Source organism: Carya illinoinensis, chromosome 6, assembly GCF_018687715.1.
Source record: "Carya illinoinensis cultivar Pawnee chromosome 6, C.illinoinensisPawnee_v1, whole genome shotgun sequence".
In the NCBI taxonomy this organism is placed as follows: domain Eukaryota; kingdom Viridiplantae; phylum Streptophyta; class Magnoliopsida; order Fagales; family Juglandaceae; genus Carya; species Carya illinoinensis.
In genome coordinates this window covers 3,350,718-3,494,896 of record NC_056757.1, presented here as the reverse complement: position 1 = coordinate 3,494,896, position 144,179 = coordinate 3,350,718, and the positions used below count along the sequence as shown (strand labels likewise).

The 144,179-nt window shown below is 35.6% G+C and overlaps 9 protein-coding genes and 2 pseudogenes across 32 annotated transcripts; 6 read left to right on the top strand and 5 right to left on the bottom strand.

Moving 5' to 3' along the window:
* Nucleotides 1–7,908: 7,908 nt before the first annotated feature.
* Nucleotides 7,909–9,536, bottom strand: LOC122312550. The gene is made up of 3 exons (XM_043127196.1): nucleotides 9,255–9,536; nucleotides 8,503–8,528; nucleotides 7,909–8,323 (listed from the first exon to the last, which is right to left on the bottom strand). The coding sequence occupies exons 1-3, from the start codon at nucleotides 9,534–9,536 to the stop codon at nucleotides 7,909–7,911; spliced, it is 723 nt and encodes a 240-aa protein (XP_042983130.1).
* A 9,796-nt stretch (nucleotides 9,537–19,332) lies between these two features.
* On the top strand, nucleotides 19,333–22,408 carry LOC122313962 (receptor protein kinase-like protein ZAR1). The gene is made up of 2 exons (XM_043129307.1): nucleotides 19,333–21,168; nucleotides 21,319–22,408. Exons 1-2 carry the CDS (start codon nucleotides 19,695–19,697, stop codon nucleotides 21,987–21,989), a joined length of 2,145 nt encoding a protein of 714 aa, XP_042985241.1. The 5' UTR covers nucleotides 19,333–19,694; the 3' UTR covers nucleotides 21,990–22,408.
* Nucleotides 22,409–24,047: 1,639 nt separating this feature from the next.
* On the bottom strand, nucleotides 24,048–26,522 carry LOC122312549 (annotated as a pseudogene).
* Nucleotides 26,523–29,939: 3,417 nt separating this feature from the next.
* On the bottom strand, nucleotides 29,940–38,335 carry LOC122313971. 3 transcript variants are annotated; one of them, XM_043129320.1, is made up of 10 exons: nucleotides 37,897–38,333; nucleotides 37,663–37,740; nucleotides 35,711–36,418; nucleotides 35,508–35,610; nucleotides 32,713–32,804; nucleotides 32,419–32,593; nucleotides 30,831–31,001; nucleotides 30,629–30,729; nucleotides 30,414–30,525; nucleotides 29,940–30,288 (listed from the first exon to the last, which is right to left on the bottom strand). In XM_043129320.1, exons 1-9 carry the CDS (start codon nucleotides 38,221–38,223, stop codon nucleotides 30,466–30,468), a joined length of 1,815 nt encoding a protein of 604 aa, XP_042985254.1. In that variant the 5' UTR covers nucleotides 38,224–38,333; the 3' UTR covers nucleotides 29,940–30,288; nucleotides 30,414–30,465. The 3 variants fall into 3 exon arrangements, with proteins under 3 accessions (XP_042985254.1, XP_042985253.1, XP_042985255.1); XM_043129319.1 differs by having other exon boundaries at nucleotides 32,713–32,813; nucleotides 37,897–38,332; XM_043129321.1 differs by lacking the exons at nucleotides 32,419–32,593; nucleotides 32,713–32,804 and having other exon boundaries at nucleotides 37,897–38,335.
* A 25,886-nt stretch (nucleotides 38,336–64,221) lies between these two features.
* Nucleotides 64,222–69,945, top strand: LOC122313499 (lipid phosphate phosphatase 2-like). Of its 5 annotated transcripts, none has more exons than XM_043128570.1 (9): nucleotides 64,222–64,432; nucleotides 64,767–64,849; nucleotides 66,024–66,257; nucleotides 66,662–66,749; nucleotides 66,988–67,097; nucleotides 67,806–67,896; nucleotides 68,197–68,385; nucleotides 68,477–68,536; nucleotides 69,558–69,945. In XM_043128570.1, the coding sequence occupies exons 2-9, from the start codon at nucleotides 64,790–64,792 to the stop codon at nucleotides 69,644–69,646; spliced, it is 921 nt and encodes a 306-aa protein (XP_042984504.1). In that variant the 5' UTR covers nucleotides 64,222–64,432; nucleotides 64,767–64,789; the 3' UTR covers nucleotides 69,647–69,945. The 5 variants fall into 5 exon arrangements, with proteins under 5 accessions (XP_042984504.1, XP_042984505.1, XP_042984503.1 ...); XM_043128571.1 differs by having other exon boundaries at nucleotides 64,755–64,849; XM_043128568.1 differs by having other exon boundaries at nucleotides 64,223–64,432; nucleotides 66,021–66,257.
* Nucleotides 69,946–71,693: 1,748 nt separating this feature from the next.
* On the top strand, nucleotides 71,694–77,731 carry LOC122312406 (lipid phosphate phosphatase 2-like). 10 transcript variants are annotated; one of them, XM_043126998.1, is made up of 10 exons: nucleotides 71,751–71,774; nucleotides 72,814–72,889; nucleotides 73,027–73,166; nucleotides 74,141–74,370; nucleotides 74,483–74,570; nucleotides 74,672–74,781; nucleotides 74,916–75,009; nucleotides 75,402–75,590; nucleotides 75,724–75,783; nucleotides 77,068–77,731. In XM_043126998.1, exons 4-10 carry the CDS (start codon nucleotides 74,152–74,154, stop codon nucleotides 77,274–77,276), a joined length of 969 nt encoding a protein of 322 aa, XP_042982932.1. In that variant the 5' UTR covers nucleotides 71,751–71,774; nucleotides 72,814–72,889; nucleotides 73,027–73,166; nucleotides 74,141–74,151; the 3' UTR covers nucleotides 77,277–77,731. The 10 variants fall into 10 exon arrangements, with proteins under 10 accessions (XP_042982936.1, XP_042982932.1, XP_042982930.1 ...); XM_043126999.1 differs by lacking the exon at nucleotides 71,751–71,774 and adding an exon at nucleotides 71,811–71,965 and having other exon boundaries at nucleotides 74,146–74,370; XM_043126995.1 differs by lacking the exon at nucleotides 71,751–71,774 and adding an exon at nucleotides 71,812–71,965.
* Nucleotides 77,732–88,753: 11,022 nt separating this feature from the next.
* On the top strand, nucleotides 88,754–92,673 carry LOC122312448. The gene is made up of 7 exons (XM_043127057.1): nucleotides 88,754–88,902; nucleotides 89,008–89,083; nucleotides 89,369–89,433; nucleotides 89,600–89,748; nucleotides 90,485–90,671; nucleotides 91,319–91,491; nucleotides 92,356–92,673. The coding sequence occupies exons 1-6, from the start codon at nucleotides 88,900–88,902 to the stop codon at nucleotides 91,484–91,486; spliced, it is 648 nt and encodes a 215-aa protein (XP_042982991.1). The 5' UTR covers nucleotides 88,754–88,899; the 3' UTR covers nucleotides 91,487–91,491; nucleotides 92,356–92,673.
* Nucleotides 92,674–95,044: 2,371 nt separating this feature from the next.
* LOC122313697 lies at nucleotides 95,045–103,099 on the top strand (annotated as a pseudogene).
* A 10,970-nt stretch (nucleotides 103,100–114,069) lies between these two features.
* Nucleotides 114,070–119,830, top strand: LOC122313472 (zinc finger CCCH domain-containing protein 15-like). Of its 9 annotated transcripts, none has more exons than XR_006243416.1 (5): nucleotides 114,070–114,247; nucleotides 114,737–115,440; nucleotides 116,812–119,135; nucleotides 119,209–119,270; nucleotides 119,436–119,830. XR_006243416.1 is itself a non-coding variant. In XM_043128528.1 (3 exons), exons 2-3 carry the CDS (start codon nucleotides 114,757–114,759, stop codon nucleotides 117,115–117,117), a joined length of 990 nt encoding a protein of 329 aa, XP_042984462.1. In that variant the 5' UTR covers nucleotides 114,070–114,247; nucleotides 114,737–114,756; the 3' UTR covers nucleotides 117,118–119,830. The 9 variants fall into 9 exon arrangements, 1 of the variants encoding a protein (XP_042984462.1); XR_006243415.1 differs by having other exon boundaries at nucleotides 119,419–119,830; XR_006243414.1 differs by having other exon boundaries at nucleotides 119,415–119,830.
* Nucleotides 119,831–120,007: 177 nt separating this feature from the next.
* LOC122313696 (receptor kinase-like protein Xa21) lies at nucleotides 120,008–122,135 on the bottom strand. The gene is made up of 2 exons (XM_043128876.1): nucleotides 121,053–122,135; nucleotides 120,008–120,120 (listed from the first exon to the last, which is right to left on the bottom strand). Exons 1-2 carry the CDS (start codon nucleotides 122,122–122,124, stop codon nucleotides 120,008–120,010), a joined length of 1,185 nt encoding a protein of 394 aa, XP_042984810.1. The 5' UTR covers nucleotides 122,125–122,135.
* A 456-nt stretch (nucleotides 122,136–122,591) lies between these two features.
* LOC122313694 (LRR receptor-like serine/threonine-protein kinase EFR) lies at nucleotides 122,592–123,977 on the bottom strand. The gene has a single exon (XM_043128875.1). The coding sequence runs from the start codon at nucleotides 123,975–123,977 to the stop codon at nucleotides 122,592–122,594; it is 1,386 nt and encodes a 461-aa protein (XP_042984809.1).
* Between the last annotated feature and the right edge of the window lie 20,202 nt (nucleotides 123,978–144,179).

Here is a 144,179-nt window from a genome sequence, read left to right as displayed (position 1 = left end):
GCGTACGTATAATCTACGGTATTCTGGTGCGGGGCCCAGACCCTGATTTGCAAATATCCGTTTCCCTTTTTCTTGGATTTGAAAATATCCATAAAAATCCTGGTCTTTATGTTAGAAATTATCTTTATTCTATTCCAAAAACAGAGTTCAAATAAAGATATTAAGCAAGATTTAACAAGAATATATTCACGTACATGAACCAAACAGATTCAACACTAATAACAGATTAGAACTAACAGCAATATCATGTTATATACAGATTAGACCTAACAACAATATCATGTTATATACAGATTCAGACTACTAACAGATTCAGTCTAACAAAATATTCAACCTAACAGATAACAGATAGATTAAGAATATTTTCAGATTGTAACAGAACAATATTGACAAGAAACTAAACCGTAGCAAGATCAATAATCAAAGAATAACAGAAATGACAGAAAAATAAACAAGAAATAAGCAAGAAAAGAACAACACAATCGATTTACGTGGTTCGACCCTAATGGTTTACGTCCACGGCAGGAATGGCCTCAGATCTTTATTGATAAGCAATGTCCTTCACAGAGAAGCCTCAGAAACACTCAAAGATTTACAAATCTCTCATCTCACTGTAAGAATCACACAGATTTCCTTCACAACAGTGAAAACCCTAGTTTCCCTCACTGCTCTCTCTCTCGAAGACGCTCTCACTCAATCGGCGATACATATATATGGTGGCACAGATGGCTCCACGTGTACAGATCCTGCGGCTGAAGTTTAACTCCTCTTAATGCTGCTTACGAGTCACGTGCAGAACACGTGATCACCAACTCAGGCTTTTAACTTCAGCATTCCAGAATCTTCTACTCATTTAACACGGTCAATGTCACAAAGACAAAAAAAGGGGTCAGATCACATATAACAATAGCAAATAAAATTAATTGCCATAACACTACAAATCTCCACCTTGGCAAAAGATTTATTTGCCAAAATTATCAATTATCATCATTGGCTCATTCCTGCACTTATCCCCCTAATGGGGACTGACTCCAGACTCCATATTAATTAAGTTCAGACAGTGTCTGAACTTAGACCTTGGGAGTGTCTTGGTCATCATATCAGAGGGGTTATCCTCAGTTGAGACCTTCTCCACACCTACAATCTTAGACTCTATAACATCCCAGACAAAATGAAGCCTTATATCAATATGCTTAGACCTTTCATGGTAAACTTGGTTTTTAGCTAAGTGAAGTGCACTTTGATTGTCACAGTGCACAGAAATATTGCCATTAAAAATACTTAACTCATTTGCAATGCCCTTTAGCCAAATGGCCTCTTTTATTGCTTCAGTCAATGCTATATACTCAGCCTCTGTTGTGGACAAGGCCACAACAGATTGTAAGTGTGACTTCCAACTAACAGCCCCTCCAAAAGCAGTAAACACATACCCAGTTAAGAATTTTCTAGTGTCTACATTTCCTGCAAAATCTGAGTCTACATAACCAACTAACTCACATCCTTTCTCAACACCCTTTCCATAACTCAGTCCTAGATTAGTAGTGCCAACTAGGTACCTTAGTAACCATTTGATAGCCTGCCAATGGGGTTTCCCTGGATTCCCCATAAACCTACTAACTATACTCACTGCATAAGTTAGATCAGGTCTAGAACAGACCATTGCATACATTATGCTCCCCACCATGCTAGCATAGGGAATTTGTTTCATAAAGTCAATATCAGAATCTGTTTTAGCAGCCTGATCTACAGAAAGTTTGAAATGTTCACCTAAAGGTGTGTTAACAGATTTCAAAAGGTTCATACCAAATCTCTTTAGGACTTTAGAAATATAAGTTTTCTGGGACAGATATAAAACCTTTGCATTTCTGTCCCTTACTATTTCCATTCATAATATTTTCTTAGCAGGGCCCAGTTCTTTCATTTCAAACTCAGATTTCAACATGCATTTAACTTCATCAATTAGATCACGGTCTTTACAAGCTATAAGCATATCATCTACATAAAGTAAAAGATATATCATTATTCCTTTTTCTTCCTTGTAATATACACAGCTGTCATAGCAACTCCTATTAAACTTATTACTAATCATGTGTGTGTCAAACCTCTTATACCATTGTCTAGGAGATTGTTTAAGACCATATAGAGATTTTTTAAGAAAGCACACAAGATTATTATTTATTTTATCAGTAAAGCCTTCAGGAGGTTGCATATAAAGTTCTTCTTCTATTTCACCATGTAGAAAAGCTGTTTTGACATCTAATTGTTCTAAATGCAAGTTTTCAAAAGCTGTATAGGCTAGCAGTAGCCTGATTGAGCTATGTTTCACCACAGGTGAGAAAATCTCATTAAAGTCGATTCCCTCTCTCTGTGTAAATCCTTTTGCTACAAGTCTAGCCTTGTACCTGGTCTCTTCTATCCCTGGTATACCATCCTTTCTTTTAAAGATCCACTTGGATCCAATGTGTAACAGTCCGCTAGAAATTTAATTTTGAAATTTCTATTAACTTTAGGAATCTCGTGAAAAAAACCCATAAGTTTTCACGAATCCATTAATCGTATAGGTTTTTTGTCTAACTACATAGTTAGTGTTATTATTTACTATGGTATCAGAAGTGTATTTTTGATTATTGGATATAGTTAGAAGTGTCAAAATGTATTATGATTTGTGCCATTAGACTCGGAGGGTTATTTAAAGTCTTATGGCGCAATAACTTTTTTTCATATTTTCGGACAAAACGTCTGTTCAAAACTGTAGATATTATTGGATAAAAAGAAATATCTTGAGGTAATTTTCGTGAATATTATTGGGTAAAAATATTTTGAGTTGATTTTTATAGATATTATTAGATAAAAATATCTTAAGTTGATTTTTGTAGATATTATTGGATAGAATATTATGAGATAATCTTTTATAGATATTTTGGGTAGGAGAAAACCACACTCAACTCTCAACTCCAGCCTTATCACCTCCCTTATCTCGTCCATAAATGTGTCCAGCCAGCACCCATGAACTTATCTTCAATTACTCCTTCTAATAAAAGATTATCAAACACTCTCTCTCGGACAGATTTTAGGAGATCTTTTGCACGCCCATTTCGAAGCTGTTGTAAGTGTTTTATCATAAAGTCTCCTTCATATAAGTTGTTCCTTTTTGAGTCTAGTTTACATGGATATCTTATTTGCCCCATTTGAAGATCATTTGGTCAGTCAAATATTGTGTAAACTATAGAAAGGTCATTCTAGGAGATAAACTGGAGAATATGTTATAGTTTGGAGTTTTTGACCAAGCTAATGGATAGATATTGGTCCGAAATTTTTATGGAGTATTGTTAACATGTATATGTGACTATTGGTTGAGGATTTTTGCATGATTAAAGGTTTTGATGAAAGATGTTCTTAGATTTAGAAACTTAGAAACTGGAAGAGGAAAAACAGTTTCTGTTTTGAGAAAGTTTAACTCTTTGGTGGTCTAAACCTATTCTAATGACTTTGATAATTTTATTGGAGGATCCTAAACATCTTATATACATGTTATATTATTATTTTGAAGATATTTGATGTTAGTTTCAAAGATATGAAATTTTATGCAAAGAGATATTCAGATAAGCCAAAGTGTGGATATTCTTGGCTAAATTTATGTTTTGGTTAATTTCTAACCATGTGATCTTGAATTAGAAGCTTGTATATGTTTTAGGACATCTTTTTAAACCATGTAATGGTTTGGTTTGAAGATCATATATTTATAAGTCATAGATCAAGAGATTTATCAAAACTAGTTGAGGAAAAAGTTCCTGTTTTTGGACTAAGTGTAAAACCAAAAATTCCAAATGTTATTTTGTGATTTTGGTGACTTTAGTTTGATGATTTAAAGCATGGTTGATGTTAGGATGATATTATGAATATGTTAGAAGTAAGATTTGATTTTTGAAATTCTTGGAGATGTTTTGATTTAAGGTCAAAACTTGTGATTCAAGTGCTTGGATCTTTTTACAAAAAAGTTTGGTGTTGATTATTAGATTTTTCTAAATGGATGTTTTAAGTATGGTTTTGAACTTAGGATTGGAAGATGTTTGTTGCAAAATTTTGGTTTAAGCATGAGTTTTGAAGTTGGAAGGAATTGCAACAAAAATAAAGGGAAATGGCCTATGGATGTTTCGACCATAGTGTGTTCTTCATGGTTGTGTTTTGTTTTAAATTTTTATGAGTTGATATTTAAGTTTAGGACAAAATTTACATGAGGAATGTAAATTTTGGAAACTTTTGAAGTTAGTATGCAAAATCCTTAAGTTATGGGTAAAACGGTCAATTTCCCACATGTATAGAGTAAAATGAAAATTTTACTCTTTAAGTTAGTATTTTCCATATTTCAAATTATTAGTGATTTAGTTCTAATTTTTAGAATCACTAATTACAGTTCCTCGTGATCGCACTTGAAGTTTTATAAGAAACGCGGAGATCGAGGTAAGTTAGCTTTTAACTTACTAGCAGTCTACTGTGTATGTGTGCTAAGTAAAAGAATTACAGTGTATGTATGTATGTTATCATATATGTCATGCCATGCCAAGTTATCATGTAATTGTCTATTATACAGAATTTATTCTGTCATCAATTTTTATCTGTTACACAATATATTCTGTCATGTATTACTATACATTACAAATATGTCATGTTAAATATGTTGTCTGTTATATGTTATGCCATGTTACGAAATGTTACTATCTCAAGTTGGTTATGTATTTAACTACAATTGTGATGCGTAAAATACATGGGGCCACAACAACTGTGGAGTATGTATTTTTCATGTTAAGTCAAGTTTATGTAGAATACATGGGGCCACAACAACTGTGGAGTATGTATTTAACTGCATAGTGATGTGTAGAATACATGGGGCCACAACAACTGTGGAGTATGTATTTACACATAGAATACATGGGGCCACAACAACTGTGGAGTATGTATTTTTAATGTTAAGTCAAGTTTGTGTAGAATACATGGGGCCACAACAACTGTGGAGTATGTATTTACACGTAGAATACATGGGGCCACAACAACTGTGGAGTATGTATTTTTCATGTTAATTCAAGTTTCAGAGCAAGTTCATGCTAAGTCAAGTTTCAGATCAAGTTCATGTCAAGTCAAGTTCAGTTCATGATTCAATTTAAGCTATGTTAATTATGCTATGTTGTACGCTAAGTTATGCTTTAATTACTTATGAATTTGATTATGCATTTATGCTTTTACTGTCATACATGCATCATTAGTCTGTATGGAAGTTTTTTGTTAACTTGCTGAGATTTGTAATCAAATCTCACTGTGGTAGTCCCAACTACCATTCCCCCCAAATGGTAGATCTTGTTACAGGACCTGAAGGAGGATCAGGAGCTGACCAACTAGACACAGTCGACTGAACGACGGTGCGTCGTTAATGTTAATATAGTAGTTAAATTACTACTTGTACGATGGAGTTGCATCTCCAGTACTTTTGGATCATAACTATTTTGGAATAGTGCTGTGATCTTAGTTATTCAATGGATCTTTATGTATGAAGTATGTTTTAAGTATTGGGATATTTTCAGTTTGGTGTATAGTATTGCTAAAGAAAAAAAAAATTATCCGCTGCGAATATTGCATAATGTTAGATGCATGTTAGGATTATTGCATCTTATATGTCATGAACGGGGGCAGGTAACCTTGTGTTACATGTCTCGACGCTTCAAATGTCCGTCCGATCCCAAACGGAATTTGGGGGCGTCTCACAATGAGTCTGACTCCTTTAGGTTTAGGCACCAGAACCCAAGTTTGGTTCTTATTTAGTAACTCCATCTCCTCATGCATGGCCAAGAGCCATTTAGATGAGTCTTTTCTAGATATAGCCTCTTTATAAGACCTAGGTTCTTGGTAAACAACATCATCAGCCACTGTCAAGGCAAAAGCTGTAAGGTCAGCCTGTCCAAACCTTTGAGGAGGTTTAATTACCCTCCTTTGTCTGTCTCTAGCCAGATTCCAAGATCTGGCTCCACCTTGACCTGTGTCCTCTGAGGTTTGATCCTCAGAGTCACTGTCATTACCATTTATAGGTTTAGGTTGAGTGTCATCCTGCTCCACCTCAACCTGAGATCCTTCTAATTGTTTGTCAGTATTATTGATTGGATGTGTTTCTTGTACCCGAGCCATGTGTGACTCATTAAAAGTCACATCTCGGCTAACAATACACTTATGTCTACCAGGTCCATCTACCCAAAGTTTGTATCCCTTTACCCCTTCAGGATATCCTATAAAAATGCACTTAAGTGCCCTAGGTTCCAACTTATTAGTTTTTGAATGTGCATAAGCTACACATCCAAAAACTCTTAGGTAGTCATATCTGAGGGGTTTTCCAGACCATAACTCCTGTGGGGTTTTAAACCCTATAGCAGAGGATGGACATCTATTTATTAGGTGAACTGCAGTGGTGGCAGCTTCTGCCCAAAAGGTTTTGGGCAGTCGTGAATTAGACAGCAAACACCTAACTCTTTCTAAAATTGTCCTATTCATTCTCTCAGCTAAACCATTCTGTTGGGGGGTTTCCCTCACAGTCTTATGCCTAAGAATTCCTTCTTTTTGACAAAACAGATTAAATTTATTTGACAGGAATTCTAAACCATTATCTGTCCTTAGGGTTTTCAGCTTCCTACCCACTTGATTTTCCACTAAAGATTTCCACTCTTTGAACTTTTCAAATGTGTCACTCTTGTTCCTCAGAATATAAATCCAGACTTTCCTAGAGTAGTCATCCACTAAGGAGAGAAAATAACTCCCTCCACTATGTGAATTTACTCTTGCAGGTCCCCATAGATCTGAGTGGACATAGTCTAAGGTTTGCTTAGTATTATGGGTTGCTGACTTGAAACTGACCCTATTTGCCTTTCCAAAGATACAATCCTCACAGAAAGGTAAATTTCCTAGGTTCTGTTCAGTCAGTAATCCTTGTTTTTGTAACTCTACAAGCCCCCTTTGGCTTACATGACCAAGCCTCCTATGCCATAAGACAGACTTATTCTCTAAAGTGTTCTGTATAGAGGAAGCTTCCCCAACTACAGTTTTTCCAAGCAATGTATATAACCCATTCTTAATAACCCCTTTCATAATTAGTAAGGAACCTTTAGTAACCCTAAGAACCCCTGCTTCAGACTTGAAGGTACAGCCTGATAAATCAAGCATACCAAGAGAAATTAAATTTCTCTTCAACTCAGGTATAAATCCGACTTCCTTCAAGGTTCTTTCAGTACCATCATGTAATTTTAGTCTAACTGACCCTATACCCATGATTTTACAGGACTTATTATTTCCTAGGATTACATGTCCCCCTTTTAATTCAGAAAAGGTTTCAAACCACGCTTTCACTGGACACATGTGGAAAGAGCAACCAGAGTCCATTATCCACTCTGTCTTAGAATCAACTTCACTTACTGTGAGTACCTCAGCACTCTCATAACCTTCCAGCACCATAGAGGCATCCCCTGCCTCTTTGATCTTATTCCCTATATTGTTTTTCTTATCAGGGCAATTCCTTTTGAAATGCCCTTCCTTATGACAATGAAAACATTTAAAATGTTTTCCCTTAGATTTAGACCTAGATTTCTTGATGTCACTCTTGCCTTTCTTTTCTCTTTTTTCTGTTCTGCCCCTAACAGATAACCCTTCCCCATGTTCCTGTTTGGTATCACCTTTGTTTTGTAATTCCCTAGTATGAAGTACAGATTGTACTTCATCTAAAGTCAAGGAATCCCTACCATACATCATGGTTTCTTTAAGGTTCTGATATGATGAGTCCAAGGAACTCATCAAGAGGATTGCTTGATCCTCATCCTCCACCTTAATATCTATATTCGCTAGATCTAGAATGATTTTGTTAAATTCATCGAGATGCTATCCTATTTGAGTCCCAGGGTTCATTTTAAAAGTATAAAGTTTGGTTTTCTTGTGGAGCCTGTTGGCTAGAGATTTTGTCATATACAAATTCTCTAGTTTCAACCATATTCCTGCAGCAGTGTCCTCAGTGGCCACCTCTCTCAGGACTTTATCCCCAAGAGATAGGATTAGGGCACTGTGGGCTTTCTGGAGAATGTCTTCTTTGACAGTCTCCCTATCTTCCCCTTTCAAGGAAGAACCCTTCTTCCTTTCACCCAAGAGGGCATCCTGAAGTCCATGTTGGACTAGGAGTGCCCTCATCTTTATTCTCCATAACCCAAAGTCATTATCCCCTGTGAATTTTTCTATGTCAAACCTCATTGTCCCCATCGACCTAGGCTCTAGATACCACTTGTTAGAAATTATCTTTATTCTATTCCAAAAACAGAGTTCAAATAAAGATATTAAGCAAGATTTAACAAGAATATATTCACGTACATGAACCAAACAGATTCAACACTAATAACAGATTAGACCTAACAGCAATATCATGTTATATACAGATTAGACCTAACAGCAATATCATGTTATATACAGATTCAGACTACTAACAGATTCAGTCTAACAAAATATTCAACCTAACAGATAACAGATAGATTAAGAATATTTTCAGATTGTAACAGAACAACATTGACAAGAAACTAAACCGTAGCAAGATCAATAATCAAAGAATAACAGAAATGACAGAAAAATAAACAAGAAATAAGCAAGAAAAGAACAACACAATCGATTTACGTAGTTCGACCCTAATGGTCTACGTCCACGGCAGGAATGGCCTCAGATCTTTATTGATAAGCAATGTCCTTCACAGAGAAGCCTCAGAAACACTCAAAGATTTACAAATCTCTCATCTCACTGTAAGAATCACACAGATTTCCTTCACAACAGTGAAAACCCTAGTTTCCCTCACTGCTCTCTCTCTCGAAGACGCTCTCACTCAATCGGCTGAAACATACAAAATGAAGATTAGGTTATGTGAAAGACCCATAGCGATACATATATATGGTGGCACAGATGGCTCCACGTGTACAGATCCTGCGGCTGAAGTTTAACTCCTCTTGATGCTGCTTACGAGTCACGTGCAGAACACGTGATCACTAACTCAGGGTTTTAACTTCAGCATTCCAGAATCTTCTACTCATTTAACACGGTCAATGTCACAAAGACAAAAAAAGGGGTCAGATCACATATAACAATAGCAAATAAAATTAATTGCCATAACACTTTAGAATATGAAAAAGTTTGGATGCAGTCGACTAGTGCAAGCGCCGTTCTGTTTTTTTTTTTTTTTTTAAGTTTCCCACCTTTTCCTCCTCCTTCTCTCTGATTCTGAAGACATGAAGTCCATGTGTTTCCCCTTCCTTCCCTCTCTGAATTTCAACTTTTGAAGACCATCGAAGCCGAAGTCCCTTCCTACCTCCATTTCTATGTTTCTCCTTCCTTTCCTCTCTGTGTTTCGATTTTGGAAGAACCTCAAAGACCCCAAAGCCCCTTCCTTCCTCAATCTTTGTGTTTCCCTTTCCTTCCCTTTCTGTGTTTCGATTTTGGAAGAACCTCGAAGACTCGAAGCCCCTTCCTTCTTCCATCTCTGTGTATCTTCCTTTCTCTTTGTGCAATGCAAGAACCTTGAGTGTTTCTCTCCCTCGAAGCCCCTTCCTTCATTCCTCTCTGTGTTTTTCTCCCTCGATCCCCTTCCATTTCCCTTCATCCCGAGTTCTTATGTTTCCAAAATGCAATTTCTCTCCCTCGAAGCCCTTCCATTTCCCTTCATTCCCTAACCCTAACCCTAACCCTCAACCTAAAACCGTAACCCTAACCCAGCCCCTTTTCCCTTCATCCAGAAGCCCTAATCCTAGAATATGGCCATCAAGGAAGAATGAAGATTGTCGCCCCTGTCCAGTCCAGAAGGAAGGCAAGTACATAGTATTCTAATTTTTTTTTTATGCATTATTTTCTTAGTCTGTTATTTGGTTTTGTTTTACTTTTCGAGTATTTTGATTTGGAGTTTTTTCTGGTGATTATGCTTGGACTAATAAATGGGTTGTGCCTGTGATCATGCTTGGACTAGTGAATGTGTTGTTGAAAAGCTTCCACAAAGAACCAGTTTGATCCTTCACTGCGAAGGAAGTTGTGTATTATGTGCCAAAATATAGAGTTAAGGAAGTTTTGTTTACTGTAATCAACTCTATTGAAGATGTTTAGGTGATCCTTGCAAGCTTGGTTTTCTTTTATGCTTTAGAGTTCATAATATTACGTTTAAAATTAGGTAAATTAGGTCACATATTCCTAGACACCTAAATATGGTGTGTAAGATAATGTTCTTATTTATAGAGAGCCATGTAAGTGTGTTTAATTTGTTTGCTTATTGTAAATTAAAAAGGAGAAAATAAATACAGTTTTTGCCAACCATTATGAAAAACCCAGATAAATTAGGCCAAACGCTACACGTTAAACCAAATAGGAACTTCCAACCATTGTGTACATTCCAAATAAATAATCCCAAATGCATGGATGTTCTCATAGGCCGTGTGGTTGTATTAACGAGGTGGTTCAGGATTAATTTGAGTTTTCCACTGGTTCATTTGTAATGTCCAAGAAAGTATAATTTATTTTTAAAACAACTCTTTGATGAAAGATTCATTTTGAATGTCCATTTCAGCATTGATCTCGGTGTTGTCACTCCTATTTAAAAAGTAAGGTAGGGTATGAAAGAATTTGTATGTTAATACACATCAAGACATTGGTTTTCACCCACTTGGACTTTGGCGTAGTTTATATCGGTGATAACGAAATTGATGGGTCTAATAAAAACTCATTTTTATTGTTGGCCTGATTCAGTATTGCATATTTGGTGGGATACAAAGCATAGGTATTGTTCAAGGTGGATAACAAGTTCCCAAATTAGAATGATAGCTGAGAGGTTCCTACCACAATGTGACAGTAGGTCCCAAGAAGATGGATCCTTGCCTCATCTTAGTATACTAATCTGCTTTAGAAATAAATTCCACTTTAGAAAGACATCCATATACTAACATCACTTAGTATATTGATCTGCTTTAGAAATAAATTGCTTTGTGTTGATTGTTTTTAAGATAACTAGTGATTTAATATAGTAACATATTACTTACTCGTATTTAAGGTAGTTAATATTTATTAGTGATATTCCTATGCAGCTATTATTCTAAAAAAAAAAAATAGTGTTCATCTGTTTCTGGAAAAAAACTACTACTTTGTTTATTCAACTGTGTAGATGATTTAAAAATTACTAAATGGAAATTCATGTCTACTACTTTGCTAAAATTTTCTTTCGTTTCTATTGTATTGCTTGATTGACTATTTATTTCTACTAGACTTCTTCAACATGATGAATTACTAGGAAAAATACATAGACATATGGTTTATGTGTGTCTTTTAATGTGTGCCTTTCCATTGTGATTCTAGTTCATGCTAAAATGTTGTTGTCATCATCACTGTCTTCTTCATCCTAGTGCAAATGTACTTTGGCTCCTCACTTGTGCTTCTGTGAGGTTGAAACTATATTGAGATACTCAAAAACTAAGGCAAATCCAGGATAATCCTTCTTAGGGTGTCCTAAGTACAATACAAAGGTAATTACAAGAATTTCAGTACTATATAAGGGTTTATATTGCCATAATATTACGTACATTTAACTTTTTTTTATATATCTGTGCAAATATCAGGGATTACCATATTGTAAATATTTCAAGTGGGCAGAAAATAATTAATACATAGAGTTACAAGAAAGAAAAAATAAACTGTTAAGGAATGAGAAAAAGCTTGAGAAGAGACTCAGCGATGTCGAAAAGAAGGAGACTGAGCTCCTTAAGATACTGGATGACATCGAGAAGAGAGAGATGGTGCTATCTGGTAGAAGTAAGGAGGTTCAAAAAATGGAGTTGATGCTTCTTGAGAGAGAATCTGTCCTAAAGTGTTCACGCAGGCTACCCCGGGTGTATTGGGATTTTGTATTTATTGTTTGTTGTTATTTATTGACTTGGTAATGGTTTATGTTACATCTTAGTTGAATTTGTAGTTTTAGTGTTATAAGTTATTTAGTTATGCCGTTTGTATAATTAAGTGTTGTAATTATTTAGATAATTCATTTGTACTGTTTGTTCTGAATGGGTAGTGGTTTATGTCAGTTGAATTTGTAGTTTTAAGTGTTATAAGTTATTTAGTTATTAGATTTGTATATTTAAGTGTTGTAAATATTTAGAGAACTGATTTGTAGTTTAGTATGAATGGGTAGTGGTTTTGCGCACTGATCTTTAATGGTGACAAAAGGAGAATGTTTCTTTAACCCAATTTGCATTTTTCTTGCTTCTGTACGGCTTTTACATTCAGATGCAAGTATTAGAAGGGTTTACTTTTCTCTTATAACACTTGTATTAATGACAAAAACTATAACCACCAAGTGAAATGTGATATAGAGTCCAGCTTCTATTTCTCAAAAACACTACCTTCAAATTCATGCCTGTTAAACAGCGTTACTGGGAAGCCGTACGCATGCATATAACAACGTGCTCATATCTTCTTGTTTCATAATGAATCAAGTTTTATAAAAAGTTGAATTTTCCATCACGAGTGCATGTCCGTGCGCGTGCAATGACTACCCTTTCATAGTTCATGGATATAGAACGACTAAGACAATGAATATTATTTATTATAAGCCAACTGGTTTTGGTTTCTGACAGACCATAAGAATTTGGCAAATCCTGCATCTTTATAGATACCCAGTTATTAATATTATGGCTGCACGCAGCTTATGCATGCAGGACTGGTTGAAGCCTGTAAAGTTTAGGTCACCAATATTCTTGTTTGTCTAAATGCATGGTGCTACATGATTTGACATTTTAGCAAATTTGGGACTTACTGCACAACCAGAGGAATCATTAATTACAGGATTTTGGAAGTAGGATCAAGTTTGTATTAGAGCTAGCAGCTGCCACCTGAAGGCAACTCGCCTCAAGCTAGCTAATTAATACAAATATTTAAGTTTAGTTTAGGTCAACTCAACTCTAGGGCTTTTACATTTAGATGCAAGTGTTTCTTCCCACAAAAATAATTACAAAAACTATAACCACCAATATTTCTTCCCACAAAAATAACTACAAAACCTGTCACTTGCCAATATTTCTTCCCACAAATTATATTACAAAAACTACAACCACCAATATTTCTTCTCACAAATTTAATTACAAAAAATATAACCACCAATATTTCTTCCCAAAAAATAACTACAAAACCTGTCACTTGTCAATATTTCTTCCCACAAATTATATTACAAAAACTATAACCACCAATATTTCTTCCCACAAAAATAATTACAAAAACTATAACAACCAATATTTCTTCCCACAAAAATAACTACAAAACTTGTCACTTGCCAATATTTCTTCCCACAAATTATATCAAAAACCGGGTGTAGTCAAGATTCTGCTTCCAAGCTCCATCCAAAAATAACTAGCACAAGCTCCATAGACAATACTCTTGCATTGACTGGCCATTAATAAAATTTAATGAGAAGTCATATCTAATAGACTTTGCAACCACATACTATGCATATACTTTTCAAAAAATATATTTGCATAAAGTATAACCACCATATCATTGTACCAGTTGTGATCCATCCAATCCTTCATGGACAGGTTGTGATCCATCCAACTCAAGTTGTATATGTTAAATATGGCAATATGAAATATTATTGTGACATCAATATAACGTATAAAGTATGAAAAGTTTAGAAATATTACACTTTCTTGACTCCCAACCATATTTTGGGTTTCACTAATGTCAAAAGCTAAGCTGACTGGAATAGTCTAGTGATACAAAAATAACAAAAATATGGCAAATATAAGCCTAACATATTTAAAAATTACTTTTCCAAATAAGTTAGCAATTCAAAAGAAAGATATGTATATCTGCATGTTTCCAACATAGGAAAGAAGATCTATCTCTGATGGCCCAAATAAATTCATACACGTGTCCTGGGCTAGCGTATATCCTCCATTTCACTAATAATTCTAAAAAAAGTACAAACTCTATGTAATCACAATATTTGCATAAATAAATCAATCCAAATAAACATATATTTAGCAAATATTTTTGTTATTAAAAATATCGAACATCTTTACGTTTTCCCTTTACAGTTGTTTTTTTCGTCTTTGCTTTAACTTTCCACATGTCTTATTCGTCAAGTACGTAGTGTCAAATGTTACCACATCACCAAAATCTTAATAAGCTGCCCTACTGCGTGGATCTGCCCAAAAGACATACATTAACTTCTCATCATCATCTAAATCCATAAAGTAAAAGAATCTGGGATTCTTGTACTGCATCCTAGAAAAATAGTCTCAAAGCACTCCAGTATCACTTGATCCAAGTCGCAGATGTATTGCCTTATCTATGTAATTGCAACAATCATTTTCCAAAAATGGGAGGTTCTCAAACCCTCCCACGCCAACAACAAGAGACCTAAAACTCTCGTTCATTCGGATGTCAGCCAGGTCGTTAGTATCTAGTATTCATTTACAGCCTCACTAACTTCGCGATTACAGCAAAAGAAGTGGGATTTCTGTGGACTCAGTCCGTGATTGTGGGTATTATAAACTGTGGTCAACCGCATCTTTCCCTCAACTTTTAAGGCATTAATCCTTACCTTGCAGTCAGTCTTTCCTGTCGTGCGTTGTTTGGCGACATTTATCGTTTTATTTCGAGCCTTTCCCCCATGGACACAACCAAGAGTGACATACCTGACACTCCATTTGTCATCCCTCTCACTCATTTGTGTCATGGATCCAAACCTGCATTTCTTAGCATATAGCTTATAATAGTTTATTAATTCCTCTAAAGAATCAAACTCCATCCCCGTTTTTAGCTCCTCAATCATATCACCACCATCCATTTGATCTAACTGAGGTGACCCAGTAGTGTCATCGTTTGTTTCCCATGAATATGGCATATCCTCTTCACCTTGTTCATGAACTCTAGACTAGGAAAATGGCGCTGTAGTTTCACTGGGTGTATCCCATTTACCAAATATTTCGGTCGTTCGGAGCTTGTAGCCATGAGAGGAGTCGGAGGCCCCATCCCATGATGAAAAGGGTAACTAGCATTCTGCTAAAAATGAAAGCAATTAAACTTCCAAAAAAATGGGGGAAAAACAACGAAGCTTCATCACCATCTGAATGTTGCTTTGATATTGGTATGCATCTAGATATGGCATAAAAGCCGGTGACCATGCAGGTCCTGGTCCATAGTAACCGTGCATGTAATTTGGAAAGTTTGGAACAGTTGTTGGGATGTCTTAACATAAAAATAATAATGATAATTAGCAAGCACGAGATTTATGTAACAACCTTTAAAAATCATATAACATACCGTGATTAAGGGATTTACGCTAGATGATATTGAGAGAGATGGGTTTTCTTCCCCTTTTCCCATGCTTACAAATTAAAATCCTGATCACTGAAAAGTCAATCCAAGAAAGTGTTTAAACCATTGAAGTCTATCGCATAAGCCCATACAATATTAGTTGGTGATATGCATGGGTAATAAGTACATGTTCTTTAAAGTGTATCATCCAAAGAAAGAGAAGAATGCCTTCCAAATTTTCTAGGCCATATTAGTACCATTCATAAACAGTTCATTATAATCAAGGAGCAAAAAAGGAAAGAAATTGGAGAAATAAAATAATTCAGCCATTTCATGCAAAAAAGCAAATAAAACACGTGATTCAAGGAAATAGCCCCATCACTGAAATTAAAGGTCATAAAGAAGCTTCAATACCAAGTGTAAAGTGTATTTTCTTGCCAATATCATGATATCAAGAATAATTATTTTTATATTGTTATTGCATATGGAGATTGGACATTGGTATCAAAATGTTGAAAAATATGACAATGGAAGGTGTTAATACAGTTGGTCAGTGTACTTTTAACATGCTTATTACCAAGTGTTGTGAAACCGGTGATATGCAAAAAGCCTTTGATCCAGTTAATATAATGAACTATTTGGGAGTTCTTTCTGATGTAGATACCCAAAATGCTATCTTAAATGGACTGGTTAGAGCTTCATCTTTCCATGAATCCCATATTTTTCTGCATGACATGTTGGAAAAGGGTTTTACTCCTAATTGTGTGCAATATATCACACTAATTAATGGTATGTGTAGAGTGGGAGATATACAAGGAGCATTCAAGCTAAAAGATGAGATGGAAGCACTAGGTATCTGTTCACGCGATGTTGCTGAGAGTGCTATGGTTAGAGGGCTTGCACGATGTGGGAAAATTGAGGAAGCCATGCTGGTTTTTAATTGCATGCTCAGGAGGCAACTTGTTCCAACTATTGCCACTTTTACATCTTTGATGCACATGTTCTGCAAGGTTGCTAACCTTACAGAGGCTCTAAAGTTGAGGAGCATCATGGAACATTGTGGTCTAAAGCTTGATGTTGTTGCCTATAATGTACTTGTTTTTGGCCACTGCAATAATGGTGATGTGGTGGCTGCATTTGAATTTTATGAAGAGATAAAACAAAGAGGACTCTGGCCCAACACCACCACCTATAATGTTCTCATTGATGCCATTTCAGCTAAAAATAATAATACTGTTAAGGGTGAAATAATTTTGAAGGACTTTCAGGAAAGAGGTTGGATTTCTTGTGTTTGGGGTAGAAGCACCCAACAAATAAATGAGGGATTGACAATCGCCAAGGAGAAAATCAGACTTGCTAAGCCCAAGAATAAGAGAATGGCATGTTAATTTGTCAAGTAGAAAACATGTCCTGATCATAAGACCATACAATCCACTTTTAACATAACCTTTATTTTTCCCTTAAAATAATTCCACATGCAACAAAACCATCTTATTAAGCATAGACGTAATCCACCCCATACCGAAAAGCCAAAAGCCTTACCTCTAACCTTTTTTAGAGTGAGGGCATTGAATGTTGACTGAACAAAATTTTGCAAGTAATTAGGCAGTATGAAAACTTTCACCTGAAAAAAGCCACCAATAGTAATGCTTAAGTTGATAGAAAAGCTAAATCATATATAACAAAAAGCTCTTGCAAAACAAATAAATATCTTCTGCTACACTATTTCTCATCATAATATCTCTGCTTTCAACTAAGACCAAGCTTAGTGCTTGCTCTTATTATCTGTTAGTTCTTGATCAATGTTTCCTACAGAGATTTTGTTGGTACTACACAAAATGCAGAAAGAATGATTCACATAGTTTTTCATTTGAAACCATTCATAGGTCTGTGTCTACACGCATGCATTAGCACTTTCACAATCATAGACCACCTCAACCAAATTGAAACTCAAGAAGTTTGTCCATCAAACAAAGCTTAAGGCAACTTCCAGATTTTTAACAGAGCTTCAAACAGAGCTTAAGGCACAAAGAAGAGACTACGATGCATGGAATAGAACCTAGGAGTCATTATCGGACTGCAATCTCAGTAACAATAAGACTACGATGCAAAGATCCAACAAAATTTTATAAAAAAAATTAGAGTTTACAGTCAAAATGATAGGCGTGCGTACAAGACTAAGCTTGAATCTCATACAAATTCATATCTCTTCTCCATTAATCTAAATCAAAAATAAACAGACGCTAGAGAAGACCCACCCCCTAGAGAAGACCCACACGAAGAAGAAGCACGAAACTCTTACCAAGTTGCTTATAGATGACAATGCCGAAGACTAACGCGCCTTTTTTTCCACTTTGCTTCAAAGCAGGCCCCGAATAAGCTGCATGAAGAAGACGGCCACGAACACGAAAAACAAAAGCCAAAGTTTTGTGCAAATCCAAGCTGAAACCTGCTTAGAAATGGAGAGTTCGATTTTCGCTTGCTGAAGCTTGAAGGTTGCAAAACACGCCAACCAAACATTTGGTTGATGAAAGTTTGCCGCATTTTTTATCTCTGCATTTTTTTTTTTAATATAACGGCCGACTGGGTGTAGAATAATTGTTAGAATATATAGACCATGGCTCAGTTTCTGTGGGCATGAAGATGGAAACAGAAATGCAGAAAATCTTGTGCTTTGGAGTAAGGAGAATGTCAAATCATGATAAAAATGAAATGAAAATATAGTATATAGTATATGCAAGCTATAGATCATCAGTTTCTGGGACAAAGTTAATGGATTAGTTATGGTGTTTTATCACCTAATACTTGCACAAGATGCTAATTGCCAAGGCTTGGATGACACTTTCAATCTGTCATAAGATCATTCATTCTATTCACACAGATCAGATCAATAAAGTTCAAACTTAGTGGAGGAAAATGTATTGGATTTGTGGGTTTGGTTCTTCAATGAAAGTCATGAGGTTGTCTTACAGTTACAGACTCATTTGTTTCTATATATACCTAAATTATAAAGGAAGTGCACCATTAACATAGGACGGGCAAAACACTCCCTTAACATAAAATATTCATTTGAAATACCTCAAAAAACGATTCGATTTCCTCTCAATACACCAAGAATTAACCTATCAGTCTCAAACAAAAGCCTATTAATGTGGGGTTCACACCCACTCACAAACGGCTACTTGTAAAGTTTGCCATCGTGGCTTGGAGCTCTGTTTTCTAGACACGCGGCACATGTACAATGGTGCCGTACTATGGACCCAATCACAAGGCAAAGAAAGATCAGGACCATTCGTGTATTTTGATCTCATCGACCTTTCGGCCAACTGGGTTTCTAATGAATACAATTATGATCATAGGATGGGGGCACAAAGTGACCATAATCATAGCATGTCTCCCCAACGGTTTATAAGCATCAGAGGTTAATCATGGCTGCCCAACGCATTGACTCTGGCTATCTCTTCCATTCTGAACCGTCCTATCATCATTTTCCCTTCATTAGAGAGAGAGAGAGTCTACCCTCTTTTTCCAAACAGAAGAAGAGCAAATGATTTTTCTTTTGTTTTCTTGGAGCTAATTAGCACATGCAGCAAGAGATATTAACCCACCATATGTATTCCCCAATATATTGTTCATCATTAATCATTAACACTTCCAAACTTTGATTATTTGGGATTGGATTAGATAGTCTATTTCACAAATGATAAACATATGATGAAAATTTTTATTTTTAAGAGTTTTGCTACATACAAGCGCAGTTGCGCACTAATCTGTGTACCAACACTGATTTATTCATACTTAAAATTTAAATTAACACTGTTATCAATAAAATCTACTTTTTGACCAATGACATCACATTGGTGCACAAATTAGTACACAATTGTGCTTGCAACTATACTTTTCCTATTTTTAATAACTTTTGAACAAAATAATCTCGTATAACTATTTAACTGTAACATTATATTTGTTTTTCTAAATTATCAGAGAGAGAAAATTCCTCTGCGTTAGCAGCGAATGTGGTTGTCCTCGACTCCTCGTCGAGAGTAAACTGCCAACAAAATGTCGCGGGATTCTCTCTCCAACTTTCTTCTTTCCCCCACTTTATTCTCTTTTTCTCTTAATTCTTTTGTATCTTCCCAAGGTCCTTGTCTCCTGAACCTTTACCATTCTTCTTCTTCTACACTCCCTCTTTTCCATCCCCGTCAAAGCTTTTTTCACACTCACACCCCTCCATGCTATCTGACCAACCTTTATCGTCGGTTGGTTCTCTGCTACAGACTGGTAAGCCCTGTTAATTCCATCTTTTATTTAGATTTCCTCAAACCGTCATTATTTTTATTTTCCCGGATATGTTTCCATTGGTTCTGTTTCTTCTTCTTCTCTGCAACTCTCATTGTCTAGTGGGTTCTTTGAATGATGAAGGCTATGCGCTTTTGTCGTTCAAAGGGCGCATCACAGTAGATCCGGAAGGGTCTCTGAGTAACTGGAACTCGTCTGATGAGAGCCCTTGTATATGGAACGGGATTACATGCAAAGAACAAAGAGTTGTTTCTATTAGCATTCCAAGGAAGAAACTTTATGGGTTTCTTCCTTCTACTCTTGGAGCTCTCTCTCAGCTCCGCCATGTAAATTTGAGGAACAATAAGTTGTTTGGAAGCTTACCTGTTGAGCTCTTTGAAGTTCAGGGGCTACAAAGTCTGGTACTGTATGGGAATCTCTTATCTGGGTCCGTGCCTAGTGAGATTGGGAAGCTCACATACCTCCAAACCTTAGATTTATCCCAGAATTTCTTTAATGGGTCTTTACCGAGATCAATTATTCAATGCAAGAGACTCAGAATCCTTGATCTCAGTCAAAATAATCTCACCGGTTCTCTGCCAGATGGATTTGGATCTGGTTTGGTTTCTCTAGAAAAACTTGATCTTTCATTCAATATATTCAATGGTTCAATTCCTAGTGATATGGGAAATTTGTCCAGCTTGCAAGGTACGGTTGATTTATCTCACAATCGTTTCTCCGGATCAATCCCAGCCAGCCTTGGCAACCTTCCTGAGAAGGTATATATTGATCTCACTTATAACAACTTGAGCGGGCCTATACCCCAAAATGGTGCACTAATGAACAGAGGACCAACAGCTTTTATTGGGAATTCTTGGCTCTGTGGCCCTCCACTGAAGAACCCATGTTCTTCAGATACAAACAGTGCGAGTTCACCTTCATCCATTCCATTTTTGCCAGATAATTACCCACCTGATAATCCTGATGACAATACTCGAAAGAAAGCAAGAGGCTTAAGTAAGAGCGCTGTAACTGCGATTGTAGTGGGTGATGTAATCGGCATTTGCCTCGTCGGATTTCTTTTCACATCTTGTTATGCAAGGATTTGTGCTTGTGGTAAGGGTAAGGAAGAAAATGATTATGGTTTTGAGAAGGGGGGTAAGGGAAGGAAGGATTGTTTATGCTTTAGGAAGGATGAATCAGAGACTTTATCAGAAAATGTTGAGCAGTATGACCTTGTGCCATTGGATACACTGGTGGCTTTTGATTTGGATGAGCTTCTTAAGGCATCGGCTTTTGTTCTAGGAAAGAGTGGAATTGGAATTGTGTACAAAGTTGTACTTGAAGATGGGCTTACCTTAGCTGTGCGAAGGTTGGGTGAGGGAGGTTCTCAGAGGTTTAAAGAATTTCAGACAGAAGTAGAAGCAATTGGAAAAGTTAGGCATCCTAATATTGTAACAGTAAGAGCCTATTATTGGTCTGTTGAAGAGAAACTGCTCATCTATGATTATCTGCCCAATGGAAACCTTGCTACTGCCATTCATGGTAAGTCTTATGCCGCCCTCTTTCTTGAACTAGGTTCCTATTTTTTTATGTATTCTCTTTTGTGCTGGTTACTTACCTTATTTTGATTTATTAAATGCTTTTATTAATGTAATTATTTTGGAATTGATTTTGTTGGTTTAATGTCATCAGGGAAACCTGGAATGATATCATTTACACCACTATCGTGGTCTGTTAGATTGAAAATTATGAAAGGAATTGCAAACGGGTTGGTTTATTTGCATGAGTTTAGCCCCAAAAAATATGTACATGGAGACCTGAAGCCTAGTAATATATTGCTTGGAGAGAATATGGAACCGCACATCTCTGATTTTGGACTTGGGCGCCTTGCTAATATTGCTGGAGGGTCCCCAACCCTGCAATCTAATCGAATGGCCACTGAGAGACCACAAGAAAGACAACATAAGAGTGCAACCTCAGAAGTTACTACGATTAGCTCAGGTACTAGTATAGGATCTAATTATCAAGCTCCTGAGGCACTTAAAGTGGTCAAACCCTCACAGAAATGGGATGTTTATTCATTTGGGGTGATCCTACTGGAAATGATTACCGGAAGATTGCCCATTGTTCATGTGGGTACCTTAGAGATGGATATTGTACAATGGATTCAGCTCTGCATTGAAGAAAAGAAGCCACTTTCAGATGTTTTGGAACCATATTTGGCTCTAGATGCAGATAATGAAGAGCAGATGATTGCAGTTCTAAAGATTGCAATGGCTTGTGTTCATAGCAGCCCTGAAAGCAGACCAGCAATGAGACATGTGTATGATGCCTTAGACAGACTTACCATGTCCACTGATTGAGAAGCTCCATACAATTATGAATCTGATCATTGATGTAGCTTGCCATTTCACTGAGATATACAGGGTAGCTGAATTTTCCTAAATTCAGAAAAAAAAAAAAAAAGGGGGGGGGGGGGGGGGGGGGAGAGAGAAAAATTAAGATGGAACCGATATTAGAATTGAAGTGTTGGAAGCTAGAAAATGGTCAATTTGTGTTGGTGACTTTATTCTCTGTAAGGTTCTCTTTGTCAATTGTCATTGCATAGGGGCTAGGTGAAGGTAGGTCTACTAGAGGAGCATGCGATGAGACTTCATATCCTATCTTCAATGAGCTGGCTCTTGGAATATTTGTAAAAGGGTGTCTTTTTTTTATTAGCTCTTGAAGTAGACCCTTTTTGTCTTCTTGTGTCATGTTAATTATTTTATTGTTGTTTCTTCCACTCTACTCTGTCAAATGAATCCTGAAACAATTGATCAAAAAAGAAAAGTGTATACCGCTCTCATGTATGCAAAACTGAGATTGTGAGGACCATGTTACCTCGGGGTATGGAATCCATCCAGCTAAACTCCTTTGGTCTGTTTCCTGATTAATGTCCTGTTATATACTATCACGAACTTTCCCAGCAAAAGATGTACTTCAAGACAAGATTACCTGGGAGCATGCCCTCGTTGGCCTCTTTCACATTAGTGAAAGCGTGAAGTAAACGTGGTCTAGCATTCTAAGATCAAGTTTAACTGTTTAACTTGATTTTGGCCCCTTATTTGAATTTTATATATTGTTTCTGGTAGTCAGCGAATGAGGCTTAGTCCGGATTAATATATTTCTACCTATAGTGCATGCCTGAATTGGCATCTTTCTTTTTTTTATGCTACCCTTCTTTATGCACGCCAACTTTGTGCGATCTTCACATATATTTTGTATTCCACCTTTATTCTCAAACCTATTTTCACTTTTCATATATCCATTTCAATGTTAAGGTGTTCTTTTCTCTCATGTAAAATACAATGCATTTAAAAAATTGTTGATTGTCTTCTTACCCAACAATGTGGCGTGCAAAAGAGTTTTTGGTGTCCTTGGATTAATTTTTTGTTCAATCTGCATTTTTTTTTTTAATTTTAGGCTGTGTTTGGATGCAGCTAAGGTAAATCTTAGATGATCCGAGTTGATATGTAAATAGTAATATTTTGTAGATTCCATTTATTTGAATGTAACCAAATTAAAATATGTATTTGAATGTATGAAATAGGTTGCGATGAGTTTAATTTTTTTATAAAAAATTGAAAAAATAGTAAATCTAATTAATAATTGGTTTGGGATGAGTTGAGTTGAGTTCATTCCAACAACTAAACACGGCTTAGACAGCTTCTTGCTGAATGTAAATAACGTTTGGGACAGACATACATTAATAGTAGTATTTATTTTAGACAAGTGATAGAACACTTAACTCATTGGCAACTAAATTACAATTTCTTAATATAATAATAGTTTTTTAAAAAAATAGTCACTAAATTGAAGCAAAAGTAAAAGAGAAATATAGGTGATGATACCCTTATTACCACACTACTACTTGTTTACTACCCAAGCTTACATTGCTTTATTTTTATTTTTTTTCCTTCTGTTTTGTCTTCGACCTTTTTGCTCTGCCTTCTGTCATAAGTTTTATGTCTGACTATCAGAGATTCAAATCTCTTAACTTTTAGACCATGCCTCTCAGTCTCTCCATCCCCTCTGAGACTCAAATCTCTCTATCAATTTCATTTTCTTTTTAAAATTCAAAACTACAATCTCAGACCGTAACATTTTCACACCTCTCTTCTCCGTCGTGAACCTGGCAGAGCCTCCTCTCTATCACAAAAGGGCAGAATGCAGAGCTAAAGAAATAAATAAAACCTCGTAGGTTTGGGTAATAAACAGGTAGAAATATGGTAGTAAGGATATCATTACCATAAAGGGAAAAAGTAATATTTTTATTATGTTTTTATCATCGCCAGTCACATCAATTGATATGGTATATTTTAAATATTTTATAAGTCAATTATTTAAATAAAAAATTAATTCAAATATGTTAAATCAGTTTGTGTCTAGAAATAACAAAATTCGTGGAAAATATTAGAATTAACACGAGATAGTGCGAACAATATTTGAAAATACATTGGTTTGATCATCTGAACATCCACCAACTAAAAGTTGATACTGATCAGACTGCTTAGAGAATATTTGCGGTCTTTCACGAATTAAGATGCTTTTTACATTTTAGGATTACCACTTCTTTAAAGCTGCTTGCTTTTTTGTTCCTTTTTTTCAAAGGCATTTGAAGTACCGAGGCATTGTGAGGATCTGCCATAAAGTATGCCGCAACAAAGTTTGCCTTGCATGGTGTCCTGTGTGGAACAATTCAGTACATTCAATCTGTCTTTGTGGTTATCTTTCGTTTGCAATAGTATGTGATACTCTCACAGGATTTAACTTTACTTCCAAGTCAGATATGCTTAAAAAACATGGGAGGGGGGAGGGAATGAAGAAAATTCAGGTGAATTTTGATGAATCAGGAACAGGATCTGCATTATTTCGTGCAATCCTCAGCCGCTTCACACATTGCACAAACACCCTGTTGCAAGAGAAACAAAATAGTCAACACAATGCTTCCAATACTTATCCTGTACTTTATGGTCTGGCCTAAAAGAGAACAAGAAAAATGCCGATTCTTAAAAGCAAGCAGGAGATTATGACTATTTAAGAACCTACTTCCATGGCACATCACCAACAGCCCTCCAATTCTCTTCTCTATCCTTATACAACAGTGTGAATTCGGATCCATCCTGGAACAACCTTAACCCAGATACCACTTGTGTCCCTGAAATATTGAGGGAATTAATCATTGGTTATTATTTAAATAAAATAAAAAAAGCATCATTTTCAAATTTCTAGCAAGATAGCTTTTTTACTTACCAAACATGTCCTCCAGATGATATGCGAGGCCAGAGTAATCGCCATGATCAGGGATGCAAATTTTCCGGCCAACGATAACCCCATCCATGTTAACCTTCACATAACCCCAAAACTCTTTGCTTTGGACTCCCTCTGATTCTTCATCACAACCTTCTGAGATATTTCTTCGGTGCATACTGTTTAAACTGTTCAAGTTCAGGTTAGCCTGAGGCCAATCATCATATCCCTCAAGGCTTAAGACTGATCCAAATGACGCAACACTCCGGTCAGTACATTGCAACTAATGTTACCAAACTGAAAGGCCTATAAAATTTTCCGTTTTAAGCATTATGATGAGAGTGTTATGATAAAAAGTATTACAACTTTAACCAAATCAATATCCAATCATTTTTTAGGATTTTTGAATCAATGATTCGATTTTTAATGATTATTAGTACCGGAGCAAAAATTACGAGGTGAGATGCGATGATTTTAAAGTCAAAAGTTAAAGATTTAACTAAATTAGTATCTAGCGATCCTAAAACTTTTAGATCATGAATGAGTAAACCTTTAACAAAAAACATAACCATTAATGCAATACCACCATGAATGATTTATATTGGCACATAACAACGTATCATATGATTTTATTTGTTCTTGGGTCAAATTAGTACCATATACCCCAAATGTGTCAGCATGATGGCGAGGCATTTTGCCCATAATAATTGAGAGCCGCATGTAAGACTTAATCTCAACTAGAAAGCATTCAAAGCTCGCTAGACAGTAACTTAGATAAACATGAACAAACGACAAAACATGCAACAAAAACCAAGGCACAAAGCAAGGGCATACGACGACTTGTGCCGGAGGGATGATAATCTTCAGGTTGCAGAGTTCTCAGACTAAGACCCAGGTCAATGCTATCTGCATCATCATCCTGCTTGGCTTCGAAATGAGCTGACTGAAGAGTTGAGGAGTTAGAAGAAATCCCGATGTGTTTGAATCCATGATCGGAATATTGCAGTACCAGAACAACGTACCGTACTTAGCTAGGCTGTGTCGATTGCAATGGTGTGCGGATTTGCATTCAAAGGAGGTACCTATTTATAGAACTTTTGGGCAAAAAACAACTGAAAATGTGAAGCAGATCAAAAGCGAACTGTGCCAGATTTGTTGTTTTGGGGGGGGTGGGTGGTGTGTGTGGGGTGAGATTGGGGTGGCAGTTGAGTAGACACTGAAGACAAGAAAGCGTCCTTACCATTATGCATTATTTAAAAGAAGGTTTATCCTTTTCTGCTGCTGTCAAACATGCAAAAACATAAGGGATTCGGATAACAGTAGCAGAAGAACAAAAAGATGGCCAGACTGATGCAAAATAAAAGTAGTTGCGGATCCTGCTACCTAACATTGCTACAAAGGTTCAGCCTTCTCAGGTTGGTCTCCCTGGGTGGCCTGGGTCCAGGCCGGGCAACTAACCGATGGCGGATATATACGAGTATGAACCGCTTAGACCGACATGTTCAATTAAAAGTAAGTAAAATCCAGTACAGATCGAAGTTCAAGTGATAGAAACGCATTAAATAATCAAACCCAAAACTCCCACCAATTCTGCTGAATTGTGCGTTCATGTCTGCGCTCCAGTGGGGGGTCAGGTATTAAGGCTGTGGCACGTATCTTTTAACGGTTTAATATATATCTTTGAGGACATGGAATAATTACTACTGCCTATAGATAATTGATGTAGCGTACAGACCTACTCTGACTCTACGAATGCAGCGAAACAGATCAAATACAGATCTAATTTACGAAAATGAAGCAATTTTTTTTTTTAAATCTAAAAAATTCCTCTAAGATCACGAGGAACAGAAATAAACCCTCTCAAATGGGTTCTCAAATTGAATAAAATAAAATAACATCAATGAATATTGTTCTCCCTTGTCTAAACATAGTAATTATTCTGTCGTAATTCTTCGTATCTTTCGAAATAAAAAAATAAAAAAAAAATAAAAAAAAAAAAAAAGTGAAGGAGAATTAAGGATCTTCTTTAGTGGATTCCTCTCTTGTTCCTGTTTAGTTCTCTTCGTTTAAGTTGTTTCTATTCTACATCTGTTTCTGCTTCGCTTTCTAACTGGAATCCAAAAAAAGCCTAAAATGAATAAAACTAGTATAAAAGAAAGTCTCGAGCGAACTTAGAAACGTATTTCTCGAGCAAAATCTCAAACGAACTCTTTGAAAGAGATTCATTCAACCTAATGTCATGAGACTTGTCACACCAACTCTCCGGTTGATCCATGGCGAGAGCCTTAAATTAGTCTTCACCCAACCGAGTCTCGAGTAAGTGTTGAACAAACTCTCAATTAGTATCCTCATACCTTGCTTGCTATTCGTCATCCTTAAATCCTTTTTGCCTTCTTCTAAGGTACAGTCAATTTACATGAGGGCCAGACGATCTACATCAATACTAAATAATAAGTATTATGAAGTTTTTTTTTTTTAAATAAGTATTATTAAGTTAAACTCATTAAATGAATTATATATATATATATATATATCTAATTGAGTTCTTAATTCTTATTTAAATATAATAGTTTTTCTCTTTCCTCATATATGCTTTTTTAGCCTTCTCAACTTACTTTTTTTTTTCTTGCAAATAAGACATTTATATATAAACTAGAGAATACAAGATACAAATTCAATAGAGTGGGAGTTCTTTACAATCTTCTCAAAGTCAACACACATTATAACATAAAAACAAAAAAACAAAAGGGGTAATCAGAGTCAAAAGATTGGCTCTCACCCAACAGGGGGAGATCGCTTAGAGACGATTTTTAAATAATCTGATGAACAAACTATAAAATTGTAACTAGAAACTGCAGTACAAAGGAGTGTGCTAGAAGGAATTATTATATCCACTTTCACTCTATATTTGGTTAGGAAAAGTGGAAACATAATATAGCAACCGAACACTGTGACGAATGGCTGGTGAGGGGCGTTACTGGCGGTGGCGACACGTGCAGGCCACCCACCACATCTGGAGTGAAGAGAATAGTCGAATCTAGAAGATCCGATGCCATAGATCCCAAAACTGCTGTGCGTGGTGGCAAAAAACTCTCTGAGGCTCCGCAGCACGTGAGGATCACGCACAGCATAAGCTACGCTTGAGGCAAATGCACCGCACAGATGGACAGATTTCTTCCTCCAGCTTGACAATCGGCACTTAGAGAAGCTGAAGAAGTGATGCTTGTAAGCCCTAGGTCATTGGAAAGTAACAGATCAGCAAAGTTAAATGATACTAATGTAAATAAACTAAAAGAAAAATAAAAATAAATAAAAATAAACAAATATAAAGGTCGGGGCAAACAAGGAGAGGAGGTGGGTGGAGCCGAAGCACCAACCCCCCTCCCCGCTATGAACAAAAAATCTCTCTGAGTGGGGTGATGAGAACGCTGGAGAGAAACTGGCCATGCGAGAGAAACTATTTTGGGCTATATACTTTATTTTAATTTCATAACGAATGTATTCGCAAATATTATTAAATCTTGAAAGAATTATTGATCTTAACAAACGGCAGGCAATACTGTTCAGCTAAATTTTTGTTTCTGATCATTCTAACTGGAATCTCTCTTCCATGACGGTACTGCCAATCTGCCACTTGGGAAGGAAACAGCAATCTGATCAAAGCGCCCCACTTCCCATGAACCCCCACCCCAAGAGCCTAGAGAAGGATGCTATTCACCTACGACAATAAATGACACTTCAGAACACCAATTGTTCTCTCAAATTCAGCTTATTCTTACAACCAGAAACACAATCACCCACCATCTGCGAATATCAGATCCACCCTCCAACACAAAACCACATTTGTAACCTCTGTGATCTGTGTCTTTTGTAACCACAAAAACAGGTTTGGCCCCATAATGGGGCACGGATTTCTAGTTCAGACAGGTCTGAAAACAAAGACAGTCTGAGCTCCCACTGTCTGCAGAAAATGTTCCTAAACCATATAACATACTGCAACATTTTGCATAAAAGGGCCACAAATTATTACGACTACAGAAATATATGTGCAACGACTTTAACCTTTTGTTCCATGTTCCACTTCTCGAAATTGACGGCAAGGAAAATTGTTTTTGTTTTTACTTACTGCCAAGTGTGCTGCCAACACAAGCTTTGTATTACCTTTGTTGATGCTTGTACAAACGTGTACGGAGGATGCCAAGTAGAAATATTAGTAGATGAGATGAGATGTGTACGGAGGATGTTAAGTAAAAGGATCGATCTACAGCCACCGCTGGTGCTCCCGCTAGGAGCTCCCGCTTGACTTAGAATTTTTTTTTTTTTTAGTTTTTTTTTTCATATCATTTTTTAATATTTTTAAACATTTTAAAAAAAATAAAAAAATTCATAATAATATTAAATAAATTTTTCTTAATCATTAAGAAAAATAAAAAAAATAAAAAAATAAAACACTGGGAACGGTAGCTCCCAGCGGGGGATCTAGTATTTTCCTAAGTAAAAATATTAATAGATGAGATGAGATGAAAGTTAAAAATTGAATAAAATATTATTATAATATTTTTTATTTAAAAAAGTTAAATTATTTATATTTAAAAAAATTATAATAATTAAATGAGATAAAATAAATTAAAATGGTTTTTGAATTCAAACTAGACCTAATCTAAATGTCTTGCTACAGCCATGAGCGTCTGTAAAGACAGACCAATCTTAGTTTGGCTCCAAAAACAGTCATTTTGGCAAATCTTTTTCTTGACCTGTTGGCCTAAAAGCCATTAGAGTTAGACACCAATCAATTATTTTGTCCATCTCCAATTTTCTATGTTTATGTTTCTATTGGCACCGTATAGATTTTATAGTAACGATTGTTAGGGCCCTCCACCCTCCTTTCTGTAGCTTGGTTAGTATATAATCAATAAAACCATTTTTGTTCAGTAAAAGAAAAGGCTTTGAATCAACTTCGCTCCACATTGTGCCTTAAGAGTAATTATAGGAAGGGCGAAATAAAGATTTAGAGTTTGTGTATGTATGTGTCAATTGTATTTCCAATCAAATAAATACTGTAATTAAAAATTGGCCTCGAAGAGAACAGTCAATAAACAAAAAATTCAGAGCAAATTATCCCTGTTACGCTAAAGGACACCTCAAAAAGTCAAGAAATTTGGGCTGTTACCGCTTCTTTACACAAGCAAGAAATAATCTCCTTCGATATCCAAATGCTGTTATATATGATGAGACGAAGCATGCTTTTTTTGCGCCTTTGTTCCTCGGTTTTGATTTTCCTATTACCAACTGTAATGCTAATCTACGACACAGAAGTGAAGCATCGCAACTTCTGCTAAAAATCTGAATGCTAGCTTTATCTGCGCATCCTCCCTGCATCAATCAAAATGGCAAACAATTACACTTATCACGGTGGACGAAAAGTCCAAGCATGTTTCAAGCTGCCAAGATTCTACGTGGATGTGTAATAAGCAAAACCATAGATACAGATTTCATGCCTGCTTGGAAATCAAAATCATTCGGTGATGCGAAGTTCCACTGCCAATGTAATCATGTCGAGTCATGACGAGCAAGAAATTGTATTACACGGGGATACACCTGCTCCACTGCCTGCATTTTAAACCATTGAACAATAAGCCTTGCAGATTAATGATAGAATTGTTATTTTATGCTATCACAGTTCCAAGAAAACAAAGAGCAAAAGAGGTACTACCAATCGTCCTCCCACCAAATCATAGTGAGCATAATGTGGACCTCCAGGCTCTCCAAATACTTTATAGGTAACCAGGTGCTCGGGAATCAGCTTGACAGTGTCTGGTCCATCCAGATCATCATAAGCAAGAAGCATAGACTGTCAATATCGAATGGATATAGATAGATAGATTGATAGATAAATCATTTTAATTTAAACATACCCAATACAGCTTCAGGCGGGCATATAAGGTCCCGGTCACCTGCAAGTGCTAAGATAGGGATATTGCTTTTGTGTATGTGATCCTTGTATGAAAAGGTTCCACTCCTGTCATGCAACCCACCCTCTCGAAAAGCTGTTGTTAGCTGCAAGAGAAGTTTGGCCGGTATGGTACCTGCAAGTTGTAATTGTAAGTTATGTCTGCCAGTAGTGAATGCAATTTACGGTAAGATATCAAGCATATGCTGGAACCATTTAATTGATGAAGTGACATGGCCCACTAATTGGTAAGATCTGGTAGTCTCCACCCCATATTACAGGATAAAAGGCAAGGAAAAAAGAACTTGACTTTAATTAGAACTAGAGGAGAATGTGCATTGACTCTACTTCCTGTTGTGTCCCCCTAGAGATTCATATTGGCCCTTTTTCACTATTTTATTTGCAAAAAATCAGCAATCTAATTCAAATAATGCAATCACCTATCTTCTTGGTTGTCCCCACTTTGTCCACGTCAAAGAGCAAATTTGGGATATAATGATTAGGACTTCACCAATAAAGCGTTTGGACAAAGGGTGCTTAAATAAGTACAGAAATCAAGGATTGAGAAAATTATGCATGTGCTGAAACCAACCTTACATTCTCATACATTCTCATATACAACTCCAACTGAAAGAATCCGTTGATGCCTTGAGCCAAACTATTCAACCGAAAGCCATCATACTTCCCTTATATGGCAAACACCCTCAACCTTACATTCTCATACCTAAACAATCTAGGCTCAGCCAAAATATCTCATGGTTCTTATGGTGGAAGGGAATGAATAATTTTTCTCAGGTGCCAAATAACCCTAATAACTTCCCCTCATCCTGCTTGCTAGTGGACTATATTCACACAGCTACAGATAATAATAAAATGAGATACTTTCTTTTCAGTACCCCATCCATTTTATGCAATCCCATTCCATCTGTGCTCCATAGATGAATACTTCTGGCAAGTTCTCAGAATCCTACACCAAACAACTAGTCTGTCGCACGTGGCTTAATAAAGTTATATTCCATTGGCATAAATTACATAATCTTTTAATATCGCTAATGCACCTTTTTCCATTATCATGAGGATAACCATCCCTGGATATCTCTAATTGTAATATTTCTTTAAAAATAATCTTTTAAACTATCACTACCAAAAGTTATTCTACTGGTTAAAAAAATAAAAAAAAAATAAAAAACTTCTAAACCATTTTGTTAGCTACCAAAGGAAAAACAGTCTCCATGTTCAACCCCCACAAATGAAGCCAAAGGAAAGTAAGTTCTCCTATTCATGATGCAAAATGAATATCAGCTTAACTTTTATATAAAGACGTGACATTGTTTGTTTCTCTGTTTTCCAAAACAATTCATGTCCACTTTAAGGGTATCAGGGATGGGTACACCTCAACAACAAGAAGGTGTCCTCACAAACTGTGATGAATACAAAATCTTTCTCCTAGGAATAACCATGCCCATGTTCACGCTATTATGTGCACAAGCAAAGCGTGACTGGGGAACGCGTACAAGTGTATTATTACGTATCACATTTATGGGAAGACTTACAAAAGTTGTTCATGACAAGCTTTTCAAACAACTCTGGATGCATCATGTCTTCTGCTGAAATTAGATCATTAAGCCAAGACAAGACATAAGGAGGTCGCGATGAAAGAGGATAAGCTGCTGCCAGTAATGCCCCTAAAGGAACAACAGGTACACTAAGAGCCTGTGCAGGATCAGCCTGTATGACAACTGCCTTGACATTAGTTTCTCGACAAAGGGCATAACACAAACATTTTTAGCACAGTCATTAAAGCTACCACAGAGATGATCCAACAACGGTATTATACACCTACTTACAAGTGGTAGGAGCAATTTGAGAGTCGATTCAGAAGAAGTGTAGTCAAGGGATGATGCCAATGTAACAATAGCTGCCAATCTGGAGTCTCTTCCTTCAAAAGCTTACAATATAAAATACCCATCTTAATTGACATGATACTTAACAAACATAGTGTTGAACCCAAGGTTTCAAGTTTCATGTGATTATAAATCTACACATGGATTTTGATGATAACAAATGAATTTAAAGAATAAAGGAGTTTCAAGTTCAAATTGTTCACACAATGGAATCAAGCACATCAAAGAACCAAGCATGAGCAAGAAGGAAACAAGTTCACATTAAAGTCATAGAGTAATGTTGTAAATCTCTTAAAATTCGAAATTAGGATTAATGCTCAAAATTAATATTTTATCATAAAGCATTAAAATACATTTTCCACATGTGCATGAATATTTTTGAAAATTAAATTTGAAAATTTTGAAAGATGATTGATTGTCATCTTTTGCATGTGCATGCCTTGATTAAAGGGTTGAACTTTGAAAATATTAAAGATGATTGATTGTCATCTTTCACATGTGCATGTTTTATTTGAATATTTTCAAAAGTGATTAATGCTTTTTTAGACTTATACAAAAGGTAGATGATTTTGTTTGAAAAATTTGAAAAGTAAAGTGTGCTCATTTTGTCATATACAAAAAGTAAAAGATTAGGTTTGAATTTTTTGAAAAGGAAAGTGTGCTCATTTTATCATATGCCAAAAGTAAAAGATTAGGTTTGATTTTTTTGAAAAAGTGAATAATGTTGTCTTTGACAATTAAAAAAGAACATTTTATTTGAATTTTTTTTGAAAAAGTGAATGATGTTGTCTTTGACATGTAAATCTTTTTAAATTTGAATATGAAGTCTCATATGCCTATAAATAGATCATTTGAGAGCTTCACATTTATAATACCAAGAGCATACAACATTCATTCAAAGCTTTCATTCTCTCTTCTCTAAGTATTGAGCCTTAATCCTTGTTCATTTTGAGAGATATAGTTTGTGCTGTATTGTTCTTATTTCACTCATTGAGAAGTGTTTTCTGATAACCTACCCACTATCAGCTTTTGTATCAGAAAAAGGGTGTGTATAACCCTTGTGCGTGTAGAAAGTATTCTACACGGGGAATAGTTGAATCACCACGTGTAAGGTGATTGCAAGTGTAGAGGGTGTTCTACACGGATCCTTTGTAGCGGTGTTGTTCAAGGGTGTAATAGGTTTCTATCTCCACCTGAAGGAGGTTGAATAGTGAATTTGGGAATCCTCAAGGGGTAGCTTGAGGCAAGGACGTAGGCAGTAGGGCCGAACCTCGTTAACATACTGAGTTTGCTTCTCTCTTACCCTTACTCTTTATATTTATTGTTATTTCATATTTTGTTTATATTTTATATTATATATTTGATTTATAATTGTTATTTTTTTTAATACAACTCAATTCACCCCCCCTCTTGTGTTAGTCATCTGGGCAACACATAGCATGAAGAGAACTAAAAGAAATGACTTTGTAAAAATCAAAGGAATGGCATTTCTAGAAATTTTCTTTCTATTCCAAATAAAAATAAAATAAAATAAAAGGGAAGGAAAATAAAGAGAGGTCATAGAAATGACATTCTACAAACATCCATCTTAAATAACATATGAAAACTTAAAACATTCAACTCTCGGCACAAGAACCAGGATTGGACACAACTAGAACCATTAGAACCATCACTTTTAAGACGTCCTCCTGACAATATGCAACCAAAATCTGAGAACAGACTAACTGAGATTTTATAGTGTTGTCAATCTTCCCCCAAAGCGACCAGCCTCACCATTACTGAACATGATTTAACATAAAATCAACAACTACTCCTTAAAAAGAAAAGTACATTACACAAAAGCTGGACGGCCATCTGATATATATATGTGCGTGTAAAATGTCGAGAAGAAATGGGAAAAAAAAAAAAAAAAAAAAAAAAAGAGTGTAAAATCTTAAGAAGAAAAAGATAATTTCAATCTTCAAAAAAAAAAAAAGTTCATTTCAAAAAAAAAACAGAGAGAGAGGAACGACACATTCCCTCTTGTCGCTTGTTGATTCTGGTGACTTTGGTTATTTTCCCACATCTCAGTGGAGGTCAGGATACCAATTAAATATAGAGTGTATGCTTTCATTATTTTGAAATTGAAAAATTTACTATTATCCTTTGTTCACATCATTTAAAGAGCTCGTTTCATTATTGTAATATTACCCAACCAGATTTTTTCTTTTGAAACCTTCGTTCGGCTACTATTAGGATTTTCTACCTTCCTTTTCTAACATTTTCAAACACGGAGAGAATTCTCATTGGACAAGCAGATACACTCAAACAGAGTTTATACATAATCGAAACTATGGACCTTCAATTTAATTCAGTGCAATTTTAAGGCGTCCACCATTGCTTGCAAATCTTAATCTTCAACAGAATGCAGTAAAAGAAAAGGAGAGAGAGAGAGAGAGAGAGAGAGAGAGAGAGAGAGAGAGAGAGATTGACAACTATACAGGCAAAAAAGAGGCAAGGATCTTGGATGTAAATAGTCAAGATTATGACAAACTAGAACTGAAAGAAAGATTGCAAACGGCAACAAGCCTCCAGTCCAACTTAGTATAAGGTCAAGCCCATTAGTGCAAGCCACAGTATACAATGAAAAGCTTACTGGTGCAATAAAATAAAAATATTTACGCTGATATAATACTTATCAAAAAATATTTATGCTGATATAGTGATAACATGACAAGCTACAAGGGATTGAGCCATACCACATCGTGACAGAGTCGCATAAAGCAAAATACCACCCATGGAGTGTCCAATTGCCAGCAACTTACCATCCTTTGGCCTGCTTTTGCTTCTTATATATTCCATCTATATTGACACAAATGGATACTATTAGTTCATCATGTCAAGGGCAGGCATCTTCAGTTTATTGATTATAGCTATACAGAAAGATCAAATGTCACCTCACCGCAGCTGGCACATCCTCTTCCAAGTAATTATCAAAATCCCAATCGTACTTCACTATTAAGTCAAGTTGTTTCTGAAAATCTTCTATTGTTGAAGCAAAACGCTCTTGCAAGTCAAACAATGGAGGTGAGACAGATCGTTGACCCTCTTCAATTATATTTACTATCCTTTGACTCAGATCCCTAATTTGGCTAGCAATACTGGAATTTTGCCTTGTTTCCAACAAACTTGATAGCTTTTCTCTGATCTCATTAAATCGTTCAGAAAATGGGGAATCTGCCAAAAGTTTGGAAATCTGGTCAGATAATTTGGCGAACATGATCTTGGACTGGCCTTCACTGAGAAAACCAGATAGTCTTTCTGACAAACGCATGAAGGTTTCTGTCAACTTCATCACCAGTCTTGATTCGTCCCACACTGTTGCTATCCGCATCATGTCTCCTTTTACAACTACGTTCTCAGATTCTTTTCCTTTAACAGAAAAAGTATCAGGTTCTGCCATGGCACCAGGACCATTTGTTGACTGAAGTCCCACAGGTAAAGCTCCATTGGTTGCACTCCTTGAAGCAGCTTCCATCTGCTCAGATATTTTATTGGCAGACTGCTTAATTTCTTTGGAATTCACTCCCTGCACACTCAACCCAGCACCCCGAACTTCAAGGATCCATGTGTCAAACCCTTGGCTTGACATGTAACGAGCATATGAAGCCTGAAAAAAATTCCTCATATATTAGTAAGCTGGAATAGCATGGTATAGAGACATAGAAGATGTAGCAGAAAGCAAAAGGACAGCTATAAGACTGATTATGGCAATTCACAGACACATGGTTGACCAACAAATGGCATAACAAAGAATTCTTGAGGGAAGCAGACCAACAAATGGCATAATGAAGAATCATGTTACCAGAAGAATTAAATTTCAAAAAGAACGTAGATATGGGTGATTAGAAAATACTTAACTTCTGTCATCTTATCAGAGGACATAACTCTTAATGGAGCTAAATCCTAAAGGATTCATATGCCGACTACAATTGGGATTGCAGCTTATATTGAGTTGGGTAAGCCATGCTAGCATTGTAGTGTCATTTTTTAAACACCTCTCTTATGCTCCCAACAATGAGACAATAAACTGAATGTGGTTGTATACTTCATATTCCACCACAACATGATAAGCAATGACATTTTAGTCTCTCATTCCTAATGAATGATCATTAAAACTGTGATAAAGAGTCAATCTGAGTCTCCCCCTTTCCCAGAAATCAAATTTTACCCTCCCTGGTCCTATTTCAGATTTTTTTAAAATTTTATTTTCATAATTTGTTAAGCCCAGTGTCCTAAATACACTACAACATTCTAGATTCTAAAGAATATTATTAAAGTTTAGTTCACAAGTTTACAAGTCAAGCACTCTCAACACAACTGATTGGGATCAGCTCTGTAAATCGTCATCAAAATGATTGGGATCAATCACAGGTATTCTCTTCTGCCATTCTATCCTCAAATTTGTCACTATGTCGCCATTCTTTCCTTAGTTGACATACCCATTACAGAGAAATGCAATATTGGAATGTTCCATCAAATTTTATCTGGCAAAAGAACGGTCATTGGGCTCCGTATCAAATGCACCACAATATCATACATTTTTCCCTTCAAATGGATGAAGGCTTCTAAAAACACAAAAATCTCGGCACTAGAGGCTTTTTTGTTAATCCTTTGCTGTCAATTGTCAAGTTTTCACATGAAGTCATTAACAACATTATCAATCACCAAAAGTTAAATGCAATTATATACCATCACATAAATGAAATAAATGCATTGATATTGAAACTTTTTTTTTTTTAGCATGCAATGATATTGAAACTTCACATTACAATTTACAATAATTACGCTGACATACATAAATTTAGTAAGATGACGGTTAAAAATGAAAACAAAAAAACAAAACCAAAAAACCTCAGGGGAGAGATCGTATCCAATGGCGTTGGTCCCCACCCCAGACAATAGCAACAGCGGGTGATTCCTCTGAGGTGCCTATACATACATATAATTAACAGAAAGATATTAATCTTTTGAATAATTGAAATCAATTACTAAAGACGCCATCTGAAAAAAACTACGACTAAAGACGCTATCTGAAAAAAACTAAGACAAAAATAAAACACAATAAAATATTGTATTGCCAGGAACCTGAGGAGAAGGATGGTAGCGCCAGAGGGCGAGTTTCCAATCAGAGCTTGATACGGAGACATAATGGAGCTCATCGGCCGTACATATGGACGGCAATTCCGGAGCCTTCAGGACGGCGTCGCTCACGGAGTTGGTGGAGGAGAAACCTCTCAGGCTGAGCGACGTGGTTGTAGCCGCCGTAAAGGAGGATGAGATGGACGAAGAAAACGGTAGAGCACTACGCGCGGCGGCTCGTGAGGAATTAAGGACCTTGGGGCTGAGAGAGAGGAAGGTCGAAGTCGCCATATGCATAGCCGAACGAATGTCGGATCGAATCGTCGTCGCCATTTCTGTAGTCAAACGTTCCTTTCCTTATTTTCGGGGGCGCTTAGGAGGAAGAAACTTGATTGTTTTCTGGTCGGTGCCTTGATACTTTTTGGTGGTTACGTGGAAGCAGCGACTCTTTATAAATGGATTGTTAGCATTTAAAAATGAGAAATGAAATGTAACAGCAAAAATTTTATATAACTCTTTATAAAAAAGTTAAAAATAAAAAAAGACTTTATTTTAAAAAATAGTAAAAAAATTATTTTTTACTAGTGAGATTTTTTTTTTTTTTTACAAAAAAATTGTAAAAAAAACTTGTGTATTATTATTATTGAATAATAATATGAGCTTTTTTTATTTCTTTTATTTGTAGCATTGTTGACACCTCTGATCCTCTCCTCTGATTTTTCTAGCACTCATAAATATTTAAAATCAGTTAGAAAAAAAGAGTGAGTTCTTCTATTTTACATGGTACATATGTTAAGAGAAAAAAGTAAAAAATAAAAACAAATATGTGATATAGCCGTAGGAGTATTGAATATATCTTTTTAAAAAAATAATAATATTAGATACATGTTCTGAATAGATAATTCTCACTCAAATCCTTTATAAAAAAATAATAAATCTTATTTTTAAAAAATAATTTTTTTTTACATTATTTCAAAATATAATCTAATATTTTACAAAACAATTATGCAAACTTACAAATATTTTCGCTAAACAAAAAGGGAAACAAATGATTCAAAGTTCTCGTTGCAAAAAGAATAGTGAAGTGACAGTCTAATAAGTCATTCACGTCTTATAGATAATTTTAAATATAATAATATTTTTTATTATATTTAAACACATCAAAAAAATAAATAAAAATAATAATATTTTATTATATAATAGTATACTTAATAAAATTATATATTTTTAAATTTTTTTAATAATTGAAAACATTAAAAAATATTTTAAAAAATAATAACTAAAAAAAAAATTATATATTTGTGCCAGCGGTACATAGCACCACCCATCTATCATAGTGATGGGCCTCAATAGTCAAAGCCTATTTTTGCTAGATTAAGGACTATAGTTTTCCTTGCCATGATGGACCTTTTACACCTTCCATTCGTGTATCATCATGTACGCAATGATAGCATTGATTGCCCAACAATAAAATAATTTAAAAGTAAATATTTAATAATTGTTGGAGCATTTTAATGCCAATATTTTCACTTGGAGAGCTTTTCTACCGCTCCGCTACTGTAGCAGCTGCATACAGTGCACTTCATATGTAGCGTCTTTTTATTTTTTAAAACAAATAAAAAAATAAAAACGTGCATTTTTTTAAAACATAGGTTGTCTCTGTGAATGCATTTCAAATTCCTCCCATGATGCACGTCACCTTCCTCTACCCAGCGCCACTGGCAATGTCATCTCTCTGCCCAACGATACCAAGCAATGCTACTTCATTTGCATAGAGCTGCCATTTCCCAGAAAATCATTGAATGAAGCAAATCATATAGACGAACCACAAAGACCCCCCTCCTGTCTCACCAAGTAACCTGCCTCGCATTTGACCTCTGCCCAGCACCAACTAGCGACGTCGTCCCTTTGTTCAGCACCTCCCTGTGAAGCTTATCTGTCTGCCCAGTGCCACTCCTCCCCGTGAGCTCATTTAACACAAACCAGCAACATTATTTTGTCGTCGCCGCTACTCATACAAAGGTAACATTTTTTCGGATCAATTTTCCTTCCATATGGTTACTATAATAAAGCAGGGGCGCCCTTAGTGGGCATGCCCCTACCTCTTACCATTTAGGGATGCTGACATTATTCCAGGCGTTATGCCTGGAGTCAAGGGCCGTAACTTTGGCTGGCCATCTAAGGGTGCATGCCCCTACCTCTTACCATTTAGGGATGCTGGCATTACTCCAGGCGTTATGCCTGGAGTCAAGAGCCGTAACTTTGGCTGGCCATAAATAGCCAGCCAACGGTTACCATATGAAGGGGCGCAGACGACTGATAAATTAGGCCTCCATTCCTTGACAGATGTAACTCTCTCTTGAAAAAATCTCTCTCTATCTGTGAGTAAAAATACTTAGGCTGTGGGCATTTTGAATGTGACTCTAGATTCATCTACGTAGCATATTCACGCACTGAGTGGAGAAATCTACTTGAACACTGGATTCACTCGTGGAACAACTACACAGACTATTCTTGAGGTATTTATTCCGCTGTGTATGTTTATATTATTGCTAACATTGGTATCAGAGCACTACGTTAGTTGTTCCCAGTGAAATATGTCTCTGTTTCTTGTTCATGTAATGCATATATATTTTTTTCTTACGTTCTATGAATATGATCATGTTTATATATATTGGGTTTAGTCTCTATTTATTAAAACATGTATGAGACTGTTAGAAATGCCATGATCTATTATCGTAAGTTTTTATATATGATCTCTGTTTACATGAGCATCACGCTATATTGCTAGATGTGTTTAACAGTTTTCTTTTTAGGCATTAAGAATATGTATTATATTTTTTTTTAAAATACAATATATATATATATATATATATGTTGAGCACTGTGTGATACTGCGCATGGCAGTGTATTTGCCATGCGCAGAGGTATGGAGCGCACCATGGTGGTGGTTGGGCAACCACACGGTTGCTGCTAGCACCACACGAGTGGTCCTTGCACTACATGGTGCCGAGGACACCTCCATGGGTTGCAAGCACCCATTGGTGCACCGAGCACCATTTTTTTGGTGCTGAGCGCACACGGTGCTGCAGCCGCACCGTGGTGCCTATCGCACCATGGTGCTGCGGGCTCGCACCGTGGTGCCGCTGTCACCGCGTGGTGATATTGGCACCGAGTGGTGCTGCCCAACCGAGATGGGCAGCATACACCACGGCTGCCGCATGTCAAGGAGTGGTGCTGCACAATGTGAGTAGCCCACTCAGCGGCACCGCGTGGTGATGCTGGCACCGAGTGGTGCTGCCCAACCGAGATGGGCAGCATACACCACAGCTGCCGCATGCCAAGGAGTGGTGCTGCACAATGGGAGCAGCCCACTCCAGCTGCTGCAGCCCGTGGTGTTCAGAGCACTCCGGTGAGTGCTCTTCCACCGAGCCCACCAGCGGAGGCTGCCTATAATGGTGGCTTTAAGCCATTATTTTTTTTATACTATTCACATGAACAGTACCAATTCCAGAGGTTGAAGAAGGCTGTTTAAAAAAAAAAATGGCAGAAATTGTTTTCTTGTGTTTAGAACCCATGACCAAGTGGGAGCCAAGATGAAAGCGCACCATTGGGCTGCTGCTTCTCCTGGTGATAGGTGGGGGTTCTATTTTTTTATGATCTAATTGTGCTGGAAAAAAAAAAAAAAACCTTTCTGTTTTATTTATTTTGGCATAATTATTTCTTTAAATACACGATTAGTTATAATATTATCACTAAATTAGTAAGTCTTTTTTTTTGTGATAATTAGTGGATGTATGGTTGAAATTTTTTTTGAAATTTCCCATGCAATTTAAAATTGCGCGAAAATTAAGTTAATAAGTTAATAATTGGGCATTGTGGCGCAAGAGATGATTAGGAAGCTTAACGAATTTTCGATCTTGTGACATGTCTAGATTATTTTCTCTTTAACTTAGATAAACGTGGCATTTTTTTTAGGTGTGTGTATATATCTAATTTTTTCATTTTTGTAGTGAAATGGCATCGAAAAGTATTGTTGCCGATTTGAACAAAGGAGAAAAACTGGATGGGAAAAATTACGACATTTGGCATCTTAAGATCCAATATGTCCTGAATGAGCAAGAGGTCTTAGAGACCTTAACTCACTCCCTAACTGAGCCTGAAAAAGGGAACTCTGAACAACACCGAAATGATCATGAGGTTTTTGAGAATTGGCTCAAAAAGGATCGGTGTGCGCGCTTTACTATGTTAAGCAGCATGCACAATGACCTTATCGGTGAGTTCGAGGAGTATAACACTGCTCAAAGTATATGGGAAGCACTAAAAGTGAAGTTCGAGAGAACTTCTGCCACGAGATTGCGCGGACTGACTATGAAGTTTGACTCTTATAAGATGCGCTTTGAACACACGATAAAGCAGCATCTTAGAACGATGTCATCAATGATCCGTGAACTCAAAGTGGCTGGAAACAATCTGACGAATGAGCAGCAAGTCCAAGCGGTTATACGCTCACTACCCAATTCATGGGAAGCCATGTGCCAAAATTTGACGCACAATGAGAACATCAAAACTTTTGATGATGTGTCGCGTCATTTGGAGCTTGAGGCAGAGCGCCTAGAGGCTATTAAGCCTAAACATTCATCCTATGTGGTTGAATCTGGCTCGCGTAAGGCAATTAGGCCTAAACGCAAGAATAATAAGCTTGGGGTATCCACTGGACGTGTGCAAAAAGAGTCAGGAACTTTCAAACGCACCAAGAGAGGGAAGCGTGGAAAGAACAAGTCCAATATGGATTGTTTTAACTGTGGAAAGAAAGGCCACTTCGCTCATGACTGTACTAAGCCGAAGAAGGTACAATCTGACTATTCTCTTTCTGTTTATGTAACAAGTCATGTGATGGTTGCTCACTCATATCCTATGTGGACTGTTGATTCAGGAGCGACCGAGCACATAGCAAGAGACAGAGTCGGATTTGTCGAGTATCGTCGAATTCCAGTTGGGAGTCGTGATATCAAGGTGGGGAATGGAGCTAGTGTCGAGGCGCTGGGAGTTGGTACCTACAAGCTAGTATTGCGAGGCGGTCGCATTCTATTACTCCATCATGTGTTATACGCTCCCGGAATGCGACAAAATTTACTTTCCATAGTTACTTTAATCAGACTTGGTTTCCGCATTTTATTTGAAAACAATGGTGTTTTCCTATTTTTGGGTAATGTTTTTTATGGTTCTGCTTTTCTTTCAGACGGTTTTATGATAATGGATTTGGATTATTCAAATGTGAATGAATCTACTATTTTTATCACTGAATCTGATAATTTAGATTCGCATACATGACATGCTAGATTTGGCCATGTTGGGCAAGAGAGGATGACATAGTTGGCTAGAGAAGGCCTAATAGGCAATCTCACTAAAGTCACGTTGCTCACTTGTGAACATTGTTTGATGGGAAAATAAAAAATAAAAAAACCGTTTGGAAAAGCAGCAAGAGCATCTTCTCTGTTGTAATTAATCCACTCAGATATTTGTGGCCTAATGAGTGTGAGGGTGAGACACGGGGCTTTATATTTCATCACATTCATAGATGATTATTCATGATATGGTCATGTTTATTTGATCTCCCATAAGTCTGAAGCATTGGATTGCTTTAGACGATACATGAGTTTAGTTGAGAATCAATTAGACAGGAGTATAAAAGCTCTAAGAATAGACCGTGGACGTGCATATTTATCTGAGCAATTTAAAAGGCTCTGTGATGAAAAATGAATTAAAAGGCAGTTGACAATGCCATATACGGCACAACAAAATGGCGTGGCAGAAAGAAGAAATCAGACACTGCTTGAAATGATTAGATCGATGATGGCGCAAACAAACCTACCAATATCATATTGGGGGGATGCACTTTTGACTGCAGCCTATATTCTTAACCGAGTGCCCTCCAAATCGGTGTCGTCCACCCCATATGAACTTTGGACCAGTAAGAAACCCAACTTGAATAACTTGCGGCCATGGGATTTAACGGGCTTCGTTCATGATTCTTTCCATAAATATGGAAAGTTGGGTCCTAGAGGAAAGAAGTGTATCTTTATAAGGTACCCTGATCACTCTAAGGGATATGTATTAATCGGTGAACAACCTGATGGGACGGTATCTGAAATTGAGTCACGAGATGTGAATTTCATCGATGATGAATTTCCAATTAGAGGCGAGGTTGATAGGAGTTTGGAACTCCAAGAACTTGTGGATTAAGAGGAAATCACTCCAAGTGTCATAGTTAAGAATGATGAAATTTCTCAAGCTCTTAGAAACAGTGGGAGTGATTTAGCTCTAAGCAATGAAACACCACTTGTTGATTATTCACAACAGTTTCAACCACGTAGAAGCTCACGTGGAAATACTCCCCGTCGTCGATTTGAGATTGAATGAGAGATTTTCATGGTGGGACTGCAAGATGATGATGAGCCTAGAACCATCCAAGATTCTACTAAAGATGAGTGGATAAAAGCACTAAACGATGAGATTGAGTCTATGAGGACTAATCAGGTCTGGGATCTGGTAGACCTACCGCCAGGACGAAAGGCCATTGGGAACAAATGGGTTCTAAAGGTCAAACGTAAAGCGGATGGGTTAATAGAAAGGCATAAAGCTCGTCTAGTAGCGAAAGGATATATCCAACAAGAGGGTATAGACTATGAGGAAACATTTTCTCCAGTAGTAAGGTTTGCCTCAATTCGCTTGATTCTAGCAATTGTAGCACAATTGGACTTAGAACTCTACCAAATGGACGTTAAGACAGCTTTTCTCAATGGAGAACTAGATGAAGAGATCTATATGGATCAACCCACGGGCTTTGTGGTCAAAGGTCAAGAGCGCAAAGTGTGCAAGCTCAAACGATCTATATATGGCCTAAAGCAATCATCTAGACAGTGGTACCTCCGATTCCATCAAGCCATTCTTTTGAATGAGTTTACGATGATCGCAAAAGACCACTGTGTTTATATAAAACGGTCCAAAATGAGTTTTGTGTTATTATCATTATATGTTGATGATATTTTAATGGCTGGAAATGATAAGGGGATGATTGTCGCCACTAAAGAGTGGTTGTCCCTCAATTTTGAGATGAAGGACATGGGTGAGGCTGAATATATTTTGGGGGTTAAGATCTATAGAGATCGTTCAAAGAAGCTTCTGTGTTTGTCTCAACAGACTTACATAAAGAAGGTCCTTGAACGCTTCCAAATGAGTAATTGTAAACCCATTAACAATCCCATTGCTAAAGGCGAGACCTTATGCCAAGAAATGTGTCCTAAAACTCCAAAAGAGAAAAAGAAAATGACTCGTGTTCCCTATGCTAGCGCTATTGGTAGTCTGATGTACGCAATGATATGTACTCAACCGGATATATGCTATGCAGTTGGCTTGGTCAGTAGATTCCAATCTAATCCTGGACTGGCTCATTGGAAAACAGTCAAGAGGATTTTTAGATACCTCAAGGGAACTGCAAACTATACATTGTGCTATCAGGGTTCAAATTTGTAGCTAAATGGTTACAATGATGCTGATTGGGGCAGTGATCTAGATGAGCGCAAATCGACAACCGGATATGTTTTCTTGCTAAATAATGGCGCCATCACATGGAGTAGCAAGAAACAACCCTGTATAGCTTTATCCACTATGGAGGCAGAGTACATAGCATGTTCAGCAGCAATTTAGGAGGCTGTTTGGTTGAGGAGGTTCCTTCAGCACTTAGATATCGGCGCGAATTATTCTGATCCAGTGACGATTTTTTGCGACAGCATGGCTGCTCTCGCGTATGCTAAGGACCCAAAATATCATGGAAGAACCAAACACATTGATATCCGATATCACTACATAAGAGATATGGTGGCACAAAAGGAAGTGGTCCTGAGACATTTATCTACGAATCGCATGGTTGCTGATCTCTTGACAAAGCCCATAGCGAAAGTCGCTTTTATGACTCATGTTAGGAGTTTAGGACTGCGTAGATTGTGATTCAGTTGACACAGTTATGTAAACTTTCTTTGGAGAAATTAATGCAGTGTGTTTCTTTTCTTTTGATCATATTGCATGAATTGTACACACACACAAGGTATGTTAACAGGCTTAGATCGACTCACTCACATGAGTGATCACCTTTGGCGCTGTAAAGAGATAGAGAGCAAAGATGTGACATTGTGTCACTTGTTACTTGTCCTGAGAGAGATAAGTATGACACAAAAGATATGTTGCCTTAGTAAGAACTAAGATGAGGTTCATTAAATTTAAAAGAACCGCGCATGGACACTCCACAATCCATGTAGCCTGTAGTAAGCCAGATGTGAGATTCTCTTTAGCACCTTGGGGGTGAGCAAATTGAGAAAATCGGGTTAGACATGTGTCTAGACTAAGATCTGTACGGTGTTTGATATGGACATACGCTCTTTGATAAAGAGAGATTCACCATAGCATGTATTTCATACTATATGTGCTCTTGCGACCAAATATGAAAGTGAATGAATAGTTCCCTATTTCTTCACTGTGTGAGTCCTATACTTCATATTTTAAAATGATGCACTTTTATGACTTTTGACAATGTCATAAGATGGAGGTTCTGATGTTTGCTACTCTAACATACTCTCTATGATAATGATTGATACGGTCTAAAGAGGTATTGTTGGGAAAGCAGTTAGACTAACATTAAGTGACATGAGGGCGAAGGGAAGACTATTCGACAACGCATTTAGATTGTGTTTGCTGACGTCAAACTTTGGCGCTACAATTTGGTAGTGACAATTTTTTGTGAACACATCATGAAAACTAAGAAGCAATTAAAGCATAGTTCTGGGTTTATTTTTAAACTCAAAAAGGGATCGAATATGCTTGATTAGATGTGATCGAATGAGTCTAGAGCATACGAGACACTTCAAGGATGATGTTATGCTGGTCTTCTCGAGGTGAGATTTGGTATAGTGCTCCCAATTTTTTTTTTTTCAGGTGTATTCGGTGGTCGCACGACCTATTTATTTTGTATGAACGAGATAGAGAACATGTTGAGACATATATGCCTGGGGATGCCCACTATGTGTGAGTGGGAGATGTAATAAAGCAGGGGCGCCCTTAGTGGGCATGCCCCTACCTCTTACCATTTAGGGATGCTGGCATTACTCTAGGCGTTATGCCTGGAGTCAAGGGCCGTAACTAAATGGCCAGCCAACGGTTACCATATGAAGGGGTGCGGACGACTGATAAATTAGTCCTCCATTCCTTGGCAGATGTAACTGTCTCTTGAAAAAATCTCTCTTTGTCTGTGAGTGAAAATACTTATGCTGTAGGCATTTTGAATGTGACTCTAGATTCATCTACGTAGCATATTCACGCATTGAGTGGAGAAATCTACTTGAACACTGGATTCACTCGTGGAACAACTACACAGACTATTCTTGAGGTATTTCTTCCGCTGTGTACGTTTATATTATTGCTAACAGTTACATTTATCTTGTGCATTGAGAGAGTTGAGTTTTGGATTTTGTGAGATAGATATTACAGCTTAGGACATGGATAAAAAACAATGTTGCATGGCTTTTGACCTCTGGTTTCGACCTTTGGTTTAGACCTCTGCTTTCATAAAGTGAATTCATACATTGTTTTTGCATATTGTTGATTATCTGTATTGAGAATCACATGTCATGAAAATTCTTTTGATTGTTTTTCCCCCTTTGGTAACTTTGTTTTGGTTCTTTTGGTTGACTATGAAAACTTTGTTGTAATTATTAGGTGTTACCTTGTTTTAACTATGCATCCTGCGTTTTTGGCAGGAGTGTTTTAATCCTATTGTTATAACATCGGGTCATGATCTAATTCCTGTTATGGTCTATGGGTAAGCTATATTTGACATGTGTCATTAAATTGGCTTTTTAGTTTTCTTTAATCTTTCACTGATGTCTCCTTTTGTATGTCTTGCATTTTGTCGCTTGTCATAAATATGTTGCAATAATTGGCACGTTCAAATGTCTAGATTTGTTGCAAATTTCAGACCACATGGTATGTAGTATGACCATTTGGTTCTTGTAGTAGGAAATATTTTGGTCAACAAGATATGAGACATACATTTCAGGAACACAATTATATAGTGAGTGATGCGTGCTTTTTTTTTTTTTCTCTCTCTCTCTCTCTCTCTTTAACATTGCATTTAAACCCTTCCATATGGTTGCTACTGTATGAGTATCTAAACTGTGAATAACATCTACATAAACCTCAGAATCTGGTGTTAGATCTTTGCCCTTATGGATAGGTTGCATTAATAACTATCTTATAAAAAAAGCTTGAAGCAATAATTTGAAATTTTCTTTTTATTTTTAATCCTCTAAACATCAGTCCAATATGTTATGGTGTTACGTCTTTGGAGAAATTCATCAGACAAGATGGTGTAGCATTGTTTCTCTTGTATGCATAGTGAAGTTTAATACCATAATTTTGGCTGCTTTAGCTAATGCTACCAAAGAAATTCAAGTTTCTACGTGTTTTTTACTGGCGCATTATGATGATAATAAATTTACTGTTCCTTTTATACTCTTTTTTCTTTTTCTTTTTTTACTTGTCAGATTCTATATTAAGTGTGAGAGTTTAACGTTCATTTTTCTTCTTTTGACATCATGTACTTCGCCTTTAAAGTCTCAGAAGACATTCTTAATTTTAGTGTGACGGGGGAAGAGGAAGATAGAATGGCACCTAGGTCTTCGACGTCAACTTCACAGTCATTAATGACGCATCAAAATACAGTTGGAAATCCAAATGTCTACCATGTGAGTAGGCATGTTGATGTTTTGTTTTCTAATAAAGTGTGTTTGACGTGCTAATACATCTAACTAATTGCATAATGGCAGCATAATTTTGATATGCCCTACCCTCTGCCAAGTGATCCGGAGGACTTCATTAGAGTTGAAGATTCATTATGGGTATAATTGAGTTTGTTACCCAAATTCCAAAAATTAACATGTTAATTTGTTTGTTTAAAGTCATTTCAATTTTTTTTTTTTATAATATCGTGCTGGTATTGAATAGATGTCACATTATATGCAATACCCTTCATCGAGTAATCTAGAGAAATTGAGGCAAGAAATGCCCCCATGTCAACTTTGCCAAATAGTGCAGAATCTGAAAAAAATGTTAGAAGTTATCACGATGCTGATGGTATTATACTATTCTCTATTGTGACTTTAATGATACTAATATTGAATTGATGATAATCCATCCCTATATTTCTATTCATAGAAATGTTCTTTGACATAAATGAAAATTTAAAGGGTATCATTGTTGTCCTGGATGATGAGGTATAAGTTGAACCACTAAGATCCAGTATGGAGTTTGACAATGAGAAAAAACTCATGGCCTACTGTAAGCAATAAGCCAAGTAAGAGGATTTTAGTGTAAGGACACAGAAGACTAAGACAGATGATAATGAGAGGCCTGTGTATGTGACCATTGGTTGTGCTCATGGCAAAAAGTATCATCCTAAGTCAAACTGTATTATATCGAAGCCACGGGCAACAACTAAAACAGGTTATAAGGCAAAGATAAATGCGACGTTGAACAAGAATGACAAATGGGTTTTCACCATTGTTGAAAATTCTCACAACCACATTATTGTGAGCTCCAAGAAGACTTGACTCTTGCGATCTCAAAAGTGTCTAGATGAATACAGTTAAAGGATCCTCGAGCTAAATGATAGAGCTGATATACAAATGATCAAGAATTTTTATTCTCTTGTCGTTGATGCGAGGGGTTTTGACAATCTACTTTTTCAAGAGAAAGATTGTAAGAATTTCATTGACTAGGCTAGATATTTAAGATTGGGTAAAAAAGGTGACGAAACACTTAATGAGTATTTATAAATAATGAGATATCAGAATTATGACTTCATTTATGTTAGAATGATGAGTGAAGGCTACGGAATGTGTTTTGAGCTGATGCACGGTGTCGAGCCACTTATGAGTATTTCGGAGACATTGTATCCTTCGATACAAAATAGGTACAGTATACCTTTTGCTAGTGTATCCTTCGTCGGTGTTAATCATCATGGCCAATCCATACTATTAGGGGCGGGATTGCTGCTAAGCGAGGACACACATAGTTTTGTTTGCTTGTTTTGAATGTGGTTGGATTGCATGAATGGTAGAGTGCCCAAAGCCATCATAACCGACCAAGATCGGGCAATGAAAAATGCTATTGTCATTGTATTCCCTGAATTTGGGATCAACTACTTGCAAAGTATGATTTGGTCGGTAATAATATGCCTCAGTCCTTATATGAGGAAATGTCCTTTTGGGTTTCAGTTTTCCTGAAGGGCGTATTTTAGGCCGGTATGAGTACTACACAAAGGTCGGAAAGTATGAATGTCTTTTTTGACAAATATGTCCATTCCGGTACGATGTTGAAGGAATTTGTCGATCAATTTGATAATACTCTTAGAAAAAAACTGGAGATCGAGACAACGACTGATTTCAATTCTAGCAACCAAACTATCCCCTGCGTGTCCCCTTTTAACATTGAGAAGTAGTTTTAAAAAGTATATACAAATGCAGAGTTTGAGAAGGTCGAAAGAGAGTCAATGAGCCTAATGTGTTGTAATTGTTGGTTGATAACCACACTAGGGTGCATTTTAACATTCAAGGTCTTGGATGAAATATCTTTTGATAAGTAGACCAAAACAATCCATTACTCAGTTTACTATAACAAATATAAGTGTGAGGTAAAATGCACTTGTGCATTGTTTGAGATGAGGGGGATTCTATGTAGGCATGCACTTAGAGTTTGTTAGCTGAAGAAGATTAATGTGCTGCCAGATGGATATTTCTTGGATTGCTAGATAAAGGACTTAAAGAGGCATTACACATTAATCAGAAGGGGTTCTGATGACATGCGGGGCAGATCAGACGCAGGGAATTATGCACTTGTAATAAAAAGATGTTCAAAATTTACAACTAAAATATCCTTAAATAATGACCAAGTCCATGTATTCTTGTGCCATGTTGATGAGTTTGATAAAATATGTGAAGCTTCAACACGTGAGTCAACATTCCAATCAATGAAGGCCAACCCAAAGGTGGTCTTGGATAAGGGTAAGAAAATATTAAATCCCAATATCGTCCGAGGGAAAGGGAGACCCCCAAATAAGAGGAAGGTTCCACCCGTGGAGAATATGGTAACAAAGAGAAAGAAACATCTAATAATTGTCAAAACTTGCACTGTTAATAATTACTATTCTGATTCTAATATATGTTTATTTTTTTTTTCACAGAACTTAGACTTGTAAGAAAATTTTGGTAGATGAAACACAATTGGGTGACAGCTTGGGAGCTCAACACCACCAAGTTGATGATAGGGTTGGTGTTGGACAAAAAATAGCTTTCTTTCACAATCGATGGCACCAAGAAATGAGGTTAACCGTGTCTTGTCAAAATTTGTTTTGATTAAAGCAAGAATGTAGTACTTAATTCCTATGAGAGGAAAAAAGCCCATCATTTATTGTATATTGTGCTTATGAATATACAACCTCGAGATATGTATTTTCACAGTTCTCTTTGAAATGGGTTTTACAAAATTTAGTTAACTTTTTTTTTTTTTTATTGACTCATCCTCGTCCTTTTGGATTTGGGGGCTGAAAACTTCTCTATTTCGTTTATTTTCAGGTTTGATCTGTCAGTTAAGTGTTACAGTTAAGCAATGAGGGAGGAAGTGAAAGAGAAGAGAAAGGCTCAAGTATTCATCGTTTGTATTATTTTGTTCATTTATATCTTTAGAACATTTTACAATTTTTATATAATACTTGAGGAATTTTCAACGCTCGTAGGTTGTAGCAAAACTACATGCCATATTACATTGTATCCTTCTTAGAAGAATGAAGGCTAATGTTAAGCAGCTGCTTCCTAGTGGAAAAAGGAATAATATTGTATGCTACATTTTGGTTCGCCCAGTCTATTAAGAAAACAAACTTATGGGTGAAACCAGTGGCATGAGGGAGGAAGATGTTCAATGAAACTCTCAGGAGAGAATCACTATTTGGCCACTTTATATAAAAGGTAACTCGAATTGTAGATATTTTCTTATGCAGTATTATAAGTTGGGTGAAGACTTTTTCATGCAACTTCTTCTTCTTCTTTCCTTTTTTTTTTTTTATTTTTTTTTATTTTTATTTTTTATGTTTTCCTTGGTAATGTGCTTATGGGTGCTCTATGATAATTTCATTTTATAATAAAAAAATCAAAGCTCATTTCATCTTAATTTGCCCTTAATGGAGGTTGGGGACCAATTTTGGTAGTGTTTATTGCTGTATGCATAGAGCTATGCAACAAGTTTGAAAGTGAAAATGATCTTTCTATTAATTTGATATAGTGATTACTATTTTATCTTTTCTTCTATCCTCAAGTTTGGATACCATCGTGGGGAAGAAGACTCTTTAATGCTTTAAAGACTCTTAGTAATTAAACTATTTAAATCTTCTATTATCATATAAATTATAACCGAATACTGTGTTGTAACAAATTCACACCTGTGATAACCTTGACTGGAGGTAAACCTGAGATGCTTCTAAAAGAAAATGAGTTGCCTTTCTTCTACCCATTTCATTTTCCATCAACTATTGATCTTCAGCCAATGGACAAAAGTCTTGGACATCATAGATCACTACTTTAGTGAAAAGGGACTAGGGGGTTGTAGAATCGATGGCGATGTGCCTACAACATTGTTTGGTTGCTAAATTTGTGCCTATAGCTATATTTGGGAACTTCAACTCAGCTCAAAGCACTCGAAAGTTTCTCTTGCTGCCTAAGATGGATTGAGTAAAAGGTTTGGATTGTTACTATGATGTTGGAATGACAGAGGTTGCACTAAAGATATTATTCTTTTTTCAAAGATTTTGATTGGATCTCAAAATGTCCATTCATGTTACGTATTGAGGAATGCTTCCTACCGGATATTCCGTTTATTTGTAATCAACGAAAACCAATCAAAGAATGACACGTATGGGAGTCTTAAAGGTGCAAATGGAGTGCAAAGCAGAGGAACGCTTCCTCATTTATGTCCAACGCCCCCCACCCCCCATCTTTTTCTCTCTTCTCTCTCTCTCTCTCTCTCCAAAAACCCCTCTCAGTTGGTGACCGAAGAACACACTCTCTCTCTTATTGGAAGCAAGCATCATGCATCAAGGATTATTTTCGAGCCATATTTTCGTATTATTTTCCAGTAGTGAGTATTATTTTCTCATCATTTTTTCTTCTTATTTGTTTAACTATGTCAATTTAGATTTTTTGAGCTTCTGAATTAGGATTTTCTCAGCCCATGAAATTTCTACTAACAAGCGTCCATTTTTTTTTTTTAAATTCCTATTCAGATTTGTTGAGCCCATGAAATTTCTATTCGGATTTTTTGAGCTTCTAATTTGATTTTTCTCTATTATTTTCCTGATGATTAGGGTTTTATTTTTTTATATTCTTTTCCTAATTTTCGGTGGGAAGATTTTCTCTTTTCGTAATGATCTTTGTCTTTTTTTTTTTTTGTAGGGTTTTGACTTGGCTTCGATTTACCATTGTTCGCATATTTGGCACAGTCAACAAGATAGTATTAAATTTGCTTAGTTTTCTATTATTTGCTATGCTACAGTTTTCTTTTAAAAGAATATGGTTTCCATAATCTAGAATGAAATTTGTGCGTTAAAATAATTTGATTAATATCTAAATCTGTGTCCATCTAACTCAGCAATTAAATAATTGAAAACTGAAAATGGGTTGGCTGGATTGGTAGAGATAAGTGTCTAAACAAAAGGGTGATAGGTGTTTCGTAAATGAGTACATGCACGAGGTTGAAATAATTGGATTCTCATGTGGTGAAATAATCACTAAAAATGTATGATCATCAGTATAGGAGATATATAACCTCGGTAGATTTAAATAACAATCAGGTAAAGACCGAGTATTAATATTATGTATCTATAAAAATGAATTCATGATGGACCGACTACATTTGGTTAAATGATGTGGTACTTTGTACATTCATCATATGGTGGCTAAGATATTAATCTAATCTACAAGCCTTAGCAGTTGGTTTTTTTCATAATTATTGGGCTGACTCTTTATTCAGAACCTTTTGAGGGGCATATTCATTTGTCTATTAAAAAGTATTTTATTGGATATGTTAATTGATATTTTATTGATTACATTGTTTTATGTTGGGATGAATGATTTTGGGTGAAATTCGGATAGTGATGATGTTGAGATAGTGACAAATAGAAACTGTCCACAAGGCATTATAAATAAAACTATTGAGGATGAAACCGTAGAAGAGCAATGTGATGTAAGCATGGGAGATAGATTGGATGTGGGAGATGGCATTAATTTGGGAGATGGAGTGAATGAGGGAGATGGTGATGGAATTAATTTGATTTCCACTTCCAGTAGTGGAAATCTTGAACTGTTCGTTGGGAAGGAATTTGATGAGGTTGAGGATGCCCAAGCATTTTACAAGACGTATGCAAGACGAAAAGGTTTTGCAATGAGAACCAACCATACGCAATTATCCAGAGAGGACAGAAAATTAGTTGGAGTACACTATATTTGTACAAGGGAAGGATTTAGGCGTGAAAGTCTCAAACAAAAAGAAAGAAAAAATCCTGAACTTGCTGAAATAAAGATTGGTTGTAAAGCTACAGTGTATAAAAAAGGATGGTGAAAAGTGGATAGTTTGCAAGTTTGTGCCTGAACACAACCATGTGCTACTGACACCAAGAAGTACGAGCTTGCTCCGTGGACATAGAGGGTTAACGCGTGTGCAAAAGAAACTCATTCTCATTTTGAATGAGTCTGGCATACCGACAAGGAAGATAATGTCGGTCTTGAGCAAAGAATCAGGTGGTGATTTTAACACAGGTTGTATTGGTAAGGACGTTGAAAATTATTTGAAAAATAAAAGAAGAAAATTATTTGAAGAGGGAGATGCACAAAGGTTATATGCATACTTTCTTGATTGATAGTGTAAAGAACCTGGGTTTGTGTATTCCATGCAAATTCATGATAATGGGTGTATGAGAAGCTGTTTTTGGGCAGATGCAAGATCAAGGTCTGCATAACAATATTTTAGAGACGTTGTCACATTTGATGCGATGTACCTCACAAATATTTATAAGATGTCATTTGTGCCGTTTTCAGGAGTAAATCACCATCATCAAACCATAATGTTTGGTTGTGCGTTGTTAGTTAATAAAATAGCTGAATCCTATATATGGTTATTGAGGACATGGTAGGAAGCAATGCTTGGGCATGCCCTTTTAAATATTATTACTGATGATGACAAAGCTATGTCCAAGGCAATTGCAGAGATACTCCCAAATACAACTCACCGGTTTTGCTTGTGGCATATTTTGCAAAAATTTCCAAAACATTTGACACATTTTTATAACAAGTTTCCAAACTTTCAAAAAGAGTTCCGTCATTGTATTCATGAGACAAAAACATGTGATGAATTTGAGGAGGAATGGAGTTCAATAATGACAAAATATGGTTTAGTTGGTAATGACTGGCTGGAAAATCTTTACAACCGACGACAGAAGTGGGTTCCGGCTTACTTACGAATCACGTTTTGTGCTGGTATGTCAACCACGCAAAGGAGTGAGAGCATGAATAAATTTTTTAAGGATTATGTTTGTTCGAGCACGATGGTGAATGATTTTGTTCATCAGTACGAGAAAGCCTTAGATGCACGCTATTTTAAGGAAAAGATAAGGATGTGAGAACGAAATCTACTAAGGCAGTTTTGAAAACATGTTGGACAATTGAGGAAGAGGCGGCCTTAGTGTATACAAGAAAGTCATTCGAAATCTTTCAAGATCAGCTATTTAATAGCCAACGATACAAAGCGTCTAAAGTTTAGAAAGAGGGTGAAAGTAAGATGTATGCGGTGGCACCTAATGGCAAAGAGAAACCCATTTATTATGTGACTTTGGAGAGTGGAGAAGCAAAGGCAATATATACATGTCATATGTTTGAGTTTCTGGGTATTGTTTGTAGGCATATCCTATGTGTCCTAACAAAGAAATCAAAATTAGATGTGTTGTCATATCACTATGTGGTTGAGCCATGGACAATCAATGCTAAGAGTCAACCTATACTTGAAATACCAGTTTCTGAGAGGCATGTAATGACACAAAAAGATCCGATAATGTGAAAAAACAAGTTGATGATGCAGTTTTATGATATTGTAGACCTTGACTCACAATCAAGTTTTAAAATGAAGCACCTTTCTCTTGCCTCGGAGAAGGTCCACAAGAAGCTACTTTTAATGGAAGATTTCGGAGAAAAAAATTTCGAAGTCGAAGACATGTCACATAATGATTCCCCTATATTAAAATCACAAGTAATATCAAATTTCAAACAAACTATACAAGATCCTCAACACGTGCCAACGAAAGGAAGACCGAAATCCTTGAGAGCAAAGAACCCGAAAGAAACTCAATTAGTGAAAAAAATGCGTTATAGCATTTGCAAAATTGAGGGTCATACGAAGAACAACTGCCCATCGTTCGGGTATAGTACTTATACAAAAATTTTTTGTGGTTTTATAATATAATAACTTAACTTAATTTCTGATGCTTTTATTGTCTTGTTTTTATGTAGGGATATTGGAAATATAAATGACAACATATCACAACGGCTTGATATTGAAGAACAAAATTAGATGAGGTTAGTGTTTAAGTTCTAGATCATTTATATTTTGTGTTGGTAAAAGATATGGGCATGGGGCTGTAACAGTTAGGCATCTTCTATCTACAACTAGTTTTTTTTTTTTTTACCCTTATTTTTTTTTAAAGTTTGTTGCTAATGACATCTTGTGTTGTGCTTAATTTTTTGCAGAGTAGCTAACTGCATGCGATTTTGTGTTGAAGTGGATTACCTAACTCAAGTGGAAGATTTGTGTTGTAGTGTCTTTGCATTTTATTCAGACTGTTGGGTGTTATATATGTGTGCCCCTATTTATTTAGACTGCTCATGTGTACAATCAATCATTTATATATGTTCAGATTCACGTATTCACGTGTTACTGTAACCAAAAAATTTACTTTTGTGTGTTTAATCCCATATCCAGATGTTGTAGTATACTGCAAAACCGTAGTGGCCCATGCATATGCATGCATGCATTCAGAGTCCCATACGTAAAGTTAGCTTGAGAGCACTACATTCATATTTTTGGTACTTAAAAGCAGAAAATTTAAAACCAGAAAATTTACTTCAAATAAAAGCAGAAAATTTAAAACCAGAAAATTTACTTCAAAGTTTAATCCCATATCCAGATTTTGTAGTGTACTGCAAATCGTAGTGGCCCATGCACATGCATGCATGCATTCAGAGTCTCAGACGTAAAGTTAACTTGAGAGCACTACATTCATATTGTTGATATTTAAAAGCAGAAAATTTAAAACCAGAAAATTTACTTCACAAAGTTTAAGCATTACATCTATTACCAAAATGGGCAGTTACATTCATATTGTTGGTCCCAAACACACATAGATCTTACTAACCATATGATATTAGCATTGGGGTTGACATAAATGAATATCGTTCAAATAAAAAATAATTACAGCACAAAGCACAATGGTATATAACCATAACAAGAATAATGTTCCCTTGTACTTTTTTTCCATAACTTTAAATTTTGCTTCCTCAGCCATTATACATTATTGGCTAATCCTATCATTTCTTCTTTGAGCTAATTCTAATGTCATTTTGCAACAATGGTTTAGTTCTTGTTCAAAATCAATCCATTGAAAAAATGAGCATTGTCTCTTCATCTTATAGTTTGGACAATTTAAGAACCGTCTGCCAAAACTAGTATATTTGGCAGAAATCCTTAACTTTGCTGGCATCCCACAATGGCAAAGTGGTACTGCACCACTGTCATCATCAATGTACTGCATTTGTGATGCCGATTTATATTAGACAATCCAAGCAATAAGCATGCATATCAATATTTATTAGCAGCCAATAGACAGTTTAAGCAATAAGCATGCAAAGTATCCAAGCAACAGTCCAAGCAATAAGCATGCATATCAATATTTATTAACAACCAATAATTTATCTAATTTATCTAGCATCTAAAATTTCAAGGCATCAATCCATGTTGAGCAATGGATTGTTTAAATGAGCAATGGATTTAATCTTATGATTAAATCCATTATAAATATAAAAATATTAAAACATGAATATAAAATATTCCCAACAACAAACCAGTTTACAGAACAAACCAGTATATGCACGATAACTCTAGGAGCATAACTCTTCAATAACAAACCAGTTTCGAGCTAAATATGTAACTATCAGGCATTGAAATTTACAGAACAAACCATCAGGCATTGAAATTTACAGAACAACAAAACCAATTTAGGTACTAAATAATGCCAAACAGAAATAATTCAGGTACTAATTAATTCGGGTACTAAATAATTAAGAAATATAAAATCAAGAAATAATGACTCAAACAGAACCTAAAGAGAACCTTTACCTTCATTCTGTAAGGCAGCGAAATTTTTTTTTTCCCTATTTCCTTGTTGTTCTGTAAAATGATGGAGGGTTAGGATTTTTATGGGTTTCGGTTTTATGGGGGAGGGAGGGAGGGCACTAGGTTAGGGTTGGGTTTACGAGGGAGGGGCATATGAATCGGCTTGAAAAAATGGGTTCAAAGCAGGGTCATGGATCGGTTTGCTTGATGGGTTTCTGGGTTCAAAGGAGACGTGAGTGATTTAGCTCGATGGGTTCGACGCGTTTTCTGGGTTCGAAGCAGGGATGAAGCGAGTTTCTGGTTTCTAGGTTCGAAGTAGGGATGAAGTGGGTTTTTGGGTTTGAAGCAGGGATGAAGTAGTTTATGGGTTTGGGTTTCTGGGTTCGAAGCAGGGATGAAGTGGTTTCTGGGTTCGGCTTTCTGGGTTCGAAATAGGGATCAAGTGGTTTCTTGGTTCGGAGCAGGTATGAAAGTGGTTTCTGGGTTCGAAGCAGGGATTCTCGCATAGAGATTTTCTCTTCACCGGTTAGGTTCTCAATAGAGAGAGAGAGGGGAAGCAGAGAGACAAAGAGATCTTGTGTTGTGTAAGAGACAGACCGAGAGTCACTCAGTGCGACACGATTTGTTTATTTGGTGGTGTATCCCATACGTGTCATTATATGATTGATTTTTGTTGATCTCAAATAAACGGAATATCTGGTAGGAAGATTTTCTCCTATGTATTTAGATAGTTATTTGTATAAATGGAATTTTTTTAAGTATTATTCATCTTTTCTTGTACTTGATGGAATGTTGAATGGCTTACTAGTTTGCACATTGACTCAAATACATTTCTTAAATTCAATTATGCCATTGAAACAAAAGTTGGACCAGATATATATACAAATGAACTATAATTTGCTCCAGATATGCTATAGATGCTACTAATTATTCTGTCATTTACAAAAATGGATTAGTGTTCCATATCTCCAAAAACTAAAATCCACCTTCAAGTCATCACCAGAGAAGGACTAGATCATGGAAGCACACATGAGTAAGTTATTTTAGTAAAAACAATACTTGAAGTGCATAAACCAGAAAAATTTACATAAACCAAAAACATCTGAATTTCGAGCAACATAACTAAATAAGACTTCGTTAAAGTCTACAAATTCAATTGAGATGCACAAATTATCTTCATTACACAAGGTGATTTCACTATACAATTTACATACATGGTTTTCATCAAACCATGTGCACAACCTAAGAACCATTCAAAACCCATCTAATCCATACACGATACTTTTACATGGAATTTATCTAAACGAAACAAACACTATTACAAATGTGATAACCCATCACAAACACAATAATTTTTCCTTTTTCTTTTTCAGATTCTTCACTATCTCTCACTTTATCTTCCATTTTCCAAACGTTATACTTGCGCTATAATACATCATCCCACGTCTTCTAAGCCCTATTCTCTCTCACACGAAAATTCTCCTCTAGCAAATGAAGTAAATCCGCCTATACGAAGAATTCACACTTCACATCTCCCTACACATAGTACGAACTTCCAATTGACATGATAAAATACACCCCGCAAGCAGCAAATTGATATGCAAATATGACAAATATAAAGTTATTTTACCGTATTATAGTTCGGGTAGGAAAAAAATCTCATTCCAAGATTTTTCTTAGTGTGAGACATCTTTAGTGGTGTTTTCAAACCACACCAACAAGTTAGTAATTCCATCACAAAATTATTAACTAAGATGATGATTAGGGTTGTAATCAGTCCGGTTCGGTCCAGTTTTGGATAAAATCTAGGACCGAACCGGTATGTACCGATTTTGTATTTTCAAAAACCAATTACGCACCGGTTATCCTCCTAAACCGGTACGTCTGGTTTTATCAGTTTCGGTCCAGTTTTAATATATTAAGTATATTAGTATTACTAATGTATTTATCAAAAGAAATATATTGAGAATTTATTAGGTAATAAAATGTATTTAATATATATATATATATATTTAAAACATATGATTAAATAAATATTCATGTTTAAGATTAAAATATTATGTTATAAATTATAATATATATAATTATAATATATTATTTCATACATAATTATATATATTATATATAAAATATATTATATATAATATTAAAAATTAATAAAATATATATAACATGTGAACCGGTCCGGTGTTGGAAAACATAAAACTGATTTTGGACTGGATTTGACTGATTTTTAAAATGAAAGAACCGATTCTGAATCGAACAGGTCGAAAACCGGACCAAATAAACCGGTTCAGGCCGGTTGTCCAGTTTTTCGGTTCATTCTTACACCCTTAATGATGATTGAGATGATGCCATGACTGATTTTGAAAAACCAAAGACAAATTCAAACACAAGAGTTCAGCTCATTTACAAAATTGGATATGTTCTAATAGTGATGGCAGGACCTATGATCAGGATTTATGATGTAATGATTGAATTGTTTTTTCCTGTTGTGTAAGGCATGCCAAGAAAAGATGTTCTTACTTCATTAGAACAAGTCCATAGTTTTCAATAATCTCACTTGTCTTGTTATAACTCCTCACCTGATTGGAAGAACATCTTAATTCTGAGATGTATTGCTGTCAAGCCAATACAAGAACAATTTTTTTTCTTTTTAAACCAATAGAATCCTGAACTAAAAACTATACAACACATGCTATCTCCAAAATAATCAGAGCAATATACAAATGAAAACATGAGATATTGGTATGGAATGAAAATCATTCAAAGTACTCTTCAAAGGCAAAATCACTCTAAAATAGTGAACTAAAAGAAAGCCAATCCATCAAATGAAATTAGTTGTACAGATAGTTCCACTTACAACCCCTTGTAAGATATTCCCCTTGTGCAAGACAAACAACTTAATTACCTTCTGCCGCAATAGCTATAGAACTTTTAGGCAATTTTGTAATATTGAATTCTACTCCCAAAGCTTCAGTGGATTTTCTTGGTTATTGAAGGATAAAACTCTTGTTTATTTAACAAAACTCAAGGAGAGCATTCTCAAAAATCTATAGAAAAAAAAGTTTCTTATAGATTTTGATCTCATCTGCCATCCTAAATAAGATACTCTTAAGTTCTTAGAATTAGATTGATCATCACTAAATATAAAATTCAGAGCTTTTTTCTTGATTCTAAGATAAGTTTGAAATTTCCCATTAAACTTGAAAGATTTGTCTCTTAAATTCACTTCCCATGGTTTGAAAAACTTTGACAAAACGCCAACCTTTTTACTAATGAGGTAAGGCCCTCATCCCTAAAACCTTCCTCATTTGAGAAGTTATTTCTATCTTATATATTCAAAACTCGAAGCTTCAAAGTTTCTTTCAGTTTGTCAAATAAAGTTCATATATTTTATCTAAAGGCAACCAACAAGTTTTTAACTTATGAAAGCTTTCATGAAATGGTTTTCTAACTGGACCAAATTAATATAGCACATGCTTTAAAACTGAAAAATCCAAAACATGAGAACCCCTATGTTTATCCATCTCCGAGGAAGAACCTATTTGTAAGAAACTAAACGTAGCTGCGATTCTCTAACAATGGTCAATGGTGGTGATAGTGAAAGCAATATTAAATGTAAGCTATCATACAATTAAACCTTAGAATTTTATATAACATAACTCTAGAATTTCATATGTAACTTTTTTAAAGCATTTTATAAGAATAAATACCTTAGCCCGTGACCACATATCTCTTCAGTAGAAATAATCTTGGAATGGAGCGGGTGCTGGGTAGAGGAATGGCTAATGACAATAGAGGTGATGGGTAGAGGGAGCGTTGGGGGGAGAGAATGGGCGACGCAAAGGGGCTTGGGGGAGAGGATAGGCAAGACGAGGGGTAGGGTGGAGGGAGAGTGCAAACGGAACGACGAGGGGTTGGGGTGGGGGGGAGAGTGCACATGAAATAACGAGGGGGTGGGGCTGGGGATGGGGGAGAGGAGCTCTATTTTGAAAAATCAAATGGGTGAAATCTGAGAGAGGGAACGTGCAGCTGGGGAGGGGGAGAAATTGGTCATTTTGCTCAGTGCCACGTATGGTGTGCATTTGGCTTACGCCAAACTGTAGCTGATACTAATATTTTCACTTGAAGAGTGAGATGAGATGATATAATTTTAGATGAAAGTTAAAAGTTAAATAAAATATTATTAGAATATTTTTTTAATATTATTATTATTTTAGAATTTAAAAAAATTAAATTGTTTGTTACATTTTATATGAAAATTTGTGAAAATTGTAATGATAAGATAAAATAAGATGAGATGAGATGAGTTGAGATAATTTTGATATCCAAAGACTTACTGTACCCATAAATAAGTTTATTAATCTATTTTTTTTATGGTGCAATTAACCAAATATAATTAGAGTATAACTATTTATTTTATAATAAAATTAATTTTTTTATTTAACATATTATATCAAATTGTATTAATTTAATTTTATAGTTAAAGTATATTTTTTAATAGCTCATGCTTTTGCAACTTATAACAGTCTGTAGCGTGCCAAAGAATGAAAGATGTTGAACTTATTTTATGCCATTCGTTTAGCTTTTGGATAAGTATGGTCATTTTTCCCTCTTGAAACTTTCATATTCTTATAGGGCGAAATAATTGTATCGAAATGATTAGGGGGTTTTACTAATGGGCTGAAATAATTAGTTGTTGAAAGTAAGCTATAGAAAGCTGTGTGTGACCCAATCTAAAGTCCCAATCGACGGCTTGGAATTATCTTAAAATAATGAAAATATATTAGTCATAGAAAAAAATTATATAAAAATAAATTTATAAATTAATATGATATGATTTGGTTGTAAAATTATTTTTATTATAAAATAAATTTAACAGATTTTATAAAATTATATTAATTTATAAATTTATTTTATATAATTTTTTTTTTTAATATCTAAAGCAGTTATTTAAAACAAATTTAAATCCAGACTCCAAACCCTATATGACGTGGTTGCAACTGCCCCCACCGCTCCCCCGGGGGTTGGGGGGTGTTGGTGGGTCGTTGAGTAGTCAACTCTCACTCCGCTCCCCTAAATGTAGCGGGCCCACTATTTAAATACTCTATAAAAATATAGCTCAAGGAAACAAAAAAAGAGAAATAAATATCCGTTTGTTTGATCGATTATTTCAAAATGGTGAATAAATCAAAGACTATCGTGTTATTTGAAGTCAACTGTCGGCAGTCAATAAAAAATGAACCATAGAAATGGAATAAAAAAAAAAAATCCAACTACATTTTCTAAATAATTTATTAATTTTAGAGTGGGCAAGTCGGCAACTACCGTAAAAAAACCTAACTACTTTAAAAAAAAAATTGATTTTTTCTTGTATATCACAAATTACTTCTATTCTTTTCAACGAAAATACAAAAGATTTGCATTTTTTAAAATTATAAAAATCATTTCCTTTTATAATTAATAATAATAATTAATAAATATTTTAGCCACAAATAAATTACATAAATATAAATTTATAAATTGATATAATTTGATAAATATATATTAACAAATATTAAAAATAATCATAAAAATGGAATAAAAAAAAATTAAAGTGCGCAATCTTCGTGTATATTCTTTAAGAAATTAATTCTCGTAAAATTTTTGATTTTTTATTGTGTGTCACAAATTTTTTCTATTCTTTTAAAATAAGAATAGAAAGACTTAATTCGTTTAAAATTATATAAATCATTTCTCTTTATAATTATTATTAATAATAATTAATATGGTTGATACCTAACCCAAATGGTACATGCATCAGCTCAGCAATGTCTTGTGTTGCTCAATTGTGGTGGTTACAGGATAGCTGCATGCCTTGTTTAACAGTTTATCTTGTTGGGGGCCCCCGGCCATACACCGCGGCAGAAGACTTCAAAGAAGTCGCTAACTCGATATTAACCCGATAAATCCGGCGACTGTTAACCGGCGATCCAATGATGTAACCGTCCGGCGGCAAATCGTATAGTTCAAATTTCGCACTGTCTCTCTTACCTGTTTTTCTGAGAACTGTTCGGTTCGAAAAAGCTACTAGTATCCTGAGGGAACAGAGAAGCACCTTTTTTTTTTATTAACTTCCTAACTTTTTTCACTAATCATTTTCAGTGCCTTATCTTATCCCTGTGAATCTCGTCTCTTCGTCATTAATACTTTTTTTTTTTTTTATTCCTTTTCCATTCCTGTAGGAGATAAGATTCTCTTACTTATTAGTGTCTTTCCTCATTTTTAATTAATCAATAAATCGATTCGCCATCGTATTAGATCTGGGGTTAAAAATTCGACAGGTGTGCTTTTAGATATTTCTGCGTTTGTTCGTCCGATGGCGTGGAGGGATATGGCATCGTTTTGTTCCTTTTGGAAATTCCGGAATACCTCTCAGGTTAGTGAATTGGTGCTTTTTTTCCCCTACTTTCACTTTTGCATATGTATTTATACGCTGTGACTTTCTATCTAGATTAGAAGCTTTATTAAAGTTTTGATTATCATAGAATCAAAAATTAATTTAATCTTTCTTTATTTCCGAATGTTGAGAGGTACGTCAAGCAACTTTATGAAGTACTGTCGGTGGTTCAGTTTTGGTTTAATTTTTTTGCGTATATTGCTTGCAACAAGCTGTGAACGGACCTTTTTCCGGCAAACTATAGTTTGATTTTAGCCGGATTTTAGCTTTCATCTCATCGTTTGAACGATGCGTCAGCTGCTGCGCACTTTTTGTATGCTTTTTTGTTTTAGATAACTGAGTCGTGTAGCGACGTGGAAAGTGCTGTGCGTTGCAGTCGTGTGTTAGGCTTCGGTTATTTGGTTTACTTGAGAGTTCATATTTTGTTGGACTTGTCTATTGAGAGGGTCGTTGTGTGTTGGTTGTGGTTAGCAAGAGTCTATTGTTCGTATTATTTTCTTTTGAACAAAAACCAAGGAGCTCGAGTAATGAAGACAGATTTGTGGTTCATTTGGAATCTCGAAATTCGATGCAGGAGTGATTCTTTTGCTTCTTTGAATGGTGTGACTCCATTTTTGGTTGGTGCGACACTAACTCTTTCTTTGATTGCTGTACACCATCTGTTTGTCCGATCATTTGTGAAGTTAGAACGGTAATTTTCTTCCTCCTGTCGGAGAACAGAGTGTAAAGAAAGCAAGGTGATCCAATAACCGAAAGACTATGAGCCAAGAAGATGAACTTGGAAAAATCAGTAACCAAGAACTTGTATTTCGTAATCTTGTGACTTGTGCAGTACTGTACATCAGGATGATAAATATCTATAGACATACAAGATCGAATCTGCACTAACTAACTCTGATACTTACACATGGTAGTAACTAACTTGAATGCCGATTAGGCTAACCAACTAATGATTGAATCTGTCAGCGGATGGTAGAATCCTCTAATACCTTCGTTGTCCTGCATCATGGAAATTAGGTTCATTTTTTACATAATTGATCAAACTGTGCTCTCTCTCTAGATCTTAGAGCAGTAAATGATTGAATGGTCCAGCATGAGTGAATCATGCAAAGGAATCATCAATACCTTTGGTGTTATGTGCATGTTACAGCAGCGAAGAAGAGGAGAGATGGAGCTTGGAACGCACACAATGCAGTGCACTATTCAATCTCATGGTGCCGCTCTTGCATGGAATCACAGTTATGATTGGCTTATATTGCTGCTTCTTGCCGTGATAGAAGTAGTTGTATATATCATTGGCCCATTTTACCGCTTTGTGGGAAAGGATATGATGACAGACCTCAAGTATCCCATGAAAGATAACACAGTTCCTGTATGGTCTGTTCCGGTAAGTTCTCTGTCACTGGTTTTTATTTCTTTCCTTTTGGTTTTTATATTTTTTAATAAAAAACTTTTAGCTGAATTTTCATTAAATTGAACTGGCTAGATTTTGTTTAGTCACTAAAAGCAACAATTGGTATTCTGTTTTCATCAACTTTCCAATGCAAGTTTCCGTAAGATTTATTTCAGAAATCTCCATTATTGACAGTGTGCTACATGGAAAAGGACAATTTTAATGCAAATACATGACTATTTCCACCATGGATTTTTTTTTTTTCTTTTTTTCGAAAAATCTAAATTTTTGGTCTTAAGGTGCTATCACTATACAAACTGGAATGATTTTATCATAGTTGTATCAATTTGCTGGAGGCAAACATTGATAACAGGATTCTTTTTCCTTTTTGTGGTCAGATGTACGCAGTTTTGTTGCCTATTGCCATTTTCCTTCTCTTCTATATTTATAGGAGAGATGTCTACGATCTGCACCACAGCATTCTTGGTAATCTTAGTTCGCAGTCATTATTCAGTTATAACCTTTTTTTAACAGCATATATGTTTTTATCTAAGGAAATGGCTTACATCTCCTTTGCTGAATCCCTATCTCTATCTTATTCTGTGATACGGGCACGTGATACCTTATGTAAGCCCCTAGAAAAATAGTAGTAATCATATTTATTCTTTTAGAGTGAAGTTGCATAGAAAGAAAAGAAAGTACTTACGTCTCTTTTGAAGACCAGGTCTCTTATTTGCTGTACTGATTACTGCGATTATTACGGATTCAATAAAGAATGCAGCTGGTAGGCCTAGACCAGACTTCTTTTATCGCTGCTTCCCTGATGGAAAGGATGTATGCTCCCACTTTCCTCCAAATTATTTACCTCTTTGTTTTAGTTACATGTGCCAGTGTTTTTCTCTTAAAATTTCCATATGGTTTCATAACATTGTTAGCATTGTATGTCACATCCTCAACAACCACTTGAATGTAACTTTTTCAACGAATTGAACAAGGCATATGCCAATTGTTTCCTCTTCTTCATATACCCACTTTTTATTTAGTTAACCATACCTTAGATGTGTTCTCTATTTTCCTTGACAAAAAAGATGATAAAGAGTTTTTTTTTTTTTTTTTGAGGGGGTGGGGGGGATGGGTCTGACCTGCTGGTTAGGTGTTCAGAGCTATCAATGAGGTGTGGTACTAGGTATATACATGTACCCTCCATCCCCTCCCCCCTTTCCCTGAAAAAAAAAAAAAAAACAAAAAAATTTCCAATGGTTGCCAAATTTTGGCACTCAGTGAATTCCCCAAATTTGGCAGAAAATCCTGTTCAGGAATCAAGAATCATTTGGATAAATGTGTAAACTTCTTTTTCTTTTCTGTTAGTTCAACTTCACAGGTCTGAGTTTCTCCCAAACTCATTGCTTTTCTTGGGGGCGTGGGGGTCATTGCTGGACCTTTTTTTCTGGCCTGAATATCCAATATATCATTTAAAGAATTATGAATATCTGCTCCAAAGTACTTTTATTGTTGATCTTGTGTGGTTTTTGCTTTTGTTAGCTTTATGATAAATGGGGAGGCGTAGTATGTCATGGTGAACATAGTGTCATAAAGGAAGGACACAAGAGTTTCCCAAGCGGTCATACTTCATGTAAGCAACACTTCCTGCTACAGGCTCTAATGTATTTTGGTGAATTGAAATGGAAAAAATTACTCATCAAATCACATTAGCGAATTCATAATCTATTACACCTGGGAAAACTTATACTAAATGTAAGTTGGTTGATGGTGGTCTCATGCTTCCATTTCCTATTTTGAACCAAGCAGACAATTTTCTAAAGAGATTGTCGAATTACTAAAGAATGCAAATATATTCTATCTTCTTAGTTCACCAAAATCAAAGCAGTGTATGAAATGCTCGTTGGATATGATTTAGGATTTTTCTCTGCAGGGTCCTTTGCGGGTTTAGGTTTTCTGTCATTATACTTGACTGGAAAAATCAAAGTATTTGATCGCAGAGGGCATGTGGCAAAACTATGCATTGTTTTCCTTCCGCTGCTCGTTGCATCCCTCATTGGCGTCTCACGGGTTAATGACTATTGGCACCATTGGCAAGACGTATTTGCTGGAGGTGTTATAGGTATGTTTTTGTATCATCACTTAGAAAATGAAATCAGGCTCAGATTTTCAATATATGACTTCAGCAGCTTTACATGGTTCATCGTTTGCAGGGCTAGCTGTGGCAGCATTTTGCTATCGGCAATTTTTCCCACCTCCATCTGATGATGAAGGTATCCATCCTTTTATCTTTTGTTCTTTCAAGAAGTGATTCGTTCTAATTGGAATTTCAATTTTTTTTTCTAAAGAATACTCTTGCTACCTTTATCTCGAAACATCAGTAAAAGTTTTATGGTATCACGTTTTTAATTGGTAAAGGTAAAGTTTGTTGAAACATAATGAAAAGGTTGCCCAATTACACAAAAAGTATATACAAGAACATACCTAATTATAACAAAGGAACTCGAAAGTACACAGGAAGTTTTATAGTATCATTACATTCAATTAAAGGTATTGAATGTCTTCAGAGACATTCAAAGGATGTATGCTTCTCCAGAAAAAATAAATGCATGCATGCTTGTGTAAAATAATAAAATATTAGAAAATGAGGAATCGATGTATGGAGAAAAGATCTGCTTTGTGTTGGCAATGACAATAAATAATGAATTTATGGGAACTCATGCATCCTGAATAGTGAGTGGATTGCTATATCTTAGAATTGCAATTTTGAGTATGCTAATGCTCCAATGATTGCCATGTAGTAACCGAAAGGGGAGAAAGTTTGGAATCATATAATATGATTGCAAGTGTTTTAAGTATGAGTTTTGTTTTATACAAGAAAAGTTGCGTACTAATCTGCGCACTAATACTAATTCCTTCATATTTAAAATTTAAATTAGCACTATTTTCAATAAAATCTACTTTTTGACCAATCACATTAAATTGGTGCATATATTAGTGCACAATTATTCTTGCTACAGATTTATCCTTTTAAGTATCTACTATACTAACAATACTTCAATCAGAAGTTGGGTAGAACTTGGAATCTTTGAAAAGAAGTAGAATTAGAGAACCAAGTAACTCTAGCTACCTAGTCACTGGTGTTTGTGATCTGAAAATATCAACATTTGACCCGGTGAATTGCTTCCTCTCTTGTTCGTTATGATCCACTATTTCTAAAACTGAAGTACTGTTGTTACTTTCCGAAAATCAATCAGGCTAATTGAGTTTTCCTTAATGATATTCTGGTTTCAGGATGGGGCCCTTATGCATATTTCCAAGCTTTGAAGGAGTCATCTGCCAATACAGACACGTTACATGAAACGAATGCACAGAATGTGTAGGCTGCAGGGATTGGGGTTGTGAATCAACAAGCAGGGCAACATGATGATGCGGCATTCTCTTTGAACAGCGATCTTAGCTCCACACTGGATGAAATGGAATCAGGGAAGAGGTGATCTTGTATATCTTGTGTTTTAAGTTAATCCCAGGTCCCTTGACTTTTTTCTTCACATGTAAATGACAACTTCCTGAATCGACTGAATTTTAGTTTTAGCAAATCTAGGATGCAGCCTGTTAGATGATAGATGACCTGAAAATGGTACTCAATGATGGAAAAATAAAATCTGCTTTTCTTTTTAAATCAGCCTATACACATGACCCACTTCATGTGTCCATCTTTTCTTTTTTCATTGCTTAGAATATTTTGTAACTATTTGCATGCACGTGTGAAAATTCGAGAATACCACGAAATGTTCATTAAAAACGACGTATGGGATTTATATATATCCTAATGTAATCAGCCTTAAGGATGATGCATGTAAAAAGCATTCCTGGAAATACCACTTTATCTGTTTTGTTTGAGTGCGGAGAAGTCATCACGAAACGTAAGGAGTGAAAAGAATAATGTTAGGTTCCCCCCAGCTTTCAAACAAAGCTAGCCATGAGAATGTTCCATTTCTTTTAGATCGCACGCCATTAATGATCACTCTCATGCTATCATCTCTAGACTCTTGCAATATGGTTCTGAGTAATTATTAAATTTAAAATACTCATTGTACTACTAAAATGTCTTGTTATTAAAAATTAATATTTATATAAGATTTAATAACATTAAATTTTTTGATAGGATAGAAATGCCTTATCATCCATACGTGATAATTTTCTGCTAGGTAGATTCATCGAAGAGGGAAGTATAAAGAATTGAAGAAAAGATTCCTCATATATCTTGTATGAGTTTGAGAGTGTAGAGTGTGAGATAAATATACACATGAAATGAATTTAATTAATTTAATACTGTTCATATAAATATTCCTTACAACATCAAATAATTAATAAATATCGTATAACCTACTTTTTTTTAAGCGAAGAGGACAATATCTAATTTTATTGATAATCTTCATTTACGGTGGAGGAATATAGTATACAAGAGAGCATGAGATTATAATAATCTCAAAACCAAGCTCCTAAAGAAAATTAGTAAATGAAGATTACAAAGGGCACATAAAGGAATAAAGAACTAGAGTCAATACCGAAAGTTAAGAGCGCTGCATGATCCAGAGCATGCAGACCAAGCATGTGTCTAGGCAATTGAACTAGAGAAGATAAACTCACCGTGTTGCCTTGGGTATATAAAACATATGATCCAAACTATTAAAAATGGAAGAGTTAGCCTATAATTTGTTTTAATCGAAACTTTGGTAGTATAAACTACCAGGTTTTTAAGGAAAATGGCATATGTATTAATGTAATAAGCATTTTGCCTAGGCTTATGCCTATTTTCATTTACCAATTTCTCCGTGTCAATTGCATTAAAAAGAAATAAAAGAATAATATTGATTATGAATTTTCCATTCCTTATCAAAATTTATCAACATGTCTTTCAATCTATACTTGTTTCTCTTATAATCCACGTATAAGACATGAAATTGTAAAAGGCAAGTTAAAAGCACAACAACAAGAACAAGCAAAGAATATGAGGAGTTTCGAGAAATGGTCATAATCCAGGCTTAGCCTACAGAATATGATAGTTTTAGCTCGATTTTGATGAAATTATGGAATAAAGTAATAAAAGTAATTCTCGATTTAAAAAAAAAGGACATGTAGCTTTTGGAATTTTGAATCCCCTTCATACACTTTATTTTGACTCAGATATTTTTGAAGAATGCTAACCTTGAGATGCCCAACTTTCATCCTTTTCTAACGGTCTTGGATTAATAGTACTCTCATGTTGCATGATAGTCCCGAATAATTTGATTGTGTCGTTTCATACTTTCAGCTGTATTCTGATAATATTTAATAATTATTTTTTTAAAAAAATTAATAAAAATTGGAATGAGTAAAAGCTTCACATTAATAGATTCTTTCTTTGTTTTTAATCAATTACTTAACTTTGGGAGTTGCTTATTTTTCAAGTGCAACGAACCACTAAATTAAGCTCGAAACGACAGTGGCTACATCCCCAAACGCAGAGTAAGTATACCGCCTTCCTTCATTCAAAGAACAGCTTTCTTTTTGTTATTGCTCCCTTGTATTTCTTTTGCTGTGTGCCACTGCCCCCAGAGTGGATGCTCTCCACTGCATGCGATGTAAAATCATCACAAATCTCTCTCTCTCTCTCTGAAAACGCTCCCAGTCCCCTCTCACTTTCTTATATTTTTCAGGTAAAATTTATGTCTCAGAAACCTGTGCGAATCTCTCTCTCTCTCTCTCTCTCTGAATCTATTCGTTGTTCGCTTTCTTGTGCACTTTGCGATGCTATATTTCTCTCGCTTGTTACTGTTGTGGTGTTCGCATGCTTTTGTTATGGAGAACTCTCTTCCATGTGTCAACAAACCTGAGTGTGGATTCTCCTGGTTACCTTTTCGTTTCGTTCACCGGAAAACGAAGTAAATATGATGGAAGTATAATTATGAGTCATTTGTAACTTTTTGCTTTTGATTTTTCTAATGGTTTTTTAATTACTGCTCAGTGGAGTTGCGTTTTTTTTTTCCTTTGCTCTCCTAGTATAATATCCGGATATTTGATTTCTTCTATTTTCATTCACTTTCTTAGCTTCCGAACGGGGCTTTTTTTTTTTTTTTTTTTTAATCAGAAATTGTGCTTCCCTAGCCTTTTGCTTTCTGTAAGTTTGAGTACGTTAAACTTGTTTAGGATTATTGAAATTAGACATTTATAAATTATAAGAATTCAGTACTTTTTCTGGTCCTCTGTTTGCGCCTTATGCCGAAGTATATGTATATTATGCTCATTTTGTTGGTAGTTTTGGTTACAGTATCAGTGCCTGCTCAAATTGATAGCTTGTTTTACTCTTTTTTTTTCTGTTATTTTTTATTTTATCCGCATTTTAACTGACCACTGTAAAATAATTACTTTATGTTTTATTTATTTTCAGTTCTACTGGAACGTTTATCCTGTTTTCGCTTAAAAAATGTTATTTAGGGTATCTGGAACACAGGTGGAATATATTGCCTTCATAATTGTCCATTGAGTTATGGTTTCCTGATTTCAGTTTTTTGAAACGTGCTACGGAGCTGTAATGGTCAACCATCGGGGCATTTGCCAAATTTAAGTAATTTTAAAACTCGGTAATGCAGCAGCTATACGGTTTTATTCCGATGCTATTACTAAATTACAGCATTATTATAATTTAATTTCAATGGATCCTGGAAAGATCTATGATGATGTGCAAATAATCAATATATTATTTGGTTTTAAATTTCAGATGTTCCTTTGATCCCTATCAGCGTAGTCTGGAAAAAACTGTATTTGGGGAGCCAGCAACTTACTCAAAATAGTTCTGGTGATGTATCATGTTTAAAAGTGGTGCTTCATCCATTAAGTGCTTTCAAATTCAACGAGAAGGTACCGATAAAAAAAAAAAAGAAAAAAAATCAAAGAGAAGGTCATCTTAGGGGGACTGCATGGTTATCAAAACATTTCTCAGCTAGTTCCTATAACGTGCAGGCTAGCTGAGATATTATGATAGATGATTATAAGTGCCTTTGAAATCAGAATGACTTTGAAGTTTCTTCTCCCGTTCTTTGGCAAGTAGTTTATTACATCTTATCATAACCTATGGTTATCCATCAAGCAGCTTAAATTCTACAAACTTTGATGCAAAAGTCATTTTAGCTTAGGAAAGGGTGGTGGTGGTGGTGGTGTTTGTTGTGATTTATGTTCTTCGGAATGGAAAGGTTTTTAATACTTTTTATGTGTGCTAGGCAAAAGCAAGGCAGGTATCCTGAGTGGATTGCCTGTTCGGACCTCCTAGTTCTCTGTTGGAATAAGTTGACCTGAATTACCGTTCAACTCTTTTTTAGGCAATCATCTTTGTCACATGATAGTCCTTAATTCTTACTTTGATGAACAAATGCCACCCTGCTATCATTGTCCTTGTTCATTGTCTGGTGTTTTGTGAGTACCATGATGGGCCTTCAAATCTGCACATCTAACATCAAATAAAAATATAAAAAAATCTGTACAAAGAAATATTATATCATTCAAACTGGAACTTGAGGGAATCAATCGTGGATTGGATCCAGAAACTTTGAAGTTGACTTTTTTGTCTTTTTGTGTTCCTATTATGTCTGTTTGTGATCATCGTAGTTTTCATGGTTTTATTGGTGTTTTATCATTAATTGTCTCAAAAGTTTAAACCGATATAAAGGAGTGTAGTTATTTAATGAATTAATTTCCCTTCTTTCTTTCGTATTTTGTACCTCCCTTTACAAAAGCTTGAAGTCTTCACATTTATTCCTGTGACATTATTTTTATTTTTTTTTTCTTTATATATTTGCTCAGTTATATTCATTAACTAACCTTTTAATTTGCCTCAGATCAGTGAAAGATGCCAGAAATTCATTTGGGCGTACACACTATAAAGTCACATGGAGTTACAGTGGCAAGAATGCATGTGCATGACTGGCTAATTCTTGCCCTTCTTGTTGTGCTAGACGTCATTTTGAACCTTATAGAACCATTTCACCGTTATGTTGGAGAGGGGATGATGACTGACCTCAGATACCCTTTGAAAGACAATAGTACTGTTCCCTTTTGGGCTGTTCCAGTAAGTTTTGGCCCCTTGAACTGATAAATTCAAAGGGAATCTTCTTGCATGAGGTAATTGCACATTAGTTGCAACGTCAAAATTAATCCTTTTGTGTACATTGTTTTGACAGATTATCGGGATATTGTTGCCTTTTGCTGTCATTCTCATCTACTACTTCATCAGAAGGGATGTTTTTGATCTGCACCAAGCCACATTAGGTATCTCTTCCTCCCTTTTAAAATTTTTTCCATGCAGGTTTTTTTTTGCGTGGTATTGTTGTATAATGATAACGTCAAATTGATACCGTGTGCATGTCCAGGTCTTCTATTTTCTATACTGATCACTGCAGTTATAACGGATGCGATCAAAGATGGTGTTGGTCGTCCACGTCCAGACTTCTTTTGGCGTTGTTTCCCTGATGGCAAAGTGGTTGGTTTTCAAGTTCATGAATTCCCCTGGTTTTACTTTTCTCCGTGTTTATTTAAAGATTTTATGATAGAAGAAGTCTTTGCCCTTCCCCAGTTTGTTACAGCCAACATGCTGCTGGTGCATCACATGTGCAGGTATTTGAGCAGGTCACAAGGAATGTTATGTGTACTGGAGATAAGAGTGTCATTAAGCAAGGACATAAAAGTTTCCCAAGTGGGCATACATCTTGTAAGCTATCTAATCTCTTTCAGGACTAGGGTTATGCTGCTGGCTTAGCGGTTGTGTTCTTCTCCATTTTGCCTTTTGTTTGATGCATTGTTTTCATCCCCGGAGATTGCAATCATATGTATTTCAAACTCATGCTGGAAATATAATATGTTGACAGAAATGAATGGTTTTTTTAACTAGAAATTAGGATTGCTGTGTTAGTCACAATATAACTTTTTTATATGAAGAAAAAACCCAAGATTTCATTCTCCGTCTCTACGAATGGTTGTGTTGAGAGAGGGATTTGGATATTAATATTAGTTCATTTTATTTTATTTTTATCTTTTTAGTATTATCTGAGCACCTTGTTCAATGAAAACATCAGCTTAACAAATCCTGGATTTTGGTTTCAGGGTCCTTTGCAGGTCTTGGCTTTCTTGCTTGGTATCTGTCAGGGAAAATCAGGGCATTTGATCATGGGGGCCACGTTGCAAAGCTATGTATTGTTTTCTTGCCAATACTAGCTGCTTCTCTAGTTGGTGTTTCTCGAGTTGATGACTATCGGCATCACTGGCAAGATGTATTCGCTGGAGGTCTTATAGGTTTGTTTATCAAGGACTTTTATTTTTTTTCCTCCTCTTTTTGGTCTTGTGCTGTTCTATTTTTTGGTACATGGCATGCTAGCTTCTTAGAATGAAATATTTTCGCTTCTTCTCATTTAAACTTTCTATGCAGGGATGACAGTTGCTTCATTTTGTTACTTACAATTCTTTCCACTCCCATATGACATAGATGGTAAGTACCTCATCTTTTTCCACCAATTGGTTGTGTAATATGATCTAATTCTTTCATATATTATATAATTATATTTATTAGCCTATGTTGATGCTATGATCCAACCTTTTGGTGACCTGCGTCTAGGCACGTCTTCAATATGTGTAGAACAAATGGCCAAAGTCCAATGCACTATGTCTGTTTCTGGTGTTTAACTAAATTTCCATTGCCGTCATTTAGCTGGACTAAGAAATTTGTGAATATAAGAATTTGTTGCTTGTGGGCTTTGAAATGTTGTTGTAGATGGTTTCTTATAAAATAAAGTAAGGTATTACGAGGATTTACCATTCTTGGACATAAACATTCGAGCATACTAAACACAATACTAGCTTGCTAAGAGCATTGATGGGGTAGCTGATTAACAATCTTGAGAAAGATTTTTTTCATTGTACTGTTTAAATGAATCATGAATTAGCTAGATTAGACAAAAAGTGGTCAAGGCACTGGAACGAAATATTTTAGTACCGGTACCGTTTCGTGTACTATTTCAGAATAGTCGACATATGAATAAATTATATATATAAATTAGATTCCAAAACATTGTTTTTGGTATTGTATCGTACCGGCCGGTACATTCCATACCGGTCACTGGTCCGGTACAAGTATGGTACCTATTTCGTACCGGCTGAAATACGGGCCGGTACGGCCAATATTTAGGCCTTTTATTTTTTTATTTTTTTTCATTTTTTCAAATTGTAATCTCATTTTTTGACTTCCAATTCAGACTAGACTATTTATAATTTATATATACATATGTATTCATGTATAATTTATTCATATATAGACTATTATTTTGAAATATAATTTATATATATAAATTATTTATATATCGACTATTCCGAAACGGTACCGGTACTGAAATATTTCGTTCCAGTGGCTTGACTGGTACGACATCCAGTACAGTATTCAAAACATTATTCCAAAATAATAGTCTATATATAAATAAATTATATATAAATACATATATATATATATAAATTATAAATAGGCTGGTTTGAATTAAGAGTCAAAAAATGAACTTGCTGTTTGAAGAAATGAAAAAAAAAAAGTACAGACCGAAATACTGGCCGGTACAAGCCAAAATATAGGCTGGTATGACTGGTATTTGAGGCGATACGAAACAGATGTAATACCTGTACCAGATTAGTGGCTGGTATGGAATATACTGGCCATACCGGCCAGTACGGTATTTAAAACCCTATAATTCATTCATGAGTTGCCACTGTCTTTACGTAACATGTGCAGGTTGGGGACCTCATGCGTATTTCCAGATGTTGGCAGACTCCCGAAATGACATTCAGTCCGCAACAACCAACACAAATACTCTCAATGTGCAGCAATCAGAGCTTGGAAGTGTATACATGCGACCTCAACACATCGTTGAACTATCAGGAGTAAATACCGCGGACTCAAGCCCCATGCTTGATGCATTGGAAAGCGGGAGGAGATTCTGATCACTTTTAGGCTTGGATTGCAAATAGCTTGACGCTACCAGATGTGTCCATTTCTTCAAGATAATATTAGGATGTAAATTTCATCGGCAGATACCTGACCTCGAACTTTTAGCATGGAACCGACAAAAACCATCATCCCTCATTAGATCGATTGATTTCAAGACTGCTCAGCTGTTTTCTGTGGTTCTTGTTTTGACGTACATATGATTGATCTTAGCAAATTTCCTGGCATGCCACTGGAACAAAATCATATTCTTCCCATAAAATTAGGGTTTTGGGAGTTGATTAAACTGGATTTCCAATCATGATTTCGAAACTGATGATGTTATCGGTTTAACATGGCTTTTTCCATGGGATTATGTTGACACATATACATGTTTATGCTATGTATGACTAACTCTAATGACATCGTGTCCCCACAATCAATATAAAGAATATTACACTCTCAGCAGCCATCAGCCCCTCGGCCCCTTCTTATTTCTCTCTTCTTCCTCAATATAAATATGATATCGTTACAATTTTTGAGTGCTGACTATTGACCTTATCGATCAAGGTGCATTGAAGGACAAAAAAATAAAATAAAAAACGCATTTTGTTAAACAAACCCATTGTTCCAATACGAAGACTTAGGGGTATACAGAAAATTAATTCCATGACAAAATAAAAAATTAAAAAATTAAAAAAAAAAATCCATCAAGGTCAAATTACAAGCTAGTACATTAGATCCTTATTTGGGACCTATGATCGAATCTAACAATGTATTAGAATATAAAAGCTATTAATTTATTCAAATTAGAAGTCGGACTATGTTGACCAAGTAACAAGCATGACTTTCTCCTTGACACTTTTAGGAAAGAGTTTTGCTATATATAAATACAGTCGCGCACTAATCTGTATATCAATACTGATTTATTCATACTTAAAATTTAAATTAATACTGTTTTCAATAAAATCTACTTTTTAACCAATCACATTACATTGGTGTATAGATTAATGTATAATTGTACTTGCAACTATATTTTTTCTTTAGGAAAACTCTACTTGTAGACCATTTGGTGCACCCTTGCGGAAACGATGCGTTTTGGCTAAAGAAAAATGGACACACACAAAAACAAAGGGAGGAAAATTTCTGAACTTGGCTTTTTTTCCCTTTCTTCTCTCTGATCTTCATCTCCCATTTTTATCTCTGTTTTTCCTTCTGTTCTCTTCTATTATTTACATTACTCTCTCCAGTGGATGTTACCACCGACGAACTTGTCGTAGCCACCCCCACAATTGGTGTTGCCTCTCGTGCCAGAGAAGAAGGCATTTTGACCTCTTATGCACTGCTCTACGCAACGCTTTTCTCTCTTTGGAAAGATTGATAACACTGCCACCGCCACCGTTCCTCTTCAAATCCGTTGCCTTTCTAGGTACACCCTGAAAAAAAAAACCACAAAAAGCTTCAATCTTTCCCATTCTCTCCCTCGAGTTTACTCAACAACCAAACAAAACTACCTTTTTTTTTTTTTCATTTTCTACCTCTTTGGGTCATGGATCTTTTCTACCTCTTTGGGTCATGGATCTGAGGTTGGGTTGCAAATGGTGCTTTTCATTTTCATCTTCGGATGAAGCAGATCGCTTTATCTAAAAGAACTCCTTGAACACTAGTAGAACATCGTTTGAAGTCGTTTGCTCCAAAACTCTCAGACTAGTCATGCGTTATACGTCCAATGATGTTCATCATTTGAAGGGCTTCTAATGATTTGAAGGACTTCAACTTGCCTTGTACGTACAATGGTTTCAAATGAAATGCTTTCAACAAAGTATAAAACTTTCAAGAGGTGCGTGATCTTGGAGGAAGCACAGAACGTCTTCTTTGAACAAATAAAAAGGAAAAAGAAATAAATTAGTTACAGAGAAGAGAGCAATATTTGCCCTCTTTTAAAATTCCTCATTATAGCAAAGCCAACAATTCTATGCATATTCATTAGGAAAGAACCCAACCAATTTTCCTATCTATTGGCTTTCATCTTGATCAATGAGCTCCAAATTTGACATTGAAAGAAGGAGATGTTTTGAAAAACGATGACAATGAATTGAAAAATAATATGGAACGAGAAAGACGATCACACACAATCACACACGACACAAGATGTACGTGGTTCGGCAAATTGCCTACGTCCACGGGAGCTGCAGAGGATTTTATTACTGAAAAATACATTCTACAAGATGGATCTTCAACACTGTATGTCCACAGTGTTCATTCATACAGTAATCGTACGGCCATATGAGTTAAAACATCATATATATAGTTACACGGCGGAAACCCTATAAAATTGTATGTTTGCTCGAGCGGCGTGTCGAGCGCGCGTCGAGCGAACTTCCCTTCCGCATCCTGCTCGAGCTCACTGTCGAGCTGACATTGAGCGTTCGACTCTGCCTGACTTCGCTCGAGCGAAAGCTTCTTGCTCGAGCTCACTGTCGAGCTGACATCGAGCGTTCGACTCTGCCTGACTTCGCTCGAGCGGCCAATGCATCCGCTCGAGCAGTGTGGACCAGACTCCACAGCACTCAACAATTCTCCCACTTGGAGACTGGTACACTCGTTGCATCGCTGTCTTCCTCAAACGTGATATCCTCCACCTCTGCAACTCACTACTCCTGTCTTCATGCTAGAAGACCAATTGAAGTTGAGCACAACTTCAGTTTCTCAAGCGTGACACCCTTAGTTAACATATCAGCAGGGTTCTTGCTTCCACAAATCTTCTCAAGTAATAACTGTTCGTCATCTAACAATGACCGTATGAAGTGATACCTGATCTGAATGTGCTTGGTCCTGGAATGGAATGCTGGATTCTTGGCAAGGAATATGAGACTTTGACTATCACTGTAGAGAGTGCCTTTCTGATTCTTCTTACCCAACTCCTCCAAGAAGCCCTGTAGCCATACCGTCTCCTTTGCAGCGTTTGACACTGCAATATACTCAGCTTCTGTTATAGACAAAGAAACTGTTTTCTGTAGATTGGAATCCCATAACACTACAGTACCACCAAGTGTATAAACAAAGCCCGTGGTACTCTTTCTGCTATCAATATCTCCAGCTAAATCAGCATCAACAAAGCCCTGCACCTCCAAGCTCTCTCTAGAGAAACACAAACAGGTTTTTGAGGAACCCTTTAAGTACCTCAAAATCCACTTCACTGCTTCTCAATGTTGCTTTCCCGGGTTACTCATGTATCTACTCACAACTCCCACTGCATGTGCAATATCCGGTTTTGTACAAACCATAGCATACATAAGTGAACCAATAGCTGAGGCATAAGGAACCTTACTCATGTAATCTTGTTCCTCCTCTGACTCTGGTGACTGATTCTTGCTGAGTCTGAAGTGACTTCCCAAGGGTGTGCCAACTGGTTTGGCCTTGTCCATATTGAACCTGCTGAGTACCTTTTTCACATATTCAGCCTGTGAGAGTCTCAACGTACTTCTGACTCTATCCCTGACAATTCTCATACCAAGGATTTGCTTTGCAACTCCCAAATCCTTCATCGCAAAGTGCTTTGACATCTGCTTCTTCAGATTATTGATCTCATCAATACTAACACCTGCAATCAGCATGTCATCCACATACAACAACAAAATAATGTAAGAATTGTCAAAATGCCTGACATAGCAACAGTGATCTACCTGACATCTAATGTACCCTGCACTATGCATGAAGTTGTCAAATTTCTTGTACCACTGTCTAGGAGCTTGCTTTAGGCCATACAAGCTCTTCTTCAATTTGCAAACTGAACCTTCCTTTCCCTGTACCACAAACCCTTCAGGCTGGTGCATGTAGATGTCTGTTTCAAGGTCTCCATGAAGAAAAACTGTCTTCACAGCTAATTGCTCAAGAAATAAATTTTCAGTAGCAACCATAGCCAATACCATCCTGATGGTTGTGATCTTCACCACAGGAGAAAAGATCTCAGAGTAATCAATACCCTACTTCTGCTGAAAGCCTTTTACAACAAGTCTAGCCTTGTACCTCTTACTGCCGTCATGCTCAGTTTTCACCCGGTACACCCACTTGTTGTGTAATACCTTCTTCCCTGATGGAAATTCTGTCAACTCCCATGTCTGATTCCCTAACAAGGAATCCATCTCATCCTTCATGGCCAGCTCCCACTTGCTAGAATTTTCATCTTGCAAGGTTTTTTCGTAACTCTGCGGTTCTCCACCATCTGTCAACAAAATGTAATTTAAGGTAGGTGAGAAATGCTGTGGAGGACGTATAGTCCTAACTGACCTGCGAACTGCAACTGTAGGAGTGGACGGTTCTGAAACTCCCTGCGGAATAATAGGAATGGGTGCACTGGACCCACTCTCCCCATCACTCACATCTCTACACTGCACTGTGACCTCTGGTAGGTCATCTAATCCCACAAACTCGGACTCCTGAGGAGCTACTGCAGAAACTGTACTAGACTTATCCTTGTACATAATTTTCTCATTAAAAATTACATTCCTGCTTCTTATGATTTTCCAACCCTGATCATCCCAGAAACGATAGCCAAATGCCTCGTCTCCATAGCCAATGAAATAACATTTCTTTGACTTAGCCTCCAGCTTACTACGAGTATCAGAATCAACAAGCACATAAGAAAGACAACCAAAAATTTTAAGGTGAGAAAATTGAACCTCTTTCCCACTCCAAACCTCCTCAGGCAATCTACAATCCAGTGGAACTGATGGCCCTCTGTTTATCAAGTAAACGGCAGTGCTAATTGCATTTGCCCAGAAAGTGGGTGGTAGTCCAGCGTGCAACCTCATGCTTCTAGCACACTCATTTATGGTTCTGTTCATACGCTCAACAACTCCATTTTGCTGTGATGTCCTAGGAATGGTCTTCTCCATTCTGATACACAGAGCTGTACAATACTCCTTAAACCTGCCATCAACATACTCACCACCATTGTCAGACCTGAAACACTTCAGTTTCAAGCCTGTCTCTGTCTTAACCATGGTTTTCCAAATTTTGAAAACATTAAATACTTCAGATTTATGCTTCAAAAAATAAATCCATACCTTCCTACTATGATCATCAATGAACGTAACATAGTAGCGAGAACTTCCCAGAGATGGAACTGGGGAAGGACCCCACACATCTGTGTACACAAGATCAAGTCTTCCTGTCTTTGGCATCCTGCCACTTTTCAAGAAGCTGACCTTCTTTTGTTTCCCCATAACACACTCTCGCACATACTGAGATCAACTGTCTTCAGTTCTGGTAGCTTGCCTCTAGACAGAAGTTCCGTCATGCCCTTCTGACTCATATGGCCAAGCCTGCAATGCCACAAATCTGCTGTGCTTTCTGCAACGGTAGTAGCAATAGTCTCAATTAAACCAGTAGTCATATATAGTGTACCAGTTTTCTTACCCCGAGTTAGTACCAATGCCCCTTTTGTGACCTTCCAGGTGCTATCTGAGAACACCACTGAATGACCACACTCATCCAGCTGCCCAACAGAAATGAGGTTCTTCTTCAACTCAGGAATGTGCCTAACCTTTTGCAAGGTCCATTTGTTCTTGCCAGGGAGTGCAATATCAATGTCTCCCATCCCCACTACGTTCAAAGCCTCTCCATCAGCTAGATACACCTTCCCAAAATCACCTGTAACATAGTTCCGCATTAGCTCCTGGTGGGAAGATGTATGAAAGGAAGCCCCTAAATCCAGTATCCAGTCATCAACTGGACTGTGAATTGCAAGCAATAGTGCATCTTGTACTTCTTCAATTACCACATTAACACTATCATTCTCCGTCTTCTTAGGGTTTTTGCAGTTCTTCTTTATGTGGCCAGCTTTGCCACAGTTCCAGCAAGTTGCCTGCTGACCAGGCCTCGACTTGCTCTTGCCCCTGTTCTTTGATTTTGATCTTCCTCTGTTTGAGTTTCTGTCATGTGATCTCCCTCGAGAATCAACATTTACGGCTCAACTCAAACCCGAGGTCTCGCCTGAATCTTTCCCGCGCACCTCCTCAGCCAAAATCAAATCACGAATATCATCATATTTCAGTTTAGTTTTACCAGCAGAATTACTAACAACCATTCTCATGGCTTCCAAACTATTTGGCAGTGAAGTCAATAGTATCAATGCACGTATCTCATCATCAAATTCAATTTCAACAGACGACAATTGATTTGTGATAGTATTAAAATCATTCAGATGTTGTGCAACAGACGTACCATCTGCCATTTTCAAATTGAATAACTTTTTCATCAGATGTATCTTGTTATTCACTGACGGCTTTTCATACATACCAGACAAAGCCGCCATGAGATCTGCAGTCGTCTTCTCCTTGATGACGTTGTGTGCAACGGATCTCGACAGGGTTAATCGAATAACCCCCAGAACCTGTCGATCCAACAGGTTCCAATTAGCATCATCCATCTTTTCCAGTTGCTGCCCCAATAGTGGAAGATGAAGTTTCTTCTCATAGAGGTAGTCCTCTATCTGCATCCTCCAGTATCCAAAATCTGTGCCATCAAACTTCTCGATCCCCAATACCTTCAAATCATCTCCAGCCATCGTTTTTCCTCAGACCCGAACCTTGGCTCTTGATACCAATTATTGTAAAAAACGATGATAATGAATTGAAAAATAATATGGAACGAGAGAGACGATCACACACAATCACACACGACACAAGATGTACGTGGTTCGGCAAATTGCCTACGTCCATGGGAGCTGCAGAGGATTTTATTACTGAGGAATATACTCTACAAGATGGATCTTCAACATTGTATGTCTACAGTGTTCATTCATACAGTAATCGTACGGTCATATGAGTTAAAACATCATATATATAGTTACACGGCGGAAACCCTACAAAATTGTATGTTTGCTCGAGCGGCATGTTGAGCGCGCATCGAGCGAACTTCCCTTCCGCATCCTGCTCGAGCTCACTGTCGAGCTGACATCGAGCGTTCGACTCTGCCTGACTTCGCTCGAGCGGTGTGGACCAGACTCCACAGCACTCAATAGGAGAAATGGCAGACATAGGGGAGATTACGAAGTTGGGCATCGCGTACAAATTAATGAATCATTTTGATTGGTTATCTTATATTAACAAAGCTGGTTCTTGAGCAAGAAAGCAAGCTTCATTACACGCCGTTCCCAACATCTTCTCCCTTCCTTTACTTTTTTTTTAATTTATTTTTATAAAAATATCCTGCCACGTCGGCAGGGGTGCACAAGGGGTGCACCAACTTGACTGTAGCAGGATTGGGCACTTTTTATCCGATATATGTCCTTAATTTTCCCGAATATCGATAACAACATTACTATATTCAAACCCCACATCAGAATTGGCACCAAGCCTTTGCTTCCATCTTCTATATAAATCCTCTCGCACTTGCCCTTAATTTTCCTCATCTCTCAGACAAACACATGAAAGTATATATATAGTTGAAAATGGAAATTGTTCCTTCTGCATATTATGAAAACTTGAAGAGGTATTGGAGGAGAAGATACCAAAGGCTGATCAATTGAGCAAATTATACTAAGAGTTTTGCTACATACAAGCGCAGTTGCGCACTAATCTGTATACCAATACTGATTTATTCATACTTAAAATTTAAATTAATACTGTTATCAATAAAATCTACTTTTTGATCAATCACATCACATTGGTGCACAGATTAGTATACAATTGTGCTAGTAAATACACAGATTAATAATCGTGACAATCGAACGATGGATGGAATCTCTCTTCATAAGTAAATACAAATTAACAAGATGTCACGAACGATGGATGGAATCTCTCTTCATAAGTAAATACAAATTAACAAGATCAATATTAGCGAATGATCATGGTCCATGGAGTCATTGATCATGAGTAATAACGACCTCTATTGTACATGTATATATATATATATATATATATATGTAATTCAATGAATAATGAATAATAAATTATTTATTTAGTTTGGATTATACATTATTCAGATCAGCTATTTATAAAATTATTAGTATGTTTGATCTCATTATAGGGAACTTTTGGCATGCATGCATATCCTCAACTTATAATTAACGTGTTTCAGGGATCAAAGACGAATTCCAGAGTTCATTTGGTCAACATAGCTAGCGTTGGAAATTAAATAGATTGTAATTTGGATTTGATTCGGATTCACTACTACGTTTCTTACAATTCTCTCAGAATTACAATTAATAATATATATAAAAGTAATGCTAGATATAACCTTAAAGTGTGCAAGTCTATAATATTTAATATTGAAATTTCCAATATCTATGAATAAAATTAAATAATTCAGAATTGCCCCGTTGGTGATTAATGTCTATGAGTTTTTTTTTGGTTGCAAATTTTTGTTGCAAATAATGACGTTTAGCAACAAAATTATTGAAATCGTTGCTAATTTATCTTTACAAAGAAATTATATAGTTGCTAATATGTTTTTGTAAGAAATTATATCGTTGGAAATAAGGACAGATGCTTTTGCAACGAAAAGATATCGTTGATAGTGAGATTTTTATACTTCTGCCTTTCTATTTGTAAGGAAATTGAAATTATTGCTAACATGTCTTTTCAAGGAAATTGTATCATTGCTAACATATTTTTGTAAGGAAATTATATAGTTGCTAACATGTTTTTGTAAGGAAATCATATGGTTGGAAATTAGGATAGATGCTTTTGCAATGAAAAGATACAGTTGGTAGTGAGGTTTTTATACTTCTACGTACCTTTCTATTTGCAAGGAAATTGAAATCGTTGCTAATATGTTTTTGTAAAGAAATTGTATCGTTGCTAACATGTTTTTGTAAGGAAATTATATCGTTGGAAATAAGGCTTTTGCAACAAATAGATATAGTTGGTAACGAGGTTTTTATAATTCTACCTTCCTATTTGCAAAGATATTGAAATCGTTGCTAACCTATTTTTATAAGGAAATTATATAGTTGCTAATATGTTTTTGTAAGGAAATTATATCGTTGCTAATGAGGATGTTTTTGCAAGGAAAATATATCATTGCCAATGAATTAGTTTGAAGTTTTTATAATTTTCTTAAATGTTTTTGCAAGAAAATGAAAACCGTTCCTAATATGTTTTTGCAAAGAAATCATATCGTGGTAATGAGGATGATGTTTTTGCAAGAAAAATATATAGTTGGCAATAAGATTTTAATAATTCAATTTGTTTTTGTAAGGAAATTATATCGTTGCTTATATGTTCTTCCATAGCTTCATCATTCTCCACAGAGGCTCTCCATAGAAGCTTCTTACACCAAATTCCATCACACATAATAATTCTAAAGAATCTTTTATAAATTTTTTTATCGCATTAAGTGATATATGAGCCATGAAAGATTATAAAATTATCCATTACAGTAGATTTCACTCATAACAACTAGTGGGCATAGACTTTTATGCATAATTATGTAAATCTCTATCTCCTTTTATTTTTATTTATTTATTATTTATTTTATAAATAAACGTAAAAAATACCGTATCGAAACCCAAATCATCATCGTGAACCGATGATATTTTTTCCACCCTGAGGTCTGTTGTGCAAATTAAGGCATTGACGCCATCCATTCAGTTCTAATTATTTGATCGGTACTAGCCAGACCAGTACTAGTCTTGAGCGAGACTATTGTTAATCAAACCGTGCAATATTGTACTAGAATTAATATATCAAAACTTATACTTTAATCAACTAATATATATCAATATATATATATTATAAAACCCGTGCCTGGTCAGAAAGGCGATATTGACCAAATTAATTATATGCAATGTAGTTTTCTTCTTGTCTCTCATATATATTCACCATGTTCTTTCCTGGAATATCGATGGCAACACTCCTACGTACCAAACCCATTTGAACACGTACGTACCACGCACGTCCTCTCTTCCCTTCTATATAAAGCCTCTCTCACTTGACCTAATTTCTCCACATCTCTCAGCCATACATGTAGAATTGTAGTTAAATCAGTTTCTCATAATAGATACAGCAGTAAAATTGATGGAGATCTTTCCAGCTTCTGCATATCACGGAAACTTGAAACAGCATTGGAGAAGGAGATCAAGATACCAAAGGCTGGATGGTGCAAATTGTAGCAATAAAAGGAAGCTCAAAATTACAAGGCTGGGGGCTACTGCCCGGCTGCTTTGGAGGGTAACATCGCACCCAAAGCTGAGACGACTCAACGCTATTCTTTCACCAATTAAGGTTTTGGCAAAGTTGCATGATGCATACGTAGTGGTGCGGAAAGAGGGTTCCTAAAGGTCGACAAATCATCTCGATGATGGTCTGATCTAGCAGTGAGGAAGTTGCTTCCAGATTGGTTTTGGAAATATATATATATATATATATTTATATATATTATCTATATAAGAGAATATACAGCGTCTACTCGCGAAATAGATGCCCTCGTGCTTGCTGCTACAGTGTACTCTGTGGAGGGATGAATGCATGATATCAAGGGAAGGGAAGCTAGTCAGGCCAAGTACTACTAGTAAAGATAGTTTTTAAAAGTAGGCATGCATGCATTGAACTTAGACCCGTGCTCCGTGTACTACAGCTTACTCCTTTTGTTGCTTTGGAAGCTTGGTCTTCTTGATCTGATGATCTGCAGTACCTTTGCTTTGCTGCTATATATGCGTTGTAATTGCATTCTGGTTGCTCTTAATTAATTAGCTTTGCTATATTGTAGGTGTTTTTGTGTACGTAGCTGTTCTAGTGCTTGCCAATGTTGCCATTGTTGTGGCTAAAAGGAAAAAATTTGATAATTTTAAAAGGAAAAAATCTATCTGCAAAGCTCTTTATTAACACACCAAACAGATTGCATTTGCTGATGTAAAAACTCTTTAACATAAATTATCATTAAAAGAATTATTGTTCTGCTGATTGTTTTTAAAAATTATAATGGGTCCTAGTGATTTGTTTTTCCACCAACTTTTACTTTGGAAACTCAATTTCAAGACCAGAACTCGGATTTTAAAAATAAAAAATTGAAAATATGTTAAAATGAGGGGGGAGGGGGGAACGCTGATATTGGCTTTGGTATGTGTATCAGGCCTAGATTTTGTTCCCGTTGCTTATCCGTTCAGGTGATGGGCTTTTAATAAGATCAGCCCATGAGATTTAATGTCAAATTGAGGAATAAGACGCTGATATGGGCTTTAGTTGAGTATCGGGCCTAGATTTGTTCCCTAGGCTTATCGGTTCATGTTCGATGGGCTTTAAATAAGATAAAGGCCATAACTCGTATGACCTGCACGATTCAACTTCTTCTTAAGAAGACAAAGACCGTTTGAATTCGGAACTGACAGGGTTTTATTTTATTTTATCTTATCTTATTTTATTATTATAATTTTTAAAAATTTTAAAAAAATAAAATAAATAATTTAACTTTAATTCAATTTTTATAAATTTTAAAATAATAATAATAATAATAATAATAATAATATTTCAATAAGTATTTTATTCCAAACTTCTAATTTTCATCCAAAACCGTCTATAGCTCATCATGATTCCAAACCAGCCCAAAATCTTAAGGTGCTCGGCGGGACACATTTGAAAAGAATAGAATATCGGGGAGCCATATCTGCTTCTATCACAAGTTCACAATTCTACAATGGTGAGCCTCCCTATCTTACTCTTCTAGTGGCTTTCAGTTGTAACCTTTAACCTTCATTAACCTAGGGTCTCTCTCTCTCTCGCAACTGTACGTTTTGATTTTCAGCCGGATTCCACTGAAGAATTCGAGCCCTTGTTCGATTACAGCCGCGTTCAGCCTCTCAATTTCGTGTGCCTCGAAGGTGGGTACCTACTCATTCCAGATTTTTTTTTTTTTTTCTCATGCAATCCTTTTCGGCTCTCACCTTTTTATCATTTGTTTGGTTGCCTGGGCAGCTTAGGAATTGGTAGGATCATTAAAAGTCTTGAATTTTACGTGCTTAATTGTTTAATACCTGTCGTTAAAATGGAATATTTAGGTCAGCTAAGCCGTATTTGACTACGTTTTATGGAGATGGAAACAATTGAACCTTGAAATTTGAAATTTTATTCTCTTTCTATCACCGTTTTCACCCCTTTTCCGGCAGATGATGATGATGCGGATGCATCTCCAACTTTCTTCCCCAAACGGAGGAAGATTTCCGAACCTGTTGTAAGATTTTCTTCTTGTTTTTATTTTTCATCTACCTACATGTTCGTGTAGGTTGTGATAGTGTGAGAATTGAATTGGTTAGAGAGAATCGTACGCTGTAGTTTATTAGATGATTGTAATGTATTTTTTCTTTTTTCTTTTTTTTTTTTGTGGGGTGGCGGGGTAGGTTGTTGAGGATGTGGAAGAAAATGCGAAGGTCATACAAATCGGGGACTCTGACAAAAAGGACGATTTGGATTGGCTAGCTCCTCCACCAAAGGTTTCGAGGGATATTCAGAAGATTGTTGGAGAGGATTCTACCATAACGAAGTTAAGGTATACACATAAGTCCATATAGGGTTTCAATTAACTCGATATACTTCAGCTACAAGAAGAAATTGCACGGAAAGATCTCCCAAACCTAATATCTCATTTGTTGTTTGTTTCCTCCATTCTCATTGTTCTCTTCCACATCGAGTGGGGGTTCCAAAGGAGAAATGATTATCTCGTCCTTGTTTATGAGTAGATTCTCTCATCTTCTAAAATGCTACTTCATTTAAACATTGCATCCGTGCACCAATGGCCAAATATCTATGCCAATTAGAATTTAATTCCAGTCCATGCCTCATGAAGAGAATGGATTTGAATTAGTTGTTTATAGTGTCAATGAAATCTGGATGTTTTTTGTGAAGTCACAATGCCTCCATTGAAAAGTAAAGCTTAAATTTTAATGCTGTGAAGTAACATACTGTTAGTTACCTGCATCTTTATTCCATGTAGTTTTTGGGATCTAGAAGATGTTGAGAGTGTTTACACATAACGTGAAGTGCTTTTGGGATGATGTCAAGCATCCTATGGTTAAGATAATTGTACCCATTGTAGACATTCAAGTCATGGACATTGATCAAGCCATACTTTATATATTATCTGGTAGCAATATTATAAATTCTACACTATTTAATCAAGCACTTCATCAAGAAAAAAGTCATTAGGACTTATTTTATTTTTTTCTGGTTTTATAAACACTCACTCCTTCCCATTTTTGCCATTTAAATTTTATTCTTGGATATAGGTTAAAAAAGCAAGAGCTCGTGTCATTTGCACAATCAGCTGAAGATTTGTTGCGAGAACTCAGGAATTCAAGGCAGTCCTCTCTGGAGCCTGTCTCTGACCAACCATCAAAGCCTTTGTGTGAAAGAGTTAAGATAGTTATTTCTATTCAGGACAAGGATGGGCTGAAACAATTTCGCATATACATGGTATATCTTCAAGCTAGGATTTTGGAATTATTGTCTCAATCATTATTGCCTCATTTATTATCAATACTGCGTAAGGAAAGTTCAGCTTTTTTCAATGCACTTACATCTCTGCTATTTTCCTGGTTTATTGCCCGAATCTGTCAATCAGTTTCCAATAGAAAAAACTATAAATATTTCAATTTTAATAAGGTAAATTAACTATAATGTTTGTAATACTTTCCAATACTTACTGGTGGAAAAGAAAATGTTTGGGTTGACGAGTCATAGGGCTGAAGTCAGAGTGATATGAAGCTTAAGTCTGATTTTTTTAAATCATACAGTGGTTTAAAATCAATATTTTTGTTATCGGTAATAAAGAACCTTACTGCCAATGAGCCATTGAACTGCTTTTGGTGGTTTAAAGTCAATATAATTGCCTTAGTTAGTGAAGTCCCTCTTCTGTATTCAATTTTTTCATCAGTTATTTAGTTTTGGTGCTAAATGTTAATATTTTTTTTATTCTGGTTATTCATACAAGAATATATGGATTTATTTTGTGTTTAAATGTTACCTTTTTCTATTCCTTTTTTGGCTGTATGTTTTATATATTATACTGTCAAGGAATTCAACAATTACACACTGTGAGTGGATTTCTTTTAATCCCACAGGATGACAACTTTGAGCGGCTCTTCAAAATGTATGCCGATAGAGTTAAGCTTGACATACAGAAATTAGCATTTAGTTTTGATGGGGATAAAATAAGCCCAACAGCAACCCCTGATGGCCTTGGTATGGAGGATGATGACATTATCGAGGTGCATGTTAAGTCAAGCTGATTGAGGTAACATGTAACTGTATAGTTTCTATTCACCCTTTTGATCCTTCAGTTTTGTATGCCATTCTACTTTCAAATATTTGAGCCGTATCATTCCCAAGATCAGCTTTTGGACATGCTTATTGTTAGAGGATAACTTGTGAGGGTATAATCGTCATTTTTATGTAGTATATATATGCTGTTGTACGTCAATGAATAAGTAATGTGAAATATTTTCCCTCTATAAGTGTCTAAACTTATGAAAATTGGCTCCTTTGAATTTTTATGGGAAGTAATCATACTTACAATACCTACTATGAACAAAGTCAACTTTTACTACATTCTTATTGTAAACTAAACGCTAGTTGTTGTTCAAAACTCTTAGAATATGACACATCTCTTAGAAAATCATTTTTTGATTTATAACAACAAATATTTTTCAAACAAATAGAATTGATTAATGTGATGGAGCTGTTGCAAGGTTTTATTTAGTGTCATTGGCAGTTCATTTCATGTCTTTTTAACCTTTTTAAAAGTATTTTGTCATCTCTTTTAGAACCAGATTGATCAATAGGAAAGGATATATTGATTAATTGAACAAGGGTCTAGGAGGATGACACCCATTTTGGTTTGGAAGTAATTAGTTGGTTTGGAGGTGGGAGAGTTTCCTCCATCAGCCATGAACATCTATACTTGGTTCACTTGCTCTGTCATTCCTGCTGTCAGGCTGTCAGAAATTCTTCTGTTGCTGTGTGCATTTCTGTGCAATTTCCTATTTATTCTGGTTCTAACTCAGTTTACTTTGACTATGTCACTTAGTGTTGTGGGTTTATTTTGAGTTTATCAACCTGAAACAAACCTTCCAAATTTCTTACATCTGCTTTGTTTCAGGTTTACGCTTCAACCATGGCAATAGTTCTTTTCTGTTTGTCGGTTGTCCAATATTTGGCCCTGAATTTTTATGGCCATGGATATTTCTGAAATCGCTTGGAAAAACAGTTTTTGCAACAAGCTGAAGCGGCTCAGTCATGAACAATAAATTGAGACAAGAGTGCCAATTTTCTTATTTGGCCCTGTATTTATTGAAACCTTTTTTTTTTTTTTTGTTTATTTGGATAACAACTAGCTTAAGCTTTTCTGTTATGGAATCATGCAACAATTGCCTGTGCAGATGTTCTAGTGCAATAAATTCCCATATTGTTTCTTGCATTTGTCTAAAAGAAAGAATCTATATTGGCAAGGGAGGTCAAAGTACTAGCCATAGTTATTTTTTAAGCAAATTTGAGTCTATTATGAAAATTGTATTGGTATGTCTAAAATGGATATTTCTATAAAGTTTGAAGGGAGTTCTTCTTCTTCTTCTTTTTATTTTTATTTTTTATTTACTGCAATATTAAGGCTTTATATCTGGATCTCAATTAAATAACATGATTTTGATGTCATAATGATTCCTATTCTTGTTGGTTGTAGCAGTAACATAACATGTTTTGATTTTGTTATGGTGGTGGGCGTGGAGAATCATGTGAAACCTAATAGACATCAATCTATACCATATCAAGTATGAGGTTTCTTCTAAATTGATGTCCTAGTTAATTTTTAATCATTTGCTTGGCCTCACAGATGGAGTTATAAAGAGGTAGGTAGATTTATTCATATTTTTTAACCACCAGTCTATATTATATTAAATAATAATATATAAATAGTAAATAAGTTTTTAATTATAAAATAGATATAAATATAATATTCAGACTCACATTCCTTAATTTAATGTTACACATATTGACCTAAACATAAATATTTTGTTGTTTTAATATATTAACATTTTTTTTCCTTGAGCCTTGGCTGTGAAAAATATTTCGGAGTCTTTTGATATTTATAGTTAAATTTAGTTTATAATAAAAATTAAAAAGTGTTTTACAATATGATATGCAATAACAAGTCATATAAATTTGTTAACATATGTTTATAAGATGAAATAAATGTTTCTTTAATACTTATAAAAAAGATGTATTAAATTTATATAAAAAAAAAAATCTCACAAAAATAAATACAAATTAGTCAATTTTATTTTACCATAAAAAGACATTTATAATCGATACATCAGGAAAAGTCATGTCTCGAGCTTTCATTTTGAATAAAGAAAAATGCTAGGTAGTCTACCGAAGTATTTGCACCGATAGGTGTTTTTTTTTTTTTTTTTTTTAATTTTTTGATTTTTTGATTTTTATTTCTTAACGGTGGAAATGTATTAAATTATTTTTTTATTTTTTATTTTTTATTTTTTCTTAACTGTTAAGAAATATTTTTTAATATATATGAAAAAAAAAACATTTTACAGTGATCGGTCAGTTGTATGAATAGCCCTGTTGATCTCTGTAAAACTGCCCTTTGACAAAATAATCTATGCAAAATTTGTGGCTAGACCTGAGGGAGGCTGTTCGATAAAATTACATTCACATACAAAACTCACGGATAACGTCTAGTTCACACATTACACAATGCCACGTGGCCCACTTCCACGCTGGAAAGTTCACCCTCAACAACGCACACGTCAGACCAAAAAGGTCCTAAAGATAGATAGAAAAAGACCGGAAGGGAAACACAAAAGAAAGAAAGAAGATAGAGGAAAGCTCCACGGTTCCGACGACTGGAAAAGAAAAAAAGGAATAGGTTCCATGAATTCCAACATACATAAAAGGCTGATCTATTTCTCTTGATGCTTCTAGTTTCTTGTGCACATCCACAGGTTGTTCTATTTTTTTTTTCCTCTTTTTTGAAGGGCATGCCATCCTGGTAATTTTAACTTAAAACATATTTTGATGCTTGATTTCTTCTGCATACAAGTTCGAAAAAGTTTTGATCGGTGAAACTAAACGGGATTTGGGCTTGAATTTGAGGTTTTTCACTTTGTTTTTTGTTTAGATCTCCCTTTTAGTTTAGTTCTGAGTAATTAAGTGGTTAAATTCCCAATTTTTCATCTGTTTCCATTTTGTTAAACAATTAATAGTTATCATTTTATGAGTGTGGGGGTCATGAATTGGAGCCCCGACTCCATCCAATGCCATAAAAGGACCCTTGAATTGAAAACTTACAATTGGCCGTTTATTAAGAAGGCTAGCTACATCCGACTCTTACAATCGAATGGTTGTGAGAGTCAGATAGGCTTCTATTGTACAGTGGTCCTCAGAGCCAACCAGCTTTAAAGAAGTTTATATAATCAAGGAAAATTCAATAATAGATAAAAATAAATGTTGAAAGACACATCTTAAATGTCTAAATTCAGCTCCATATATATATATATATATATATATATATATATATATATATATGTATGTATGCATGTATGTATGTATAAGATCTGTTTATCAACACAACCTTAATTTTTTGACTAAAGGTTTTAGATGTGGAACTTATAAGGTGTATGATTTATCTTTTTACTCTTTTTTTCCTTGTTTTAACATATCAGTACTCCATTTTGTGACGTTGGTTTTGTTCTAAGAATTTTGAAGTATGGGGTTATAATACTTGTGACAATAATTGACATCAACTTATTTAATGCTAAAGGTATCAGAGCTCATAAAAAGGTTAGCGAGTTGATATCCTTATTCATTGAAACTCAATCGGGAAACTTCAACTTATAAGGTTTTGGAGTCTGGTAGTTCTGTATGACTGTAGAGTAAATGATGGAAAAAATTTGTGAATTCTGCACAGAATTGAGGATAGTGGTTTACTATAAGGCTAATACAGCACATCTTTGCCTTTCTTGTGATGCCAAAGTCCATTCAGCCAATGCACTTTCCAATCGACATTTGTGAAAAGTCTTGTGTGACTTGTGCAGATACCGCCCAGCTTATGTTTGGTGTACAAATCACCAAATGTTCATGTGTCACAGCTGTGACCGAAGCCTGCATGACAACTCTTCCCAGCATCAAAAATAGGGAACCAAGAGTTACATGGGATGCCCTTCTGCTAAAGATTTTGCAACAATGTGGGGTTTTGAACTGAATGAAGTCAATGACAATACTCATTGCGATCAACTTGTGTCTACTTCTTGTGGTTTTGAGGATTCCAGTGTTGTAGATTTTGACATTCCAAGACAACCTTTCTCACAAATTGGAGGCCCTTCAGTGTCATCTAGAGTGAATTGTGCAACTGCAATCTCCAATGCTGGATTTGAAGTGGGATCAAGCAGTCAACAAAGTAAGGTAGGCAGCATTTACACTTATATGAATATTTGTAATTTTCCTTGACGATTCCAATGATACCAAGCCCTTTTTATGTCTAAATTCTCATATCCTTTCACGATATAACTTATAAGAACTTGAGGCCTAGGTAGGAGGTAAACCTATCAGTCAAGTTGGAAGAAGTTTATGTGAATTCCGATTTAGTAAGTCCCATATTTGGCATGGTGCTGGATTTCAGGAGGTTTATATCATTTTACCTTACTTTGTCCATAAACTTGAAGCGAAAACAAAGTTTTTGTAATTCAATATTGATGAATTTCACCATTATCCCGACTATTGAATCAACGCAAGAGATATAATATAAAAAGGAGGATAAAGTTATTTGTTCATCTGATGGTGATAAACTAAACTGATGCGAAAATTTTATGCCTAAGTATATAAGAAATCTATATAAAAATACCTCTATAATTCTACTTATAAAAATTCTCTATAATTCTTCTTAGCATGGTGCTTCACTTGCAGATTAAATAGCACCCCACTAGCCATCTTCTCCAACAGATTCTTGACTTGAAAAGGCTTTAGCTCATTAACAGTTCTGACCATTTACCTCTAGTATGTGGTCAAGAACAAACAGAAATGTCTTCTTCAATACATTATCCTTCAGTGAAGTTTGATGAAAATCTTGATCAATATTTATAGCAGTCCCAGGATCTTAGTAGTGATATTCAACAAAGGATCAATTCACATCAGGATCTGAAAGAGAACATTTTATCATTCACATTTCCACAATAGGAGCATTTATCTTCATCTTCGATTACCAGCCTTGCTTTGAACGGAGAATCCTTTTGGCAATGCAAAAGTCCAATTCAAACTAGTCAGGTTTGATTATTATCACTGGAACATTGTGGGGGTGAAACACTTGTAGATTAGCTGCATAATGATGCATTCTTTCTTAGGGGTGCAAGAGCATAGACATTTCTGTTGCCATCTGCCTACACACATAGAATAACTAAAACTACTGCTTCTCAATGAAAGGGCACTGTAAAGTATTAATTCATTTTTCACTACCATTTCATTTTTACTCTGTCCAAAGTTTTGATTCTAAATTCCATGAATGACATAGTTAATGACTAAGAATATATACTACACACTGTTTCACTTGTCCATTATAGCAATTAGGCCCTCAACAAAGTAAGGTCTACAAGTTCGGCCCTCAATAAAATGCCATATGTTTTTGAATATTAAGCTGTGATTCATAGTTAATAACTCATTTCAAGTGTAATAAGACTAATTGCATGGTAAATGTGGAATGGAAGATTAGGATCTCTACTCAAATCCAAAAATGTGGAACAAAGTTATGTTGAGTTTAGTTTTTCTTGTTTCATAGTAAAACGTTTTGTTGATTTTAGTTTTTCTTGTCACAGAGTAAAACTGCATCTCAAAGGTGACTACTTGTTTCATATTCATGATGCTCTTGTCTTAACCTTCTTCTTCTACCCTATCATCATAACAAAAGTGAGATTATCACATTGTGTGCTGCAATAGCTTGTATGATTGATGAATGACCATATGTATGACTTGAACAAGATGTTGATCTCAATCTTCAAAAATTCATCTGCTTGGAAACGAGAGTCATAGTTAGCTGCTTGGCAGTAAATGGTTGGCATTTCATTTGTGGTCAAATTTACATATGTCTACAAAAGCAATTAATTATTCCAAATTGATTTTTGTAGATATGGTTGTTGCAGGTGGAGACAAAAACAGTGAACAGTGCACCGAAAGACACCGAATGCACCGTTTGCTCCTTTGTATTGTTAGGCACCTCCCCACCTCCCTAAGAATCATGCAGCAAATTGCTGCAACGTAGTGATCTGCTCTCCTATAAATAGGAGAGCTTAAGTGTGAGGAGTGTGTGTGCAGCAAAGAAGAGCAGAGAGAAAATAGAGAGTGCTGCGTGTGTGCAGAGTGCATCAAAGTGGGTGAGAGAGAGTTTTCTGTAAAATTATTTTCATAGTGAAATTACAGCATCTGTGGACGTAGGCAATTGCCAAACCACGTTAAATTTCGTCCCTCCTTTATTTAGAATCGTCTCTGTGTCAGAACAGCTCCCAACAACTGGTATCAGAGCACTGGTTCAAGCTGTCTGAAAATTCAAGTTGTTCAAAATCAATTTTTGACAACTCCACGGTGTTCCTCGCGTCGAGACGAATCCGTTGCCGCAAACGGAATCGAAAACGGAGGTCGGACGAGGCGACACGCGCCCCTAGAAGATAGGCGCGTGCATCTGCTGCAACCCACGCGCCCCACGCGCGCCAGAGGTTGAAGACGCGTGCACCACACGCGCTCACGCGCCCCCCACGTGTGCCAGAGGTTGAAGACGCGTGACGGACACGCGCCCACGCGCCCCCACGCGCCCTAGAGAGGTTCGGCGCGTGTGTCACACGCGCCTCACTCTCCCCCACGCGCCACTGTACTGTACGCGCGTGTATTACACGCGCCCACGCATTGCCCATGCGCACTGTGCAGCGCGTGTATCTCACGCGCCAGACAGATCAAAACCGTCCATTTTTCAGATCTGTTTTTGACTAGATCTAAGCCATTCGGAGTCCGATTTCGATGATCAAATAGTGCTTTCTAACTATTTGGATCATTCCGGACTCATCCGTACGGTCGAAATTTTGAGATTCGGCATCAGTACATTGGATCTGAACCATCCACGTGTTGCAGATCAATTTGGGCTAGATCACGCCAGTTGGAGTTCCATCGCGACGATCAAATAGTGCTGACAAACTATTTGGATCATTCCGGACTCGTTTCCAGCTAATTCGAGTGTTTAGGACGCAACGGTGATCTTTGTTTGTTTGAATTTGAACTCATTTGTAAAGTTATGGCTGGAGAAGAAGCTAAAGGTGTTGGTATCGAGAAATTTGACGGTACAGACTTTGCCTACTGGAGAATGCAGATAGAGGATTATCTCTATGGGAAGAAATTACATCTTCCACTCCTAAGAAGAAAGCCAGATGACATGAGCAATGAAGATTAGAGTTTCCTTGATAGACAAGTGTTGGGAGTCATTAGACTAACACTGTCAAGATCAGTTGCACACAATGTGGGAAAGGAGAAGACCACGGCGGATTTGATGAAAGCTCTATCGGACATGTACGAGCAGCCATCAGCCAATAACAAAGTGCATTTGATGTACAAGCTATTCTACTTGAGAATGGCAGAAGGAACTCCAGTTATTCAGCATCTGAATGAGTTCGACACCATCATCAATCAATTAGCTTTAGTGGGGATTGAATTTGATGATGAAGTACGTGCACTGATTGCTCTAGCTCAATTGCCAAAGAGCTGGGAGGCCATGAGAACAGCTGTCAGCAATTCTTATGGCAAAACAAAGATGAAGTATCAAGATATCCGGGACCATATTCTTAGCGAGGAAGTTCGCAGAAGAGATACAGGAGAAGCATCAACTTCCAGTTCTGCCTTAAACTTCGAGACGAGAGGTAGAGGAGCCAGTAGAAGTTCAAATCGGGGCAGATCAAAGTCCCGAAGAGGTAGAAGTAAATCTAGATCCGGAAAACAAGTACAGTGCTGGAATTGTGGCACGATTGGCCACTTCAAAAATAATTGCAAGGAAGTAAAGAAGAAGAATGAGCATGACTCTGTTAATGCCACAACAGAAGAGCTCCGAGATACCTTACTCCTTTCAGTCGACAACCAAATTGAATCTTGGGTGTTAGATTCAGGAGCCTCGTTCCACACTACAGCACATCGAGAAATCATGCAGAATTATGTCACTGGTGATTTCGGGAATGTGTACTTAGCAGATGGTGAAGCGTTGGAAATCGAAGGCATGGGAGATGTACCAATCGATCTGCCCAATGGAAGTGCATGGTTGCTACAGAAGGTGCGACATGTTCCCAAGCTCATGAGGAACCTGATTTCTGTAGGACAACTTGATGCTGATGGGCATTCGGTACTATTTACTGGTGGCACGTGGAAGATAACAAAAGGAGCTATGGTAGTAGCTCGAGACACAAAAACAGGTACTCTATACATGACTTCAAGTATTAGAGATACTATTGCAATTGCTGATGTAAATGCCAACCTATGGCATCAAAGGCTTGGTCACATGAGTGAGAAAGGAATGAAAGTACTATTATCCAAGGGGAAGTTACCAAAGTTGGAATCAACTGATTTCGACATGTGTGAAGGTTGCATTTTTGGGAAACAGAAAAAAGTTAGTTTCCTGAAAAATGGTAGAACTCCAAAATCTACAAAGTTGGAGTTGGTGCACACAGATTTGTGGGGGCCATCCCCAGTCGCTTCTCTTGGAGGATCGCGGTACTATGTTTCATTTATTGATGACTCAAGTAGGAAAGTATGGGTTTATTTTTTGAAAAATAAATCTGACACATTTGATACTTTCAAGAAGTGGAAAGCCATGGTTGAAAATGAAACAGGCTTGAAGTTAAAATGTCTGAGGTCAGACAATGGATGAGAGTACATCGACGGAGGGTTCAAAGAATTCTGTGCTGCAAATGGGATTAGATTTCAGAAGACTATTCCCGGGACACCCCAACAGAATGGCGTAGCTGAACGCATGAACATAACTCTCAACGAACGTGCCAGAAGCATGAGGCTGAATTCAGGATTGCCTGAATGTTTTTGGGCTGATGCAATTAATACTGCAACCTATTTGATTAATCGGGGACCTTCAGTTCCCTTAAAGTTCAATCTACCAGAGGAAGTCTGGAGCGGAAAGAAGGTAAATCTTTCCCATTTGAAAGTTTTTGGCTGTTTATCATATGTTCACATAGATTCTACTGATCGTAACAAGTTAGAAGCCAAATCTAGAAAATGTTTTTTCATCGGTTATGGTGATGAAGAATTTCGCTATCGATTTTGGGATGATAAAAATCGCAAAATCATCAGAAGTAGAAATGTGATATTTAATGAGCAGATTCTGTACAAAGTTAAGTCACAAGCTGAATCTGAGGAACAGCCAAAGAAACCTGAGGTTGTTGATTTTGATGTTACTCGAGTCAACACTGATCAGAACGAGGATCAAGAAAATAATGATACACAGATCGAACAACGTACACCACTCACTGCTACTCGAAGATCTTCAAGAACAATTAGGCCACCACAACGGTTCTCACCATCTCTATACTACATCTTGCTAACAGATAGTGGTGAACCGGAAAGTTATGATGAAGCTCTACGAATTGAAGATTCGATCAAGTGGGAGAAAGCCATGCAAGATGAGATGGAGTCACTGATGTCAAATCAGACATGGGAGCTAACTAAGCTTCCAAAAGGCAAGAAGGCTTTGCACAATAAATAGGTGTACAAAATTAAGGAAGAGCACAATGGTAGCAAGCGTTACAAAGCTAGAATGGTCGTGAAGGGGTTTCAACAAAAGGAAGGTGTCGACTACACAGACATTTTCTCTCCAGTTGTAAAATTGACAACGATCAGGCTAGTGTTGGCAATTGTGGCTACAGAGAATCTACATCTTGAGCAGTTAGATGTGAAGACTGCATTCCTTCATGGTGATATGGAGGAAGACATTTATATGCACCAGCCACAAGGATTCTCAGTGAAGGGAAAAGAGAATCTAGTTTGCAAACTAAAGAACAGCTTGTATGGCCTAAAACAAGCTCCACGACAATGGTACCGGAAGTTTGACAACTTCATGTGCAGTAATGGATTTACAAGACTGCAGGTCGACCATTGTTGCTATATGAAGAACTTTGACAACTCTTATATTATCCTACTGTTATATGTGGATGATATGCTCGTTGCAGGGTCAAGCATCGAGGAAATCAATGAACTGAAGAAGCAGTTGTCAAAGCGGTTTGAGATGAAGGATTTGGGTGCTGCAAAACAAATCCTTGGTATGAGAATTATTAGAGACAGGTCTAATGATACTCTCAAGCTCTCGCAGGAGGAGTATGTAAAGAAGGTGCTTAGAAGGTTTAACATGGACAAGGCGAAACCAGTAAGCACACCCTTAGCTAGTCACTTTCGACTAACTAAGGATCAGTCGCCAAAGACGGAGGAAGAGCAAGAATGCATGAACAGAATACCCTATGCATCTGCTATTGGTAGTCTTATGTACGCCATGGTCTGTACAAGGCCAGATATTGCACAAGCAGTGGGAGCTGTGAATAGGTACATGAGTAATCCAGGAAAGCAGCATTGGGAAGCAGTCAAGTGGATTTTAAGATATCTACAAGGCTCTTCAGATACGTCACTATGCTTTACAAAAGCAGGTTTAAAACTACAGGGATATGTAGATGCTGATTTAGCAGGTGATGTTGACAGTAGAAAAAGTACTACTGGATTTGTGTATACGCTGGGTGGTACAGCTGTATCGTGGGCTTCTAAGTTACAGAAGATTGTTGCTCTCTCAACTACAGAAGCGGAATACGTTGTTATAACTGAAGCAGGGAAGGAAATGGTTTGGTTGCAGTCATTCTTGGAGGAATTGAGAAAGAAGAATGAAAAAGGCATTCTGCACAGTGATAGTCAGAGTGCTATTTTTCTTGCAAAGAATCCAGCCTTTCATTCCAGAACAAAACACATACAGTTGCGATACCATTTTATCCGATCTCTTCTCGATAGTGGACAGCTAATACTTGAGAAGATACGAGGAACAGAGAATCCAGCAGACATGTTCACAAAAGTAGTTACTGTTGACAAACTGAAGCTGTGTATAGCTTCAGTTGGACTTCGTACTTAAAGGCATGACTTGAAGTTGCTGTGATAGTTGCTATGAAGATATGTAGACTCATTTGTCTCCAAGTGGGAGATTGTCGCAGGTGGAGACAAAAACAGTGAACAGTTCACCGAAAGACACCGAATGCACCGTTGCACCGTTTGCTCCTTTGTATTGTTAGGCACCTCCCCACCTCCCCAAGAATCATGCAGCAAATTGCTGCAACGTAGTGATCTGCTCTCCTATAAATAGGAGAGCTTAAGTGTGAGGAGTGTGTGTGCATCAAAGAAGAGCAGAGAGAAAATAGAGAGTGCTGCGTGTGTGCAGAGTGTATCAAAGTGGGTGAGAGAGAGTTTTCTGTAAAATTATTTTCATAGTGAAATTACAGCATCTGTGGACGTAGGTAATTGCCGAACCACGTTAAATTTCGTCCCTCCTTTATTTAGAATCGTCTCTGTGTCAGAACAGCTCCCAACAATGGTCTCAAAATATGCAAGACCTAGGGGTTTGTGAAGAACTACTTTGCGATGATGATTTAAACATACCTGATGTTGATTTAACATTTCAAGGTTTTGAAGAACTATTTGGAGGTGATGAAGATCCAATCAATGCTCTGCTTTATGATAACGTCTCATGCTCCTCCATAGAGAAGGATGTGTCCTATGATACATCAGATAATGTTCATAGGAGAACCATGGACATGAATCACAACTCATTTTTTTGAACTTCTGTGTAAGCTTAATCTTGTGTTTTTAAAGGGGTCACTATTAGTTTTTATTTTTATTTTTATTTTATATATATATTTTTTATTTTTAAATCAGAAAATCTCCCTTTGTTAAAATAGCATCCTCATGTTTTGTGGTGGAGGAAAACCACTATGTACAACAAATGAAATGTTAGAAGAAAAAAACTATGCCATTCACAGGTATGGGAAAAAAAGAATCGAAAGAAACAAAAACTAGTTTATGAAGCTAGGGAAGTTCCTGCTCTATTCAAAGTGTAGATTCCAATAAGATTCTTTGACAATTCATAGCGAGATGTGAGAAAAGAGCCTGCCCTTCAGCGCCCTGGTTAGCCAGTCCATTAATTGAAAATTCAAAGTTTAGATTAGTTGAAAGTCTATCGCTGAGGTTAAAATTTTCAATGTGTTGACATGCATTGCCAACTCCCTAATAAATCGAAGGAAGAAATGATGAATGAGAAAAATACTTTGGGATAAAAAAAAAGAGGCGTCAGAAAACTTAAAATGTAGGTCTAAAACTAAGAAGGAACATCCAGAGCATTTTAACACATAAATATCATTTTGTAGATCATGTGTATCTTTTGAGTTGCTACAATTGCTATCAATATCTTGCATTAGAGGGCTGCATTGTTGCTTCACCAGTCGGTATTATATTGTTTGAACTTTGGAGCATGGTACCAATCTTGCTGGGACTCATTTGGCACTGGGTAGCATGGTGCAATCATGCAAGTAGCTAGGTCAAGTGATAGAGTTACATCTTTGTCATGATAACTTTGATAAGCATAATAGTTCTTGTAATTATTGGTCATTGATTGTTTCACACGATGTTTATTAGTGTACCTATCATACAATTAGATGAGATTTTATTACTTCTAGCACATTTTGGAAGTTAGAATGAGTTATGCATCTAGTTTTGCTATAAAACTTTAACGCTCCTCTGCTCCTTTTCTATCATGACACGATGCCTCAGTAGGTTCTTCCATTTACATCACTCACTCAGCTCAGGTGGGCAAAGACATAGGTCTTTCTGACAAAGTTTTTAACCTTTCGGAAGCGCTGATTGTCTACACCCAATTCGATCATCTTATTCAACTTTGTCATTTTCTGTCTCAAGGTGCAGTGCCAAGAGTAGTGGTACTGATTGTCTTAATAGTGGAGTTTCTCCTTATATTAGAGGAGAACCTTCTCACAATTCACCTAACCTTGAGGGTGCACATTTGGATGCTAGAGAGATTGCCAAAATGAGGTACAAGGAGAAGAAGAAGTCTCGACTGTGAGTATTATGTTTCTCTATTCAACCAGATTTTTCAGACCAAAATATTTTAGAGTTTGAGAACTTTGCAACCTTAAATCCTACTTGTTATTTTGAAATTAATAAGTTTATATCCTATACACTTAGTAAAATCTGGATCCTTGACTTCAAAAACAATGGTTGAGATAGTATGAAATTTACCATAACTTGTTGGTGAGTATTTTAACATGCGTTGAGATGTCAATCGGTGGTTTGGGATCTCAGTTGTCATTTCCTGTTTTTGCGTAGTAGGCTTAGATTAGTTAATTGTGTCTCACAGTTTGGACCATGTAGTCAGTATTGAGAGAAATTCTAATGATATTTTATTGATCTTTTGAGCTTATATATATACTATATACAAATGACACTAACACCTTTGTATACACTAGTTACAACCATACCCTCTAACACTCTCCCTCAAGTTGGTGCATAGATATTATATAAACTTAGCTTGGAACAAATAAATCTTAACCGTTTACAACATAATGGTTTGGTAAATATATCTGCAAGTTGATCAGCAAACTTCACAAAGAGTGTAGAAATGTCACCATTTAGTATTTTATCCCGAATGAAGTGACAATCAATCCAATGTGTTTAGTCCTCTTATGGAAAACAGGATTATATGCAATATGCACTGCAACTTGATTATCACAAAGTAACTGAAGAGGGACAAGAGCTAGAAACCCAAGCTCTTGAATAAAGTGTTGCAACCATGTCAGCTCACTAGTTGTGTGAGCCATTGCTATGTATTCAGCTTCTACACTAAACCGAGCTACTACTGTTTGCTTCTTACTCTTCCACGTAACCAAATTACCTCACACAAAGGTACAATATCTAGTAGTCGATCTTCTATCTAAAGGAGATCCAGCCCAATCAGTATCTGAAAAGGCTTCAATTCTAAAATATCCATTTGATCTATATAATAATCCAATGCCAAGAGCTTGCTTAAGATAACGAAGAATATGAATTATAGCATCCTAATGTGAGACCTTGGGTATTTGTAGAAATTGGCTCACTACACTCACTACATAAGAGATATCAAGTCTAGTAATGGTGATATAATTCAATTTACCAACAAGTTTTTAATACCGACCTGGATCTCCAAACAACTCATATTCCTCTTTTAAGAGTTTACGATTTGGATCCGTAGGTGTGTCAACGGGCTGTGCACCTAACATGCTAGTTTCTTCCAGAAGGTGAAGTACATATTTTCTCTGAGATAGGTTGATACATTTCTTTGATCTACCGACTTCAATTCCAAGAAAGTATCTAAGTTTGCCCAAGTCTTTTGTCTGAAATTGATCATCTAGGAATTGTTTTAGCCTGGCAATTCCAACTGAGTCCCTCCCCATAATTACAATGTCATCCACATATACAACCAACAAGATATGACCTAAATCATTATGCATGTGAAATACCGAGTGATTTGTTTGGCATCTATGAAGACCAAATGCCAATACATCATCAGAGAACCTCCCAAATCATGCTCGAGGAGATTGTTTCAAACCATATAATGCATTTTTTAACTTGCACACAGTATCTTGATACTCCCCTGAGTAACAAACCCAGGTGGTTGCTCCATATACACTTCCTCATTTAAGTCGCCATATAAGAATGTATTTTTGACATCCAATTGAAATAAATGCCAATCTAAATTAGTAACAAGAGAGATCAATACTCAAAACAGAAGAAATTTTGGCAATCGGGGAAAAATTCTCGTCATAATCAATGCCATAAGATTGAGTGTAACCCTTAGCAACCAAGCGAGCTTTCAGATGTTCCACAAAACCATCAGGGTGAAATTTGATTGTATATACCCATCTACAACCAACATGGTGTTTATCAGGTGGTAAAGGGACAAGATCCCATGTCCCATTATGGTGAAGAGTATCCATTTCATTTTCCATAGCAGTCCTCCATTCCAAATTAGATAAAACATCCTGAACAGTCTTAGGAATAGAAAATTTTGAGAGTTGAGAAGTAAAACATGAAAATGATGAAGATAAGATATGAAAAGAGACATATTGGCTAATTAGATGTTGAATAACACAAGAGCGAGTACCTTTTCAGAGAGTAATAAGTGGAGAGTCTGAAGTAGTAGGTAGCTCAGGATCTGAAGATGAAGACAAGGTTGGTGAAGGCATGGGAGCTGAGGGTCCCAAGTGACGCGAGTACACTTGTAAATGAACAAAGGAAGGCATTGAGGAGGGTTGGGTAGGAGTGGGTGAGTGTGCAGGATAAAGGGTAAGGGTCGGTAATGGTAGATGATCACACTTAACAACCGAAGATGTTTCTGAGAAATAGGGTATGGACTCAAAGAATGTGACATTAGCACTAGTGAAGTAATGTCTAAGAGCATGACTATAGCAACGATATCCTTTTTGAGTCCGAGAATAACCAACAAATAAACACTTAGTAGCACGTGGATCAAGCTTATCAAAGCCTGAGCCAAGATTATGAACATAGTAAACACACCCAAAGATTTTTGGAGGGATAGAAAAATGTGAAGAGGAAGGGTACAAGATGGAGAAGGGAGAGGAACCATCGAGGACTGATGAGGACATACAGTTAATAAGGTGACATGCAGTAAGAACACCATCACTTCAAAAGTGTTTAGGAACATGCATGTGCAGTAAAAGTGCTCGGGTTACATCTAACAAATAGCTATTTTTGCATTTAGCCACCCCATTTTGTTGGGGTGTATAAGAACATGAAGTTTGATAGACAATTCTTGTATTATTTAAGTAAGTAGTAAATGCATTGGATTGATACTCTTTAGCATTGTCAGAACGCAAGACTTGAACTTTTTATCTAAATTGAGTTTTAATTTCTTTCTGGAAAACTTTGAATATGGAAAAAAGTTTAGATCGCACCTTCATAAAAAACAACCATGTCATACAAGAATAGTCATCAACAAATATATCAAAATACTGAAACTTGTTTAATACAATGTTGATTGATCCCCATATATCAGAGTGGACTAATTCAAAATAACTAGAAGCTCAACTATCAACTCGAGGTACAAAAGACACACAATGGTGTTTGTTAAGTTGACATGCTTCACAAGAAAAGGGAGACACATTTCCAAGATTCCTAACTTGACATTTCAAAAGAGAAATGGATGGGTGTCCAAGGCAGCAATGCCATTCAAAAGCAGATGATAAAGATGTGAGGGCTCAAGTAGGTGACTGCTTGACATCAAGTTAATACAGATCACCAACTTCATGCCCCGTACCAATCTTCTTCCCAATCTTAAGATGCTGAAAGATACATACAGAGCGATAAAAGGTCACGGAACATTGAAGAGTTTGAGTAATCTTACTAATGAACAATAAACTAAAGGGAAAACTATGATCGTATAAAACAGATGACAAAGATATAGAATCAGTGAGGTTAGTGGATCCAATGTCTATAACTTTAGCAAGATAACCATTAGCAAGTGTAACACTCTTTGGAGATGTCATAGTATCTAACTTAGATAAGAAATAAGACAAACCAGTCAAGTGTTCATTGGCTCTTGAATCGATGATCCATTGATGTTGAGTAGATGAGATAAGACATGCGGACGTTGTACCTGAATGGGCACAAGTAGCTAAGGAAGATGAAGTTGTTTGTGTGCGACCCAAAAACTAATCATACTCATTCTTTGATATGCTGATCATCTCTAGAGTTAGGTTGGAGCTCATTGACGGTGGATCATCTTGGAAAGTGGCTTGATTAGCGGACCCAGATGGTCTACCATGTAGATCCCAACAATAATCCAATGAGTGGTTAGTTTGACCATAATGGGTGCACTTTCGAGATTCATGACCTCGAGTATGATTATCTTTGGTATCACGTCCCCCACGTGCACCTCTACCACTCTGACCTCTACTCCCACTAGGAGCAACATAGGAGGCAATCAAAGCAGATCTCTCATTATTCTAATCAGAAGACAATGTAGTTCGCTGAAGTCGGGAGAATACATCAGGAAATGAGGGAAGTTGTGGACTTGCCAAAATTTGAGAACGCACTGACTCATACTCAGGTTTTAAGCAACAAGAAAGCAAACAACATTAAAATCTTCCCATTGTTTTAGCATACTTGGAACATCAAAAGCGATGGGTTGATACATTTTGAGTTCTTCACATATTCTCATCAATTGAGAATAATATTCTTTCAGGCCCAAAGCACTCTGTTCCAATGCGAAGAATTGTTTACCCAACTCATAAATACGAGTTATGTTTCCAGCACCCGAATATATCTATTTGAGATGTCTCCTCACCTTTTGAGCGGTGTCAAAATGTATTAAACTTGTGCAAATATTAGGCTCAATATTAGTCAACATCAGAGACAATATTTGAGCATTTTCTTGCTCCCATTGAGCAAATGTAGAACTAGTTGAAGCAGGAATTGGATCAACCAAATGAGTATGACGAAGACCATTGCCTTTCAAAAATATTTCAATAGATCTTGACCACAACATATAATTTTTTCCATTCAACTTCAACAAAGTCATAGGCATACTAACATTTGGTGTAAGAGACATTGACTCAAATTTAGTTGTCATGGAAAAAAAAATATCACAACAATTCACTTAGAAACAAAGATTTCACACAAAAACATGAAATATGGATGAAAAAAGGGAAAATACAAAAAGTAGAAATCTAAATTAAAAACCTAGATTTCGAGCTTGTATCAGGTGAAACTAGTATGTGCCGATTGAAATAAGTAGATATTGAGTCTGAACCGGCTTGTTTCGGGCTGAACCGGCCTATTTCGGGCCTGAATCGGACTGTTTCGATCTTGAACCAGCCCGTTTCAGAAAATTTCAGGTACCGGGTTGTACCGGTTTCAAAGCTAACTCAAAACTGGAATACGCTATCCTAACCGAGAATAAGGCAAGTAGGTTTACCTTATATGGGTTACCAAACGGGGCTTATTCCGAATAAGAATAAGTTCCTATTCCAAGTTTGAGGCATACCCAATTGAGAACTGGGTTCTGTTGAGACCGGGTAACCAAACACCACAAGCCGAGCTCCTCGCTGGCGATAAACCACTGCTCTGGCAGCGAATAACGACAGAAAACACACTAGCGTGCACAGAAAACGCCAACGAATTGGATTCCGGTGACTTTGACACCTAAAGTCACCGGAAACACGTTGAAAAGGGGCTCCTCAACTCCCTGCTGCCAATGCTGAAGGCCAAAAAACCAACGCTCACCACTACAGACAGCTACGGAGATTCCACATAGCGCCACGAACCACCACTAATCACAGAAATGCATTGAAAAAAAAAAAACTTTGTCATACAATCACTACTAACTGACTACGCAGTGCTCTGATACCATATAGTCAGTATTGAGAGAAATTCTAGTGATATTTTATTGATCTTTTGAGCTTATATATACTATATACAAATGACACTAACACCCTTATATACACTAGTTACAACCATACCCTCTAATAGACCATAATGTATTAATTGCAAAATTAAATTAAAGCCAAAACCAATACACTCTCCACGATATGTGAGAAGCTAATCGTTAAATTAAACTTATTTTGATTTTAGCTTGATTTGGATTAAGTCAACTAGCGATTAACCCTTTCAGATTTAGGTGACAAATAAAACAGTATAGAAGAATCTACAATGAAAAGTAAATAAAATGGTGGTAATTTTTTCTATCAAAGCTCTTGAATGGGACTTAATTGTGACTGAAACTGCATCATCTATTCTTCGTGAACTTTTCTGTCATCTGTAACTTTATTACAGTTGTGGAACTGCAGCTCAAGGTTGTGGTAAGGAATGAGAAGTATGTATCTTTTGGTTATGCTCCCTATGGTAAATATAGTTTTCTTCTTCTTCCATTGTTTTTTCAAGGCATGAAAAAAGAAAATTCGATATCCCTCTCGGAAAGCTAGAGCTGATATTCGGAAGCATGTAAAAGAAAGATTTGTATGGATGGAGAACTATGACTCCGATACCGTTGACATGACACGAAGTTATTAGCTTTGTGTCTTGGTCTTGTACATATATTTCAATTCTAGCAGAGGTAAAAATTTTGAGGCTTTGTATCTATATAAGTAGTTTATGAGGCTTAGAGAAGAAAGTATGGGAAAATCATTTCCCTGAACTTTAGTTGATCAATCATTGTATAAGTTTCTATAGATCTAAACTCAGTTTTCCATTCAAACTGTTTCCTGTCCTGAAAACTATGAGCTACTTAGGTATTATTATGCGAAGGAAAATGAAAGTCTTCATCTTAGATGTTATTATTACATAGTAGGTGTAATTGGTATGTGACATATTTTAAGTTGTTGATGCATGAAACCACTTAAAATGTATCGTATTGGTAAGTGTGATTAAGGATGACAAGATTTAGGAAGTTTTTGTGCGTGCTTAGAATTTAGAAACCCTCACCAACACCACAAGCTCGCCACCCCCCCTCTCCCGGGGACAAAACAACACAACACACACACAAAATGCGTATCTGTCTGTTTTACATACGTTTTACTATAATAGCCTAAGCATAACTTATTCCTCTTTGACAAACTTGCGTTGGGCTTTATGCCCACCCTTTTAGTTTTATTCAACGAGTATTTGGGTCTATTTTATACCATTTTGTGATTTATGCAGTAAAATAATTCAATCCTTGCAGTGCAAGAGCATTCTCATTGGATTATACAAATACAAATCTAATAAAAAATTTAGTTAATAGAACTTAAAAAATGCTCTATATTAAATTATCTAATTTCAAAATTTTTTACTTTTAGCTACAGTAAAATTAAGGTTTACAACCAAATTTGGTTGTTACTATTTCACAACCAAATGAATAAAAAATAATATCTCTATACACCCTCTCTCCCTTTATTCTCCCTTCCCATTCTCATTCTTCCTCCTGCATTATTTCTCCATATTATTTAATAAAAATAAATAATGTATTTCCGTATAAGCTCTTAATTTTAAAAACAATTAATAGAACAAAATTAAAAAATATATTATTAAATTTATAATATTTTATTATTATTTTGACTAATAGATGGATAATCCAATGTGAAAATAAGTTTTGAGTGGAATAACTAAATGTAAAATTATATCATATTATGCAAATTTTAAATTTGTATTTAGATAATCCAATAAAGATGCTCTTAGGGAAAGACTTCCTTTTTTACTAGGAGATTTTGAAGAGGGCACTAGTCCCCGCTTAACGTTTCTGTCTCTGAGCGGCCTTCAATATTGTTAACTAAAAACTGTTATATTTATATAATTTGATGACAAAACTTAATTCAAGGAGTGCCAACAGTGCCAAATACCAATTTCAATGAAAATGAAATTGAAACGTGCAACCTACATCAACGAGGAATATAAATATAGAAAAAATCATATTCTCAAGTTGGTGCGTAGAATACACCGAATAAAATATTTACATAGCATGACTTAATTTGGATGATAACTTTTTTAATTTGAATATTATAAATCAAATCTTATTATTTAAGTGATATGGATGGTGTATTTTACACACGGACCTAATAATAGAATAACTCATAAACATATAAATGATCAATTTCAATGAAAATGAAAGAGAAACAATATATAACAGTTTACACCTAAGCTATAAATGTGTGCCCTCCTTAACAACCATCACTTTTATTTATTTATTCTTTATTCCTTTTTTTTTTGGGGGGGGGGGGGGGGGGTGTTAGTGTAGGGAGGGAAGAATATGAACATGATGGGGCTAATATTCACCAAACATTTGATAATAGAATTGGACAGACCAAAAATAAAAAATAAAAAAAAATTAAGAGGTGGTTGTTATAGTTGTGATAAAGAAGCAAGCTAAAAAGGAGTTGATGGCACTTCTATTCCTAAATGATGCAAATGTCTTTAGTATTGGTTGCATGACTTCGAAAACTTCATTGAAACCCCAAACCCACCGGTAAGCTTCTAAACCAAGCAACTCTTATAATCAATTAATGCGTCTCTAACCGCAGTGGGACCTTCCGGATCATCCACACACACTCCCTTGGAGCTTTGTCAATGTCACCTCTTTATCTTAATTAATTTCACTTCAATCTTTGAAAAATTAAAAAGAGTATATACATATACATATATATATATATATACATATATATATGGAGTATTTAACTTAAGATATATAATTTAATAAAATGGGCCCCTTCCCTTGTGTGGGGATAATGATCACTTACTTAATTGAGACCCTTTTGCATAATCTGTGAATCGTTTGCTATCATATTAGAAGATCATGATGAAAATATGATAATTAACAAGCTTACAAAACGACGGTTTTGTTTTACCAAAACCATTCTTGTTTATAAAGAGAACCATAAAACCCAACCACACACTACATTTTTTCCTGCTAAGTGAAGAAAATCGAAAAGATCATGGGTCCTAACTCACAATGAATCGATAAAAGCAAAACTCAAAAAAGATAGTTTAGAGCATCCATATTGGTCTATGTATATTATGCAAAGTCATATTTATATAATATGAGCTTAAATCCATCTATATTAGATTATGCATCTTCAAATGTTTGCATAACTATGAACAGTACATTTACATGTTTGAAAATCTATTATTCACTCTCCAAAACATATTTTACTCATTCTTTCTCTCTTCTCCCACTCTCTTTCTACATATTTTATCTTTATATATTTTACTACATATTTTACTCATTCACTCTCCAAAAAATATTTTACATATTTGAAGATCAAACCCGTGCACCTCTCTTACAAGTTCTAAGTACATGTATTGGGTGCTAAAGAAATTTCTTTAGGTTCTAATTACATATATTAACTCAATACATGAAAATTGCAAACTCTATTAAAAAAAAGAAAAAAAGAAAAAATAAAATGATAATATTTTATTATTATTTTGTCCCAAATTTGTATAAGCTATTGTGGGAGTTTTGGTTGTATAACAAATTAGATCTCCAAAAGATGTGATTTTGCATATGCATTATCATACACACATATATAATTTATATTTGATAGGCCAAACAATAAATTCTGAAAAAAAAAAGGATTGAAATTTGATTTTTTTTTTTCCCATGGTCTTACCTTCATTTCATTATCATTGATCTAATTTTGTTTTTAATATTCATAGTATGCACAACAGGCACGTAGTATATACAATATAAGGTTATATATATATATATATATATAGATATACTTATAGGGTGGTGTTACTCTCATTGCTGAGAGCCCACATTAGTACAATTTCATGTGTGATTTTTTTTAAATTTTTTTACATGTATATTTTTAATAATTTTAAGTATTTTTTTAAAAGGATTTTACAATATTAAAAAAAAATTATTTCCTTAATTAAAAAATTAATAAAAATTACCAGCGGAAGCCCCTAATGGTAAACCTAACATTATTCATGCTTATAATTATTTTTAAGTATTTAATAACTCATTTTATAAATATCTTTATATTAGTTATCTATACATATATCAATAATTATAATTAAAAGTTTTTTTTTTATATCCAAAATTATATGCTTTAATCGTTTAATAATCAATAATAGTCTTATTTGTTTAGAGGTATATCTCGGATTCTCGAGGGTAAATATCTGGAAGTAAAAAATAAAAATGGCGACTAATATCCGGGGATTGTTTATTTAAGCACTGTCGCAGTAGTACGCCCCAAAATCAAAACGGTTTTCAGTTTCATTTTCTTCTTTTTACTTCCCTCGCACCAAACCCTCTCTCTCTCTATCTCTCCAAATCCTCTGGAGTCGGAATATAAAACCACCCCTACCCTACCTTCCCTCACATTCCAGAGTGAGTGAGACAGAGAAGGAGGAGGTTCTCCCTGTCCTTAATTCGCTGTTTGTTTCGGGTGAGCATTTTGTTTCTCTCTATTTTCTACTATATTTGTTTCAATACGATTTCTGTCTATGTTTGATACTCGTGTTCTTCGGTTCATGAATTCAAAGGCGAAACTACTCTACTCTCTTTTTTCTTAAATCTTAGTGTTCCATTTTTTATATTTATAGATAAATTGATTGTTTCCAATCTCTGCCTTTCCTCCTTTCCATTTTCCTCTACATTTTGTGCTTGTGATCTATCGCTTTCTTGCTGAAAGAGTCATAGTTATGTTTCATCTTGACTGCGTAATTAGTTATAACCTCGTTGATCGATCGGAAATCTCTGTACGTATCGTCGGCTTTTTCTTGCGAAATTCTAGAAAGAAAAAAATGTTTATTGAATGAAACAGAGACTTGGAAGAGAAAAGTTTCCAAGGAAGCAAAGAATAATCACAAAAATAGTGTTGATTATAGCACAGTAAAATAACTGAACTATCGTTTTCCTCTGATTCTCCGTGCAGCAATACTGCAAGAGCTTAAAATGCAGAAGGACCCCTCCTCCGCCCATTGTGGACCCACCGCCACAGCCGCAATCAATATATCCTCCCCATTCAAGTCTCAACTCCATCCAGACGGCGCCCTATACACCTCCCCCTACTCCCCAGCCTTCCCTACCAATACTTCCATTTCCGAGTCGGACTCAGGCTTCTCTGATGCAAACTCAAGCGTCGTCTCCAATCACCTACACCAGTCCCGCTCCATAAAGGAGCACCAGGAGATCGTGAACCGCCATTCTCTTTGCCTCACTCACCTCCGCGAGGCCACCAGAGAAGCCGAGGCCCTCCGTCTAGAGAACACACACCTCCAAGCCGTGAACCGCGAGCTCAACAAGCAGCTCAGCCTCCTCTTCCACGCCTCGGCCCAAAACCATCTCGCCTCATCCTCCACCGATTACACAGCGTCTCTTGAGGTTCTGGACGCCCTTCGCGGCTTGAGTATCGAGGACGAGGGGAGTGCTTGGGATGACGTGGCGGAGGGCAGCCCGACGAGTGTGATCGAGAGCGGAAGGGTCCAGAATGTTGATGTGGAGCGGTTCTCGCTGCCGAAAAGTATATCAGTGAGATCCAATGGTTACTTGAAGGTGGCTACTCAGGCTAATGCCAGTGGTGCGGGTCGGACTCGGAGCGCGACTCGGCTTCGCAGTACAAACCCACTGAATGTGACGGTAAGACTAATTGCATATATCATCTGACTGACGACATGATATTGTTATTTTTTTAGGCATGAGATTGTTATTTTTGGGTTCAAATGAAGAATGCGATCACTTCTACTCATCGACGGTAGAGATTTAAAACAAAGGAAAACATGGTTTGAAACAAACGGAGCAAAGAGTCATCAGCCTCCATCACCTTGTCCTTGCCATGCTTTCTTCATCGAACACTACGGCCTAAAGTCAAGCCACCTTGAGTCTTTCTTGATAAAAAGCCCAATTTGAAATTCTAGGATAACTTCTCAGTCTTGACTCTTCTCACAAAGAATCTTTGAAGTGAACCTGTATCAACCTGCATACCCAGCAAGAAATATAGTACAACCCCAAAACAAACAATCGACTCAAATTGAAATTCTTGATCTCTTGTATTTTTGGTTTTGCATTCTAACTTTTTTAAATTTTAACAGAATAAATAATTTAATTTTTTAAAATTTAAAAACAAAATTAATATTAAAAAATTATATTATAATAATATTTTATTTAATTTTTAACCAAACATCTCTAACTGAAACCAAACGAGACATAAATTATTAGTTCTAAGCTGCCGACAACAGAAAAAGCGGAACCGTTGCGTCTTGTGTACTTCTCTACCTCCGCATCTGTCTCGACTCTCAACCACATCATGTTAACACTGTTTGCTCCGTTGGTTTTGTGAGACTTCCTTTGGGTGTGTGTATGCGTGTCTATATATATATATATATGTGTGTGTGTGTGTGATAAGTGACGACATGTTGTATTTATCCATGCTTGTTCTTTTCGGTGATTGTGCGCCATCGAGCATTGGGAGAATAACGATTTTAATATATTCCACGGTGTCTCGGCTGTGTGTTAATTAAGCTGCAAGCCTGCACTGAAAGAAAGGGCCAACGTGCTCTTTGTGAATAGTTTCTGTAATTTGTTTTATATAAGGGGGTGGGGATACTGAAATTGGTAAAAACAGGTAAAGTATGATAATTGTTATAGCAGAGATTAGAAAAAAAACAAAAAAAAGAAAAAATCACACCTCGACTTTTTCTAGCTTTCATATACTGCTAATAAGTTCAAATATGTAATTTTTTTTTTTCTTTTTTGGCAATAGAGTGAAGAATTTCTACTTTTAAATATTAAATTCGGGTGCATATTGGGCCCGAACAAGGAAGGGGTCCATTGGCCCCAGTCTAGACTCTAGAGCATCATTGGTCCCAAACTATACAGCTTTCCGTAAAAGAGAATTGGCCTTTCCAAAGCGTTAAGGGCGTTTTAGGGAGATTTTAATTTTCTTCCTCATGCTGATTAGATTTGTTGAGATGATTCTATAAGTTGTCCTGCATGTTTATAATCACACAGCAAAAGGTGTACGTGCCGGGAGGTAAGCAAGAGGAGGAGCCACTTGAACTAGAAGTGTACAACCAAGGCATGTTCAAGACAGAGCTATGCAACAAGTGGCAGGAGACTGGTGCATGCCCTTACGCAAACCACTGCCAGTTTGCTCATGGCGTTGAGGAGCTCCGCCCAGTCCTCCGCCACCCACGCTACAAGACCGAGGTTTGCAGGATGGTCCTTGCTGGTGTTTCCTGCCCCTACGGCCATAGGTGCCACTTCCGTCATGCACTCACTGACCAGGAGAAAGCCATATTTGGGTCTGGTTTATAAACACCATCAACATTAAAAAAAAAAATGGTACAGTACATAATAATACACATTGATGTAACAAGCACAAATATAGGCATACAAAAGACAAAAATAAATAGTATCATGTGGTAGAGAGTAAGGAAACTCTTCTTTTATATCTGCCCCGTTTTGTTCCATTAAAATGACATACTGAAACATTGATCATGTTCAGCTTATATGTGATCATTTTTGGTGATTTGAATATCAACCAGAAAGAAACTCTTTTCTATTCATGGTGCGATATTGCACCCCGGTTTGGTCAAGTCTTCTGGGGGATAGTAGACCCAGTCAATCGTGTTGGGGCCCCTAACCCAAAAGGTGGGGGGATAGATTATGGACTAATGTGCCCTATAGATGTTCTTGGGCTGACATGTCCAGCAAAAACCACGACCCTCTCCCTCAATGGGCCTGAATCTCCCCCACCTAATTTAAGGGATCGTCCAAATTAAGCTGGGCCCATGATTTGGCAACTTTATATGTTTTTTTTTTTTGATGGAGGCAACTTTATATGTTAGTTACTTATTGGTGGATTTATCATTTATTTGTTTGTTGTGACTCGAAAATTATTTGAGCTTCAGATCTGTTTCAATGAATGCTCATTTGTATAATGTTATGTTGGACTTATGGATCTTGTAAAAAATTATAAGCCCTAATTAGCTTTTTAGACTTATAGAGTATCATTCATCTAGTCATCTGGCCCAGTAAATATGGAAACTGTATGAGTTCTCTTTAATTGCATGCCTATTGTGAGTTTTCAATGGTCTAATTGTCCACTAAAAACTTGGATCAGATTTCACCTTTTACCTGAGAAGTTCTTATGCAACATTCTATATATCCATCAAAATACTTTCAGATCATAATCTTGCTCAGGCGGAAACAGGAAACTTATATGGTTCATTCTATTGACATTAGATAGGTTTCGTGTGAATAAAGACTCACCACATCATACTAAATATAAAAAAATAATATTTACAACTGTTATATAAATATAATGTAATTTTAAAAAATAAATAAATTAAAAGGAGATTAAAAAAATAATTTTTTAATCATAAATTTTATTATTTTTCAAAATAATTGCGCCGACGTGGGCACATCACCTTTACTGAATAAAAAATATCGTTTCACCTAATGTGAATGCAACGTCTACTGTCCACTAGTACTAACTACCACGTGTCTGTATTCTTATCGTCAGACCTATTTCACTTTAAAGCGCTATACGACTTTATGACCTTCCTCCGAGGTGGTCTCACGTCTTTTAGTGTGACATCAACGCGTTTTTGCCTTTGCAGGATGGGGACGGAAATTACTAGGCATTTCCTGAATACTTTACTTCCTGAGCCACCCAATTCCACTAATTTCTTGTGGTTCCTCTCTTTCCTCTTTATTCGCGTGAGATTGGATGTCCCAAAATCTCATCTTTATTCCGATGTCTTTATATAAAGAGTGCTTGACTGGTAAAGATGGGGGAAAGTGTAGGTGGGGAAAGACGGAGGAGTATGGGCGAAGGGGAAAGTGAGTTGTGGAAGTTCTTCGGAATGGGAAGATAGGAAAGAACCAAAGTGTTGTCAGGAACATCTTTGTTTTCTTTCTTTCCGACTCCTCCCATTCCATTGGTTTCCTGCTATTCCTCCCTTTCGCTAGCTTTTCCTGCTTGGATCGATTTTTCTAGCTGTTTTCTGCATCATTGGGCGGTTATTCGAGTCTTTTCTGTTAACCCAGATCGGCTGCACATAATAAGTCTTTACTATTTTCCTCCTTTAGTTTGTTTACAGATTTTTTTGTTGTTCTGTGGGACTGAATAATAAATATGTATGCGGGGGAGGGAGGGTGAAGAGGGAAGGGGAGAGAGAAGTGCAGGAAGTTCTGGGTTTGGGAAGCTAGGAAAGAAGGATTTCTTTTGAGGAACTTCTTTCCTAGACCACCCATTCCACTGATTTCCTGCCATTCCTCCTTTTCCCTACCTTTTCCTGCTTTGATATTTCAACCGCTCCGATGGTTTGGTAAGCTTATCTTGTTCCTCTTTATAACTCTCCTTCGTTACTTTCTATGTTTTCACTATTTTGGCTTTTGCAGGTTTTGGGATCATTTATTCCTACTGGCAAGTGAGAATAAATATTGGGTCATTAAATTGGAAGGTTAGGGTTTCATTGATTCAAAATGAAAATGGTTTTTGGGTCATAAAACTGTTAAATTAGAACTAAGATTATGACTTTTAAATGAAATAAATAATTTTATAATCTAATTTCTCCCAATTTTATTTGTATTATTTTTGGGGTCAGTCAGTTTGTTTCTACTGATAGGAATTGAGGAAGACCTTTCTGGTAAAGGCGTACAAAAGTGCCAAGACAAAATGGAATGAGAGGGAGCTTATATCTCTTGCAAGATGGATCTGGAACCTCTGTTTTGAAATGGTTCAAAAGAAGCCATGGGAACGAGTCATCCTTCATTGTGATTTGAATTGAAAAGCAAATACGGATTAACAACCAACACAAATAACAGGCTTTGAGATTTTAGGGTTAGCTATGTTGAAAAGTAAATGTCTTCAATATTTTTCTTGTTTTGAATTGTATTTGGGTTCATTCAGGAGGTTTATTTATTTGTGAAGGAATAAATATGTACTTATTTGGGAGCGTGAGATGTAATATTTTTTCTCAGTTTATTTTGTTGTTAATATAGTTTGGATTGAAGATGGAAATCACTTCTTTTGTTATTGAAGTATGAAAGTTATATAGAGACATATAACGTAGGACAGTTTGATACCAATATCAGACATACATATGACATATAACATGTACATATGACACTAGACAGTTTGACAGTTCAATGAAGTTATGATAGTGTTTACCATGCAGTACTAGGATTAAAGATGATATCAGATACCCCTGTTTCTGTTCTCAGAAAGTGACAGTTTGATTTTGTTAAGGTTGACAATCACATCTTTGATATCGATCCTTTCATTTGGCAACTCTTCAGAACACCTGAAGCCTAATTCCATGATGGAGGCAATAATACTTTGCAAAGCAATCGGGTCCCTTCCCTCTTCTATCATATTATACCATAGCTAAGTGTCTGCTTTGATAGACACTTTTCCTTCTGAACCATATTCTATCAATGCTCGCAAATTTCAAGAAGATCTTAAGTTAGTAAAATGATAGCCATTGGCGAAAAATAATTCTCATACTGTGGCTAAAAAGAAAAAGAAAAGTAGTTTACCTATGATATATGCGTGTGTATATATAACATATATATATATGTAATGATAATTCCTAACCGGTACTATACATTTGTGGTGCACATGTATCTAACCAACATTGACACCAGATTGCTTGAAACTATTTTCATTTATCTTATGAGATGAGTTTGATCTTTAGGTTGATAAAATGGACTATCTCCCAACCCGAACATAAATACAACTACAAATATGTGTTGCATTTGTATGTTTATTTAAGCTTGATTTTTAATTAATTTGTTTTGGTTTAGAGCAGTTGTGCATTGTGTACGTTTTCCTACAGCTTGCTGTAAAAGTGGACATGGAGTAGCAATAAGCTAAGCCAAATCAAAACCATGTTTACATTTTCAGTCAAATATTTTCCATCACGCTATTTTGGATAATGTGAATTCCAAAAGAAAGAAGAAAGATGCTACACACTACACAATTATCCTTCATACAAGTGTGTTTTTTAAGTTTCTATTTGATGTTTTGTAGATGATCACTAATTAACAATCAACACAGCATGCAATAATCCAATTAATGGCCAAGCAACAACGATTGATGTAAATCCTAGTTCTCCTGCATGTTCATATCAGTCTAATGACTATAAGATTGATATTACTAAAGTTAGACATTGTTGTTATTTATCGAATTATTTATTATTAGATTGCCTTAATTAATTGATAGTGAAATAGTCCCCACGTACCTGGTGCAATATAGCCAAGTGTACCAAGAGTTTTGGTTTGTGTTGCCTCTTTGCTTTCGATTAAGATCTTTGCAATGCCGAAGTCACCGACTTGTGCAATCATATCCTCATCCAAAAGGATATTACTGGGCTTCAAATCACAGTGCACTACGGGTTCTAATTGCCCATGGTGAAGGTAGTCCAATGCATATGCCACATCGAGCATAATGCTTATTCTTTGAAGAAGATTCAAGCAGTAGTTGTAAGAGTATAACCATCTTTCAAGGCTGCCATTCGACATGTATTGCAACACCAAAGCTCTGAACTCAGGGTTAGAGCATGTACTCACGACTTTAACAAGATTCATATGTCGGATAGTTCGTAACACATTGCATTCTACATCGAAGCTTTTGAAAGCATTTGCCGATTGTAAATTTAAAACTTTGATTGCAACAATTGTCCCGTCAGATAATGCTCCTTTGTACACAGAACCAAAACTTCCAGCGCCGAGCAAGTTGCTTTCACAGAAGTTGTTTGTCCCTTGAGAAATTTCTTGATATGATATCATTCTATGCTCCAAGCCAGGCAATTGATTAAGTGCACTTGAAACCTGCATGTTCCTTTCTCGACGTGCGCTGAGAATATAAAGCAGTGCTACAAAGATGAGGACTGAGACAATTGCAGGAACAATATATTTGAGCAAATTATGTTTCACCCTTGATCCTTGGGGATGTCTTGGACAAGTTGGAACTCCAAAAGTTAGATTCCCACAAAGTGCCTTGTTTCCAATAAATGATTCGGCTGTAAAGTTTACGGAAGGCCCACCTGATGGAATCTCTCCTGATAGCACGTTGAAAGACAAATTCAAATACTTAAGGTATGAAAGTGCCTCAAGCGACTTGGGAATTGCACCAGAGAGGTTGTTGAAAGAGACATTTAAAATATCCAAACCTTTCAAGTTTTCAGAAGATTCTAGAATGATGCCTTGAAATGAATTATTTGACAAGTCCAGGTACCTTAAGCTTTCAAATGCTCCGATGATGCTTGGAATATTTCCAGTAATTTGATTTTGTGATAGATCCATGTACTCCATAGTTCTACTTTTTTCTCATGTATGAAGATAAATATCCTCCAAGGGAATTCGACGATAGATTCAGAAACAACAGATTTTCCAGATTCCAGATACTTATAGGTATTGAAGAATTTAATTTGTTGGAATCAAGGTAAAGCATTTGCAGAAGACTGAGGTTTGAAAGGCAATTTGGGATGGGCCCAGATATTTGATTATTCGAGAGAACTAACTCTCCCTAGTTCCTTAATCGGCATAAGCTCTGTGGAATGAAGCCCCCAATCTTATTATTAGCAAGGTAAAGTCTCTGTAACTTCTCCATTCCCCCCAATGTGGACGGTATGTTCCCCATCAAATCATTACTCCATAAAATAAGTTCAGTCAAGCCGGTCAAGGAACCAATTTCGTTAGGAATATGACCCCTTATTTGGCTTCGAGATGCATAAATACGTTTAAGAAAAATCGAAAAGTTTCCAATGGATTTTGGAATCTTAATAGTCAGGGGATTTCCTTCTAGAATTGAGACTTTCCAAAACTCGACAATTAGTTAAGGATGAAATGAAATTTGGGTCTTGATCTCCATGCTCTCCTATCAGTTGATTATGATCCAAAGCTAGCTTTTGGAGGTATTTTAAGTTTCCAAGACTTCCGGGTATTGGTCCAGACAGTAAGTTCAAATCAAAATCGATTAGTGATAGTCTGGAACAATTTGAAAGATATGATGGGATACGACCACTAAGGTTATTGTGATGTAAAACCAGATTTTCAAGATTAGAGCAGCGTTGCCAGACATCTATCGGAATATTTCCAGACAAGAAATTGGAATCCATGAAAATAATTTGTAGAGATGAGCTGTTGAAAATTGCTTGTGATAATGCCCCTGTAAGATAATTGTTTTCTAAATTTAATGCATGCAAATTTGGAAGATGCCATATATCACTCGGAATACTTCCATAAAAGTTGTTTGTCTCCATTCCCAGCACTTGCAAGCTCGACAAGTTACCTATAAAAGAAGGTATACTACCAGTTAAGTTGTTGCCTCCAAGATATAGCCGTTCAAGCCTTTTTAAACTCTGAAAACCTTTTGGAAGTCTCCCTTCAAATTTATTGTATGATAGAGATAACTTTACGATCTCTCCACAGTGATTCATTTGTGTGGGGAGCCGACCACTGAATTCATTGAAGGGAAGATGAAGTCTTTGAAGATTAGGACAGCGACTGCAGAGATCCGTTGGAAGAGTTCCTGAGATCTGATTTTTTGTAATAGCAATCATGGATAGAGGAGATATGTTAAAGATGACAGAAGGTAAGGGTCCAACAAGGTTGTTATATTGCAAATCTAAAATCTCTAACGCCGATAGATTGCCGACAGAAGATGGAATTGCACCACTTAACATGTTTCCCCCAAGAGATAAATATGAAAGCTTGTGACATTGATGTAAACTCGGGGGGATGCTTCCTTCAAATTTGTTGAAATCCAACCAAAGTATTTTCAAGCGATGCAGACGACTGATCTCACTGGGTAGAAAACCAAAAAAGCTGTTGTTATGGAGGCGAAGTGTGACTATGAAAGAGAGGTTTCCAATTTGAGGAGACAGTGTGCCTTGGAGACCCATTTTCGAAAGATCTAAAGCTGTGACTCTTTGCCTGCGTCGACTGCATGAGACTCCAATCCAATTGCAGAAGTTTGTTGCAGTGGACCAGTTACGAGCCAAGACAGTTTCATTGGCACTGGAACTTAGTTGAGATTTAAAGGCAATGAGAGCAAATCGATCAGTAAAGTTGCTCGAAGATCGTACCAATTGGATAGTGCATAAGTGTGCTACTAGAAAAACCAAGAGCAAGAGATTGGACGGCTTCTCTATAATTAACAACATGACTGTGCACGAGATCAGAGATGGATAGAGTGAGAAACAGGTAGATGATCTCCAGTTTATAAAAAGAAGGCATGGGGGAACAATTGGGCGTGTGAAGCTCGCTTATATAGTGCATATCAATAAATAATGGCTAAATGGAGGGGGCAAATTGGAGATGCAATGAATTCCCATTTTTAACCAGACTCTTGGATGATGAAACATGCAAATAATTAGGTGTACCCTACAAGCCCAACTAGGTCAAGTTCTTTTTTCTTTTGTGATCATTTCCTCTTGTACAACAACTTGCTAGGATGCATCTTTTTTTTTATTTTTTTTCCTGATTTTTCGTGGAAATCTCTTATTTTCTCCTTGATGTTGACGGAGAGCAATTGGAACATAGACTCCCATCGTGTGCGTCGGGCCTAATTCTTAAGCCAATCGTCTTATTTTCTCCTTGAGGTTGATGGAGAGCGATTTGGAACATGGACTCCCATCGTGTACGTAGGGCCTAATGCCTAAGCCAATCGTCTTATTTCTCCTTGAGGTTGACGGAGGGCAATTTGGAACAAAGACTCCCATCGTGTATGTGGGGCCTAATTCCTACGCCAATCATCAATGAGTTCCTTAATTTGGATGCATGGCACTCTTGCCACCGAGTAACCTTAATATGGAATATTAAGAGAAGATGCGCAATATCTCATGGGAGAAGAATTAAGATATTGCAACGGATTACTTACTCTATACTGGCCGCCATCATCTCTTGTATTGTTTTGTTTTTTTTCTTCCTTTTCTTTTAGTCCAACTCATGGACAACCTAAACATGAGAACAAAAACTACATGAAACATGCAAATAATTACGCTACAAGCACAACTCAAGTTCTTTTTTTCTTTTGTCATCAGTTGCCCTTCTACAACAACTTGCTCGGATGCATCTTTTTTCTTCCTCATTTTTCGTGGAAATCTCTTATTTTCTTACTCTATACCCGCCATCATCTCGTCTTGTTTTTTTTTTTTTTTTTTTTGTTTTTTTTTTCTTCCCTTTATTTTAGCCCAACTCATGGACCACCTAAACATGAGAACAAACCCAATGTACCCTTGTTGTGCAAAATAGATGATATCTATTTAGTGTAAAGAATAAATATTTTAATTAATTCATTTGTTAATATTCTACGTATCTAAATGGGTTCATAGAATACAAGGTATTGTTTGTTTTCACAAATTATTTTATTTCATCTAATTATTATAACTTTTTCAAACACAATACAAAATACAATTACCAATTCAATTCTTTAAAATTTCAAAATAAAAATTATTTTCTAATAATATTTTGTTTAACTTTTATCTTATCTGTGTAACTAAATAATACCTAAAAAAATATCTCTGAATATTAGCGAAATGATTTGAATTAAGATGTTTAATTGAGTTTTAAAAAGATAAAGAGAAAAAGTAGAATAAAAATAATATAAAGTTAAAAAATTGTTTAAATATAACTTTTTAATACAATTTTTATTTTAAAATTTGAAAAATTTGAATTAATTTTTATGATTTGTTTAAAATTTAAAAAAATTTTACTGATTAGGTAATAATTAGATGATAAAATTTAAAATTAAAAATTAAAAAATATTTTATATTTAAAGAATATTTAAAATATATATATATATATATATATAAATATATCAGGATACTTGAAAATGTAATATTTGTATTTGGCAAGTAGCCATTAGCGAGGCATTATCCTACACCTGTCCTTGGGACAGATGGGTTATCCGCCCAATAGCTAGCAAAATGAGCAGATTGGGTGGGCGAGATAGGTTGAAAGGGCCTGCAGCCCTACTCTACCCAATAGATAACAAATTGGCACACTCAATATAAAAGAAGAATGCTTAAAAGTTCAATAAATTACATAGCACGCCAGCCGCCCATAACTTCTTTTTTTTTTTATTATTATTATTAATGTAGGTTCGTTTGTTTTGTAGCACTTCAGTCTCTTAATTCATTATTTTTATGTTTGAAACTGGCAGGAGTTGTAGTGTGCACAACTCGATTATATAGTAACATCCACGTATGAAGCCTAGTAAGTAATTACAACATATACATAGGACAGGCAGGATAGGGAAGACCCAATTCTCGTAATTAGACCCATCCACTTTTATCGACAAAATTTAAGCAATAATAGGTGGTGTTAAGGTTCTAGCAACAGGTATAGAAGTGAGATTTGCCATAAAAGATGGGGCGTGAGCACGAGGCTCTGGTATCATGAAAATAAATTAATAAAAGTGCTTTGGTTCAACGTAACCAAAATTGTGGTGCATATTAAAGATTGGGCTAAGTCAAGTGGTCTCGAAGATAGATTGATTTTGAATCAGGAAAATAGTGAAAAATTTAGTTTTAAAAGTGTTTATCGATTTTTTAAAGAGAGCAAAGGAGATAACACATGTGAAACTTCAGATGTAAGAAGACAAAACTCTCTATGGCCTGTTCTATAATGTATGTGCTATAGACGACCATTTAAGAGAGTGATTGGATGGATCCCTACTCCATCACCATGTGAGCCCTAATCGATCAATAAATAATCTAATGCCCTTGAACTTGGAACTATGTCATGAAATGAAAATTTGATATTACTATTTTAGCATGTTTTCTTTGCGCCACGTATGATACGGTCTCATGAAACATGTCTAGGAAAGCAGTCAAGTCAAATTGAATTGGCACGAATGTTTAGGAAAGATTGTTTGGATTATTACTTGTTATTTTATATCTCATAGCCCGGGCGATTGTGTCGTTTTGACACGATAAAATTATGAGCTGTTGAACCCAATGTTTCAAGTTTCATGTGATTGTAAATCTACACATGGATTTTGATGATAACAAATGAATTCAAAGAATAAATGAGTTTCAAGCTCAAGTTGTTCACACAATGGAATCAAGCACATCAAAGAACCAAGCATGAGCAAGAAGGGAACAAGTTCACATTAAAATTATAGAGTAATGTTGTAAATCTCTTCAAAATTTGAAATTAGGATTAATGTTCAAAATTAATATTTTATCATAAAGCATTAAAATACATTTTCCACATGTGCATGAATTTTTTTTGAAAATTAAATTTGAAAATTTTGAAAGATGATTGATTGTCATCTTTTGCATGTGCATGCCTTGATTAAAAGGTTGAACTTTGAAAATATTAAAGATGATTGATTGTCATCTTTCACATGTGCATGTTTTATTTGAATATTTTCAAAAGTGATTGATGCTTTTTTAGACTTATACAAAAGGTAGATGATTTTATTTGAAAAATTTGAAAAGTAAAATGTGCTCATTTTTTCATATGCAAAAAGTAAAAGATTAGGTTTGAATTTTTTTGAGAAGGAAAATGTGCTCATTTTGTCATATGCCAAAAGTAAAAAATTAGGTTTGATTTTTTTTGAAAAAGTGAATGACGTTGTCTTTAACAATTGAAAAAGAAGAACCTTTTATTTGAATTTTTTGAAAAAGTGAATGATGTTGTCTTTGACATATGAATCTTTTTAAATTTGAATATGAAGTCTCATATGCCTATAAATAGATCATTTGAGAGCTTCACATTTACAACACCAAGAGCATACAACATTCATTCAAAGCTTTCATTCTCTCTTCTCTAAGCATTGAGCATTAATCCTTGTTCATTTTTTAGAGATATAGTTTGCGCTGTATTGTTCTTATTTCACTCATTGAGGAGTGTTTTCTGATAACCTACCCACTATCAGTTTTTGTATCAGAAAAAGGGTGTGTATAACCATTGTGCGTGTAGAAAGTATTCTACACGGGGAATAGTTGAATGACCATGTGTAAGGTGATTGCAAGTGTAGATGATATTCTACACGGATCCTTTGTAGCGATGTTGTTCAAAGGTGTAATAGGTTTTTATTTCCACCTGAAGGAGGTTGAATAGTGAATTTGGGAATCCTCAAGGGGTAGCTTGAGGCGAGGACGTAGGCAGTGGGGCCGAACCTCGTTAACATACTGAGTTTGCTTCTCTATTATCCTTACTCTTTATATTTATTGTTATTTCATATTTTGTTTATATTTTATATTATATATTTGATTTATAATTGTTATTTTTTTAATACAACTCAATTCACCCCCCCTCTTGTATTAGTCATCTGGGTAACAATTGGTATCAGAGCTAGTTGACCTGTACTGTTCATACAGGCAGATCACTCATGGGAACTCTCGCTTGTGACTGTGTCACCGAAGCAAGACTCTTCGACCATGAGTGACGGTGCACCGGTAGAGACGGTGGCCGGCTAGTCTGGTAGATACAATTGTTAGGTGACATAGGTGCGGCCTATGATCAGTAACAATTGGTATCAGAGCTAAAAACTCTATTATAAGATTAACTATCTTTTGAGTTAAGATCTTATGGCTAACATTACAGCTTCATTTGGTGAAGGTCAATCTAGCAGTCGGCCTCCACTCTTTTGTGGAGATAATTACTCATTCTGGAAAGTTAGAATGAGAATATTTCTTCAGGCTCAAGGTAGAGAAATCTAGAAATATATTGTAAATGGACCTTATATTCCAACAAAAGTGGTTGATGGAGTAAAGGTCAAAAAGGAAGAAGAAGAGTTTGATCGTGAAGACGATAGACTTTATACTTTAAATTTAACTGCTATGAATTTATTATATAATACTCTTAATAGAAATGAGTTTAATAGAATAATGAATTGCGCTATGGCAAAGGAAATTTGGGATAACTTAGAAGTAACTTATGAAAGAATTTCGCAAGTCAAAGAATCAAAAATTTATATTCTTACTCATGAATATGAAATGTTTAAGATGAATGATGATGAATCTATTTCTAGTATGCACACTCGTTTTACTAACATCATAAACAGCTTGATAGCTCTTGGCAAAATTTATTCCAAGGTGAAGATAGTAAGAAAAATTCTCAACTCTTTACCAAAACGTTGGGAATCAAAAGTTACAACGATTCTTGAAGCTAGAGACCTCAAGAAGCTCAAAGTCAATGAACTCATCGGGTCACTTATCACCTATGAGTACACATTGAAAAAAGGAGAAGAAGAAGGAAAGCCAAAGAAGAGCTTAGCACTTAAAGCTGTTCCTCATGAAAGTGAAAGTGATGAAGATGAGGAAAATGACGATAAAGATGAAGAAGTTGCGATGATAACAAGAAGAATTCAGAGATTCTTGAAGAAAAATAGAATTCCTCCGAGGAAATCCTTCAAAAAGTTTTCCAAGAAAGATTCAGGTAAAAATGACACTTTAATTTGTTATAAATGCAATAAGCCTGCTCATATCAAGCCAGATTGTCCTCTGCTAAAGAAAGATCGAAACAAGGGCAATAAAGCAATGAAAGCTACATGGGATGATGATTCAAGTAGCTCAGATAGTGAAGCAAGCAATAAAGAATCAGCAAATCTTTGTCTTATGGCTAAAGATGACATTGAGGTAACAAATCTTGATAATATTGAAAATCCTTCATATGAAGAATTGTAAAATGTTTTAGAAGAGATTTATGAGGAATTTGAAAAATTAGGTATCAAATATACTGCTTTGAAAAAGAAAAATTATTCTTTAACAAACGAAATTGATATTTTAAGAAAAGAAAGTATCATTTTGAAAGATGAAAATCTTGAATTGAATAAGAAGAAAACCGATTTAGAAAATATTGTTGAAAACTTTACGAATAGAAAAAGAAATTTTGAAAAACTTCTTGGTAGTCAAAGATGTGTTTTTGACAAGGCAGGATTGGGATATATGCCAAAACAAAAATACAAACCTTATAAAAATTTCTTTGATAATCATTCTACATCAAAGACTAATATTCAAAATTCTTTTCATAAAAATAATTTTGTCAAAAAAGGATATTATTATAATCATTCAAGTTTTTCATATATGTCACATGCTATTTGTAATTTTGGTAATAGAAATGGTCATAATTATCATACTTGTCCTATTAGAAGAAATCATACAATGACTATTAGGGCCATATGGGTACCTAAAAATCTTGTTTCTTCTAATACTAATAAATAAAGGACCCAAAGAACTTGGGTACCAAGAAAAATCATTTTCCTTATTTTTATAGGTATGCATGAAGTCATCCACAAGCAAAAATAAGTAGTTTTTAGATAGTGGATGTTCAAGACACATGACGGGAGACAAGACTAAGTTCTTTGATCCTAGATCTAAAGAAGAAGGACACGTGACATTTAGAGACAACTCGAAAGGGAAGATCGTGGGAATAGGTAAAATTGGTAATGAATCTTCTCTCATAATTGAAGATGTTCTACTTGTTGAAGGTTTAAAACATAATCTTTTAAGCATAAGTCAATTATGTGATAAATGATTTACAGTTACTTTCAAAATGGATAAATGCATTATTTTGAATGATCATGATTGTAATATTTGTTTTATTGCTTTTAGAAATAATAATGTTTATACAATCGATTTTGAAGAAATTACCTCACAAGATGCTATTTGCTTTTCAGCTCAAAATGAAACTAGTTGGCTATGACATAAAAGATTAGGTCATGCCAATATGGAACTTATTTCCAAACTTTCAAAAAATGATCTTGTGAGAGGTTTACCAAAAACAAATTTTCTTAAAGACAAAATTTGTGATGCATGTCAATTTGGTAAACAAACAAAAACTTCTTTTAAAACTAAGAAACATATTTCCACTACTAGACCATTGCAACTGATACACATGGATCTTTTTGGACCAAATAGAGTTGCAAATCTAGGAGGAAAATATTATACATTTGTTATTATTGATGATTTCTCTAGCTAGATATACTTGAGTCATCTTTCTTGCTCATAAAGATAAGGCACATAATGCTTTTACCAAGTTATGCAAGAGAATTCAAAATGAAAAGGGCTATACTATTTCAAGTATCCGAAATGATAGGGGAAAAGAGTTTGTTAATAAAAATATTGAAACATTTTGTGATGAAAACGGTTTTCTGCATAATTTTTCTGCTCCTCGAACTCCTCAACAAAATGGGGTAGTAGAGAGGAAAAATAGATCTCTTCAAGAGATGGCAAGAACAATACTCAATGAGAACAACTTGCCTAGTTATTTTTGGGCCGAAGCGGTAAGTACTGCATGTTATGTTATAAATAGAGTTATGTTAAGGTCTAAGTTAGATAAAACCCCTATGAGCTTTGGAATGAGAAAAAACCCAACATTGGTTACTTTCATGTATTTGGATGCAAATGTTTTATTTTGAGTGACAGGGATAATTTAGGCAAGTCTGATACAAAATCTGATGATTGTATCTTTCTCGGGTATTCTACTAATAGTAAAGCTTATAGAGTATTCAATAAAAAGACTTTGACTGTACAAGAATCTATGCATGTAGTATTTGATGAATCTAATTCTCCACTCTCCAAGAAATCTATTGATGAAGAAACAGAAGGTATAAATAACACAGAAAGTCTCAATCTCAACAAAGAGAAAACAATAGAGGAAGTTCAACATGGAGCCATCAGGAAAGATCATCAAAATTTAATACAAGATGCAACCAAACAGTGAAAATTTGTGAAAGATCATCCAGTAGAACAAATTTTGGGAGAACCTTCACAAGGTGTAAGTACTCAATCATCTCTTAGAAATATTTACAATCATACTGCTTTTCTATCTCAAATTGAACCCAAAAATATTGATGACGCACTTCTTGATGAATCTTGGATTCTAGCTATGCAAGAAGAGTTGAATCAATTTGAAAGAAATGATGTTTGGACATTTGTTCCTAGACCCAAAAATCATACTATTATTGGAACAAAATGGGTTTTTAGAAACAAGAAAGATGAATCTGGAGTCATTACTAGAAATAAGGCTCGACTTGTAGCCCAAGGTTTTAATCAAGAAGAAGGAATCGATTATGATGAGACATATGCACTTGTCGCAAGATTAGAAGCTATTCGAATGCTACTTGCATATGCTTGTTATAAAGATTTCAAACTTTTTCAAATGGATATTAAAAGTGCTTTCTTAAATGGTTTTATAAATGAAGAGGTATATGTTGAGCAACCTCCAGGTTTTGAAAATCATATTTCCCCAAATCATGTTTTCAAACTCACAAAAGCATTATATGGACTTAAACAAGCTCCTAGAGCTTGGTACGAGAAACTTAGTGGTTTCTTGATTGAAAAAGGTTTTTCAAGAGAAAAAATCGACACAACTCTTTTCATTAAATATGAAAATGATGATATTTTTTTGATTCAGATTTATGTTGATGATATAATATTCGGTGCTACTAATGAAAATATGTGTCAAGTTTTTGCTAAGACTATGCAGGAAGAATTTGAGCTGAGCATGATGGGAGAACTTACATTCTTTCTCGGATTACAAATTAAGCAAATAAAAAGTGGGACATTCATCAATCAATCAAAATATATTAAGAAATTACTGAAGAAGTTTGGGATGGAAAATGCTAAGGAAATTGGAACACCAATGAGCCCATCAACTAAACTTGATAAAGATGAATCCGGTAAGTCAGTTGACTCGAAGATATATCGAGGTATGATTGGTAGCTTATTATATTTAACAGCCAGTAGACCAGATATTATGTTTAGTGTGTGCTTATGTGCACGCTTTCAATCATCTCCAAAAGAATCACATTTAATTGCAGTTAAGCGCATTTTTAGATATCTTAGTGGTACAATTAACCTAGGGTTATGGTACCCTAAGCACACATCTTTCGATCTAATCAGTTACACAGATGCAGATTATGCTGGCTGTAAAATAGATCGAAAAAGTACTAGTGGAGCATGTCATTTCTTAGGTCATGCACTAGTTTCCTAATTTAGTAAACGACAAAATTCTGTTGCACTATCTACTGCTGAGGCAGAATATGTTGCTACGGGTAGTTGTTGTGCTCAAGTTCTCTACATGAAGCAACAGCTTGAAGATTTTAAACTCATGTATAATCACATTCCAATCAAATGTGATAATACAAGTGCTATAGATCTTTCAAAGAATCCAATACAACATTCTAGAACTGAGCATATTGAAATAAGGTATCATTTTCTTCGAGATTATGTGCAAAAAGACGATATAATATTAGAGTTCACAAATATACACGATCAGTTAGCAGATATTTTCACAAAACCTTTACCAAAAGATAGATTATGTATGATCAGAAGAGAAATAGGTATGATGCATGCTATGAATATCTCTTAAAAGATAGACCAGAGTCAATAAAAATAGAGATAGATTTTTTAAATACTTTTACATAAACTTGAGATTCTTAGCCTCATATTTGAGACGCTCATTCTCTTCATACAATATCATGTCATTCTTATCCATGGGAACCGGCAAGCGGAATGAAGAATCTAATAAAGATTTCAACTGTTTATTCTTCTGCCGAATGATTCATTCCCTTGTGTGAGACTCTTGAACAATTCGTTGAAGTACAACAATTTGTTCTTTAAGTTTTTCAACTTCATGATTTTTGGCTTGTAGCCGCTGAGAAAAAGCAACAATAGAGGAAGAGTAGCGAGTCCCAAGACTCACCAAGTCATAAATAGCATCAGAATCTGACTTATTAGTCAGATTATTATTTTCCTGCTGCAACATGGCACCAATGACAGCTGGAGAAAGGACAGGAGGTTGAGATGTAGAATGCCTCATGGATGGATCTAGAGAAATGTTAGAAGAATGAGCCATTGAGAAAAGAATAGAAGGCTTAAAACGAGAATGTTGAAGGAATGCAGATGAGTTATAGAGATGAGAAGAAAACTTGATGCGGATTGGATGAACTCCAGGACAGATTTTATAGAGATAACATAAAGAACAAGACAAGCTATCATCCAAGTCAAAGAGCAATGTATTTTTTCACGATCGGTGAAAATGACATTTTTTTAGAAACTCGGAGCCTTCAATCTCGTTTGTCAACAACATCAGTCGATTTTTTCAAATCTCCAGCCGCACTTGTCGGGTCACGGATGGATGAAATTTATTTATTTATTTTTTTTAACTATCTACAGTGTCTACTAACGCACTGTTTTCTTCAGGTCTATTTACTTGCTGCTGATCCTTTTTAATGATGCCAAAAGGGGGAGAAGTTTTAGACTAGAACATTAACGTTGTATAAATTGCTAAACTTGTTATATATGCTTGGAATTATATTTATAATTTTGCTTGAAAAACTAACGCATATTTTTAGGGGGAGCTTAAGTATTAATACAGGTTTCAAGTTCTATCAAGTATTTGTCATCATCAAAAAGGGGAAGATTGTTGAACCCAAGGTTTCAAGTTTCATGTGATTGTAAATCTACACATGGATTTTGATGATAACAAATGAATTCAAAGAATAAAGGAGTTTCAAGCTCAAGTTGTTCACACAATGGAATCAAGCACATCAAAGAACCAAGCATGAGTAAGAAGGAAACAAGTTCACATTAAAATTATAGAGTAATGTTGTAAATCTCTTCAAAATTCGAAATTAGGATTAATGCTCAAAATTAATATTTTATCATAAAGCATTAAAATACATTTTCCACATGTGCATGAATTTTTTTTGAAAATTAAATTTGAAAATTTTGAAAGATGATTGATTGTCATCTTTTGCATGTGCATACCTTGATTAAAAGGTTGAACTTTGAAAATATTAAAGATGATTGATTGTCATCTTTCACATGTACATGTTTTATTTGAATATTTTCAAAAGTGATTGATGCTTTTTTAGACTTATATAAAAGGTAGATGATTTTATTTGAAAAATTTGAAAAGTAAAGTGTGCTCATTTTGTCATATGCAAAAAGTAAAAGATTAGGTTTGAATTTTTTTGAAAAGGAAAATGTGCTCATTTTGTCATATGCTAAAAGTAAAAGATTAGGTTTGATTTTTTTTGAAAAAGTGAATGATATTGTCTTTGACAATTGAAAAAGAAGAACCTTTTATTTGAATTTTTTGAAAAAGTGAATGATGTTGTCTTTGACATGTGAATCTTTTTAAATTTGAATATGAAGTCTCATATGCCTATAAATAGATCATTTCAGAGCTTCACATTTACAACACCAAGAGCATACAACATTCATTCAAAACTTTCATTCTCTCTTCTCTAAGCATTGAGCATTAATCCTTGTTCATTTTGAGAAATATAGTTTGCGTTGTATTGTTCTTATTTCACTCATTGAGGAGTGTTTTCTGATAACCTACCCACTATCAGCTTTTGTATCAGAAAAAATGTGTGTATAACCCTTGTGCGTGTAGAAAGTATTTTACACGGGGAATAGTTGAATCACCACGTGTAAGGTGATTGCAAGTGTAGAGGGTGTTCTACACGGATCCTTTGTAGCGGTGTTGTTCGAAGGTGTAATAGGTTTTTATCTCCACCTGAATGAGGTTGAATAGTGAATTTGGGAATCCTCAAGGGGTAGCTTGAGGCGAGGACGTAGGCAGTGGGGCCGAACCTCGTTAACATACTGAGTTTGCTTCTCTCTTACCCTTACTCTTTATATTTATTGTTATTTCATATTTTGTTTATATTTTATATTATATATTTGATTTATAATTGTTATTTTTTTAATACAACTCAATTCAACCCCCCTCTTATGTTAGTCATCTGGGCAACATGAGCATATTATATGATATGAGGTCAAAAATTGCTTTGAGTTATAACCTTGTGAGTGATTAAAGACACTTGATCTAGTGAGATCAAATAATCTGGGGAATAGACAAGATATAATGAGTGATGTACTATGTTAGTATGATAGTGACTTAATATAGTACTCCTACCCTTTGTCTTCTCGTCAGGTAGCACGTTTCATTTTCTGTATGAGAGATAATTGATTGAGAGAACATGATGAGATTGTTAATGGACATAACGTCCATAGTGGACAAGTGGGAGATGTTGGTAATGGGTAAATCCCATGACCAAGTTGTGTCCACTACTCCAAATAGGTGAGAAAGTTATTTGTTAACTCCCCACCACTGTCATAACTTTAAGGGAAGTTATTTAACTTCCTCATTTTCAGGAAAGTTAATTAACTTCCAGATGTGAAAACTCTTTTAAATAGAGAGCACGTGTGACGCCCCCAAATTCCGTTTGGGATCGGACGGACATTTGAAGCGTCGAGACATGCAACACAAGGTTACCTGCCCCCGTTCATGACATATAAGATGCAATAATTCTAACATGCATCTAACATTATGCAATATTCGCAGCGGATAATTTTTTTCTTTAGCAATACTATGCACCAAACTGAAAATATCCCAATACTTAAAACATACTTCATACATAAAGATTCATTGAATAACTAAGATCACAGCACTATTCCAAAATAGTTATGATCCAATAGTACTAGAGATGCAACTCCATCGTACAAGTAGTAATTTAACTACTATATTAACATTAACGACGCACCGTCGTTCAGTCGACTGTGTCTAGTTGGTCAGCTCCTGATCCTCCTTCAGGTCCTGTAACAAGATCTACCATTCTGGGGGAATGGTAGTTGGGACTACCACAGTGAGATTTGATTACAAATCTCAGCAAGTTAACAAAAAACTTCCATACAAACTAATGATGCATGGATGACAGTAAAAGCATAAATGCATAATCAAATTCATAAGTAATTAAAGAATAACTTAGCGTACAACATAGCATAATTGACATAACTTAAATTGAAACATGAACTGAACTTGACTTAGCATGAACTTGCTCTGAAACTTGAATTAACATGAAAAATACATACTCCACAGTTGTTGTGACCCCATGTATTCTACGTGTAAATACATACTCCACAGTTGTTGTGGCCCCATGTATTCTACACAAACTTGACTTAACATTAAAAATACATACTCCACAGTTGTTGTGGCTCCATGTATTCTACACAAACTTGACTTAACATGAAAAATACATACTCCACAGTTGTTGTGGCCCCATGTATTTTATGCATCACAATTGTAGTTAAATACATACTCCACAGTTGTTGTGGCCCCATGTATTCTACACAAACTTGACTTAACATTTAAAAATACATACTCCACAGTTGTTGTGGCCCCATGTATTCTATACATCACTATGCAGTTAAATACATACTCCACAGTTGTTGTGGCCCCATGTATTCTATATAAACTGAATATACTCAAGATGAAACGTGACTGGAATATGAAAGGACTGAAGCCCTGACGTAACATAACGTGACTTGAACATAATTTGAAATACATAACCAACTTGAGATAGTAACATTTCGTAACATGGCATAACATATAACAGACAACATATTTAGCATGACATATTTGTAATGTATAGTAATACATGACAGAATATATTGTATAACAGATAAAAATTGATGACATAATAAATTCTGTATAATAGACAATTACATGATAACTTGGCATGGCATGACATATATGATAACATACATACATACACTGTAATTCTTTTACTTAGCACACATACACAGTAGACTGCTAGTAAGTTAAAAGCTAACTTACTTCGATCTCCGCGTTTCTTATAAAACTTCAAGTGCGATCACGAGGAACTGTAATTAGTGATTCTAAAAGTTAGAACTAAATCATTAATAATTTGAAATATGGAAAATACTAACTTAAAGAGTAAAATTTTCATTTTACTCTCTACATGTTGGAAAATGACCGTTTTACCCATAACTTAAGGATTTTGTATACTAATTCGAAAAGTTTCCAAAATTTACATTCCTCATGTAAATTTTGTTCTAAACTTAAATATCAACTCAGAAAAATTTAAAACAAAACATAACTATGGAAAACACACTATGGCCGAAACATCCATAGACCATTTCCCTTGATTTTTGTTGCAATTCCTTCCAACTTCAAAACTCATGCTTAAACCAAAATTTTGCAACAAACATCTTCCAATTCTAAGTTCAAAACCATACTTAAAAACATCCATTTAGAAAAAGCTAATAATTAACACCAAACTTTTTTGTAAAAAGATCCAAGCACTTGAATCACAAGTTTTGACCTTAAATCAAAACATCTCCAAGAATTTCAAAAATCAAATCTTACTTCTAACATATTCATAATATCATCCTAACATCAACCATGCTTTAAATCATCGAACTAAAGTCACCAAAATCACAAAATAACATTTGGAGTTTTTGGTTTTACACTTAGTCCAAAAACAGAAACTTTTTCCTCAACTAGTTTTGATAAATCTCTTGATCTATGACTTATAATTATATGATCTTCAAACCAAACCATCACATGGTTTAAAAAGATGTCCTAAAACATATATAAGCTTCTAATTCAAGATCACATGGTTAGAAATTAACCAAAACATAAATTTAGCCAAGAATATCCACACTTTGGCTTATTTGAATATCTCTTTGCATAAAATTTCATATCTTTGAAACTAACATCAAATATTTTCAAACTAATAATATAACATGTATATAAGATACTTAGGATCCTCCAATAAAATTATTAAAGTCATTAAAATAGGTTTAGACCACCAAAGAGTTAAACTTTCTCAAAGCAGAAACTGTTTTTCCTCTTCCAGTTTCTAAGTTTCTAAATCTAAGAAAATATTTCATCAAAACCTTTAATCATACAAAAATCCTCAACCAATAGTCATATATACATGTTAAAAATACTCCATAAAAATTTCGGACCAATATCTATCCATTAGCTTGGCCAAAAACTCCAAACTATAACATACTCTCCAGATTCACGCCTAGAATGACCTTTCCATGGTTAAAAATACTTTTGACCAACCAAATGACCATGGAATGATACGAAAAATACATCTACAGAAACTAGACTCAAAGAGGAACAACTTATATGAAGGAGACTTTATGATAAAACACTTACAAAAGCTTCGAAATGGGTGTGCAAAAGAACTCCTAAAAACTGTCCGAGAGAGAGTGTTTGGTATTCTTTCAATGGAAAGCATAAATGAAGATAATTTCGTGGGGAGGGGTGGCTGGAGATACTTGTGGATAAGATATGGAAGAGATGAGGCTGGAGTGAGAGTTAAGTATAGGACTCTCTTACCCGAAGTGAGAGTTAAGTGTAGGACTCTCTTACCGGAGTGAGAGTGGAGTGTAGGACTCTCTTACCTAATAATATTTACAAAAATCAACTCAAGATATTTTTACCTAATAATATCTACGAAATTAGCTTAAAATATTTTCTAAATGTGGAGTAGACTTGGAAGAGTAAGGTGGTTAAAATCTTTCCATGTGTATTTTAAATCTATATTCTTAAGATATTTTCCAAATGTGTATTTTGCTTAGGTGTCATGATCTCACACCTTGATTTCCTTCACAATTCCATCTAATGGTTTCTCTTTGTGCTAAGTATCTAATACTATTCATTATGTGTGGTTAAGATCTTGCCAAGTATCCAAATAAAATTTCGCTAACCTAATTTGGACATTTCACATTGTGATTTTGAAAACACTGCGTTTAGTACGTTTACCGAGACTACTATTCACTCCAAAAATAAACGTAATAAACTTAGTACTGAAAAATCATAAATATTCAATTAAGCCTAGTGGTGTAGACTATAATGTATTCTGACACTTCTAACTATCTCAAATAATTAAAATCGCATTTCTGGCACCATAGTGAGTGATAACACTAACTATGTTGACAGGCTAAAACCTATGCGATTAGTCGATTCGTGTAAACTTACAGAATTTTCACGAGGTTCTTAAGGTCAAAAGAAATTCCACAATTGAATTTCTAGCGGGCTGTTACAGCACGTACATTTTATTTGTGTAGAAAAAGTTTAAGAAAAACTCTCGTTTCTCTCTACATTTTCCTAGAGAAACCATCTAGATATCTTGATTTTGAAGTGTGGAATTATTTAGGAGACTCTACTAGCCTCCTAAGTGACGTAGAAGTGCAAACGACTCAGTGACGTTGGCCATAAGACGAGCAAAAGATCCTTGAGGTAATTCAATTTAACCTTATTTAACATTCATAAATTAGATGGGAGACAATGGGGGGATAAAAAAATTTGATGGCATTGAAAATCCATGCATGCATGCAGCACTCTAGCATCAACAATGACAAAAATGAGATGGAGTGAATGCTACCTTTGCGGAACAGTACCTCGAAGAGAGCCAAGTTGAGTTTTTGATGATGTTGCAGTACTGAAGAATAATGGTACTTTGATCAATCTCTAGAGACTATAATTGCTACATTGACTGTATCTAGCAAAATGCGACTCATGATATGAGAAAATTCTTAAGCTTAATGCTGAATGGTAATGCCATTAACGGAATTATACCTTGGAAGGCCGGTTATAAGCAAGGTGCCCTTGATGTAGGTTTGTGATAGCTCATGAAGAACTTTGTATTTGGGCGTCCTAATGTAAAAGAAATCCTACCTCATCTTGTAGGATCGGAAGAGCATTTTAGCTCACAATATTATGGTTATTATATGTTAATGAAGATTAATTAGTTGGGTCAAAGAAAAACACTCATTTCTTGGGTTACTACAGAGTAACAACTAACAATGAAGCATTTCGTTATTAGAGTCGTGGCGCCAACATGGTGTACGTTGAATTTCACACACGAGCGTCATGTGCATTTTGGGATTGCAACTACTTATTTCTTTGAAAAATGTTATTTCTTAATATTTTAACTATTATTTATGCCGGGTAGAATAAAAATTAATTTGATGGCTAGTTAATCAATAAAAGCTAGGAATTTAGATTAATTGAGAAAAGATGTGAAACAGAAAAAAAAAACTCTGAGAATAGAGTTTATAATTCATAAAAGTCGAAAAGCTGGTTGTGGGACCCACAAGCTGTGTTCAAATAGTTAAAAAAATTCAAGATTTTAAGAATTTTGTCCAAAAAGGAAAAATCTCAATTATTCCATAAAAATGAAACATGTAATAAAATAAGTATCTCGCATAAAATATGGTCCAAAGTGGAATAAGAATTATCTTTAAAAGTGACGGCGAAACATTATCTTAAAAAGAAAAAAAAACTTAAATTAAAATTTTGAAAAGTGAAATGGCTGGTTTGGGATCAAAATAAGGACCACCAAGCATGGCTTGGGGACCACAACGTGGACACTGAAAAGAAATTTTCAAATTGAGGTCATATGCACAATTCTATTACTAGTAGCCAAACTTATGAATAAAATATTAACATGTGCACAATAGTGCCCCAATCTAAGCAATCTCTCATTTTTTCTACTATAGTCAAGCATTGTCAATGTATAATTTGTCAATTCAACATCATTAGTATAACAGCCTGCTAGAAATTAAATTGTAAAGTTTCTATTAGTTTTAGGAACCTCATGAAGACTGTATAAGTTTTCACGAATCCATTAATCGTAAAGGTTCTAGTCTAACTATATAGTTAGTGTTATTATTTACTATAGTGTCAGAAGTGTGTTTTTGATTATTAGAGATAGTTAGAAGTGTTAAAATATATTATGGTTTGTGTCATTAGACTCGATGGGTTATTTAAAGTCTTATGGTGCAATAACTCTTTTTCATATTTTCGAACGAAACGTCTGTTCAAAACTGTAGATATTATTGGATAAAAATATCTTAAGTTAATTTTGTGGATATTATTGGATAAAAATATCTTAAGCTAATTTTTGTAAATATTATCGGGTAAGAGATTTTTACACTTAACTCTCACTTTAGGTAAAAGAGACATATACTCAACTCTCACTCCAGCCTTATCTTTTCCATATCTCATCCATAAGTATCTACAGCCACCCCCCCACGAAATTATCTTCATTTACACTTTCCATTGAAAGAATATCAAACACTCTCTCTCGGACAACTTTTAGGTGTTCTTTTGTACGCCCATTTCGAAACTTTTTTTTTCGTGATCGCGCTTGAGATTTTATAAGAAACGTAAATCGAGGTAAGTTAACTTTTAACTTACTAGCAGTCTACTGTGTATGTGCTAAGTAAAGAAACTACAGTGTATGTATGTGTGTTATCATATATGTCATGCCATGCCAAGTCATCACGTAATTGTCTGTTATACAAAATTTATTCTGTCATCAGTTTTTATCTATTACATAATATATTCTGTTATGTATTTCTGTACATTACAAGTACATCATGCTAAGTATGCCTCTATTATATGTATGTCAAATTATGTAATATTCACTGTTGCAAGTATGTCATGTTAAATATGTTGTCTATTATATGTTATGCCATGTTACGAAATGTTTCTATTTCAAGTTGGTCATGTATTTCAAGTTCTATTCAAGTCACGTTATGTTATGTCAGGGTTTCAGTCATTTCGTATTCCAGTCACATTTCATTTTGAGTTACATTTAGTTTCGTAGAGTCCACAACAACTGTGGCACACGAAATATGGGGTCACAGCAATTGTGACATATACACTACGTGAGACACAGCAATTGTGACACGTAGAATACGTGGGGCCTCAACAACTGTGAAGTATGTATTTTAACTGCATTGTGACGCGTAAAATACATAGGGCCACAACAACTGTGGAGTATGTATTTAACTGCATTGTGACGTGTAAAATATATTGGGCCACAACAACTATAGAGTATATATTTACACGTAGAATACATGGGGCCACAACAACTGTGGAGTATGTATTTAACTGCATTGTGATGTATAGAATACATGGGGCCACAACAATTGTAGAGTATGTATTTACACGTAGAATACATAAGGCCACAACAACTGTGAAATATGTATTTTTCGTGTTAAGTCAAGTTTAAGAACAAGTTCATATTAAGTCAAGTTTCAGATCAAGTTCATGTCAAGTCAAGTTCAGTTCACGTTTCAATTTAAGTTATGTCAATTATGCTATGTTGTACGTCAATTTATGCTTTAATTACTTATGAATTTGATTATACATTCATGTTTTTACTGTCATCCATGCATCATTAGCCTGTGTGGAAGTTTTTTGTTAACTTACTGAGATTTGTAATCAAATCTCACTGTGGTAGTCCCAACTACCATTCCTTCCAAATGGTAGATCTTGTTACAGGACCTGAAGGAGAATCAGGATGTTGAACCCAAGATTTCAAGTTTCATGTGATTATAAATTTACACATGGATTTTGATGATAACAAATGAATTCAAAGAATAAAGGAGTTTCAAACTCAAGTTGTCCATACAATGGAGTCAAGCACATCAAAGAACCAAGCATGAGAAAGAAAGAAACAAATTCACATTACAGTCATAGAGTAATATTGTAAATCTCTTAAAATTCGAAATTAGGATTAATGCTCAAAATTAATATTTTATCATAAAGCATTAAAATACATTTTTCACATGTGTATGAATATTTTTGAAAATTAAATTTGAAAATTTTGAAAGATGATTGATTGCCATCTTTTACATGTGCATGCCTTGATTAAAGGGTTGAACTTTGAAAATATTAAAGATGATTGATTGTCATCTTTTACATGTGCATGCCTTGATTAAAGGGTTGAACTTTGAAAATATTAAAGATGATTGATTGTCATCTTTCACATGTGCATGTTTTATTTGAATATTTTCAAAAGTGATTGATGCTTTTTTAGACTTATACAAAAGGTAGATGATTTTGTTTGAATTTTTTGAAAAGTAAAGTGTGCTCCTTTTATCATATACAAAAAGTAAAAGATTAGGTTTGAATTTTTTGAAAAAGAAAGTGTGCTCCTTTTGTCATATGCAAAAAGTAAAAGATTAGATTTGAATTTTTTGAAAGGGAAAGTGTGCTCCTTTTGTCATATGCCAAAAGTAAAAGATTAGGTTTGATTTTTTTGAAAAAGTGAATGATGTTGTCTTTGACATGTGAATCTTTTTAAATTTGAATATGAAGTCTCATATGCCTATAAATAGATCATCTGAGAGCTTCACATACACAACATCTAGAGCATACAACATTCATTCAAAACTTTCATTCTCTCTTCCCTAAGCATTGAGCCTTAATCCTTATTCATTTTGAGAGATATAGTTTGTGCTGTATTGTTCTTATTTTACTCATTGAGGAGTGTTTTCTGATAACCTACCCACTATCAGCTTTTGTATCAGAAAAAGGGTGTGTATAACCCTTGTGCGTGTAGAAAGTATTCTACACGGGGAATAGTTGAATCACTACGTGTAAAGTGATTGTAAGTGTAGAGGATTTTCTACATGGATCTTTTGTAGCGGTATTGTTCAAAGGTGTAATAGATTTCTATCTCCACCAGAAAGAGGTTGAATAGTGAATTTGGGAATCCTCAAGGGGTAGCTTGAGGCGAAGACATAGGCAGTGGGGCCGAACCTCGTTAACATACTGAGTTC

Bases quoted from the DNA above. Each gene is read 5' to 3' on its own strand.
- LOC122312550 (XM_043127196.1), bottom strand. From the start codon at position 9,536: ATGGAAGAAGGAAGGGGCTTCGAGTCTTCGAGGTTCTTCCAAAATCGA. The intron at 8,529-9,254 runs GTGGGAAACTTA...GTTATCTGTTAG, and splicing joins GAGAGAAGGAGGAGGAAAAG to GTTGAATATTTTGTTAGACT. The intron at 8,324-8,502 runs GTTAGTAGTCTG...TTTTTGGAATAG, and splicing joins TATTTTGTTAGACTGAATCT to AATAAAGATAATTTCTAACA.
- LOC122313962 (XM_043129307.1), top strand. From the start codon at position 19,695: ATGTTTCCATTGGTTCTGTTTCTTCTTCTTCTCTGCAACTCTCATTGT. The intron at 21,169-21,318 runs GTAAGTCTTATG...TAATGTCATCAG, and splicing joins CCTTGCTACTGCCATTCATG to GGAAACCTGGAATGATATCA.
- LOC122313971 (XM_043129319.1), bottom strand. From the start codon at position 38,223: ATGGCGACGACGATTCGATCCGACATTCGTTCGGCTATGCATATGGCG. The intron at 37,741-37,896 runs GTTCCTGGCAAT...ATGTATGTATAG, and splicing joins GCTACCATCCTTCTCCTCAG to GCACCTCAGAGGAATCACCC. The intron at 31,002-32,418 runs GTAAGTCTTCCC...TACAACTTGCAG, and splicing joins GCTTGTCATGAACAACTTTT to GTACCATACCGGCCAAACTT.
- LOC122313499 (XM_043128568.1), top strand. From the start codon at position 64,790: ATGGCGTGGAGGGATATGGCATCGTTTTGTTCCTTTTGGAAATTCCGG. The intron at 68,386-68,476 runs GTATGTTTTTGT...CATCGTTTGCAG, and splicing joins ATTTGCTGGAGGTGTTATAG to GGCTAGCTGTGGCAGCATTT. The intron at 68,537-69,557 runs GTATCCATCCTT...TTCTGGTTTCAG, and splicing joins ACCTCCATCTGATGATGAAG to GATGGGGCCCTTATGCATAT.
- LOC122312406 (XM_043127002.1), top strand. From the start codon at position 74,152: ATGCCAGAAATTCATTTGGGCGTACACACTATAAAGTCACATGGAGTT. The intron at 74,571-74,671 runs GTATCTCTTCCT...GTGCATGTCCAG, and splicing joins TCTGCACCAAGCCACATTAG to GTCTTCTATTTTCTATACTG. The intron at 75,784-77,067 runs GTAAGTACCTCA...TAACATGTGCAG, and splicing joins ACTCCCATATGACATAGATG to GTTGGGGACCTCATGCGTAT.
- LOC122312448 (XM_043127057.1), top strand. The intron at 89,084-89,368 runs GTGGGTACCTAC...CTTTTCCGGCAG, and splicing joins CAATTTCGTGTGCCTCGAAG to ATGATGATGATGCGGATGCA. The intron at 89,749-90,484 runs GTATACACATAA...TCTTGGATATAG, and splicing joins TCTACCATAACGAAGTTAAG to GTTAAAAAAGCAAGAGCTCG.
- LOC122313472 (XM_043128528.1), top strand. From the start codon at position 114,757: ATGCAGAAGGACCCCTCCTCCGCCCATTGTGGACCCACCGCCACAGCC. The intron at 115,441-116,811 runs GTAAGACTAATT...ATAATCACACAG, and splicing joins CAAACCCACTGAATGTGACG to CAAAAGGTGTACGTGCCGGG.
- LOC122313696 (XM_043128876.1), bottom strand. From the start codon at position 122,124: ATGGAGTACATGGATCTATCACAAAATCAAATTACTGGAAATATTCCA. The intron at 120,121-121,052 runs GTACGTGGGGAC...TCATGGAATTAG, and splicing joins ACTTGGCTATATTGCACCAG to GCTTCAGGTGTTCTGAAGAG.
- LOC122313694 (XM_043128875.1), bottom strand. From the start codon at position 123,977: ATGTTGTTAATTATAGAGAAGCCGTCCAATCTCTTGCTCTTGGTTTTT.